General features: G+C 43.2%; 3 protein-coding genes and 1 non-coding gene across 6 annotated transcripts; all 4 read left to right on the plus strand.

Annotated features, from left to right (window-relative positions):
* The first annotated feature begins 15820 nt into the window (after positions 1-15820).
* Positions 15821-34929, plus strand: FAM76A (family with sequence similarity 76 member A). 3 transcript variants are annotated; one of them, XM_037498975.2, is made up of 10 exons: positions 15841-16000; positions 17248-17312; positions 19532-19586; positions 20366-20518; positions 24775-24932; positions 26040-26126; positions 26673-26804; positions 30628-30763; positions 33212-33313; positions 33864-34929. In XM_037498975.2, exons 1-10 carry the CDS (start codon positions 15920-15922, stop codon positions 33948-33950), a joined length of 1056 nt encoding a protein of 351 aa, XP_037354872.1. In that variant the 5' UTR covers positions 15841-15919; the 3' UTR covers positions 33951-34929. The 3 variants fall into 3 exon arrangements, with proteins under 3 accessions (XP_037354874.1, XP_037354872.1, XP_037354873.1); XM_037498976.2 differs by lacking the exon at positions 15841-16000 and adding an exon at positions 16564-16774; XM_037498977.1 differs by lacking the exon at positions 26673-26804 and having other exon boundaries at positions 15821-16000.
* A 5050-nt stretch (positions 34930-39979) lies between these two features.
* Positions 39980-73095, plus strand: STX12 (syntaxin 12). Its single transcript, XM_037501054.2, has 9 exons — positions 39980-40200; positions 55956-56025; positions 57504-57603; positions 63393-63530; positions 66854-66897; positions 68398-68503; positions 69485-69557; positions 70095-70177; positions 70949-73095. Exons 1-9 carry the CDS (start codon positions 40083-40085, stop codon positions 71039-71041), a joined length of 825 nt encoding a protein of 274 aa, XP_037356951.1. The 5' UTR covers positions 39980-40082; the 3' UTR covers positions 71042-73095.
* Positions 73096-75877: 2782 nt separating this feature from the next.
* PPP1R8 (protein phosphatase 1 regulatory subunit 8) lies at positions 75878-94618 on the plus strand. Its single transcript, XM_037501052.2, has 7 exons — positions 75878-75982; positions 77693-77753; positions 83159-83312; positions 84561-84781; positions 86535-86679; positions 91661-91725; positions 93194-94618. Exons 1-7 carry the CDS (start codon positions 75927-75929, stop codon positions 93545-93547), a joined length of 1056 nt encoding a protein of 351 aa, XP_037356949.1. The 5' UTR covers positions 75878-75926; the 3' UTR covers positions 93548-94618.
* On the plus strand, positions 79404-79569 carry LOC119237365 (small Cajal body-specific RNA 1). Its single transcript, XR_005123301.1, has one exon. It is a non-coding gene; the product is annotated as a small Cajal body-specific RNA 1 (non-coding RNA).
* Positions 94619-105628: the final 11010 nt, after the last annotated feature.

Consider the following 105628-nt stretch of genomic DNA (forward strand, 5'->3'; position numbering starts at 1 on the left):
AAGGCTTAAAGAAGTAGTTCTAAGTTCCCAAGTTCAGAGTGGTCCACCAAACCCTCTGTCACTTTCTCAGAGACATATGAGATGAGATAACTTGCCCAGCCCTGCCCCCAGACTGAATTCCCAAAAATGTTCCCTCTGTGGCAGTAATGCAATTTTGTTGCGACAGGAACTTTGTTACTACTTTGCTGAGGAACAGGATCCAGATGAGGGACACATCTGGTTTGCAAGGCAAGACCTGCTACTTGAGCAGAAATTCTTGTGCCATTTATTGAAAGCATACAGGCTGGAAAAAGCTGATCATTTGACAATGGTATGAGGAATAAAGGCTGGAGGGTGAGATTGGAATGGGGGACAAAGTTTTACGAGGGATAGGGTAGGAGATATCGTGACTGTATGTCAAGAGCCATTTGCGTCACCAAAGTATTTGATGTTATCACAAGCAGAGTCATCCCAAGACCACTATGAAGATAGTCACGTAATCAGGGCAACAGCGGCCTAGCCGTCCTGGGCCTGCCTCGTGATACAAGCTACACTCTGTAGGTAGTCAAGGAATTCTTTGCTGTGATTTGTAGATAGCAAATTAAGTCACAGTTGCCCATGAGTGTGGCCAGCTAGTAGCCAGCTCATAGGAACCCACACAATTTATCTTCCAGTCTCTGGCAAACATTCCTGATTGTGTCCAATTAGCATGATGTCATCAATACAGTGGACCAGTAGGATGTTCTAGGGGATGTCAAGATGACCAAGGTCCCTGAAGACTATATTGCCATAGGGAGCAAGGAAGTTAACAAAGCCTTGAGAGGAGAAAGTGAATGTGCTAGCATTGTGACATCATGATGGAAAAGCAAACTGCCTTTGATCATTGCTTCTCCTGGGTATCGAAGAGAAAGCTTTTGCTAAATCAATAACCACACACAAGTGCTGGAGTGTGTGCCGATGTGCTCCAGTAAAGACACCACATCTAGTAGAGCAGCTCTGATCAGAGCTATCATAGGGTAAAGTTTACAGTAATCCATCCATCATCCACCACGATCCATCTGTCTTCCTGGAGGTCAGACAGGTGAATTGAATGGGGATATGGCAGGGAACACAAAGGATTAGATCAGAAATAATACTGCGAAACCCACTGTAGGGCACAGTGATGGTTAATTCAATGTGTCACATTGGCTAGATCAGGTTATCCTGATATTTGTTCAAACACTAGTTTAGGTGTTGCTGTGAAGGTAGTTTTTACAAGAGATTTATGTTTAAATCAGTAGGCACAAAATAAAGCAAATTAAACACCATAATGTGGGTGGGTCTGATCCAATCAATTAAGAAGCTTCAGAGGAAAACATCAGCTCCCTCCTTGGAAGGGAGAATTCTTCCTGCCTTGGCCTTTGACACAAGCTGTAACATCAGCTCTTCCCTGGGACTCCAGGCTGCCAGCCTACCCTGTACATTGTGGGCTTGCCAGGATCCACAATTGTATGAGCTAATTCCTTAAAATAAACCACTTCCTTTCTATAGACATGCACATCTTATGGGCTCTCTTTCTTTGGAGAACCCCAACCGATGCAGGCTGTTTCAGGAGCTTTTGCTCTATTTTCCTTTACTCCATGGGTCATGGAATCAATGCAAGGATTCTGTCAGCTTCTAAGGGACTCACTGGACTTAGGCTATACTCTATCTAGCACCTCTCCTTTAATGCCTGCTCTCACCAGAGAATGATGATGGTGTTTTGTGTCTCCTAGTTTCTGTGTCATCTCAGACTCCATCTCATTAATAATCTTGGAAAAATTTAAATAGTTTCCTTTTTCCAATGCATGGTTATCCCAGCAAATGCAATGGATCCCTTTTGGGAAAGACTGGAGGGATGTTTACCATATAAAATTATAGTATCACTGAGTTAATCCTTAAGAGGGTGTGGCCTCTCGTAGAGTCAAGGGGTTCTAGTGCTGAAACCTTAAATCTATATAGAAACCAGATGAGGGACTGTGATTTGCCATTGTAGTAGTTGATGTTTGGCTTTGGTTTACCAGCTCTTGATTTTTTAAGATAAAAAAACCAGGGCCTCCCTGGTGGTACAAGGGTTTAAGTGTCAGCACTATGAAGCTATCACCAGCCACTGCAGCATGAGTTTGATCCCCAGCCAGGGAGCTACCCACATGGCACAGCAGACCTCTCCTGTCTCATCTGCTGCTCCCCTCAGCAGTGTATTTCAGTGGATCCCCCTGTTCTGCTCCCCACTCTGTCTCTGGTGAATCCTCTCACCCCCTGAACCTCTGGCCTGTACCCCAGTTATTGTATGCATATATAAATATTTTTTTAAGAAGATATAAAATTCAACAGTCAATCAACTGTCCATCATTCCATTCTCACAATCAACTTGCCACAGATCTCTGGGGGTCATGGTAACCTGTGTGTCTTGCTGGTCTTGCTGCCCACGACCTGGCCTTGGCTGCCATCTCTTCCAGTCTGGAATCCTGACATTATAATTGATATTAGTTCCATGGTGGCATCTCTTATACATAATCCCACCCTACCAAAGACAAAGACCTCTGAGCTACTCAGAGATGCTGGTTTCCCCTTTATCAGTGAACCCCTGCTTTTCATAGTGAGGAGTGCCTCCCCTGGGCCTTCCTAGAGAACATAGACCTTACATTCCCGCCTCTCCGAACTTTCTGACCTCTTCTTAAAATGCTCTACCATGAAAGTTTTAGCATCTTGACCTCGTTTGTTATAAGCCATCATCCTACTGTAAGAAACTGTCCTTGCAAACTATCAATTATCTATTGCTGGGTAACAAATCACTCGAAATAAAGGCTTAAAACAGCCATTTTTTATCTCTCACAATTCTGTAATGTGGGTTAGGTTCAGTTGGCTGTTTTTCTGCTTCCTGTGGTGTTTGCAGGAGATGAAATGTCCAAGATGTCTTTTTCACTTACATAAATGACACCTCAGCTGGGATGAATGGAACACCTGGGGCTGGTCAGACATGGCTCTGTCTCAATATGGTGTCTCCACATGGCCAGCTCTCACTTCCTCGCAGTATGCGGTGGGCCTGGGTTTCTTACATGGTGGCTGGCCTCCAAGAAAGAGGAAATGGAAGCTGCCAGTCTTCATAAAGGTTAGGACTGGAACTGGAATAGTGTTGCTTCTACCATATTCTGTTGGTTAAGGCCAGTCACAAAGTTGGTCCAGATTCAAGAAGAGGGGGAAATAGGCACCATCTCGTGATGTGAGGAGTGGCATGAACTTAGGGGGAGGGAAGGAATTGATGATGGTGGCCATCTTTGGAAATTATCCACTAGAGACCAGCTCCAGGCTACCTGCAAGAACATTACAGCCTGATGGAGAGTGGTTCAAGATGATGTAGTCCCTGTTGGCCAAGTCTTAGATTCTGCCATGCCTGCCCCCCAAGGTCACTCCCACATATGCCAGTCAGGTCTTTCAAGTCCTTTTCTGCTTATTTATTCCAGGTAAGGACTTAAATGTCTCCATGCAAAATTTGCTAGGAAACGATTCTAATTATTTGCATATGTGACAGGAGCAATCTTTTTTTAAAAAAGGATTTATTTTATATATTTATGCATACAAAAGCTGGGGTGTAGGCCAGGGCTGTGGGGGCAGGGGATAAGAGGATTCACCAGAGACAGAGTGGGGAGCAGAAGAGGCCGACTGACTAAAATACACTGCTGAGGGGAGCAGTGGGTGAGACAGGAGAGGTCTGCTGCACCATGTGGGTTAGCTCCCTGGTCAGGGATTGAATTCGAACTTGAACTGGTGTTGTAGTGGCTGCCCATAGCTTCGCAGTGCTGAGACTTAACCCCTTATGCCACCAGGGAGGCCCCTATGAGAGCAGTCTTAAGGTGAACAGATCTCATCTTAGGAGGCACCTGCTTCATGTGCGATCATTGCAGTCTCCAGGGGAAACTTCTTCCTTGGCCAGAGAAAAGGGACTCCTTCTGCCACCCTGAGAACTTGGAATTTCTGAGATAAAGATTCTTAGGGTTGCCTTCCCTAATGATGCCTAAGGTCCTGACCCCAGCTCTCAAGGTCCTAATGTTTCCCTCTCAGGGCCTTGCTTCTGACATAGCAGATCTACCGAAGCTGTGCATGTAGAGTCCTTTACAACTCTGCTGCTTGTAACTTGCCTGATCTTGGATATGATTTTCTTTCCTTTACCACAAGTGAAAGCTTTAATAACGGTGATAGAAAGCCAAGGTAATCACCCCCTCTACTTCCTACCAGCAGTAAGGTCCCTATTACGTTTGCATAGGTGGGAAATCCAGCCACAAAAGCCACACCCTGAAAGTCTATTTTTCGGGACCTCTTCTGGTATAAATGGCACCCTGCATTCCCTAGAAAACAGTGTCTGAATCAAAGGTTGTGGCTAAGCTTTCTTGAGGGTTGAAAATCCATGGAAGCAAAGGTGGGAAGGGGGAGAAGTAAAACAGAAAGAAGGAAAGAACTACAGGCTGATCCAGTCTTTAGTTGACCAGAGACTCACCAAAGTCAGTGCTAGTTATTCAGCCATGGGATCTCTCCAAAGAGGTCCTATAGGATCACTCAGAATGGTATTTCTTGGAAGAGTTGATAATAACAAAGAAGAGGGAGGTGTTTACCAGTAGTTTTTTGTTGTCTACTTTCATGGTCACTAACAAGGTTTTTTTTTTTTTTTTTTTTAAGGATTTATTTATTTATTTATTTATACAAGCACTGGGCACAGTCAGAAGCCCAGGAGAGTGAGAGAATTCACCAGAGCCAGAGTGGGGAACAGAACAGGCAGAAGGACCGAAATACACTGCTGAGGAGAGCAGCGGGCGCGTCAGGAGAGGTCTGCGTGCCATGCGGGACCCTCACGGGTGGCCAGGGATCAAGCCGGTGCTGCAGAGGCTGTGGGCAGCTTCGCACAGTGCTCAACCGCTGCGCCACCAGGGGAGGCCCACCAACAAGGTTTTAAGTCTGCACTTTGAAATTGTGCTAAGTTGTCTCATTGGGCTGTTGCTGAAGAAGTCAGAACCTTCATAGGTCCAGTTGGGTTAGACATGAGAGACAAAGCACCTGCAGTTCCCGCTATAGCAGGCTTAATTTAATTCATGCCAAGACTAGCACTTGCCTCCTTGTGATGCTGAAATAGGCAGTAACATTTAGAGAAGAGTCAAGGATGTTGATGGTGGGGAAACATCTAAGTTGAAACTGGTCCAGTTAAGGATTTTGGCCATTGCTTGGAATGAGAGGGGAAGCCACTGGAGGGATGTGAGCAGAGGAGTGACATGTCTGACAACTTTTAACAGGCTCACTCTGGCTGCAGAGGGAGGGCGGGGATAGAAGCAAGGAGACCAGTTAGGAGTCAGCTGCAATAATCCGGATTCTATCAAAGGAGCAAAATGTTAGGAGTGATATGGAATAAGGGACTTATGGTGGGTATTTAGCTTTATGCTAAATGAGTACTGATTTAGTGGTTTAGCTAGATACTGCTTGTGCCTTGGGTGTCAGACTGAAATTCAGCAGGGCAGTTCTTAAAGATGGACATGAGGTATGGAGGGCAGGGGCGCACTCGCACCCATGAATATGAATCAGAATCCACAAGAACAAGCTAGATCTCCCCCATTGTTCTCTCCCCACCTCTAAGTCTCCAGTTTTGGTGGTGACCAGCAGGAGAAGCTGATGCCTTCATCAACATGCACCTAGCTCTGGAGCTGAAGCTGAAGGAGGTGACTCAGAGCAGCTGAAGCTAAAGGAGGTGACTCAGACTCAGGGGGCATCAGAGCAGCTCCTGGGCCTGTTGCTGTCTCACATCAACAGGGATGCCAGCATATCAGTGTGCACAGCAGGAGCTGCAGCAGCATCTGACCCTGGGCTAGCCTTCCAATTGTAAGCGAGGTTACAGATTACTTCTGCCTTCCAAATCCTGCCTAAATATCCCTCTGTGGCCAACTGTCACTCAAAACTACACAGGAATGGGGGATTCTGGGACATATAGATCCAGCTTAGCTAAGCCAACACCATACAAAGACCCCACACAAGGTGAGAAATTAAGATGGCTAGGACCAGAGTGTTGGCAACAGGGTCTGAGAAGTACTTGACTTTTGGGGTATCCTGAACCACCCTTCTATCCAAATCTCCTTGGTTTCTGTGCTTGGATGGTGACTTCTGACAAAAAGGTAGACACGGTTCACCTTGAGATTGGTGAGGAAGAACAGATAGGCCCACTACTGACATCTGCAGGGCCTGAGAGAAAGGAATACATAGAGGCCCCTTTACCATATGTCTAAATATTTAAAAAAAAACTCAAAATCAAGATAAAAACTATTATTTAAGATATATTCTATCCTCATACCTTAACAAATATGCCTTCAAAATGACAAAATGAAAAATATGTGTAGACCTATAATTTTTATGCAACTGAAAACAGCAAAATGACAGAATTTAATTATCATGGTACATATCTGGGTGTTCTGTTGATGAACTGGAAATAGTTGAGGAATAAAGAAAATATGTATAAGAGTAATAAATTCTTTTATATTTATTCCGCATAAAGGAGAGAGGAAAAAAAAGAAGGACGCAAACCTGGCACTCACGGCTAGGCCATGATATTGAATATAATGATCTCATAGACAAGATTCCTCAGAGATCATGATAAAATGAGACAAAACAAGGTCACTTTATATTTTGTCTACACATAGATAACAAGGTCACTGTGCCACCCACAAAATATCAAATTACCTCCCCCTTTTCTAAAGTAAGTGACTGCTACTTCCTCCTACTTAGTTTTACTCTTACTCTAGTCCACTCCCCCTATAGATAAGATTGAGATTCCCAGTCATAGAATGCTCCCACCTTCTGACATCCATTCTAGAGCAGCCCCTCACTTTCTAGGACCTCCTCCCCAAGTCACTTAACCCTCGTCCATATCCTATAATACGTTCTAAAACCCTCTGAGATATCCTATGATTCCCATGATGTATATTGTCTCTCACTGCAACCAGTAATAAATCCAACTTTATTGAACTAAGATGTGTTTCTGGTGGTCTTGGGCTGAAGTATAGTGACACCCAGAATGTATTTTTTCTTGACTTTATTTCAGCAAAATCACCAAGATTTCTCACCATCAAAAATTTACATAGTTTATATTTTCATCACAGCATTGTGCCAAATTGGGTCTACTGCTTGTTTTTGTAAATAAAGTTTTATTGGAATATAGTCACAGGCATCCATGTTTGTATTGCCTTTGGTTGCTTTCATGCTACAATGGCAAAACAGTTTATAACTGAGACCATAATGTCCCATAAAACCTAAAACATCTAGTAATGATTCCTTTACAGAAAAGTTTGCTAAACTCCAATCTAAAAAATTGTTTTTAAAATACACAAAATTTAGGGCCTCCCTGGTGGCTCAGGCGGTTGAGCGCCGCACTGTGAAGCTGTCTGCTGCCTCTACAGTGCTGGTTTGATCCTGGCCAGCTGGCAAGGATCCCACACGGCGCAGCAGACCTCTCCTGTCTGGCCTGCTGCTCCCCTTAGTCGGCCTGTTCTGTTCCCCACTCTGTCTCTGGTGAATCCTCTTACCCCCCCCCACACCTCTGGCCTGTACCCCAATTCTTGTATGCGTAAATAAATAAATCTTTTTTAAAAAAAGAAAAGAAATGGAAAAACTTAAAAAAAATAAAATACACAAAATTTGAATATATTTTCATCAAAATACAAACATGATAACTAAAATTTTATTACATATTTTTTAACTCAAAATTTAAAATATTTCAATCTATCAAAAACTAAAAAGTAAGCTATAACATTAGTCTACATTCACTTAACCTTTTTTTTTTTTTTGTGGGACCCTCGCCGGCCACTGGGGAACGAAATGGTGCTGCTGAGGCTGCGGGCAGCCTCGCAGCCCAGCGCTCAACCGCTGCACCACCAGGGGAGGCCCTCACTTAACATTTTATATCGACATTGAAAGCTGATATATTTTGTTTTTGAAAATTTTATCATCTTACTAATTTTTTAAAGTTAAACTTTCTGCCATTTTAGCACTCTCTATCCATCTACATGCCAATAGAAAGAATATCTTATGCATACACAAAAATTAATTCAAAATTGATAAAAGTCTTCTCTATAAGATCGAAACTATAAAATGCATGAAAGAGAACATAGTAAATTCTTCAACATAAGCCTTAATGATGTTTTTGTAGTGACCTCTCCAATGGCAAGGGAAACAAGAGCAAAAATAAACAAATGGGTACATCAAATTAGAAAGCTGCTTCTATACAGCAAAAGAAGCATCATCAAAACAGAAGGGGGACCTCCCTGGTGGCACAAGGGGTTAAGATGCAACCTGTGAAGCTGTCCACAGCCACTGCAGCATGAGTTCCATCCCCAGCCAGGGAGCTGCCCATATGGTGCAGCAGACCTCTCCTGACTCACCCACTGCTCCCCTCAGCGGTGTACTTCAGTCAATCTGCCTATTCTATTCCCCACTCTGTCTCTGGTGAATCCTCTCACCCCCCACACTTCTGGCCTGTACCCCAGTTCTTGTATGCATAGATAATTTTTTTTTAAGATTTATTTATTTATTTATACAAGCACTGGGTACAGTCAGAAGCACGGGAGGGTGAGAGAATTCACCAGAGCCAGAGTGGGGAACAGAACAGACTGACTGACAAAATACACTGGTGAGGGGAGCAGCGGGCACAGCAGGAGAGGTCTGTCGCGCCATGTGGGACCCTTGCCGGCCAGCCAGGGATTGAACCAGCGCTGCAGAGGCTGCGGACAGCTTCACAGCCGAGCGCCCAACAACTGTGCCACTGTCGTTGGGCCCTAAATCTTTTTTTTTAAAGGAAGCCTACTAAACAGGAGGCTTGCAATCATCTACCCAACAAGGGATTAACATCCAAATATGTAAACAATTCTTATAACTCAACAAAAACAAAAAATGGGAAGAGGATCTAAATAGAATTTCACCAAAGAAGACACAAATGGCCAACTACCCATGATAAGATGTTCATCACCACTTATTAGGGAAATGCAAATCAATATCACAATGAGACATCATCTCATACCAGTCAGAATGGCTATTTCTGAAAAGACAAAAAACAACAAGTGTTGTTGAGGATGTGGAGAAAAGGAAACACTCATACACTGTTGGTGGGAATGTGAATTGGTTCAGCCTCTATGGAAAACAGTATGTTCTCAGAACATGAAAAATGGAAATACCACATGATCCAGCCATTCCATTTCTGGGTTTTTATCTGAAGAATATAAAAACACTAATATGGGACCTCCTGGTGCCATAGGTGTTAAGTCTCAGCACTATCACCCTATCACTGCTGCAGCCTGAGTTCGATCCCCAGCCAGGAAGTTAATCCACATGGCACAGCAGACCTCTCTTGTCTCACCCGCTGCTCCCCTCAGCGGTGTATTTCAGTCAATCGGCCTCTTCTGCTCCCCACTCTGTCTCTGGTGAATCCTCTCACCCCTGCACCACTGACCTACACACCAGTTCTTATATGTATTCATAAATAAATCTTTAAAAAATAAAAACACTGGGCCTCCCCCGTGGCACAGCAGTTGAGCGCTGGGCTGCGAAACTACCAACAGCCTCTGCAGCGCCCGGTTGGATCCCCAGCCGCCAGCGAGGTTCCCACATGGCATGCAGACCTCTCCTGTCACGCCCGCTGCTCCCCTCAGCAATATACTTCATCGGTCTACCCTGTTCTGCTGTTCTGAATTCTCTCACCCTCCCACGCTTCTGACTATACCCAGTGCTTGTATAAATAAATAAATAAAATAAATAAATAAAAAATAAAAACACTAATCTGAAAAGATATATGTACCATTATGTTCACTGCAGCCTTATTCACAATAGTCAAGATATGTAAATAACCTAAGTGCCCACTGACAGATGAGTGGATAAGGATGTGGTAATATACACAATGGAATTCTACTCAGCTATAAAAAAGATGAAACCTTGCCATTTGCAACAACATGGATGGAACTTGAGGGGGTTATGCCAAGCAAAAAACGTCAGATAAAGACAAATACTGTATGTTTTTTTGCGTATGTAGAAGGTAAAAGAAATAAGCAAATGAACAAGCAAACTAAAAACAAACCCTAAGATTCTGATAGAATGTGTTTACCAGATGGAGATAGGGCTAGGAGGTAAGGAGAACAGGTAAAAGGAGTCAATTTTTTGACGATGGATGGAAGCTAGACTTTTGGTGAAGATCATTATGTAACATACACAGATGTCAAACTATAATGCTGTATACCTGGAACTTATAGTTGATAACCAATGTTTCTGGTACAGTCTTCATACAGGTCACATCTAGATCTACACAAACACAGATGAATAAGAATGTGTTCAGTTGGAAAACATTCCTTAACTGTCATGTGTGACTTGTAGATGACAAGGTAACTAATAAGAACCTCCAGTTTGGAATTGAAACTGGAAGAGAAGCAAGAAAATGAACAGTGGGTATTACTAAAAATGATACTTTCTTATGCAAAAGTTTACTACATTCACACTATCAGAAAGGAAGAATTTGGCAAGTCAGTTAATTAGTTGTTTCTCTTACCTAAGCTTTTCCATCTCTCAGTCTTCCCCAGACTCTGAAGTAATGTCTGCCTCTGATGTTGGCAGTGACACAACCTGCAAATCTACAGAAATCAACACAGTCTGCATAGGGCATAGGGCAAGGGATTTTAGAAGCACTCCCTGGGAACTAAATGCTGCTAGTCCTGGAGATGTTCATGATTATGGGCTGTGCTATACAGGCCCTGAGCTTCAGATCCTGAGTGACAGAGGTATGATATGCAGGGTCCCCTAAAACACAGGGTAGTAAAGGCTCAGATACTGATGGCTATTCCAAAAATTTTATTTGTGTCTTTTTGGTTTCTGACTCAACCAGTGAGGGATACCTGGTATTTTGATAATAAGCCAATGACATTTACTGACAGATCAGATGTGAGATATGAGAGGAGTCAAGGATGACACCAAAGTTTTTGACCCAGACCATCGGAAAATATGAAACTGGCATTGACAAAAAGGGGAGAGCTACAGGAGGAGGTGGACATTTTTGTTAAGTTTGATATGCTTACTGGACATCCCAATAGAGATGTCAAGTTCAGAGAGGATGTCAAGTTCAGGGGAGAGGCCAAGCTGGAGGCAAATTTCAAAATCATTAGTGGTAAAAAAGTCAATTACTAGGGGTCTCCCTGGTGGTACAAGGGGTTAAGACGCAACCTATGAAGCTATCCACAGCCTCTGCAGCATGAGTTCGATCCCTGATAGACCAAGGTGCTACCCACATGGCGCAACAGACCTCTCCTGACTCGCCTGCTCCACTCCTCATCATTGTATTTTAGTAGATCTGCCTGTTCTGTTCCCCATTCTGTCTCTGGTGAATCCTCTTACCTCCCCACACCTCTGGCCTATCCTCCAGTTCTTGTATGCATAAATAAATAAATCTTTAAAAAAAAAAGTCAAGAACTAGATGAGATCACCCAGGATGAATGGAGAGAGGGAGAAGAATGGCATATGTAACCTTTTCCTGTGAATTAAACCCCAGTGAACTCCCCTCAACCACACAGGCAGTGGAGCAACTCACTGGAAGGAGAAATTGGAACTCTTATACATTGCTCATGAGAATGTAAAATGGTGCAACCACTGTGGCAAATGGAGTTTCCTTAATATGTTAAACATGGAATTATCATGTGATCTAGCAACTCTGCTCCTAGGTATATACCTGAAGAATTGAAAACAAGGACTCAGATAGGTGAACACTGATATTCATAGCAATATTATTCACAATTACTGAAAGGTGGAAGAAACCTAAATGTTCATTAATAATGAATGGATAAACAAGATGGATATAGGGCCTCCCTAGTGGCACAGGCGGTTGAGCACAGTGCTATGAAGCTGTCTGCAGCCTCTGCAGTGCCGGTTCGATGCCCGCTGGCCGCGGAGATGCCCACATGGCAAGACGGACCTCTCCTGTCTCCCCCGCTGCTCTCCTCACTAGTGTATTTCGGTCATTCTGCCTGTTCTGTTTCCCACTCTGTCCCTGGTGAATCCTCCCACACCTCTGGCCTGTACCCCGGTTCTTGTATAAATAAATGAATCTAAAAAAAAAAAACCGAGATGGATATACAGATAATGAACTATTATTCAGCCATAAAAGAAATGACATTCTGATACGCACTAAACATGCTAGCTGAAATAAGTCAGACACAAAGGGACGAGTATTGTATGATTCTACTTATCAGAGGTATCCAGAATAGGCAAATTCATAGAAACAGAGAGTAGAATAAAGGTCAGTAGGAGATGGGGAATTGGGAAGTTATTGCTTAAAGGATACAGAGTTTCTGTCTGGGAGGTTGAAATGTTCTGGATATAGATAAGTTGCATAATATTGAGAATGTATTTCATGTCACTGAATTGTATATATATATATATATTTTTTTAAAGATTTATTTATTTATGCAAGCACTGGGTACAGTCAGAAGCGCGGGAGGGTGAGAGAATTCACCAGAGCCAAAGGGGGAACAGAACAGGCAGACCGATGAAATACACTGCTGAGGGGAGCAGCAGGCATGGCAGGAGAGGTCTGTTGGGCCATGTGGGACCCTCGCCTGGGGCCGGGGATCGAACCGGCGATGCAGAGGCTGCAGGCAGCTTGGCAGCCCAGCACTCAACCTCTGTGCCACCGGGGAGGCCCTGAATTGTATATTTAAAACGGGGTTAAAGTTCCCTCATCCCAGGCACCATCACCTCTGGTCCTCTAACTGGTCTCCCTGATTCCATTCTCATCTTTTTATTTTTCATGCATCAGCCAGAGTGGCCTTTTAAAATGTGAATCGGATTCAACACTCCAGCTTAACACCTCTGATGATTTCCCACAACCCTCAGAAAAAATCCAAACTCCTTACTGAGGACCATCAAGCCCAAGAGGATTTGACTTTTGGCTGCCTCCCTAATCCTATCTCCTTTTCACTCCTCCAGGCCAGCCACAGTGGTCTTATTTCACTCACACAGGCCCAGGGCTTCTAGCCTCAGACCCTTTGCACCCGCTGTTCCCTCCATCATCTGAAGTACTTTCTGCAGACTGCTGCGTGGCTAATGCCTTCATTCCGTGACCATTCTACTGAAAATAGGGCCTCTCCCGGGCCTCCCCGGTGGCGCAGGGTTGAGCGCTGGGCTGCGAGGCTGCCCGCAGCCTCTGCAGAGCCGGTTCCATTCCAGGCCGCCTGGAGAGGGTCCCATATGGCCATGGTGCGCAGAACTCTCCTGCCACCCGCTGCTCCCCTCAACAGTGTACCTCGGTCCTTCTGCCTGCTCTGCTCCCCGCTCTGGCTCTGGTGAATTCTCTCACCCTCCCGGGCTTCTGACTGTACCCAGTACCTGTACAAATAAACAAACAAACAAATAAATAAATAAATAAATCTTTAAAAAAAAGAAAATAGAGCCTCTCCCTTACAGCACAATTTATTCATCCATTATTCTTTTTTTTTAAGATTTATTTATTCATACAAGAACTGGGGTACAGTCAGAGGTACAGGAGGGTGAGAGAATTCAACAGAGACAGAGCGGGGAGCAGAACAGGCAGACTGACCGAAGACACTGCTAAGGGGAGCAGCAGGCAGCAGGAGAGGTCTGCGCGCCATGTGGGACCCTCATCCGGTGGCCGGGGATCGAACCCGCTCTGCAGAGGCTGTGGGCAGCTTCGCAGCCCAGCGCTCAGCCACTGTGCCACGAGGCAAGGCCCTGCATCTTTTTTTTTTTTTTTTTCTTAATAATCAGTGGCAGTACATTCACAACTTTGTGCAATCACTATCTCTATTTGGTTCCAAAACACTCCACCACTCCAAAGTAAAATCCCTTATCCTCCAAGCAGTCCCCACCCCATGCCCTACATGTACTGTTTTTGATCCTCACAACCACCCAATTGTACAATTGAAGAAGTAAGACTCTGAGTACAGAGATTGAGAGAAATGTGGTGAGAGTGAGGCTCTGAGAAATTCAAGGTTAAATGGCTAGTAGTGTTATAGGACAGGGAGAGGGACAGCCCAAACCCCGCAAACCTGCCTATTCTAAATGGGTTCTGCCATCTGCCGCATCAACACAAAACATATGAAACTTTAATGGGAAGGAACTTTAATAAAACTAGGAAACAATACAGGTAAAGCAAAGAGTCTAATTTCTAAATGAAGCACCCAAAGTTACCTGTCCCCTCGTGGGTAAAAGTCCATCCATATGGGATTGGCCCAGAGCAAGGCCCCAAAGCCTGCCACAAGTCTAAAGCATCTTCCAGTGGGGACCCTCAGAAAAGGGTCAGAAACAACCAGACAAGCCCGGAAGGAAAAGAGCAAAATCAACACCAAGATAAAAGCTGCCATTGTCACCTCCCCATGGGTCTCACCCACATCTGTGTCACCAGTCCACGACCAAAAGACAAGCGCAGTTTCTTCACGTGTCTCTAGGCTCCATGCGCCTCCTCCAGGTCTCCTGGCTCCATCCTGCTTCCTTCCTCAGTCTCTTCTGCAGCTTCTTCTCTCTCTGCTCAGCTCCACCCTCCCTTGGGTGGGGCAGGGAACCTGGAACTTCCCCCTTTCCTGGGAACCACCCTGTTACAGTAGATGTGGAGCAGAGATTTTTAACTTTAGTTTTCTGACTCCGGAATTTGAACCTTTGATTAAATACATCCTAGAGCAAACCCGCAAGGGCTGGGTTTGCTTTTCAAACAGTAAATTTAGGGGAGGGGGCAGGTATCTAGACACCATAGGTGCACCCTCAGTTGTGAAAAACGCATTTGGAGGCATAACTGCAACTAGTGCCAGACAGGTGGTTGGCAGAGCCAGTATCTAAGCTCAAGAGAACTATAGGGGAGAGATTTGGAAAGGTCAGCAATGCAGGAAGCTTTGCCAAAGCCTCAAGAAGTTCATAATTACTTGAGACAGCCCCTATTTGCACCCTGAAGAGGCAGAAGAGAGGGTGTAACTTGCTTTCCTGAGCTCAGGCCTCGCCAGGAAATGCCAGGTAGTGGTTGGAGAGAGAAGCAGAGGATGCACTGGGTAACACGCAATGGGAAGCAGGTCTTTGGCCAGCTGCATTCCCTGGGGCCTCCAGCGACCAAGGACTCTTGAGGGTGGAGGGCCAGGCCTTAGTATTGTCTTCTCCCTTCTGGAGGGGCTGTCATCACTTCAGCACCCCCCTTTTACAACATCGGGAGCTCTCTCTGGGACTTCCCACTTCCTCTCAGACAGGGACCCTAAAGTCTTCCCCACCTCCTCTTCTCGCGTCTCCCGACAGAGAGCACCCTTTCAAGTGGCCTCTCACGGTTTCCTCTTGGCCCTCTTCTGCCCCGATGACGGAGGGGTTCTCTTACAAAACCCCCACCACAGGCTCGGGTGGCGGCCGAGTTCTAGTTCAACAATGCGTGGCACTGTGCCTAGCCGCGTCCCTCCCTCTCCCAGGGGGCAACTCCATGGAAACCAAAACATCACAACTAGGCGGAGATATCGCGAGACCGCGGCCGGGGAGAGGAGGAGCGAGGGCGGGAACAAAGAGCGAAGGTGGGAGGAGCCTGAGCGCTTCCGAGGTCCCGGGCGGGAGACCTTTCCTCCTAGTGGCGCCCCCGCGTGACTGCGCTTTACATAACCCAGGCCGCGCGCGTCACAAGTGGCGTACTCTAGTCCAGAGCGAATCAGAATCGTCAGAAGCCCTGTGTCCCGCCCCCTCGTGCTTGATGGGCGTCGGAATAATCCAGTGAACGGGCACCTAACGCCTCTGCGCCCGCCCCGGTCCACTCGCACTCGCCCGCCCTCCCGCCTGTCGCAGCCCGCAGCCTGCCGCCTCCGCTGCCGCCTGGTTGTGCCTCAGACTGTCAGATAAAGCGGCGGGCCGGGCCGGTGGGGCGGTCGCACGGCCCTGGCCGGACATGGCGGCGCTCTACGCTTGCACCAAGTGCCACCAGCGCTTCCCCTTCGAGGCGCTGTCTCAGGGGCAGCAGCTGTGCAAGGTGCGCGGGCTGGGGCGGCGGCCGGGAGCTGGGACGCTGGAGGCGCGGCCCGGAGTACCTGGTTCTGCTGGGACGCCCGGTGGGGTCCCCGGGGCAGGGCGTGGCAGGTCCGCCTGGCTGAGGCGCTGTGCTGCCCCACTGGGAGCCGGCGGAGCACGTGAGGGAGTGCGGGGCCGGGTGCAGGCCCCCGGCCGGCGTGTCCGGGTGCTTAGCAACCGTGTGGGATTGTTCTCGGACCCCGTGAGGTCGGGGGAGGGGACGGAGGGCCCCGGCTCGCCCGCGTTAGGACGCGCCGGAGACCCTGCTGGGCTGCCTCCAGCGCCGCCTGTGTCCGCCCGGGTGCGGGCTGAGGTACCCCCTGCCCCGCCTGGAACTGAACTCCAGAGTTGGGCGCTGCCTGGGAGGAGCGTCTCGCAGGCACTTTTCAGTCAGAGTTGGAGGCTTTAAACTCTAGCTCCACGATCAAGCGCAGGAAGCCAAAGGATGGTTTTTCAGCATCCAGTTGGCGACCTTTGGTCCTCGCCCTAAATAGCTGCTGATCGTTTTTACCCCTGAAGGTTCAAGTTCTCTCTTTCCTGTTAAATGCTTCGTCCTGTTTTGTCTTATTTAAATGAATAGTGGTGCTGTGAGGCGACAGTTAAGTCAGGCCAGCTGGAGAGTGACGTTGAGATATCCCCAGATAATCCAGAGCTTGTTCTTTGATACGGATAACTCATAATTGTATATATCACCATTTCCTCAAATGGCATGCCTTTGTCACTCTTTGTTTACCAGGTATGAGAGAACACAAACGTTTGAGTTCTCTTTTTGGCCTAAAACTAGACATATGTGTGGATAATTTATTAATATGTATGTTAAACCAAATAGATGTAAATTATTAAGATAAACATATTTAAAGGAAGTTTTATCTATGGAAGCAATTCCTTTAATCCAGGACTTTCATTCCACAAATGAGCCAGCTCAAATATCACACAGTGACAGTGGCAACACCTGGATTAGAATCCAGGGCTTCTAATTTCCAGTCTGAGGCTTATTCATAAAAACTTTGTTTTACAATTTATAACTAGTTCCATATAAATTCTTACTTATTTCCCATATCACTATAGGGCAGCGATGCCACTATGACAGGGAAGAAGTTGGGTCCAGAAACTAAGTAACTTACTCGTAGTACTCAGGTCTTTAGTCCCCTGCTGGGGGCTGTTTCCATTTCTGACTGCCTTTCGGAATTACATTCTTTTTCATTTCAGGAATGTCGGATTGCTCACCCGGTGGTGAAGTGCACCTACTGTAGGACTGAGTACCAGCAGGAGAGGTACCATTTTCCTTGACGGTGAAAGATGTTGATGGGCATTTTCCTCTTAAAATTTGTGATTGATTTCAATGTACAGATCTGTAATCAGTTACATGTAAAATACAGATCTGTAGTCAATTGCATTTCACACAGATTTCAGCAGTTTCCTATTTTAACATACTGATGGGTATAACTTGCATATTGTTCCCTATTTATCCATTGATTAAATTTTTTAGTTACTTGTTTTTCATCTTATTAATTTTATATTGTGTTTTGAACTTTTTGACACTAAGAAATCAATCCCACAACAATTAAACATGAACTTCATGTTCTCAGCATGTCTCCTGAGAATTCAGTGATCATAACAATACAAAATGCCTGAACTGATAAATTGCCTTGGGGAACAAATCATCTTCAAATTAAAATAGTAATGTTCACTATTTTGGTAAGCGTTTAGGCTTACACAAATGTATAGTATTTGTAAAACTCCTTGAATGATGTATTTAAGATTTTAGTATTTCACTGTGTGCAAATTTTATCTCTTAAAACATAAAGAACTGTAAAATATTAAACTCTAGTTAATGATATGCATGTTGAAATGTATAGGATCAAACATATTGATAGTCACAATTTTAAAATACATCAAAACAAGGTGGATTAAATACACTGATGAATATAGAACTTGAAAAATTTTAAGTGAAGACACTTTTGGAAATGTGACAATCCTGATAAAGGGTTTGTTAGCCCTAGTCATATTTGAAACTCCTTTGTCTTTACACTTGCTTGTGTGAATCTCATTTTTAAGAGTGTGGAAAAAACACTTTGGTTTGTGTGAATACACATCTTTTCAGAGGGATTTTTCAGCAAAGTGGTTTATTGGTTTAATAAGTTCAACTTTTGTGGAATTGCAACTGTAGGTGATTCTGCCTTAAGCAATGTAATGATCTTACAAGTAGGCCTAAAAGCCCAATTTTTTTTTAAGTTTATTTATTTTTATACAAGAACTGGGTTATAGACCAGAGTTGCGGCACAGTGAGAGGATTCACCAGAGATAGAGTGGGGAGCAGAATAGGCAGATGGACTGAAAACACTGCTGAGGGGAGCAGTGGGTGAGACAGGAGAGGTCTGCCACGCCATGTGGGTATCTCTCTGGCGGATCGGTAATCGAATCCGTGCTGCAGAGGCTGCAAACAGTAAAAGCCCCATTTTAAATCAGCTGTAATTTTAACCATAATTAATATATAGTTTTTAAAAAATTGAAAGAGATAGTAAATATCCACTACTATGATTCTATAATTTAGGATATTTGCATCTATCCATATTTCTATATTTATCAGTGTATTTAATCTACCTTGTTTTGATGTATTTTAAAATCATGGCTATCAATATGTTTGATCCTATACATTTCAACATGCATATCATTAACTAGAGTTTAATATTTTACAGTTCTTTATGTTTTAAGAGATAAAATTTGTACATAGTGAAATACTAAAATCTTAAATACATCATTCAAGGAGTTTTACAAATATTATACATTTGTGTAAGCCTAAACGCTTACCAAAATAGTGAACATTACTATTTTAATTTGAAGATGATTTGTTCCCCAAGGCAATTTATCAGTTCAGGCATTTTGTATTGTTATGACCACTGAATTCTCAGGAGACAAAAGACTTTTTTATTGTCAGTACTTATTTTCAAGGAAATATTGACAAAATATTTGGTCATAACATCTATTACTGCTGAGATTTTCATGTGCTTTTGCTTACAGAGGAGAGTGTAGACAGGAGTAAGTCCAACACGAATAGAATCTCTGAGTTTACATTCCAAATACATTTACTTTTTTCCTTCCTCACCTCAAATTTCTTAACAATTCAGCTGGATTGAGGAGAATTAATTTCTTTTCTGCTAGTCCATTTTGGTGTAACATAATATTCTTCTGGAGATTCTCTCTGTATCTAGTAATTTTACTTGTGATACTTGGAAAAGTCATAATCAGAAAAACCTCACTTTTCATTTTAACCAAAACCTGGTTTTAAATCTGAGTTAATAAAAAATTAATATCCGCAAAAAAATTTAAAAAATGGTGGCCACATATTGACCTTCAGTTAACCAACTGTCCAGACTATATTTCCCTTAGGCACTTAACAATATGTATATTCTTTGGGCTTATGTAGGAGTCAGATATTCTAAATAACATGACTTTTTTCTTATAAAATCCTTTTGTCTCTCTTCCTTAACAGTAAAACCAATACAATATGCAAGAAATGTGCTCAAAATGTGCAGTTGTATGGAACAGTAAGTAGAAATTCTCTGTATCTAACAGTGAGTAGTCAGGTCTCTTAGAACCTTACAGTCTATAGACCACTAATATAACTACAGTATTTTTATTAGAAGAACTTGTTATATGCAAAAACTTTCTCAGAAAAATTGAGTGTTTTAGCTTTTTCAGACTTAGCAATACTTAGTGCTAAGGAGTTCTGTGTGTGCAGTCACTATGGCAGAATTATGATTATAATTTAATTTTCCTTGAAAGGCTTCAGTAACCAGTATGTAAAGAGGAGGGGGAAAATGAATCCTATGACTTGTCTTCTTTGTTTGATAACAGTTGACTATTCATTTTGATGCTTTTTTTTTTTTCTCTCTCAGTGTTAGGGTTCAGAATACTATGTCCTTGCAGCCATTCTCCCAACATGTTTATACACTAATAATGGCAGAGAGGCCTTTTCACAAATTTGCAAACACATGCTGGTTTCTCCTAAGTTCAGTTGATTTTCTCATAGAAATATATGCTAGTATGTTTTTGTGGTTTATTTTAAAAGCAGTAGGATAAACAGTGACGTAAGAAAATAAATAAATTTAATAATAAATAAAATTAAAAGCAATAGGCTTGTGCAGAACAACACTTCATAGTATTAGGAATTGGGCTTTATTTCATCAGTATAAAAATTAATTTATGAAGTTGGGGATTCATTTTTATCATGACTAATGAACTATGTAATAGGAATAATTACTTTAAAAATTATCCTGGTATTTTATGATATATTTACTTGACCCTCTTTTTTTTTCTCTTTAAGCCCAAACCTTGTCAGTATTGCAACATAATTGCAGCATTTATTGGCAACAAATGTCAGCGCTGCACAAATTCAGAGAAGAAGTATGGACCACCATATTCTTGTGAACAGTGCAAGCAGCAGTGTGCATTTGACAGGAAAGATGACAGAAAGAAGGTAAATCTCTTTGTTTTTCTTTCTTTCAGAGAAATTAAGGTGGACCCATTGTGTTAAAGATGTATAACAGAAATATTTCTGTTTACCTCCTACTTCTCTTATTGACCTTGAACATGTTCAACCATTATCTTCTTTTATCATATGGAGACCATTATAATCTAATATTTTATGAACTCATATTTCATAAGAATCTGAATTATAGTGATCAATGTCCCCTTTAAGTGAAGTGGTAATTGGCAAATTTCTATAGAACACTGTAAAAGAGAAATTGTGACTTAAACAAGATAAGTAGTCTTATTGTCAGTTTACTATCTAACTCTTTAAATGTTTCTGTTGAGGTTAAGGTCACAAAATGATGGCATAGACTTTATGTGGATTCATGGTACCTTGGTAGAATCAAAATGGTGTAGCTCTGGTTTGTTTAAAACCTTCCAGTGGCTTCCAGTTACTATTGGAATAACTCTTTGCATGGCCTGCAAGACACTTACCAGACTTTCAGTGACATCTTCCATCACATTCCCCACCTCTCACGTTATTCCAGCTGAGCTAACCACCTTTATGTCCTTCAGACATGCCAGTCTTATTCCCACCTATGTACTGACTATCCTTTTACCCAATATACCCTTCTCAACTGGTTCCTCATGTTAGGTCTCAGCATAGATACCATTTCCTCATAGAAACCTTTAATAATTTCTTCAGTCACTCTATCATATTACCCTTTTTATTGTCTTCATACGTGTAACATGAGATATTGTTCATTTGCTTACATATTTGTCCTCCCCCATTATATGGATCTTTATCCATTTTGTTCTCTACTATATTTCCAGTGGCCTGGCACGTGGTAGGTGCTCAGTAAATTTTTAAATGGAAGAATGCAGTATAGGGCCTCCCCTAGTGGCGCAGCGGGTGAACTCTGGGTTGCGAGGCTGCCCGCAGCCTCTGCAGCGCCAGTTCGATCCCCGGCGAGGATCCCACCAAAAAAAAAAAAAAAAAAAAAAAAAGAATGCAATATAGAAACTCTTTTAGTGTCCACAAGTGCTTTGGGGAGATGCTTAGGTTTTTAAGAACTGGCTCTTGCTAACTAAATTCATCAATTTACAGTGGGAAAATATAAATTCCCAAAGACCAGGATACTCCTACCTGCCAACCAAGCCACCTCTTACCCTGAATCAAGATATGGAGAAGCTGAACTCTAGTAATCAAGCGGTAGCCTGTAAAATTTTGCAGTCCCACAGACCTAGGTCCCATCCTACTCCTGGGCTAACGGACTGATCCTGGGCAAGTTATTTATCTTTGTTATGCATTAATTTCATTACCTTTCCAATGGGAATAACAGCAGCTCCTTCACAGTGACATAGGGAGATTTAATTGTGATAAGTATATGAAACACTTCATTTTGAGCCTAGCACACAATATAACTCAGTAGTGATACCTACATTATTATTAATTGGATTTCACTTTAATTTACTTTCTACTTTCTTAGTTACCATCCTATCTTTTAAGGGTTTGGGTATTTTTAGGCATCCATAGTCACATGTTCATAAACTTTAGGAAGGCTGAGCTTAAGGATTGAGGTTGAGTGATCTGGACTCAGAATGCCTGATTTAAAATCTTGGTGTGACTTTAGGCAAGTTAATCTCTCAGTGCCTCTGTTTTCATGCCTGTAAGTGAGGCTGATTAGACCTCATCATCGTTATGAGAGTTTTTATGTGTGAAGTCCTCTGAAAGGAATATGGTCCATGGTAAGGACCTAATCAGTGTTATCTTTGGTTATTTCATTATGATAATTCAATTCTCAGACAGCAACTTTATACTTTTAAAGTTAATTTTTGAATACAAGCTCTGAAATAGTGTCCAGTAGTTTGGTGTTCAGTTTTTATGTTCAATGCTGGTTCTCTCTTGTTAGAGTTGCCTTATTTTCAAATGTTTTTTCAGTAAAAACTTTCTCCTGGGTAAGGTATTCCAGAGTTTTTTTTTTTTAAAGCTCCATGTTTTTTGTTTTTTTAAGATTTATTTATTTATTTTTTATTTATTTATGCAAGCGCTGGGTACAGTCTGAAGCGCGGGAGGGTAAGAGAATTCACCAGAGCCAGAGCAGGTTGCAGAGCAGGCAGAAGGACCGAAGCACACTGCTGAGGGGAGCAGCTGGCGGCAGGAGAGATCTGCGCGCCATGTGGGACCCTCCCCCGGTGGCCGGGGAGCAGCCGGGGATCGAACCGGCGCTGCAGAGGCTGCGGGCAGCTTTGCCACCCAGCGCTCAACCGCTGCGCCACCGGGGAGGCCCTTCCAGAGTATTTTGAAATCAACCTCTTAAGGGCCTCCCCGGTGGCGCAGCGGTTGAGCGCTGGGCTGCGAAGCTGCCTGCAGCCTCTGCAGCGCCGGTTCGATCCCCGGCCACCAGCGAGGGTCCCACATGGCGCGCAGACCTCTCCTGCCGTGCCCACTGCTCCCCTCAGCAGTGTACTTCGGTCCTTCTGCCTGTTCTGCTCCCTGCTCTGGCTCTGGTGAATTCTTTCACCCTCCCGCGCTTCTGACTGTATGTACCCAGTGCTCGTATAAATAAATAAATCTTTTTATTTATATAATAATAAATGCTTATGTATCAAACACTGTCCTCCTATTGGAATACACTGATGGAAATACACTAATGAACGGAACAGAAAAGAACTTGCTCTTGTAGAGCTTATATTTTTGTGTGTAGGTGAGTATAAAGAAGGAAATAAATGAATACAAATTTTATGTGTGAAGAAATGGAGTGCATGGTAGAGAGTGGCTGGAGAGGCTAGTTTAGATTGGACAATCAGGAGGACCCCTGAGGAATAATATTTGAACTGAAAGTTAAAATGATGAGAAGGAAGCAGCAGTAGCAATCTGAAGGGTGAAGATTTCAAGGAGAAACACCAGCTATAAATATTCCCTGGGTCACGAATGAGCTTAGCACAGGGGACGAACCAAAACAGAGCAGAGTCAATAAGTAAAAGAGAAGGGAGTGAGGTTATACAGGTAGGCAGGGACTGCATCTAAGTCAACACAGGCCATTGTAAGAAGTTTTGGATTTTATACTCATCATGATAAGAACCAAGTTTTAAGGACAGGAGATATAATCAAATTTACATTTAAGAACCCCTCTTTGGCAGCAATGTGAAAATGGTTTATAAGATAGAAGTAGTGAGTCATTTGGGTGACTCTTGCAGTGAAAGATGAGGACCAGCAACAATGTTACTTCAATTTAAAAAAATTATGATCACATTTAAAAAGTCAGCTTTAGGTAGATGGAAGCAGTAGAGTAGTTGGAAAGAGGTAGATGGATTCAGACTGATGGATTGAGGGGGCATTATGCAAAGAGGGTTTGGTAACAAGATAAAAAGTACATTAGATAAATGATGGACTGTCCTACCCATGTTCTAGATGGGTCACAAGATCTAATTTCAGGAATAAGACTTAAACACTAGAATTCTATAAGGTATCAGCACACTTCTTCCCCAACTTGAATAATTTTAACCAGCTGTGCTCCCTGCCACCTACAGCAGGCTGCCCCCCAAAGATTTTGCAACCTGAGTGTTACACAGAGATGTCCCAGCTTCAGAGGATTGTGGGTGTCCCATTCTGCTTTCCTAGCCCTGAATCCTGCTCCCTGGTGCAGAGCTGCTTCTGCCCAAAGGGATCAACTCTTTCTAACACAAAGTGATATGGTGGGCCATCACCAGGGACTGGGGCCTAGAAAGCTGCTAGACCATCAGTCTTTCTCTGGGTACATTTTTTTTCTATTTGAAAAAAAAGTTGAGCCTTTTATAAGCCATTTATAAGGTACTAAAACAAGTATAAATTTTATATTTCATCTCTCCTCTCCCTGCTGAATTTTCCTTAATGAGTACCATGGAGATATTTGTGTCTTTAGAAATTCTTGTGGGAACTTTGTTTCAGTCTGTATTTGTTATGGTGAAGAAAAACAAAATAAAAAGATGTAAAATTAGCAGAACCTTTTTATTAATCAACTTTTTTTGTGCCCAGCTACTGAGCTTTACCTATATTATATCAATAAATACTTGCAACAGCCTCTGAAGTAGGTGCTGTTATCCCTCATTTTGTAGATTAAGAAATTGAGCCTAAGAGAGCTCAAGTAACTTGCCCGAGGTCATACAACTAAGTTGCAGAGATGGGACTTACCCTAGAGGTTCTAGGACCTAATACCAAAGTTCTCTGCCACTGTACTTACTACATTCCCTCCTCTTTATCTTTGTTTCCTCGTCTTTTAGGTAGATGGGAAATTGCTGTGCTGGTTGTGCACACTTTCATATAAACGGGTCCTCCAGAAGACCAAAGAGCAGAGGAAACACCTGAGCAGCTCTTCCCGCGCCAGCCATCAGGAGAAGGAGCAGTACAGTCGACTGAGTGGTGGCAGCCATTATAACAGGTAGTCCAAAGATGCATGAGCGTAGAACTAGAAGTACTTACTCAGAGGTCAGATGTAATACACAGCTAGCCATGGAAGATATACCATTTGTTAAAAATTTTCCTATTCTTTTTTTTCTAGTTACTAACCTCTAGAGGAATCATGTTTGTCATGTTTCATAATTTGTGTACCTTTCAAGGGCCAGAGAGACTTCCATGAGCTATCAGGATTTCTCTCACTTGGTTTGTATTGTGTCTGAAAAGGTAGTGGAACTTGCTTCACTGTCACATGTAAAATTCTCATCCTTAGAAGAGTGGTTTTTCTCCCTAGAAGACTGGACATTTCACTTTCTCAGAGATACAGCTTTTTTATGCATATTTGGCCAGGGTGTGGTTAGAGGTTGTTAGGTTTGTTTTGGTGGTGTCCAGTCAAAAAGATGTCCTCTCATTGTTGTCTTACACTTTGTTCCAGAGTATCTTTAGTGTTAGTAGACTTCTGACTCTGGAATGAGTACTGTCTCTGCTAGGCTCTCTGTGTGGGGTCTTGGGCAAGTTCTTTCATTGGTCAAATGAGGATTAATATTATTATCTCCTGGAGTTGTGAAGATAAAATTATGTGATGTATATATAGTGATTCATTTTATAACTGGCTTATAGGAAGCATTCAATACATTTTAGTGATTCATCAATTAGTATTGCCATTATGATTTGGTTTGTTCATGTAGCATAGATTTTTATGGGCCAGAGACTCTGATAGGAATTCAGCGATAAAAGAATTATGCTGCTCTCCAAGAATATGCAGTGGAAAGTGAGTACCATGTCAAGATACAGGCATGAGAAGCAGTTGTAATTAACTGCTTATTGAAGTTTCATTAACTGTTCTCCTAGTTACTGATAAAGCAGGTAATATTTAATTAAGACCAAGAATCTTGGGGGGCTGTGGAAATGAGCTACTCGTACATCCAGGACCTATGAAATCAACACTTTGGTGAATTTTTATAATTAAAGAATCATTAGCTCTCATATAGGAGAACTACAATATTATATTAGTCCCATTTGATACACTTGCATTGTGATGTTTTATCAACCTTTGATTTCTAATGTACGTCTCTATTTTTGCCATTAAAAGCCAGAAGACACTTTCTACGTCTTCAATTCAAAATGAAATCCCAAAGAAAAAATCCAAGTTTGAGTCAATCACAACCAATGGAGACAGGTAAGCCCATTGGATTGTGTGTGAGTGCTTCTGTTTGAAATGTATACACAGTTCCTGAAACAGAGAAACACTTTAGAGTGTGTCTTGGAGTTAGTCTGATTGTCAGTGAACCTCTTAGAGTCATTACACTAGCCACTTTCTTTATATGTTATAAACAGGCAGTACTGATATTTGTTTATAAATCTAATCTTGTCATTAAAGACAAGAACATATAACTGCATTTAATAGCAGTTGAAGTTTTCAGTCTACAAATAACTCCCTTACTAATTTAGAAGTCAATTGCTGGCTGCTTGTCATTGTCATCTGTACCTGTAGCCTCCTTCAGGCAGGCCAGGAGTCAGTCTGGAGAGGCAGCACAGAGATAAGTTGGAGTTAAGGCAGAATTTCTCCACCTTGGAGGGATAACTCATGTTTTCTTAGCATTTATATAGCCCAATGCAGACACTGGATCAGGAGAGAATGAGATGCATTTAAATAATTTTTGTTTCATTTTGAGCCTGTCTTAAATGCATATTTTTATTCCTCGCTTTCCTCTCTTCTTCTCAGCGATGCTTCCTCTTACGAGCTGCTTTGTCCTAATATCCAGAGTGCCCCATCCGTGTTGGTGCAGTGGGCTGCTTCCCAACAGAGTCTTGGGGCCAACCATTTTCCTGTTCCTCCAGGCCCGGGCATCCTGAAGTGAGACTACCTGGCACACTCTTCCCTAAAATCCTTGGAATCATCTTCATTCTGAAAACTCCCATTCTCCCTCCCAGCCAATGGTGGATATGGGACCAGAGCAGCATATAGGTTTTCCAAAGGAATTTTGTTTATTTAGGGGAGTACAAAGCATCTATGAAGTTTACTCTTTCCTGTTACCATTTTCATTAACTTGATTTCAGACTCAGTAAGGTGTCTTTTTAACAACTAGTATCATTGATTTTAAACTTCTTGTATTGAACCTTCTGGAAATGCTTAATTTAGATATTCAGGTTACGTGGGGGAAGGACCATAATAGCCATCTTTCTGATCAGCATTACTGAGTACTAGTCTGGCCATTCTGGACAAAAAGATGTAACACAGGTTGTCCCATCACCTCTACCTGTGTGCATAATCCTGCAAAAACTACTTCAAGGGAGGGACCTTTCTAAATACCCTGCTTTATAAAGGCCTAAACTAAGAACTGCAGCCTTTAAACTCATCATTTTTGTTTGTGCTGTTTATGACCCAAACCAAAAACTTAAGCCTTCTATTTAGTGTGTTTTTTTGCATCCAGTCACGAGCAATGATTGTTCTCCCCAAGTAGGATACTGATCTTTAATTTAGGTACATGGTCTTTCATGTCTTCTGGAAAGATCTTTAAATACCATTTTTTTTCTTGAAGTGTACACAGTAACTTAAAAAAAAAAAAGACCCTAATTACTTGAAAATTTGGAAAAATTTTTGCTGCCACAAAAATTACTTTCAGACATACACATGTTCCATTTGAGTGGTCCTGCATTAGCAGTCTTAACAGTCTAGTCTACTTGTTCGCTTTTCTTTTAAATATTCACACAGCAAGGTAAATTACATTTTTCCTTTTCTCTTACCTTTTTGTGGTTTTTCCCCTTTTCGTTCACTTTGAAAACATTCTGACAAGCCATTTTTTTATGGTACTTTTTTACTCATTCTTTTTTTTCCCTGAATATTTATTTTGAGTTCAGTTCTACTAAATGTTACCAGTCTTGTTTCTGAACTATCTCTGTAGCTATTACCCAGTTTTTAATTAATCACAATCCACTTTCCTGCTCCCACTTTTAAAATATCCATGTACTTTTACAAGTATGCTCTTATTCTTTTGGTTTTTATTTCCTCATGTCTTCTGCAGGTTACTCTCTTTGCCATTGACCACTCTATACTACCACAGTCTCCTTTTTAAATACTGAGGCATATTTGACTCCATTTTCTTTATCCACTAGGCTCTCGTATTACTGGTCCTTTTCATTACTGTAGAGTTTTCAAAATAAGACCATTTCTCTACTAGTTTTAGACCTATAAAATGCCTTAGCATTTTTATTTTTTTAAAAAGATTTATTTATTTATGCATATAAGAGCTGGGGTACAGGCCAGAAATGCGGGGGGGTGAGAGGATTCACCACAGAGTGGGGAACAGAACAGGCAGACTGAGTGAAATACACTGCTGAGGGGAGCAGCGGGTGAGACAGGAGAGGTCTGCTGCGCCATGTGAGTTTCTCCCTGGCTGGCCGGGGATTGAATTTGTGCTGCAGAGGCTTCAGACTGCTTCATAGTGTGGTGCTTAACCCCTTGCGCCACCAGGGAGGCCCAGCATTTTTATTTTTTAGTATCATAAAATTCACAACTTCCCTTCTTGGTATTTTCTAGTTTGTTGAAATTGTAACAAACATTTCAATTTGAGGAAAACCTGGGTTCATTTCTAGCTTTTGTTCCCTGTGAACGCACCAACTACTTTTTGATCATACTTGTTTACTGTCCTCTTGGCAGTGAAAAGGCACTCTCGACAGTGGATGAAGTCTAGGCACACCTTGTGATTCATTGTTTCTAAAGGAATTTTTTTCCTTTCCCTGTATTTTATTCTTCCTCTGAAATATGCTGGGAAGATTAGACTTAATTCTGTGTGTCTTTTGAGGACAGACTCAGGACCCATGAATAGGAATGACAGGGTGGCAGGTTTTGGGTCAACCTGAACAAGACTGTTTTTATACTAAAAGCTTTTGGAAAAGACAAGAAAATTCCTAGAGAAGTAAATTTCCTGTCATTGGAGGCATTTGGAAAGCAACTGAATCTGATTTTTCTGCCTTGGTAACCTAGCTTGCTTTTTTATTTTGATTCCCAGCAATTTTTATTAATCGGGAATTAAAGAGGTCAGGCCCTACATGGGACAGACAAAACTGGTTTTGTCAACAGTTTCTTGATATCAGAAGAATCCTGTCTCCAAAAGCAGCTAGAACAGAGCATTCAGAGCTCTGGGATCAAGAAGTTATTTATTTTAGTCTCTTACTATATTTCACTCATTTCTCTAGTTATGGGTTTAAATAGATTCTGTTAGGTTGAGGGAAGATAGTCCCATGGTGTATTGAAACCAGTGGAGACTGTGATAGGTCCTTTCAGTATTTTCTTGTGCATGTCTTATTTGCTTTTCGTTCACTTTGAAACTTGTTTTTTTAATACAGTAATATTTTTTGCTTTTATTTTTTCATTATCCAGTAACTCCGCATATTCATCAGTTATGGAAACATCGATCCATTCTTCCTCTGACATCCTTCTTACATGTTTCATTTAGACTGAGAAAGGGAAAATTCTTACCAATGGACTGTCTTCCCATTCTAGCTCTAGAAATGTTTGACTTGGTAACTATGAAGAAGTATGTCCAGCGGTGCCCCATGCTATTTGGAGTTTATCCCTGTGTAGAGAAATGCTGGTTATTAGATGTGGCTTAAGATGCAGGGAAGAACCAACAGTAAGAGTTAGTTCTGTATTGATATTGGGAGTTGCAACTGCATATTCCAGTTTCTTCTTAGGAAAAGCAGGTTTGTATTTTATATTAAAGGTTGCCCTTGGAGAACTAAAGAGCTTCCTTGGGCAATCTCTAGAGAAAGGCATGATTTGACCCTCTTGGCAGTGATTCCCTGTGTTGGGCCTAAGATACTTAGGCCAAGCCACAGAAAGCTATGGATCCTCATCCTAGAAATCATCCATTGTATGTACACACAGTTGTATCCATTGTGTGTGCATACAGAATTGTACATACAATTTCAGAACTTTTACAGATTCCCTGAAACTGAGCCCAGGTAAAAGATAGGAGTTCACCTGGCACTTGGACAAAGTGAAGTGCTCAGATACTGGGAAGAATCTGTTGAAAACCCAGGTTGTGCTGTGACTGTAGCTTGCCATCTCTTTGTCCTTTCCTCATGAAATGTCACAGATGAATTCTTGATATTGAAAGTGACAGTCAACAGGCCAATTGTAGTGTAGGGAAAGTTTTCTCCTTCCTATTAATTTAATCTTCTTTTTGCCATTCTTAAAAAGGCTTCTTAGCAGCTGTACCTTATCTTTGGAGCAGAAAACAAAGAATCAAAAAGACATGGTCTATGGGGAGCTTTAAAGAAAAATTAGTGCGCTTATAATTGATCTAAAGTCTAAGGAAATTGTCTGATCACAAAAAGTTATGACTGTTTCAATCATAAATAACTGGGTATCTTCAATTAACCTGAAACAATATCCTTGCCTTTTGGATGGCATTTATTTTGGTCCTGAACATGAGAAAAGATGCTGCAGGAGTGCTGTGGGCTGTGGCTATGGCTGGTGTCATCATCTGATTAGCACCTTGCCTGTGCAGTTAAGCACATGCTGTTGAATCTGAGCATTCTGCTTGATGCTGGGGATGAAAATAATTGCTCCTACTTGGGAGCTTGCAGTCAAGTGGCTTATGATGTGTCCTCAGGTAGAAAAATGACTGTCCATCCAAGTTATGATTTTATCCCCCACCATTTTTTCCACTCAGCTTTTCCCCAGACCTGGCTCTGGACTCACCAGGCACTGACCACTTTGTCATCATTGCCCAGCTGAAGGAAGAAGTAGCTACTCTGAAGAAGATGCTTCATCAAAAGGATCAAATGATTTTAGAGAAAGAGAAGAAGGTATGGTTTAGTCAATGTCTCTCAGTTGAGAATGATGTCAGAGGGTAAGATAAGTGGTATTGGACAGGTACTTTCCATTCATTGATGCTTTGAGAGGGAGGTCAGATGACAAAGTTGGGATATCATGGGACAACGCTTGCTATCTGCCAGGGTGATTCATGTCATGGTATTACCTGGGTGGATCTATCTCAGTCTAATGGGTTTAGAAAGTTGATTTTTCTTGGTATTTGGAGGGAACTTCCACTTCTGAGGGGACAACTTGTGTTAACCAAGCTCAAAGATATGATGTATAACACTGCAGTATCCCCATATAGCAGACTACAACGCTTCTCAGCATGAGCTGCCTTGGAAGGTATAATCAGAAGGTGCTGAATGAGCATCGAGTTGAGACAAGAAGAGGTAGTCATGTAACTGGAATTTTCCTTTTTTTCTAAATGATTTAACATTGGTTACAACACTGTATATGATTCAGTGTTGTATGTATGTATGTATATGATCACACCCTTCAGATGTCTGTTACCATACCACACCCACCTCCAGGCATCTATAGTCCTCCACCATAGTCCATTGGGTCTCCTGTAATTCGAATTTTTAATGCTATTAGGCTAAGAGAACCTGATGCCTCCATCTCTAGTTTTGGAATGGCTATATCCATGGGACAGCAATGCTCAAAATATGTGGGTCAGGTCTCCCCCTTCCTTGGTCAATGTTCAGGTAGGCCTTCCTCCATGACTCTTACATCACTTGGTTCCATTACTGACAACTCCCTTCCTGAGTGACCCACTCTTTAAACATGTTGATACTTTCAGTGAGTTTTATTTTGGTCTAAAGAGTCATCCTTCCTCTTCATGGAAACTTGTATATCTTTCTTCTAATTCATGTCTATTATTTCTTTTTTTTTTTCTAGATACTTAGAAAGTATCTCATTTTTGCCTTAAAAAATTAGTAACAATAATATTAATAGCTCATTTTTATTTAATGCATACTGTGTGTCTGATTATTCTAAGTGCTTAATGTATATTAGCTCATTTATCCTTATAACAACCCTTTGAAGGAGGAATTATTACTAATCATCATTTCATAGATGAAGAGTGCTTCCAGTGTGTTTTCTCTCAGGGGGAAGTCATTCCTTATCAAGGGAAAGCCCAATCCTTTTCCCTAGCTCTGTTTTTTTCCTTACGACCATGTGTTTTCTTTTGCTGTGATTCATTCTGAAGGGCTAACAAAAACATAACATTGAAATCACATACATTCTTGCCATCACATTTCTACCTAATTTTACAGATAATGAAATGGACCCAAAGAGATTAAATGATGTGTCCAATTCACACAGCTAGTAAATGGCGGAACAAAGGAACGAACCCAAGTCTTTCCGAAACTACTGTTCTTTCTCTTGTGCTTTCTTCTACCAGTAAGAAGGCATTTCATGGGAAGAGACCAGTATTCTTTCTACTTCACTGTATAACTGCCAGATGAAATAGGCCCACATAGATTTTTTCATGAATTAGATCAGTATGGCATATAAAAGGATTTTTGTGAACTAGAGATAACGTGAACACTTGTGTCTACTGCTTTGCAAAGTTAGGGTTTTAAAAGGAGCAAAAGTAAATACTGTGGACTGTTCCCTATAACTTTCACAATCAAGAAGGTCACACTCCTTGGCTTAGCACACAGGCTCTTCTGCTTCATGCCTGTCTCTATCCCCTCTCCGGCCACTCATCACACTCCTCCATCATTTGAACTCTCAGTTGTCTTGTACTCTCTGCTACTTCTGTACTGTTTCCTTTGCTTGATGCTCTTCTCCTTACTTCATGTTCCAGTTGTTGTTTGTACCTCAGAATTCATCTCACACATCACTTCTCTGATTTCAATAATCTCTTTTCTGCACACCTTGAATAGCATAGTGAATAGAAGATGGCCTGAGGTTTGAATTCTAGCCCTGCTGCTTGCTGACATGTGATATTGGCCACATTACTTAACCTTTTCTAAGCCTTGGTTTTCCCATTTGTAAAATGGGAAGAATGTATAACCTACTACAGAGTTATCATAGAGTGAATGAAGTAAGGTTATCAGTTTGTAAGAAAGTAAAAATTTAGTAAATGACAGTAACTGTTACTCTCTGGGCTTCAGCCATCAGTCATATTGTCTTGTAACCACTGATTTGTATGGAGGTGGTATTTGGAGGATTATTGGCATTTATTAAGTAAATGAGATTTTAAAAGTTGTTTATAGTTAAGTATCAGAAATAATACTTCAGAATCTTGTGTAATTTTTAGGAAGTATTTAGGAAAAAACTAGGATACAGAATTCCTTGGCTCTGTTTTAGGTATGGATCATTAGGAGAGCTCTGGATACCTATAATTTGGGGGACTATTTAGCTCTCTGCTACTGAAACATTTTTTACTGCCCAAAAGTTTCTTCTGGTCACTCTGCCTTTTTTCCTTTCAGATCACAGAGTTGAAGGCTGATTTCCAGTACCAAGAATCTCAAATGAGAGCCAAAATGAATCAGATGGAGAAAACCCACAAAGAAGTAACAGAACAATTGCAGGTGACTCTGTTTATCTTTTGTGGTAGCTCTGGTATATTTAGCTGGTGGTATTTTAAGTGATCATCTCTTAGACTTCTTTTTTCTCAAAGTATTCACAAATCACATTATTTCACTGTATGGCTGTCTTTTATTGTTTCATTTTTGGATGTGTTCTCATCTTTTCCCCCAAAAAACAGTGAAATTAAAATATGTTCTTTGATTTTTTGAATGAACCAGATGTGAACCCAGATGTCTGAATTATAAATTCTGTTTATCCAGCCCGTTAAGGCACACCATAGTTTATTGTTGCATGAAGCATCCTTTTGTAACAGTGTATCCCAGGAGACTGAAGTACTCTGATTAACCTCCAGCAAATGCTTTCTTCCTCCTGAACCAAGCCCTAGAGCTTTCTGTTATTTTCTGCCTCTAAGAATTTGCTCATCTCTCCCCAATCCTCCATATTGCCTGCCGTAGTATCTGCATGAAAACATATCCTATCCCCGCTAAAACATCCTTTTTAACTGATATATACTTACGTATATATATATATGTATATTTTTCCCTCCCCCAGGCCAAAAACCGAGAGCTCCTAAAGCAGGCAGCTGCCTTGTCCAAGAGTAAGAAGTCTGAGAAGTCAGGAGCTATAACCTCTCCGTGAGAGACCACAAGGAGGCTCCCAGCTACAGCAGATGGATTCCTGAGTTAGGGTTGTCAACCTTGCTGTTTTCTGGGACTTGCAAACTTTCTTAAGAAATCTCTATTTTACTACATTTCTCCTTTGTGTGATTGCAGTGGGCTGAATGGAAACACCTGGTTTGTGCTGTGTTATGTACGACTGCATGCTCGAATGTGTGGGGCTTCAGTCTCTCTCCTTTCTCTTTCCTCCGCGCCCTCCCCCCCTTCACAGTACTACTTTCTCTTGTTACTTTTTTGTTGTTTTTTTTTTTTTCAATGTGGTGGTCACTGCTCAGTGCTATGTGCAGAAAGATTTTTGTGTGTCCATCATTGCATCCTGCCATACCCATGAGCAAATCATTTGGCATTAATTACATATCACTGCCACCCTCTGAACTTTGAAAACTGCCACCTTAAGACTTGGTACAATGGAGGAGACTTTGTCTCTCCAATAAACCTTTTGCTTCAGGGTATACTCTTGGGTTTTTTTCCAGGTATATTATGTATGAACTTTGTACTATGTATAGCCAGAGTTTTTATTTATTTAAAAAAAAAAAAAAGAAACTTTTTCTTGATAAAGGAATAACGGTAGCCTGGCTTGTTTTTCTTGTAAAAGTGATGCCTCTTTAAAAAAGTCCTACTGGAGTTTTTAGTAAAAGAATTAAGATTTTTCTTTCTTGTTACCTTGGAGTCTTAAAAACTGATTACTAAGGTGAAACAACTCAGTGCATAAGTATGGAGTTAAGTGCCTTTTGGAGGATTTCTGAGAAGAGCGTTTAAGATACTAAAGGGAGGTAGCAAAGATTTGAGCAGTCTGTCTTTTTAAGCAAGGACAGAAAGAAAGGTTGTCCAGGTTGTACTGGACAGTTCCCTCCCCCACCCCTTTCCTGATTGTTTTATGTGATTGATTTTAAATTCTCACACTGCCACTTCTTTTTTAAAAAAATACCCTTTATTTGCTTGTATCAATTGTCATACTGGGTCACTGTCAGAGAAGGTGTTTTTTGTTTAACATGAACAGATTCAAAATGGGATAATATTTGAACTACAGATAATTTCTGAGGTCAGTACCAGCTCTTAAATATGGACTAAGACCTGTTGGAAGAAATGATATCATTATATCTTCTCTGCACTCCTCACCCACCCCAGCCTGTACACTCCGTGCTTTTAATGGAAATATATTGAAAACAGGTACTTCTCAGAAGCAGGTTGGCCTCAGCCAGAATTGTTTGTGCCATGTTTTCCCTTCTTGATCTAATAAGCATGTGGAGAGGGGATAGATTTGAATTCTAGTCATATTCTCAGGTGTCTTCTGTGATGTTTGTGAAAGGAATTAGGAATGTGTAGTGTGCCATGAAGCAGTAAAACCAGCTACCTTGGAATCATTAATATAGGGTGGTATTAGAATTAGAGGCAACCATGAGGACAGACATTTGTACCTCAGTCTATCAAAATTGTAGCAGTGAGTTTAACTTGCTAGGCATTTCCTAGAAGCAGATGCTTATAATTTGTGTTAGCATTGTCACAAGTAAAGCCATGAGCATAATTGGACAGAGATGTGGAAATGGGTGGCTTCCTTCTGATAAGAATAACAATGGACCATGTTGCTTATATGTCTTTGTAGTAGGGGATATAATTTTCCCTTCTAAGCAAGGGAAATGGCAGTGCTAAATAGTTTTGTAATTTTTTTGAATGAGAAACTTTTAGGTAAAGAAAAACTCAGATAATATTTTTCAGACGTGTTTACGTTGACTATGGGGAAGAGATTGTGAAAAAATGACAGTCATGGTTGTTTTTTTTAAAGACTTGAGAAATTCTGTTACATGAAGTGACAATATAAAAACATATTTAGTTTTATACTATGTCTTTTTTTAAGGTCTTGGCATATAATATAAAGCAAATCCACACATTTTCTAACTTTCACAAATTCCAAAAAGGGAAGGAAGAAACCTCAGTCTTGAAATTTTGGTTTTTAAAAATCATGACACTGTTTTACCATGAAATTGAGTAGCTAACTTTTGGTAACACCTTTTGTTTATTTGTATGTTTGTAATAATGGACATTTTAAAACACAGGAATGTTTTGGTTTGTACAGACTTTGACAAATGTGTGTTAATAAAAATTCATATTGATTAAAGTATAATTGTTGGGTTTTGTTTTTTCACTTATTTCTTGCTGGCTTACCAATAGCCATATACCATTATCCTCCTAGCCCCCTTTTTTTTTTTAAATTTTTAAATTTAAAAATTAAATCACCTACACCTCTGGGTGTAGTCCACAGGTGTGGGGTTAGGGGGAGGGTTGAGATGATTCACCAGAGACAGAGGGGGGAGCAGAACAGGTAGATTGACTGAAATACACTGCTGAGGGGAGCAGACAAGAGAGGTCTGCTAGGCCATATGTGGGTTATCTCCGTGGCCTAGGATGGAACTCAGACCACAGTGGTGATAGCGCTGAGATCTAACCTCTAGGCCACCAGGGAGGCCTCCATTATCCCCTCAGACCTCAAAAAAGTTTGTCCTGCTTATAAACATAAAAAAAAATTAAAATAGTCTAACTGTGCTAATAGGGAGTTTCAGTTTCATCAGTGAATGAACTCATTCTCTAATGTGATTTTATTTTATTTTTTAAGTACTTGCTTTGTTCAGATGCAGTGCTAGGCCCTGAGGATACAACAGTGAACAAAATCAACAGTTCGTGTGGGGCTTCCATTTAGTGTACAATTGGACAACACTATTGTTCTTTGATTTCTGTATTTGCCATTACTCAAAATATAATACAGGGTTGGTTTTCATAATGAAAGCCTTTCAGATGCCATTTCAAGAAAAAGAGGATCTATGAGTTTCACATCTTGGTGCTAGTCAATTTTTAAATTAGTGACAGGTAACTTTAAGATATTTTCACTGTCATATCCTGGTCATTCTATTCTATAGACTCCATGACAACTTACTTTCTCTAAATTAAATACAGTTTTACTTTGCAGTACTATGGTATGAATGCTTGTGTCTCTCCCTCCTAAATATGTTGAAATCCTAGCACCCCAAAATTATAGCAGTAGGAGCTGTGGGTCCTTTAGGAGGTGCTTAGGACTTTAGGGTAGAGACCTCATGAATGGGATTAGTGCCCTTACATAGGAGACTCCAGTGAGTGCCCTTACCCCTTCTACCATTTGAGGACACAGCAAGACATCATCACCTATGAACCAGGAAAAAGGCTGGCACCTTAACCTTGGACTTCCCAGATGCCAGAACTGTTAGAAATAAACTTATTTATAAGCTACCAGCCAGGACAGACTAAAATGCAGGCTCTATTTATGACCACCTTTATTGTGTGAATTATCATAGTTTACCCATTTACTCAGTTTTAAAAACCACTGTAGGGAAACTATAGTATAAACAGACATCTAGTTTTTCAGGATGCTCTGACTTTTTTCATAGTAGCCTAAACATTAATCCAAATGTCCATCAATAAGAAAATGGATAATCAAATTGTAGTATATTCATTTCATAAAGTGCCACCTGTTACCAAGGAGCTAATCTCGCCTTAGAGGGTACAAACCATGAAAACTTTTTGTTTGTAAGTAAGTGTCAAAATTCATGATAACTATATTCTATTTTATGTCAATATACATCAATAAAAATACAGGAAAATGCTCTTCAGTCCTAAAAATATGTATGAACATTCCTGTACTTGGAATACATGTATCATATCTGAGTATCTAGATAGGATCCTCAGATAGGATGACATGTTATGTGTAGAAATCATGGCTCTGCAATTCAACAACTCTGACACTAGGCAAGTACCCAGAGCTTCTAGAGAACACCCATTTCCTTACCTGTTACCAAGGAACTAATCTCACCTTGAAGGGTGCAAACCATGAAAACTTTTTGTCAATTAACAAAAGGACATAATGCTGAAAAACCTCATTCTCTGAAATCAAGGATTTAAAAAAAAATGCTTTTAGAAAGATCAGTAAGAATTTAATATTCCACTCTTGCCTGGAAGATCTGAATAAATTTGACACAGAGAAACAGCCTCAATTTCCAAGCCAGGTGCAGAGCTTCAGATAAGGGGTTTCTAGAATACAACATTCCACATTTATCTTCATGTTGTAGTTTCCAAGGAAACAGGATCCTGAGTCCCCTTGTTAGCTCAGGCCTGATGATAATCCCTTTACACATAGCCTGGTGTGCTTTGAGGCTATCAGAACACTGCTTCTTTTAAATTTTACCTACATTCCTTCTTTCTCCCCAATCCTAGAATAACTCTATCTCATCCTGTGCTTGGTGAGATGCCCCTTGATTCCTCAGGTGTGGAGTCTGCCTTGTAGCAATGTTAATAAATTTGTCTGACCATAGGTGGTCTTTATCAGGTGGATGTTATCTTGGGGATTATGGATAACATTTGTAAAACAAAGTCACAGTGCCTGGACAGGCATTTAATGAATGGTAGTTATTTTTTTATTATCCCTGTATCAATTCAGTAAGTGTTCATTTGACTAGTATTTGATACACACACACACACACACACACACACACACACACAGAGCTATGAGAGATTCACAGATGTAAAACCACTTGTTATTTTACATGGAAAAAGAAAACAAGCATAGTATCTTCAATTCCTAGGGGAAAAAAACCTTTACTAAGCTTCACTTTAGAGTCAAATGTAAATATTCCGAATACTATTTTATGGGCTAAAAAATACAATTTACATGATTTACGGTAAGATTTGACATTAAACCAAAGATTCTAAGAAATGGTAGGGTTTTAATAACCTGAATGAAAGTCCCCAAATGTCACTGATGCTTTTTTATAAGGAAAAAAAAAAAGCCCATTTACATGCTGCAACAACATTCTTGCTCACAGAAATTCTATGGTAGAACGCGGGGTTCATTCACCCACTTGTAGTTCCCTCCCAAACAGGCAAGCAACTTCCTCTTTGCCATTCCCCAGAGATTGCAAAGTAGACTGGGTGGGGTAGAGTGAGAACACCGGAAACAAGCACTGCCAGTTCCCCTCTCTACTCCCCATTTTGATCTCCTCTTAAGTCCTACCTCTGTCTCTCCATTTACCATAAGCTCACAAAATGTCTTTTTATGGGAACTGAGATCATCCACCCAAGTTATAAAGGAAATCATTTTCAAGTCTAGTTATCTAAGAAATCCTGGTTTGGAATATAGTTGAAGAGGCTATTTGGGCGGGATTTAGATGGACAATGCATTTGGGAATATGAGAATTTGTTTTAGGGAAGTAATAAGACTGTGGAATTAGTTCAGTGTATGTAATTTTGCTGTCAAATCTCAAAAAAGCAAATTAACCTCTATGGCCTTACTTTTTTCATCTGTAAAAGGGAAAACAATAACGCATTCTTTGCCGAGTTACCTCAACATTTTACAAATCGATTGTTCTGAAGATAAAAATAGAGTCAGAAATTGTCCTTGGCCGTGAGCTTACGAACAAGTGAATTGCTGTGAGGATGAACACAAAGAATGTGCTGAATATTACTATCATTTTATTGTTTGGTTGAGAAGAAGGATGTAGGGAGAAATGTAAGTGATTTGTAAACCATAAAAGTGCTCTGCAAATACGACCAAAGCCCTAGAGGATGGAAGCAGAGAGAGGAATTTCAAGGGGGGCGGGTGGAAGGGATTGGAATTCCAGGGCTGCTGATAATTGAGCCTGAGTTTTCAGAATTGAACAGAATAGGAATGTCAGGGCTGAGATGGTCGGTACCGTTCTCTGCTAATCGAAATTTCTCACCGGTTACCGTGCTCTGGAGAGAAACCACTCCGGCACCCAGCACATCCCACCCCAGCCCCCAACACATGACGTCATCGCCCCGCCCGTATCCCCAAGCCCTGGGGCGTCCCGTATCCAAGCGACAGTCCCCGGCGCCAGCTCCAGCGGCGCCTGCGCACTGCGGGCGGGGCGGGGCGGGGCGGGGCGGGACGGGCGGCGCGTGCGCGCTGCGGGCGGGTGGGGTTAGTGCGCACGCAGCCGCGGCCCCGGCCCCGCCCTTTCTCTTCCCGGTTCCCGGTCAGCCTGCGGGTCCGGTCTGGCGGCTGCTTCCGGCCCGAGCGCGGTGCAGGGCTCGTCCGTCGCAGCTCCTGGTCATGTCCTACGGCCCTTTAGACATGTACCGCAACCCCGGGCCCGCCGGGCCCCAGCTCCGGGACTTCAACAGCATCATCCAGACATGCAGCGGCAACATCCAGCGGATCAGCCAAGCCAGTGAGCTGGGCACCGAATTGGGGGGCGGGGGCGCGGGTGAGGGGCCAGGGCCGTCCCGAGGGCAGGCCTGGGGGAGACTCCGGGCCGCGGAGCCCGGCCAGGAACTCGGCCAAGGCCAGCCCTGAAGCTGTCTTGGGCTCTGCACTCCGGGGGCGGCGACTGCCATCCCCGAACCTGTCAGGCCCGGGGTTCCTGAGAATCCGGAGCCCCAGCTGAAGCTGTCTTCTGAGGAGTTCTGTCCTCGGAGATGGGGCCAGATGCCCCGACCTGGCATCCTCGGGTGGGAGGGGGTGTGTGTCACTTCGAGAGCAACGAGTGAGTTGACTTGGCGCAGTGGTCAGCCGGGTTTTTCCTGTCATCCTTCCTCCCACCCGCCTCTCTTGCCTCTTCGGCCGATTGGGAGCTGTTTACTGACTCTGGCTTTAGGTGTACATTCTGCTGAGTCTCTGGTTCCTTGGCAATCAGCAACTTTCAATTAAGGGAAGTGGAGAGTGTGTGTGTTTGGGTGACTTAATACACAGTTCTTTCTGTAGTGACACTGGAAATCAGATACGATGACTGCTGTTTGAGGGCTGAGATGACTTCTGTTTAAATAACAAGAATTAACCGAAAACATCTCCACTGACCTTATTTTGTCTGTTGTAGCTCAAGATTTGCATATACTTTTGGTTTTTAGACCGTGAGACTTTTGTTTTCCTTCCTTATTTAGCTACTCTTTTGAACGAAACTGATACATAGAGAGAAGCTCAGGGACTTGGCCACAATCACTTAACAAGTAAGACATGGTAAAGCTGGTGGTGGATTTCAAAATGTCTTGGTTTAAAACTCCTTTTCTACCACTAGGGTCTGAGTGAGACTGTTGTAGCGTGAGTCAAATACTGTTTGGTCTTTGTGCCTGAAAATCATCTTAGGTCCCCGCAGCAACTTTACTTGGAAAGAATGGTGATCTTCATTGTTGTTATTATTGTTTTTGTAAGCTTTGTCTTACTCTGTCAATAGGGAGAACTAATTGGCCCTGAATGTCCTATCTTTTAAAGAACAATTTATCAAAATGTAGAATTTAAGAGTTGAATGTTTCTTTTTCTTTTTTTAATATCCAAAGGACAGGTTTATTATAAAAAGAGAGAGAAGAGTAAAAGACACCTGCACAGACATAAGCATGTAGAAAGAGCTGCCCCCCCCAAAGGGACAGGTTTGTTAAAAGAGAAGCCTGCATAGTCACAGGCGGCAGCCCTGGGAGGAGAGCTGCCTCTGCTGCTTTGCAAAGGGAGAAGGTTGGTGAAGAGAAGCACCTGCATAGGCACAGGCGGGGGGGAGCTGCTGCCTAAGAGATGAAGTTTCTGATGGGAAGGGATTGAGACCATGATTTGGAAGTGGAAAGAAGACTATGAAACCTGTTGAAATCCAGAAATTAAAAAATATATATATGGCCACTCATTAGAAAGCATAGTACTTTGTATTCCAATTACCTTTTGTGAGGGAAGTGTTATACTAGTTAGATCAGAAAATTCTGGTTCAAGACCAAAAGTTTCTTGTTGAGGCTAAATCTAATATTAATACCTATTTGTGAAATATTCATTCTACATGTATTTGCTTGAGTATAAGGCTTAGTAGTAGGAAAGCATGAGCTGTATATAGAAAAGTAGAGTAAGTCAATTTAACTAGAGTGGTAGACTGCAGAAAGTAGTGCAAAGTAGGATTGGAAAGGTAAGTTGGGACCTACACATGAAGGACTTTTACTACTAAGCTAAAAGGGCTTGGATTGAATTCTTCAGGAATATATAGATTAAATTGGAAGGAAGAGACTGGAATTGGAGACACCAGTTGAGGACTGTGAAATAAAGGAAGGAATGAATAGGTGGCCTCCCTGGTGGGGCAGGGGTTAAAGTCTCAGCTATTGCCAGCCACTGTGGCTTGAGTTCGATCCCCACTTGACACAGCAGACCTTCTCTTGCCTTGCCCACTGCTTCCCTCAGCAGTGTATTTCAATAGATCTGCCTGTTCTGCATGTGAATCCTCTCACCCCCATACCTCTGGCCTATACCCCAGTTCCTGTATGCAGCAATAAATAAAATAAATCTTTAGGGCTTCCCTGGTGGCTCAAGGGGTTAAGCACCGTACTGTGAAGCAATCCACAGCACGAGTTCCATCCCCGGCCAGCCAGGGAGCAACCCACATGGCGAGGCAGACCTCTCCTGTCTCGCCCGCTGCTCCCCACTCCCCCCTCGCCTGCTGCGGTGTATTTCAGTCAGTCTGCCTATTCTGCTCCCCACTCTGTCTCTGGTGAATCCTCTCACCCCCCTATGTCTGGCCTGTACCCCAGCTCTTGTGTGCATAAATAAATAAATCTTTAAAAATAAATAAATAAATCTTTTTTAAAAAAAAGAAGAAGGAATGCATAGGAAAGGTTCTTTGGTGATAGAATTGTTAAGATTTAGCTGTTGATTGGGCATTGAACTCAGCGATCATTGAAGTCAACCACTAACATTACTAGCTAAATGTTAGCTAGTATGCTTACTTTGTGCTGACCATATGGAAAATGCTTTACATACATTATCTTACTTCTGTGAATTTATTATAGGATTTCCATTTTGGGGGTTAGGAACAGACTGAAAAACGTTAAATAATTACCCTGCAACCAAGTGGCAGTACCTGAATTTGAAAGTAGGTCTGTCTCATGTCACCACCAATTAGCCTTTCTCCAATTTTTAATTAACATTACATTTTTGAAACATTTAACATTTCAAATTACAAATTTTTTATTTATTTATTTATTTTTTTTACTTTCTTATAGGAATACATGAAGCTGCGGAGCATTCTCTTCTTGTAGTGTTTCTTCCCCTTCTAGACTGTTAGTTCCTTTCAAGCAGGGAGACATAACTTACTGATTTTTATGTTTCTAGTACTTATTTAAGTCCCAAGCATATGGTAGATTCATTCATTCACTCTTCAACAAAAATTCTTTGAGTACCTATTACATGCTGGGGATAGAATGATAAACAAGACAGACAAAATTCCTGCCCTGAGAGTGTGATTGTATTTGTCTTTGTGTATGTATATGTATATGTATTGCACACATATGCGTACATACACATGTATAACTAATGTCAAGTATTAAGTGCTATGAAGAAAAATAAAACGGGGAAAAGGGACAGAGACTGAGGAGAGAAAGAAGGTGGTGTGCTTTATTTATTAGGTCAGTTGGTCAAGGAAGGCCTCCCTGAAGAGGTGATATTTAGTAGATGCCTTAATGACCCAAGGGGAAGTTGGGTAAGTCTCTGGGAGAAGGCATTGTAGGCAGAAGGACTCGCAAGAGCAAAGACCTTGGTGTGTTCAAAGATTCGCAAGGAGAATAGTATGGCTGAGTTGCAGTGGAGAGCATAGTAGGAAAAGAGGGGGCCTCCCTGGTGGCGCAAAGGGTTAAGACGCAACTGATGAAGCTAACCGCAGCCACTGCAGCACGAGTTCTATCCCTGGCCAGGGAGCAACCCACATGGAGCAGCAGACCTCTCCTGTCTCGCCTGCTGCTCCCCTCAGCAGTGTATTTCAGTCATTCTGCCTGTTCTGTTCCCTGCTCTGTCTCTGGTGAATCCTCTCACCACCTTGCCCACCCCCGCACCTCTGGCCTGTACCCCAGCTCTTGTATGCATAAAAATAAATCTTTGAAAAAAAAAAAAAAAGAGGTCAGGGAGGTACCCAGGGATTTTATTATATATATATGTATGTGTGTCTTGATGCTTAATAGATTTGAATGATTGAGGTTTTTCTACCGTCTTAGAACTCTTCATCCTTCTTTCTTTTTGTTCTGTGTGGTACCTACCACATCCTATGACCCTAGGCAATGGGAGTTGGAGTTCATCCCTTGGCATTGTTTGGTGAAGAATTGAGAATTTGGGGCCTCCCTGGTGGTGGCACAAGGAGTTAAGATGCAGCACTGTGAAGCTGACCGCAGCCACTGCAGCACAAGTTCGATCCCTGGCCAGGGATCCCTTGTGACCCACAAGGTGCAGCAGACATCTCCTGACTTGCCTGCTGCTGCCCTCAGCAGTGTATTTCAGAAGAACCGCCTGTTCTGCTCCCCACCCTGTCTCTGGTAAATCCTATTACCACCACCCCCCACAACTCTGGCCATACCCTAGTTCTTGTATGCATAAATAAATAAATCTAAAAAATAAAGAATTGAATTTGAAATTGATAGGGTGGCATTGCTCCTACCCAGTTATCAGGCTAGTGCCTGTTGCCCCAAGCTTTCCAAGACTTGGCCAGGGTAGCTAGTATAATTCTGAATGTCACTTCACAGACATGTAACCACATTCATATAGCCCTGCAAGAAAGGAACTGTACCCATTGAAAGTTTGAGAGATTATCTGTTCTCTTTTTCTCACCTGATAAGCCATAGACATGAGTTTGGATTCTGAGCAGATCAGCCCGAAATATGGCAGGCCACTGTATGGGTGGTTATAGGTACAGCTAAGGTTGACTGCCCAGTACAAGAGGTTGTTACCAGTATGTGAGGAGTACAGAGGAGAAATACTTGACTCTGTCTGTTGCGGAACAAAGGGTCTGGGCAAGTATTGCTGAAGCAGATAGAGGAAATAGCCTCCTAGTTAACTTTAAAAAGATTAAAGAACAACACTTCTGTTCTTTAATGTTGCTCATCTGTTGATATGATTTTGTTTACTGAAAAAAATGTAAAGCTGTTGAACTTAAAACCGATGCTCATGATATCCTGTGAGTTATTCTTTCAAAGTTATTTTCATATTTGCCGCTTGCTTTTTATTTCATTGCTACCTTAAGTCTCCATGATCTCAACACCTGTACCAGTAGCACACTCTCAGTATCTCTGTAGTTGCTCTCATTCTCATCTTCCTGGTAATGCTCCCAGCAGTGTGTCTAAAATCCTGTTTTCATGATGCCACTCAATGCCGAGAGCCTGTAGTGGCCCTCTATTGCCTACTCTACCAGGTCTTAATATTGCCTTGCTTTCCTTTGCTCTGCCATCCTAACTCATATGAACCACACTTTTCAAGTCCCTTCCCCCTTTGCTATAGGCAGGCTGTTTTTCTAAACATCTCTAAACCCGGTTTTTGCCCATTCTTTTCTTTAATATCTTTCTGCTCCCCACCTCCCTAGTTATGTAAAAGCCCTGAGTAATTAAGTCTTCCTTTACTTTTGAAAAGAGTGAAGTTGGGGGCCTCCCCTGGTGGCACAGTGGTTGAGCGCTGGGCTGTGAAGCTGCCCGCAGCCTCTGCAGCGCCGGTTCAATCCCCAGCCACATGGCGCAACAGACCTCTCCAGTCTCGCCCACTGCTCCCCTCAGCAGTGTATTTCGTCAGTCTGCCTGTTCTGTTCCCCACTCTGGCTCTGGTGAATTCTCTCACGCTCCCACGCTTCTGACTATACCCAGTGCTTGTATAAATAAATAAATAAATCTTAAAAAGAAAAAAGAAAAAAAGAAAGAAAAGAGTGAAGTTGGAAAGAACATGGGCTTTAGGGTCAGCAGATCTGTGACTGAGTCACAGTTTCTTTGTATACTGTTAACCTTGGCAGGCTGTCTCCCTCTTTTTGTCTGTTACCCCATCTGTAAAATGGATTTATTAACGTGGCATGATTGAAGGTGTCTAGTGGACATGTAGTTAACAGTGATGTTCTTTGCTAAGACCCCCGCCCCCGCTGTAAGTCAGTAGTTGGACCCACAGGCTCAGGAGTCAGACTGCCTGGGCTGAAGTCCTAAGTCTTCTTACTAGCTGTGTAAGCATTGCTTTACTTCTCTATAAAATGGCTATTATCTATTTAGGATTATGAGGATAAGATGAGGTAATTTATGTAAAATGCTTACAATGGTGCCTACAACATAGAAAGTGTTTAAGAAATATTAGCCATCATTTCTTTTCCTTTGAATTTGTAACCATACTACTTACTTGTCTTTTTGTATTCTTTAACTAATTCATGTCTTTTGACCTTATCACTCCTGTTAGAGAGATCACTGTTAGGGGATAGAGTGACCATGCATTACATATTTCTCTTTAACTATAGTGCCTGGCACAGCAGTGGCTATGTAGTTGGCATTCACTATGTACTTAATTGATTTCATCATTGCTGAGTACATTTTTCTTGATCTTGAGTTTGATAATAGCTATCCTTAATTGAGATCTTTTATGTGCCAGGTACTGTTCTAAATTTAGCTTCATCTTATTTCATCTTCACAACCGTTTGAGGGCTCTTTTGTTATTCCCATTTTTTTAGGTGATAAAATTGAGGCACAGTAAATGATTACAGCCTTTTGCTCAAGGCCATGAAGCTAGGAAGTGGTGGAAGCAGGGACAGCACATAGGCAGTCTTAATTCAGTCTGTGCTCTTAACCATCACACACTGGTATGGTAAATGGAAGCTTATACCTTTGATATTTAGTATTCATTTTCAGTTTAATTTAGAGCATTATTGTAATACAGTGGCTACTTTTTAAAAGTCAGGTCTTTATGTAGCTACATAAAAAACTAATATTCAGAGTAAAACACTGAGATGACTTCATTGTCATAATCACCACATAGGCTATCATTTTGTCATTTGGGGTAAATAATTTTTTTTTTTTAAGATTATTTATTTATTTATTTATACAAGCACTGGGTACAGTCAGAAGCGTGGGAGGGTGAGAGAATTCACCAGAGCCAGAGCGGGGAGCAGAGAGGCAGAAGGACCGAAGTACACTGCTGAGGGGAGCAGCGGGCGGCAGGAGAGGTCTGCGCGCCATGTGGGACCCTCCTCCAGTGGCCGGTGGCCGGGGAGCAGCCGGGGATCAAACCGGCGCTGCGGGGACTGCGGGCAGCTTCGCAACCCAGCACTCAACCGCTGCGCCACCGGGGAGGCCCTGGGGTAAATAATTTTTTTCCCGAATTCACATGTATTTTTTTTTTAAGATTTACTTATTTATGCGTGCAAGAACTAGGGTGTAAGCCAGAGGTGTGGTGGTAAGAGGATTCACCAGAGACAGAGTGGGGAGCAGAACAGGCGTATCTACTGAAATACATTGCTGAGGGGAGCAGCAGGTGAGACAGGAGAGGTCTGCTGCACCATGTGGCTTAGCTCCCTGGCAGGGAGCACTGAGACTTTAACCCCTGCACCACCAGGCCGAATTCACATGTATTTTTTTAAAGATTTATTTATTTATTTATACAAGAACTGGGGTACAGGCCAGATGCGCGTGATGGTGAGAGGATTCACCAGAGACAGAGCGGGGAACAGGACAGGCAGACTGACGAAATACACTGCTGAGGGGAGCGGCGGGCGAGACAGGAGAGGTCTGCCGCACCATGTCGGACCCTCACCAGCTGGCTGGGAATGAACCAGTGCTACAGAGGCTGCGGACAGCTTCACAGCGCTGCGCTCAACAGCCTGCGCCACCAGGGGAGGCCCCACATGTATTTTCTAAATAGACTGAATTAGAGCATTAGAGTCTGTCGAATGAAGAGAAATTTTTCCCCATTACTTTTTCCCACTTCATTGGGTTTCATTGTACAGTAAACTACAGTGATGGTGGTTGCCTTCTATATAACTAGACTTTGATTTGGATTTAGCTTCATTTGGAGGTTCAATTCTGCTTAAAGCTGATATCAGCTAAAAGCACATCAAGAGTATTCAATTTAGAGCAGTTCCTAGTGTGGATGTTAGCAGTAATGTACAATAAATTGATTTGCTTCCGAGTCTTTAAAAAGTTTTAACCAAGACGTGCTCTTAAAAATAAGAGGTCAATGATAGGAGAAATTGAGGCCTAGTTTTAAGAATAACAAAATTGCTTACAGAGACCTGAAGTTGCCTTTTCCTTTGCCTCGTCATCTGGTCTCCAGGAATATGGAGCATTTTGGTTATTTCTATTCAGTGTGTTGTAATGTCAACTTGAAGTAAAACTCCTGTTTACTAGGATGTTTGGAAAATAAATTTTCTCATTGAGTGATTTGATTAGAAAACCTTTTTATTGTATATTCAACCCACTTTGATAAAAATCTTTGCAAAAACTATCATTTTACCCTTTGACATTTAAGTACACGCAAGTGAAAATAGCATATATATAAAATCATGTTTCTTTTTGTCTTTAGGTTATTATAGGATACAGTTCTTAGGTGTTAAATAGATGGGTCATTGAGTCAGTATTTTTTTTTTAATAAATCCCTGATGTTGGTGGCTATGGAGGGTGGCGTACAGAAAGTTCTACTTCTTTGAGTTACGGTAAACTAAGACGCTACTGTCCCTATGATTTGAGTTTTGGGGTGTGTGGTACCTGAGTCTTACTAGACACTTTTAGAAAAATATCTTAATATTCAGGAATTTTGGAAATGTTGGTAGAAGTTTAGATTAATTGGTTAGTTTAGTTCTTAGTTAGCAAATGCCCCTATTATGTCCCACTGCCTTGTGTTTCCCCAGCCCCTCACCTCACACACATAACTTCAGGTAATCTCAATAAACACAGTGCAGTAAAGTCTAGGTGAAAATAAGTTCTCAGCTGAGACTATACAAAGAACAGCTGGTTATTTATAGATTTTTATATTCTATAAACATCCTTTTTGCCTCTCTCAGGTATTTAATATATTTTGGTAGATAATTAATAACTTGACTCTTTGTCATAGTACTGGAGTTTGTAAGGAGAGTGCTCTTTTATAGAGACAGTCAATAAAATGAGTTGTTTCCTTGACCTTTTTTGTAAGATTTACCTTTTTTTGTTATCATCTATTCAACCAAGTATTTTCTGGAGGAGTGTGTGTGTGTGTGTGTGTGTTGGTTATGCACATACAATAAGTAGAATATGGTCCGTGTGTGTGTGTGTGTGTGTATGTTGGTTATGCACATACAATGAGTAGAATATGGTCTCTGCCCTCCAGAAACACTCCCTGCTTACACAGCATCGCTGGGAGTAGAGGCCTTCGTTATTACTGAATTTTAGAACGAGCAGTGGTGTAGTGCTAAGAGCTCATTTAGTCCTCCATCGCTGCTTTTATGAGAAAAATAAAAACCAGCCTACACAAATAGTAACTGTGACAAATAGTAAGTAATGAATGTGTTAGTCAAGCTGGAGTATCATATACAATTGGTGTAAAAATAACCCAGCAAAATGAAATGACTTGCCTGGTGCCATACATCTAATTAGCATGGTCAAGTCTGGCTTAGAGTTCAGGTGTCCTAGCTCTTATTCGTTTATTCATCTCTTTTGCCTAAAGAAAATATTATGATATAAAAGTGAGGTTAACTGAATCAGTCCATTTATTTATGTACCCATCGAGTACCTGGCACTCTGCTAGACTCTGGTGCATACACTGGAATATTCCTCCAAATGGAAGGAAGTTGTAGAAGGAACAGGTTAGAGCAAGGACATCAGCCTATCTGGAGCAGGGAGCTATTAAGCTAGGGAGGTATCAGATAAGCAGGGTGGAACTCTGAGAAGTGAAGTTCTGCCCTTTGTTACTACATTTTATTTCCTTTCAGTGTCAGCCTTTTAAAGAACATAATGTGGCTCAAAGAAGATAGCCATTGGAGTCAGCAGTGACACTTGGCTTAAAACTCTTCTGTGGCTTCCCATTTCATTAAAATTTGAAGTCCTCGCAGTACTTTACAAGGCCCCATACAATCTGGCTCCCCTGCCTCCTGGGCTGCTTCTCTTTATCTCTCTTTGCTTATTCTGTTCTAGCCACGCTGGCCTCCAGCACACCAGCCTTCTTGCCTTGGGAACTTTGTACTTAATACCCTTGCTGCTAGAAAACCTTACCAGATATTTGCCTGGTTTCATCTCTCACTTTAGATCTTGGCTCAGCGCCATCTTATCAGAGACCTCTCTGGCCACCTGCACCATTCCTAGTCCCTCCTACCCCAATGTATTTTAACTTTTTCTCAGTTAATTTTTCTTTATAGCACTTAACACTTTGTTGCTTTTTTAAAATACATCATTTTATTTTTATTTATTTATTATTTATTTATTTATACAAGCATTGGTTATAGTCAGAAGCGTGGGAGGGTGAGAGAATTCACCAGAGCCAGAGCAGGGAACAGAGCAGGCAGACTGACCAAGAAATACACTGCTGAGGGGAGCAGTGGGCAAGGCAGGAGAGGTCTGTTGTGCCATGTGGGACACTTGCGGTGGCCCGGAATCGAACCAGCGCTGTAGAGGCTGCGGGCAGCCTCGCAGCCCAGTGCTCAACCGCTGCGCCACCAGGGGAGGCCCGATAGCACTTATCACTTTGAATAAGCTTCTAGATAGCATTTGTTTTCTAGAGCTTGAAACAGGAGAGAATGAATGAATGAAATCTGTAGCTCCCATGAGCCTCAGTGTGCCCATCTGTAATATTGTATGGGTGCTTTTTAGAGGGTGGTTGGTATCAAATAATGTTTTTCAAGTATAAAGGGAAAACACTCCAGTGCTTCCTCTACTATCAGTATTTTATTTATTTATTTATTTATTTTTAAAGATTTTTTATTTATACAGTAGCTGGGGTACAGGCCTGAGGTGCAGGAGGGTGAGAGGATTTACCAGAGACAGAGTGGGGAGCAGAACAGGCAGACAGACTGAAAGCACTGCTGAGGGGAGCAGCGGGCGAGACAGGAGAGGTCTGCTGCGCCATGTGGGAATCTCCCTTTCCGGCTGGGAATTGAACCCGCGCCGCAGAGGCTGTGGACAGCTTCACAGTGCTGCGCTCAACCCACTGTGCCACCCCGGGGGAGGCCCTACCATCAGTATTTTAATCTGACACCAGATGTGTGGGTTTTCCAAGCAATTCTCAGATTTTCCTGACACCTTTGGAGTCACCTACAATTTATCTCAATTCTGACACTACCTGCCCAGAGTTAGTATCAGATCCCACAGGCTCAGTGTGCCCTTAAGGTTACCCCTCCCCTCCAGATGTCAGCTGCAAGTCCATGTTGTCACCTGTGCTTCTGACCAACAGGTTATAAATTGGAGGTTCCCGTGACTTCCTTCTCAGGTTACATTAGTTTACTAGAGCGACTCACAGAGCTCAGGAAAACATTTCCTTACTAGAGTACAGGTTTATCATAAATAGTAATTCAGGAACAGCCAGATGGAATAGATGCCCAGGACAAGTTATGTAGAAAAAGGCTCAGAACTCCTGTTCTCTCTCTAGTACAACACCCTCCTAGCATTTGTGTTCTTTCACCACCCAGGAAATTCATCAAATCTAGTTATAAGTTTTTATAGTTTAATCTGCAAACCCCAACCCCTATTTGCCTTCACAGAGGTGGTCAGGTGGGACTAATGATGTGATCGTTTTGGGGACCAGTCCCACCCAACTTTAGGCTGTCTAGGGGACCTACTTTAAGTCACCTCGTTAGCATGGACTCAGTGTGCTCAGAAAAGGGCTTTTTATGAATAACAAAACATATTCCTATCACTCAGGAAATTCCAAGGATTTACCAGATCTTTGGGCCAGGAGCCAGGACAAAGACCACATACATTTATTATACTACATCAAGTACCTAACCCAGTGTCTAGAACATAGTAAATGCTAAGGTCTGCCTTCTTTCATAAATTATTTATATGGCTCGATATTTGATAGCTTTAGTCATCCCCATGTACCAAGGTAAAAAGGAAATTCCTCAAGTTAGTGGTATTTATAACTTATATAATGCTCTCTTAGCAGAATGCAGTAATTACAGTGCTTACATTTTTCTATGGAGCCATCAAACTAGAACATCCTCAATAGAGGGCCTCCCTGGTGGCGCACGGGGTTAAGATGCAACCTGTGAAGCTGTCCGCAGCCTTTACAGCACAAGTTCGATCCCCCAGCTGGCCAGGGAACAACCCACATGGCACAGTAGACCTCTCCTGACTCACCCACTGCTCCCCTCAGCAGTGTATTTTGGTCAATATGCCTGTTTTGTTACCCACTCTGTCTCTGGCGAGTCCTCTCACCCCCACACCTCTGGCCTGTACCCCAGCTCTTGTATGCATAAATAAATAAATCTAAAAAAAAGGAAAAATCCTCAATAGAATATGTGTGTATATGTTATATATATAACATATATATAACTCAATATATAATATATAATTTTAATTATATATTATATTAGTATTAATATATTGATATTAATATCAATATTATATTGATTATATTAATTATATTGATATATATGTTATATATGTTAACATAGATTTTATATGTATTGTATGTGTTGTATATATAACATATGTTATATATATAACACACATATATATTAGGGAGGTTTATTAAAAGGCAAATTTTAAATCAAGAGAATCCTATATCTATCATAAAATTGTAGTTAAATTTTTGCTAGAAAAACATAGTCTCAAAATAAGATAAAATCATAACTTGAAGTGTTATAAACCCATATATATATATATTTTAAGATTTATTTATGCATACAAGAGGTGGGTTGTAGGCAGAGGTGTGGGGGGGAGGTGTGTCAGAGGATTCACCAGAGACAGAGTGGGGAGCAGAACAGGCGGATTGATGGAAATATACTGCTAAGGGGAGCAGCAGGTGAGACAGGAGAGGTCTGCTGTGCCATGTGGGTCAGCTCCCTGGCCAGGGATGGAACTCGTGCTGCAGCCAGCAGTGGCTGCTGATAGCTTCATAGTGCTGAGACTTAACCCACTCTTCCTGGGAGGCCCAATTCATATATTCCTGACTTTGGAAATGGTTACTCTTTAACACCCATGGTACAGTGACTTTACCTAGAGTGCAGTAACTTGTACATACTGCTAAGGGCAGTTGAATGGGTTCCTGGGACCAAGTCCAACATGAGTGAGTGTGTAGGCTTCCCTGCCACAAAATGCAATTCTTGAGAATTCAACTCAATTCTGTACTGTCTACCTGGAGACAGCATCAGGTTCGATACTTGATACCTACAAGACCGACTGTCCCTCTCCCCCATATCAGGTGCCAGTTGGAATCACAGGTTGTTACTGCACTGCTCCCCAATTGGCTATAAAATCGGGTTCCCAAGTCTCCTCCTCAACTTCTCTTAATTTGTTATAACTGCAGGATACCCTTGTACTCAGTAGATGACTGGTTTGTCATAAAGACACACAACTTGGGAACAGATGGAAGAGATACAGATGGAAGAGATGCATAGGGTAGGCCCAGGGAAGGGGCGCAGAGAGGACATGTCCTCTCCAGGGCACCAGTCTTTCCGCATCTTCCAGTGTTCAGCAACCTGGAAACTTTCTGAACCTTGTCCTTTTGGGTTTTTATGGAGACCACCTTACTTAGGCATGATGGATTATAATCATTGGCCATTGGGGACTGATTTCACCTACACCTCCTTGGAGACCTGGGTCAGGGGTTGGATGGAACTGACAACTCTAATCCCCTAGTCACACTGGTTGGTGCTTTTGGCAACTAACCCCCATCCTTAGCTGAATTCCAAAAGCCAGCTAATTAATGTTAAAAAGACATCTTTATTACTCTCAACATTCAGGTAATTTCTAGGGTTTTGGAAGCCAAATCATGGATGAAGACCAAATGTCTAGAGAAATATATTTTGATCATCTGAATCACCAAATATATTTTTCTTTTTCTTTTTTTTTTTTTTTTTTTTTTTTTTTATAGAGGCATGTTTTCTTTCTTTCTTTCTTTGTTTTTGTTTATACATGCACTGGGTACAGTCAGAAGCGCGGGAGGGTGAGAGAATTCACCAGAGCCAGAGCAGAGAGCAGAGCAGGCAGAAGGACCGAAGTACACTGCTGAGGGGAGCAGCGGGCGGCAGGAGAGGTCTGCGCGCCATGTGGGACCCTCCTCCAGTGGCCGGGGAGCAGCCGGGGATCGAACCGGCGCCGCAGAGGCTGTGGGCAGCTTCGCAACCCAGCGCTCAACCGCTGCGCCACCGGGGAGGCCCTCTTTTTCTTTTTTTTAAGATTTATTTATTTTACATAAGAGTTGGGGTACAGGCCAGAGATGTGGGAGGGTGAGAGAATTCACCAGAGACAGAGTGGGGAGCAGAATAGGTAGATGGACTGAAAACACTGCTGAGGGGAGCAGCAGGCGAGACAGGAGAGGTCTGCCGTGCCGTGTGGGTATCTCCCTGGCTGGCCAGGAATCGAACCTGCGCTGCAGAGGCTGCGGAGAGCTTCACAGCTCTGCACTCAACCACCTGCGCCACTGGGGAGGCCTATATTTTTCTTATAAATCACAAATATTGCACTAGGTTTTCAATTTCTACTTAGGAGTAGTCGCCAAGCAATCAACCAGAGGATTCTTGCTAAATTATTGTTTCTCTTCAGACTTAGAGGCTCCTAGTACATCACTGTTTTGTAAGGTAATTGATGCTTCATAACTCTAGCTTGCCTTTTTACAGCTCTTGGAGACCAAATTAGGGACAAGATAGGACCATGACCCCCAGATTTTATTTTTAGGTGTATGCTAAGGAACAATTAATTGTTTTAATTAAAAACTCCAATAAGTGAGGGTTCTTTCTCATTGACTTTGGAAACATTATATGTATATTGCCCCTATAATGTATACATAAATTGTATAAGATGACTTGGTTTTCTCATCTTCCATGAAGCCAGTAATTGAGCAGTCTGGTGTTTCACAAGAGAATTTTTCACATTAATCCTGAGAAAATAGGACAGATCCTTACAGTGGAGAATGTCTTTTGGCTGGAAGAGTCATATACCTGTTGTATATATTATCTCTTGAAGTTCTCGTGAAACTTGAAGATAATCGTGTTTCCTCTGGGCAAAAAGTACTATTATGTTCTGTACTCTGGCTACTTGTAATTAGGAAACAATGAATGCTTTTTAAAAGAAGCAAGCAAACACAAAAAGCCATACAGCAAAATACCAACGTCTACAAATGAATGGTGAATAAATGAATAAATCTCCCTCAACTCTCTCTGCCAGCCAGAGAAACTATAAAGCAGGGCCCCAAAGAGATCAGGGGCTCTATTCCTGTTGCAGAAACCCATGAGCATCAGGGATGCTGATTCTCAGGCAGGCTGTTGTTGGTGTTCCTCCCTAGATAGTTGGTTCCTCTGGATCTCTGACTTTCCTGGTCCATGACTAGGGCCTTAAACATCCAGGATTCAAACATGGCCACTCCTACTCTTAGTAGAGTATCTCGACCAGGTAGAGAGTTGTCTGAACAAAACTGTAGTTGTAGGCAGCATTGCTGAAAGAACTCTGGCATCGAAGTCTGATATGCCTAGGATTGAAGTTTTTGGTTCTGCTTGTTCATTAATTACATACCCTTATATAAAATACTTCCTCACGTGCAAACTGGAGATATAGCTACTTCAGACTGTTGCTGTGGAAGTTAATGAGATAAGATATGCAAAATTCCTAACACAGTGCCTCACACATAGAGGTGCTTAATCCGTTGTAACTTGTTATTAATAGTAAATATGTAATGTCTTTCCAAAAATGTTTGCTCTAGAGAAGTGGTTGAATATTAGTGGATTTAATTTTTATTGTTGCAGGCTTGATATCAAGACCCTTCCAAAGACATAAAAATTTTAACCATGGAAAATCTGGAAATCTGGAAGTTCTTTGGGGGTGACAAAAAAACCCTGCCACCCTCTACTTAGTGACATAGTTAATCTATAGGGGAAAAGTGAACCTCACAATTAGTTTTAGGAAGGAATGTATATGCCAAGGTTTTGATGACAGCATGCGTTCTATTAGTTGTGTATACTTATTTGGGGTGTGAAGAGACCAGCAATCAGAGAAGTAGGGTGCTCATGATCAGTGTATTTTTCTTTCTAATAAATCTTCCTCCCCCGCCCCCTTTTCCCAGCTACACAGATAAAGAATTTGATGAGCCAACTAGGAACTAAGCAGGACTCAAGCAAACTACAGGAAAATCTGTGAGTAACTTCCTAAGAAACCTGGGGCTTACAAGAGCCCTTTGGGGATACACGTAGTGTCCTGGCTGCGTGGCAATTTATGTTTCTGTGAAGTCAGAATAAGCAGCAACAGGACATGCATGACAGTGGGTTCTGGAAGAGGGCAGTGAGATAAATGAATGGGTGTGATCTTCTCTGCCTCTCTAAGTCCTTGAATTCTGCTTCTTTTTTTCCCCTTGGGCAGTTCAGCAGAACAATTTAGGGAAGTAGAAAATGGTGCTCCTACCATTCTAAAATAAACTATTTTGCTTAGCTGAGCCTCATAGATGGCAGACGACCCCTGATAATCTGCAGGGCTCATCTGCCCTAGTTGGATTTCCAACTCTATTACTGTTAGAAAATTGGTTCAGAATGTGAGGGAGACAACAGTGGGCTGGTCATAGGGACTTGTGATACTCTTAATTACATCCTTCTTGAATCCATATCCGCTTTCAGTTCTATTCTTCATCCTTGAGATGAATAACCTTTGTTTCCTGTCCTAAACAATAAAGTGAGAGAATGAGTAACCACTTTGAGCTTTTTCCAGGGAGATGTGAAATACCTCTGGATATGTTTATACTATCTGGGATGTACAGGCTCCTTATTTATTCCCTCTTGTTTTCGACTCTCTCCTTGTTTTACCTTGGAGAGCTCATAGTAGTGAAAAACTTTAACAATTGGTAGTGTGGTTTCTCTGACCTCCCTTAGAACCTTGTATAAATGGCCACAGAGGAAATGAAACCAGGAGTGGGAGGAATCCCCTGCCTTTGTACTACTTTCCAGTCCCACTTAACATGTTACATATTCTTCCCTCTTTAATTTCCTTTCCTCTCTACCCCTTACATATTTTTACACAGCATAAAACTTCTTTGTTTTGGAGGGAAGAGCCAAAAAGTCGAGCACAAAGGACAGGTAGCAAGCAAGCCAAGCATAAAGCTGAACAAACCCCACCATTAAGCAAGGATGTGGGAGTTGAATTCAGAGGTTGTTCCCAAGGTAGGAGCTCTGCTCTTGAAGCACGTTTCCTTCAGCCACCAGGACCTGGCTTCTGTCCTAGTCAGTGACTATGACACGGAACCATGCAGAGCTCCTGGGCACTTCAGTCCCAGAGTTTCATGAGTTTCATGTATTAAAACCATTAGATTGAGGTGAGAGGGCAACTGGTCTTACAGTCTATCAGAACTACTGATGGGCTTTTCTTTTCTTCCCAAAGAGTTGAAATTCCTGACCTGTGCTTCCTTCAGCAGGTTTCATTGAAGCAGATTCTTTCTACTCAGTAACATGAAGATACTTTGAAGTGGGTTTAACTAGATTGTATTTCTGGGACTTGGGCATCTAGGAACTCGTGTTTTCAAGTGCTCTTTCATTTCCTGCGTTGTGGAGGTGCTGCTAACTGTCACAGCTCCCAAGAAGTGAGAATGTCCTAAAACACATCTTATTTTTTTTTTTTCCCCTCTTAGGCAACAGTTACAACACTCTACAAATCAGCTTGCTAAGGAAACGAATGAATTACTAAAGGAATTAGGATCCTTGCCTCTCCCCTTATCTACTTCTGAACAGGTTGGTATTTTGTGGGTATTGTGTGTTTGCTTTTTAATAGGAAAGGATTTTGTTTTAATAGAAAGACGGGGTAAAATTGAAACAACTTGGCTCTTGGTTAGGCCTCTGAACCTCAATTTCCTTATCTGTAAGATAGGGGTAGGTGGCTGTTGTGACCCAAGAGCCACGTACATTACAGATCTAGGCACAAACCTAGCGTCTAGGAGGCCTTCATTACGTGGTGGCTGCTGCTGCTGTTATTAGTAATAACATATTATTGACCTATTAATAAAATGACTTTAAATGAAGAAGAATCTCAATGTTGTATCTCATTAGGGTTTGTCTGCAGGCTTGGTCCTCATTTTTTTAGATCTAGTCTCTGTAAATTTCAAATGTCCTTTAATATCTTGCAGTCGTTTTCATGTCCATCTTGAGTATTCATAGGTCTCAGATTGAGAAATGCTCAGAGAGAAAGATTTCTTTCTTCACAACATTTTATTCAGTAACCATTGAAATCCTTTAAAAACACATAATTTTTACTGGGTTTTTTTTGTCGTTTCTGCACACATTCCTGAAGCCAGATGTGCCCCCTTCACTTTGGCTCTTGCTTGTCATTCCTGATCTATCTCACATCCTCTCTCCCAGTAGAAAAACTGTTTCCATCTACCTTAACCACTGTATTCCATTACACTTTTAGCTCTATCCCATTATGGGGGGCACTCATGTTGCTTTTGATTATAGGTTTTTAAAATGATGTATTTCTTACGGCTCTAAAGACAAAGCCTACAACTACCCTATCCTGTGTTATTTTTCAGCCTGTGAGTTGAGACTGTTACAACATAAATTTTAGTGTGTTTTTATCATCATTTATTTTTTTAAAGATTTTATTTTATTATTTTTTTTAAATTTTTTTTTTAATAGAGGCATGTTTTTATTTATTTATTTGTTTGTTTGTTTGTTTGTTTGTTTGTTTTGTCTATACATGCACTGGGTACAGTCAGAAGCGCGGGAGGGTGAGAGAATTCACCAGAGCCAGAGCGGGGAGCAGAGCAGGAAGAAGGACCGAAGTACACTGCTGAGGGGAGCAGCGGGCGGCAGGAGAGGCCCGCGCGCCACGTGGGACCCTCCTCCGGTGGCCGGGGAGCAGCCGGCGATCGAACCGGCACCGCAGAGGCCGCGGGCAGCCTCGCAACCCAGCGCTCAACCGCTGCGCCACCGGAGAGGCCCTAAGATTTTATTTTTTTTTAAGGACTTTAGGTTTTTTGTTTCTGTTTTTTTTTTTAAAGATTTATTTTTATTTATTTATGCATATAAGAACTGGGGTGTAGGCCACAGGTGTAGGGGGTGAGAGGATTCACCAGAGACAGAGTGGAGAACAAGACAGGTGGATTTACTGAAATATACAGTTAAGGAGAGTAGCAGGAGAGACAGTAGAGGTCTGCTGCACCATATATGGGTTAGCTCTCTGGCTAGGGATGGAACTCAGGCCACGGTGGTGAGAGTGCTGAGACTTAACTCCTAGACCAGGGACTGCCATTTTTATCAACATTTAAAAAAGGTGAAATAGTAGCAATATCAGCATGTATACCATGTAACAAGAGTAAATATTGTTATGTGAACCTTTTGTTGCATACAGATGTGTGTATAAGGTACTAGGTCAAGATGTCAAATTCTTACTATGGGTTTCCATCAAAAAATTTTGAAAAAACATTGGTTCTTGGCCTTTTGACTAAGATCAAGTGTAAAAGTTTGAAAATTGCTCGTTTAATCCACACATGGCAAATATTTAATGGTGTAAATATTCAGTGTTTGGAACTTGGGTCCAACCTGGCATAAAAGAGAAGAACCAAGACTAGATGCCTTATCATTGTGCTACAAAGGAGTTATGATAAAAAGTAATCTTAATGGACTCACCCTGTGTTGTTGATATGTGTGCTGTTTGGCTTAGTTGTTACCACACTGTACCCAAATTGTTGTCATATCACGCCTCTCCTTCTTCCAGCTATGTACCTACAGAATCCACACTTGTGGATAGTCTTAGCAGTAACAAAAAAGGAAGTCTAAGATCTGATGCAAAGAGAATATTGAGGGCCTCCCTGGTGGCGCAGCGGTAGAGCGCTGGGTTGCGAAGCTGCCCGCGGCCTCTGCGGCGCCGGTTCAATCCCCGGCTGCTCCCCGGCCACCAGTCGAGGGTCCCACATGGTGCGCAGACCTCTCCTGCCACCCGCTGCTCCCCTCAGCAGTGTACTTCGGTCCTTCTGCCTGCTCTGCTCCCCGCTCTGGCTCTGGTGAATTCTCTCACCCTCCCGCGCTTCTGACTGTACCCAGTGCATGTATAAACAAAACAAACAAACAAGCAAACAAATAAATAAAGGGAAAAAAAAACATGCCTCTTAAAAAAAAAAAAAAAAAGAATATTGAAAGTACTTAAGAGTTAAATAATAGCCTAAGCAAAATATAAATAGAAAGTTAAATCTGCTACCACCCAAAAAAAAAAGATGCATGTAATGTATTCTAAAACCAAATAGAAGTTATTTTTGGATTATGTATGCTACCATTCCCTTGCATTATCTTGGCTCATTAGCAATATGAAATAGATATACACACATACTCTCTCTGGTGAAATATAATTCCCGATTCCCTTCCTGATAGTGCTAAATAACCTTTCCTGTTTAACTCTTTCTTCATCTAATTACTGTCCTTTATATCAAACCATACTTAGGTATTTTAATCAGTGGTCATCTAAATTGCTAAATTTAGTGACCATTTTTGAATTTTTATTTACTTTTCTTCTGTTTTATTTGATCCTATTCCTCATCCCGTCTCCACTGAAACTTTGTTCTTTCTAAATCCCCTTTCATTCTGTCCTCCAACTCTGGTGGTGCCTCCCTGGCTATTCTTCCTTACCTCAGGTTGAGTCTCATCTTCATCCTTTGACTCTAAAGCTTCTTAGAAGTGGGCAGTGCCACAAGGGTCTGCCATGGGCAGTATGATTTTCTTGCTCTCTGCTTTCTCCTTCGGGAATCTTTTTTTTTTTTTTTTTTTTTTAGATTTATTTATTTACACAAGAACGGGGTACAGGTCAGAGGCGCAGGAGGGTGAGAGAATTCACCAGAGAACGGGGAGCAGAACTGGCAGACTCACTGAGGGGAGCACTGCTGAGGGGAGCAGCACACAAGGCAGGAGAGGTCTGCGCGCCATGTGGGACCCACCTCCGGTGGCCGGGGAGCAGCCGGGGATCGAACCTGCACTGCAGAGGCTGCGGGCAGCTTCACAACCCAGCGCTCAACCGCTGCGCCACCGGCGAGGTCCCCAGATCTTTCTTTAACCAGTTGCTAAGCCTCTAAGTACTTGGACCATATTGGCAATTTCTATTTTAACATCTCTGAATATACTCGTTTCCTCTAAAATTGAGCATGTTTCTCATGCTTCACCCACTACCTAAACTGATTGATAATGCTTATTTTCAGACATCTGCCTTTTGACCTAATGATATTCCCACTAATGCAAATTTATCTTTAGGTGGGGAAAGAGGTGCCTGCCTACTCTGGAACCTATTTTCTGTATTTAGATTCCACCTCTAACACTTTCTGTGTGATCTTGGGCAAGTTCCTTAACCTCTCTGTGTCTTGGTTTTCTGATGTATAAAATGGGTAATGTAGTAGTACCTAATTTATAGGTTGTTGTACAGAATAAATGAATTATTATGTAGTACTTGTAATATTACATGGTAAGCACTGTATTAGCTTTTACAGTGGGGCTCAATTTAGCTTAATCTATAATAGTTAAAAATTGGGAACAATCTAGAAGTAATGTTTATATATAATTACTAAATCACATTGATGGAATATTATAGTAACATAGAAAAAAGAAAGAAAATGTTTATGATAAATTTAAAAGGTAGTATTTTTAGATAGTAAGAGAGGGGAATGATGTTTTTTCCCTCTAATTGTTATAATGTTACTTATGCAAAAATCCCCAAAAGAGGAAGAATAGCTCCTTATCTGAATTTACTTACAATATTACCATTCCAGGTTTGAAATTTGAGGAATTGTTGATGTTATCACCCTTCCCTCACAGACAGTCACTAAATCATGTTTCTTACATTCATTTCTTTGTGTTCCTATTACTGATACCATGTCCTCTTAACCTTAAAACTAAACTACTGCAGTTAATTTTTTTGACTTGTTTCATTTTTCATTCCATCTTGTACATTATCACAGACTAATTTTTCTAAGTTATCACTTTGTACTCACCATGTTCCCTGCTAGAAATATTTATTGTCCTTTGTTCTTTAGAGGTTGAATCCCAACCTCATTAGGTTGGCACTTAAAACCTGCTATGGTCAGCCCCTTGCCTGCCTTTCCAGTTTTAGCTACGCTCATGAAAAGGCTTTATTTCCAACCAAACTATCACCTTATAGATCCTCTTCAAATTCCTACCACTGTGCCACTTTTCTGTTTGCCTGGGTTTCTCTTCCCTTTCTGCCTAGTCACACCTCACTCTTCAGAGGCCACTTCCTCTTGAGGCCTTTCTTGACCACTTGAGTCCTTACTGATTATTCCTGCCTTTGAATTCCTATAGTATTAACTGCATATGACCATTATTTATAATGATGTTATTACTTGCCTAACAATATCTTCTACCTCCAAGTAAGTGGTAAGCTATAGAGATCAGGCTGAGTGTTTTACTTCTGTGTTTCCAGTACACAGCATGTGCTCTCAGGGTGTTTTCTGAGATTTACAATCAGTAAAGGTAGCCTGTAGCTACACAGTAGTTTTCTGGTTCTCAAAGATTTTAAACCATGCTAAACTGTAACGAAAATGATTCTTGGGGCCTCCCCAGTGGCGCAGCGGTTGAGCTCTGGGTTGCGAAGCTGCCCGCAGCCTCTGCAGTGCCTGTTCGATCCCCGGCTGCTCCCCGGCCACCGGAGGAGGGTCCCTCTCCTGCCGCCCGCTGCTCCCCTCAGCAGTGTACTTCGGTCCTTCTGCCTGCTCTGCTCCCTGCTCTGGCTCTGGTGAATTCTCTCACCCTCCCGCGCTTCTGACTGTACCCAGTGCTTGTATAAATAAATAAAAAATAAATCTTTAAAAAAAATATTTAAAAAAAAAAGAAAAGAAAAGAAAATGATTCTTGCTTTTCAGAGAAGCTGTGAACTAGTATAGATGACAGTTTTAATGCTGTAGTCAAAAAAACAACACCTGGGGCCTCCCTGGTGGTGCAAGGGGTTGAGCACCACACTATGAAGCAATCCGCAGCCTCTGCAGCACGAGTTCGATCCTTGGCTGGCCAGAGAGAGACCCACATGGCAAAGCAGACCTCTCCTGTCTCGCCTGCTGCTCCCCTCAGCAGTGTGTTTCGGTCGGTCTGCCTGTTCTGTTCCCTACCCTGTCTGGTGAATCCTCTCACCCCCCACCCCGCCCACCGCCGCCATCTCTGGCCTATACCCCAGCTCTTATATGCATAATTAAATAAATCTTAAAAAAAAAACAAAACAATATCAGGGTTTGAGTCCAAAGGTATCTGTTCTGCTTTTAGATTCTCTGGGGAACCAAAATTTTGAATTCTGACATTATTTTACAAGGTGTGTGACTGTCAGTTCCCATGTTTGTTGGAATGAAAAAAGGAAACTTTTGATTTGGCCTGTACTATTAACCAGGGATTTAAGTTAGCAAAGAACAAATTTATAATTTAGAGACAGCCTATTTCATAGTAATTTTCCCAGTTGGAAATCTTTAGGGGTATAATTTTTCTTTTAAAGGGAATTCAGGGTTAATGTAAAATTTCAAGTTCTTGTTTAATTTCCTCAGCGCCAGCAGAAACTTCAGAAGGAACGCCTCATGAATGACTTCTCTGCAGCCTTAAACAGTTTCCAGGCTGTGCAGAGAAAGGTGTCTGAGAAGGAGAAGGAGAGTATTGCAAGAGCAAGAGCTGGATCTCGTCTTTCTGTAAGTTTATTCCCAAAAGAAGATCTTTGCAATTTAAGGTTGTCCTCTCCCAAGGTTATTTTTCCTCTTTGACCATCAGCCTTTGTTTACTATACCCCGACATAATAAACATAGACATGAGCCACTGTGAAAATGCCAGCTTGATAGAACCTATGTGAAAACTTGAGTATACCCAGCATCAAAGACTAGAAAGGAGCACAGAGGTGAAGAGAATGACAGGTAGTTTTCTGTGTAGTACTCTTTTCTTATTACACTGGCCTTCACTTGAAAAACTTAAAAAAAGAAAAAAGAATGATTTGTTTCCTAGAATGTAGTTCATTTGTTGAAAAGAAGTAATAATAAGTACTACATGTTCATAACCTAACTTCCCAAAGATATCAAGGAGCCATGAAAACATTAAGGTCAAGACCTAAGAGAAGATACGCACAGCACTAAAGCTGCCTTTGCCCTGAGGACATTTATATCATATGTCACGTAATGTTTCATTCAGCGACAGACCATATACACCAGGTCCTGCCAGGCTACACGCTAGAGGCCCACTGTGTTATAGGCTCTAACACCAGATTTGTGTAGTTACCCCACAACATTGGCACAATGACAGAATCACTGAATAGAGCATTTTCAGAATGTTTCAGATATGTTTTTTCAGAACATATCCCATGGTTATGTGATGCATGACTGATGGCAAATTTGAACTTTGGTTTTGATGTCCCCTTGACATGAGGGAAAACAAAAGTCAAACCTCAGGGTCCATGCAAGGATGGAGGATCTAAAGACGGTGCTCCTTGAATTAAACTGGTACTAAAAGATTGTGTCCACAGGGTATGAGTAAAACTAAAGTACGCCCTTTCCCTAGCAGACAACAAAAAGATTGCATTAGTACTGAGCGGAGCATTAGTGCTGTGTGGTGGAGGAGGGCAGGAGAAGGGGAAATCCAGACAGAAAGTTGTATCAGTGATCTTTAGCACATTTACTCTTACATATTAACATAAATAAGATTTTAGTAAAAAAAAAAAAAAACTTCCCAAAACAAGAAAAAAAATTTAGGGGGAAGAATGGCATTGTTTCATTTTTGCAAATCTTTTTGTATCTGGCTTAGCAGAAGGTAACTAAGATTGTCACATCTACTTCTGTATTCAGTCTGTTCTGATATGTTGTTTTGATTGAGCTATCTGAATAAAATCCAGCCTTACAGAGATATATAATTGGAAAAGGAAGGAGCATTATAATTAATCTCTTCAGATCACTGTTTAATACCCCTTATACTATATCAAAACATGACAAAAGTTTAGTTGCATTTCGAAATCTAAAACTGTATTAATGATTTTTTCATACTCTGTTACAATTAAAATCTGTTTTGCTTTTATATTTGATTGGGTCTTATTCTATGTGTTATTCTGTAACACCATTTTTTTTATCATTTGGAAAATACTGGTTCCCTGAGTTATACAGATCTCCCAAATGTTGATATATTTCATTATACAATATCAAAAAAATCACATATTGGAGACTCCATCCACAATATCGTAGAACAGGGAGGTTTTGATAAACCTGTCCCCTAAGAATAACTAGAAAAAGCTAAATCTTGCTCAGGAAACTTCTCCAGATCATAACCAGCACTGGGGGATAGACCCATGGATATTTTACTCAAAAGAAGCATCCACTTTTAATGCCTTTTTTAAAAAAAAAATCACATCTTCAGTTTTTAAATATTGGGGAACTTTCTATTTCCTAAGTGATTGATAACAAGTTTTCTGGAATTTGTTTTTTTATCTGAAAATAAAGAGATTTTTATCATTGGCAGTAAATATTGTCCTTGGTTTCGTTAAAGTGACAAGCTCACATCGTTTATTTTTAAGAACTTGTTTGCCAAATATTCATCTGAATGGCCATAGGTTGTCATTCTTTTATTTATATATGTATATAGGAAATATACATATATATTTGAATATAAACAAATATTATTATAAAGTTTATAAGGTGTTATATATACTATATTGAATAAGTAAAATGGTGTTCCCTTAAAAAAGTAGCTAGTTTATTCTGCATCTCAGTTACACAAGTGCTTTTCTTTAAACAAACATATTCTGTTTGCCACAAAAGTATTTTAGGTAAACTTCCTCTTTATACAGAAAGTTGACTTGTCTTTAAGTGTTGATTTAATTAATAATTTTAATGGCTTCATAAGGAAAAAATGGCCATGTGTGTGTGTCTGTGTGTCTGTGTCTGTGTGTGTGGTGGTAGTGAATATAATCCTAGTACATTTTGGTGCCTTTGCCTTGTCTTATGTTAAGGTGCAAACAATTTCACTATTCTTTTCATTTCCTGACTACAAATGCCAACACAGTGAAAAACATCTTAGTATTATTTTTGAATAATGGTCAAACAAATGGAAAGGTACTCAACATCTTTAGTAGCCATGGAACTGAGGATTAAAAACCACTGTGAGATACTATTTCATGTCCACAAGAAGGGCAAAAATTTTTAAATCTGGGACACTGAGGGTGGTTGTTATGGATCTAATACAACTTTCCTATCTGGCTGGTGATAGTATGAATTGGCACAACCACTGGAAAACATTTGGGCTGTATCTTCAGCACACATGTATACCTATGACTCAACTGTTCTACCCTAGAGAAAACTGTATATCTGTTACCATGCCATGCCCACCACTGAAAACCATTATCGTCCTTTGAATCCTCCCCACTTTGCTGCCCACTCTCCACTTTCCACCCTTTGGTAGCGTGAGTTCTACAGTCCAGTTTCGGTTCTGCAGGGTTTGTTTTGGTTTAGTCATGTCTTTCCCTTTGCTTTGTTTCTTTATAAATGGGGAAATGTTTTAAAAGTGGGAATAGATTGTTCTTTTAATATTTTTTCCTTAGTTTGTTTTCAATACATGCATTAGACTGACTTTTAAAGTGAACTGACCACTTTAGAACCTATTATGTTATAAATATCCATTTAATAAATATTTACAGGTTGTATAATTTTGTTTCCTTGCAAGTTTTCTACTCTTTCCCTTAATTTTCTCCTTCCAAATTTTAAAATAGGTTATTGTTGTTATTTTTTTAATCCCTCTCTCCTGCCTGTTCTGTCCATTCTACTCAGTATGGTTTCTGTTCTGGAATATCAGTTGCTTTCAAATGCTTCTCACCCATCTCCTAGCTGAGATAGATGGCGAGAGCCTAGTGTCACCTTACAGATCTTGTTGGAGCCAAGGGATATTGCTCCTTTATATTGTAGCTAAAGGAAGCTGTTGTTTTATGTGTCTGTCTGTGACTTATTTCTGGATAACAGCAGCAATAATGCCATCTGCTTTCTAGGCGGAGGAGAGGCAAAGAGAGGAGCAGCTCGTCTCATTTGACAGGTAAAGGGATTATTCATAAAACCTGCTGTATAGTTGAGAATGGGAGTCTATACTTTATACTTATTTTAACTTTAAAAATCAGAAAAATAAAGGGAGACCTGGGTTGTGTAACTTACAAACCACCAAATAAAACTTAAAAGTCAAAACCATGGACTTTCCCAAGATTTTTGAATTATGAAGGAATAATTTCATGGTGAATAAAAATGTATTAGAATGAAAAATTGATGTCTGTGTGATGGGGCAAGAGCTTGCCTCACAAGGAATAAAAACAAACCCACAAACCTGTAGGATAAGAACTCTAAATCATTTACCTCTAATTCAGGTATTAGGTATTCAGAGTGACTGGGTCTCTGTTTACTCTAAAATGAAAGCAATTCATCCTTCTAGGGAGAAGAAGGATGCTTTTTCCTTTTGCTAAAAGGAAAAATAAAGAATTTGTATCTGAAAAAAAAAAATCTGCTTTCTTAACTTCTCCAAAGCAAATTAACTAATTTCATAGAAATGTAGTCATGGTATTAGTTCAGCACTGAAAATGTTCTGTCATAGATATGTTATCTGTCTCAGGTGGCTACACTGTGAGCACTTCAAAGGCCTGGAGGACTCTATCTTACTCAGTTTTTTATCTGTATCACATGGAGGAAATTGTTTAAATATTGTGGAGATATTTTATTCATGAACACTGTTGGGAAAATGCTAAATACTGGACTTTCAAAGCACCTCATGTCTAGTATAACATGTGGTATGCCTTTTTTCTAAATATGGTACTTAAAGATGAGTTGTAACATTTTGCTAGCTTTTTCTTTGTTTTCGGTTAAGAGACATTTAACCCAAAGCTGAGCCTCAAGGGAATTCCTAAAAACTGGGAATATGATTCTTTACCTGCTCTGTTTTTGTCTTGGACCAGTTCACCTTTCCTTAGATAACTTGGTGGTCCTCCAGCCGTGGAGGTCACCATATGGATGCCCAACTTACTGCCGACTCCCAGTTGGCATAGCGCACCACAGCCCAGAACTCCTGGGCGCTAGCCATCCTTCTGTTCCGCCTCTGGAAGAGCTGGGATCACAGGTACATCCGGCAAGATGGGGCTCTTTTGGACTAAATGGCACAGTCCAACAGGTCTCTTAGCCTGCATTCTCTAACCACTTAGTACTCAATATACCAACTCAGCTTACACTTTGACACTGCTCTGGAAGAGGATGATCTAGTAGTGTTCACTCACTTCAAACTTGTGTGTTCTTTCCCTTGCCGGCAAGCTCTAGCAAGATTGCAGCGTGTACTCCTAAGTAGAAACAGCAAGGAGTCTATCCCTCATAATCCCACTTTATCTTAGTTGCCCCTCCGGAAGCAGAAACTTTGTCTTCGGTGCCTCTGGATAGGAAGGGTGTGGCCCTGAGGAGCTGGAGCCTGGGCGGTCCGCGGCTATGTGGCGGAGACATTGTAGATGTGCCTCATGCACACCCCAGGGTGGAGGTGTCAACCGGTCTGCTTGTCCCTCTGCAGCCATGAGGAATGGAACCAGATGCAAAGCCAGGAGGATGAAGTAGCCATCACTGAGCAGGATCTGGAACTTATTAAAGAGAGGGAAACAGCAATTCGGCAGCTGGAGGTGAGAGCCAGATCACGTTTTTAGTTTGACTTGATAGATCTGCCCTTTGTAATCCAGTGATTATGAAAAAGCATGAAATGAGTCATTGTGTGGTGTGAACATGGTGTCTCAGAATAATCATGGTGAATGTGAACTACTATTAGCATGGTTTCAGCCATGGTGCCCCAAAATGCCCATATTCTTTCCTCAGTCACCACCTCATCACATGATCCCCACGTAATATGCGTAGAGCAAGAACAGAGCAAGGCAAACAAGTATTTTATTGCTTACCAAGATTTTGTCCCCAAACCTCAGTGCCAACCTCTAGGTTAGGTTAAGCTCTGTGGAGAGCCCCTTTGCTTAGTTTGAATAACCCAGAATAAAAGCAGACAAAAAAGTTGGCTCCAAATGTGTGCATTCCAAAGTCTAATCCCAACTTGTGGCTATCATTTCAGCGAGTTTGAGAAATAGAAGCAGTTTTTGAGGTGAGAGTTGAGGGAGAGGGGTCTCTTGGCCTTTCTCACCTGAGTTTCCAACTTTGCACAACATGGGTAAAAGATCCTTAAGCTGGGATAGTTTTTCCTCCAGGGAGGTAGAAGGCTTCCTCCCCTGAGTGGGACAGGTGGGAGGGAGAGGGGAAAAAAGTTGAGCTCTGTCCTCACCTTCATCTGTGCCGGTGGCTCTGAACATTGACTGTACACTGGCATCACTTGGAGATTTTTTTTTAATGCCCCAGTTCTCTGCCCACCCCACACCTACCAATTATTAATTTGGGCTATGTGAAATTCCTATTTTTATAGCTTAAAAATGGGCATGTGCACATGTGAGAAGTGAAGTTATTCTCCCAGAATTGTATAGTTTAATGTTAGCAATTGGCAAATCAATAAAATTTGATTTAAAAAATTAAAAAAACAACACCACTTTATTTGATGGCCAAAACTGTTGGTAAGTAGAGGAAATGAATCTTCTGATATGTTAGTTAATTGCTTTTTTGTTCCTTAGGCTGACATTTTGGATGTTAATCAGATATTTAAAGATTTGGCCATGATGATCCATGACCAGGGGGATCTGATTGGTATGTATTATTGATATCTTTAACCTGAAGGTGAGTTGATAGTGTTTGTGTGCAAAGAAGTCAGTAAAATGTGTTCAAGGAACTTAGGGTTGCCATTTAAAAAGTTACTAAATTAATTTTCTTAGCAATTTTCTTATATTATCAAATGTAGACGTTAAATTAGGCCCCAAGAATACTCAGCTTCATCACTTGCCTCTCAGTAAGTCTTTATTTAGGGAAATATCTCTCAGCTTCCCAGCTTTTATCTCCAGAAATGTGCACAATTATAGGATGTCACTTTTTTTTTTAAGTTTTTATTTGGAAATAATTTTAAGTTTATGGATGAGTTGCTTACTTTAAAACCTTTTGCCCCTAAATACTTCCCTGTTTATTTCTAAAGAATAGGGCTGTCTTCTTAAGAAGTTAGTAACTTTTGAGTTCATGCCTGGATAGTGGCGTGGCAGCGATGAAACCACAACCCACACATAGAGTCTGTTCAGTTTGCAGTTTTGAAGTAACTACGTGTGGTACAACATCCGATGTCCTTCTTTTTTGCAGATAGCATAGAAGCCAATGTGGAAAGCTCAGAGGTGCATGTAGAAAGAGCCACTGATCAGTTACAGCGAGCTGCTTACTACCAGGTAAAAGCAGTTACTACAGGAAGTCACTTGGGGCCATGAGAGCATGCTGACAAGCTGAGCACAGCTGCATCCTTTTCCTTAGGCTTAAGCTGAAGGCAAGAGTCATGATTGCAGTCCCAGTCCCATTTTAGTATTTTTCTTTTTGCAAAGATATCTATCAAAAGGCATCACACCCCATATAAACTTACATGAAAGCCTCTTGGCCACACAGCTAGCCTCTTCATCAAGCATGTCCCTAAGTCAGTTGTAAGGCTAATCCTACATCCTAAACCCCTGACTTTTGTTTCAGTTAGGACAGTACCAGGTAGGTACATACTGGGGCTTTGCAGATACTTTATGTTGACCGTTGTTGCTGAGGATGGATATAGAATCAACTCCGACTGCTGCTTCTGAAGAAATAAGGGGTTACATCTTGATAGCATTATTTATCTATGAATAAACAGGTTATTTGTTCTACTTTCTGTAAAATGATATTCTTCTACATATTAGTTAAAATTCTGATTTTGTGACTTTTATCTGGGTCTTTATGTTAATGTACAAATCTTGTACTATAGGACCTTCTCAGGAGGCAGATTTTTTATTTTTTTATTTTTTTTTGTGGGATCCTCGCCGGTGGCCGGGGAGGCTGCGCACAGCCTCGCAACCCAGCGCTCAACCGCTGCGCCACCAGGGGAAGCCCTCAGGAGGCAGATTTACGAAGCACTCTTGAAGTCATAGATGTACACGTTTTTTTTTTTCATGAGTGTCTTGTTCACATACTTCTCTCCTCAGAAAAAGTCTCGCAAGAAGATCTGTATCCTGGTGCTTGTCCTGACAGTGACTGTTGCAATCCTGGCATTTATTTTGTGGCTAGTTTACAAATGAAGCATTGCCTGAATCTTCTCCCGCTCAGCTGTTTGCAAGGGCAAGTGCTTGTTGGAGTCTTGCCAGAACAAACTGATCATAAGAAGAGAGCATATACCAGAACGTCCTGTAATAATTTCGTTAGAAACTAACTACTAACTAGTCCTTGGAATTAGTGACCTATGAAGACAGTATTTATCAATTTTATGTATACATTTTATTGATTTCTCAAATTAAGAATTAATTTATGTGGATTTTGCTTTCTGTAGTATTCTGATTGCCCTTCATCCCAAGTGTTTACTGAAAATTCCATTCTAGATATTCTTGTTTTGACAGGTGACACTACAGTCTTGTAATATTGTCTTTTTACATGTATACAGATTTACCTTTTTACTAGCAACTGAAATAGAATTACTTTCTGGCATCCAGCATAGTGGAGCCTGTCAGAAATTGTTTAAGAGTCAGCAATTTTTATTATTTAACATTTTAATTTGAATTTCTAGGCAGGCTATTCTTTATCTGCTTTGAAAGTTTTTGCAGTGTGTTTAACTGGAGAGTAAAAAATTGCACATGTGATCCAAATTAAATGAGAAGTATCTATCTGGGATGACCAGTTGTGGGGCTACATTGTTAATTTGGGTTTGAAGTTCTCTTCATTATCTGCTAGTGTCGTCCACAGCAGGTCATCCATATACACACTAATCCATCTTGTTCACTTTTTGAAGAGGTTAATTTAATTAACATTACTATACTCTATGGGGTCTCTCTCCCACCTGTCTGTATAGAAAGGGAGAATTAGACAAAGCATGCTTTTGGAAAGCAAATAGGGATTGTTTGGAATGATTTAATATTTTTGTTGTTGTTCATTAGTGGTTCTACATTCCTGGTGAATGATGAATGTTGCTGTACAAGACTGCCCCCTATGCTCTAAGGGTTGCTGGGCATTTGATGGCAGGAAGATTTTAAAAGCTAAACTGAAGTTGGTGTAAAATTTTGTCCTGTGAACCTGGTGATAAAGCAAAGAACAGGTTCATATTTGTAAATAATACTGGTTTGGAATAGTGAGTGATGTTAGACTTAGCCTAATTTATGAACAAGAGAGTAATCTCTCCATGCCTAGTTTTAGACAAAAAATGTTTCAATAAAAGATTGCTGTCTTGTAATATCAATGTCGTCCCCTTCCCTTTTTCACAGGTCTGGAGCAGTTAAAGGAAATGTAAATACTTTAGGCTCTCACATAAATTTGAATTGGGCCAACAATTTCAGTTCATCTTAGTAAATTAGAGGATTTGATTACTTGGGACATATTTTTATGTACTACTTCTAATCCCTTCAATGTTACCTAATAATCTTTTACTAACTAAAATGAACAGTAAAGAGACTAGGACCCAAATGTATAAGTTTCTCTGCACTTTAGCACCATTCTTCCCACTTAATTCAAATAAACATTTAAAAACCTTTTGTAGTAAGTTTATATGAGTTAACATCCTATCGTGGTAGATTCTAGCTGAAAATGTGCTGTCCTGAGTGAAAATGAGACCTGCAAGAAGACTGGAGATCAGGTGAGGATTGGTTGGGGGTGGAATAGGTGTGGCTGCTGTTCTATCCTTAAAAAACAGGATGGAGCTATTGGGATATCACTGTGACCCAAGGAACAGCTTCAGGGCTAATTCCTTGGTTTTATGGTCACTGTCCCTTCAGCTCCAAATTAACCCTGGTCTTGGATACATCATCTGTAACATTCCAGAAAACAGAAAACCTTGATTGTAAAACTGGTATTTCAGTTTGGTAAAATGAAGCCACCATGGTTCTGTTCTTTAATACCATGTAATCCAATGGTGGTAACAGGGATCATGGGTAGCAAACCTGGAAGTTGAATGATCTGGAATTTGTAGTAGTTTCTGAGAGGTTCTGCTAGATACTTCTAATAAATCTGTTTACAGAATCCTCCTTAGCTGTGCTTTGTTCATCTTTCAAGATTATAAAAGTAAAAGTGATGTTAGATGGAAGTCTCCTTTTTAAAGTCCCTATATTTGGCAAAATAAAAGTTGATAACCCCTGTATCACTCATTTTTCCCAGTCCAAGACATTTCTGATGACTGAACCACTCATCTAGGCTAGGCCATCAGCTCTGTCACTTTTCAACTGAAAAATCTGAGACCAGAAATAGAAATTAATGCAAGAATTAAAGACTTAAATGCTTCATAGGCAGTGCTTTGCGTGTGGTGGTCATTTATGGAATAATATTTGAGCTCCTGCTACCAGCAATTTATTATGTTGAATGTTTTACATTTGCACAAAATCATCTAGTAGATGTATTTTTCTTATACTTTTTTTTTTTTTTTCTGGATTAGGAAATAGGCGAAGTAAATCAGTAACCTGCCCACAGGCACGTAATTTAGGAGTGATGGAGCCTGGATCTAATCTCAAACACTCAGGCACAAAACCCACTGTCTCCATCTCGGATAACAAACTATCTCTTATAACAAACTATCCTAACAAACCACCTCTTTCAGGAAGATTTCCCTAAAAATCTGTAGTAGTGGCAATTTTTAGCCAACTTTTCAAGAACATCTATCAGTAGTTTGTAAACTTCATTGACTCCCCTGCTAAATGAAGCCTTCTGCTTATACTATTTATGCACAAAACAATTTTTTGTGTCTTCATTCAATCACTTTCCCATCAAAAATGTTTAAAGAAAGTTTCTGACATCAATATTGCTCCTAATGTCTTTAGATTCTATTCTAAGGAAGTCTCAAAGTCTAAGAAAGTAATCTTTGTTGAGGTACCAAAATCCAAAGGCAACTAGCCCATTAGTCTACTTCAAAAGATTAAGGGCCTAGACTGTTGCCCTCCAGTTTGTCTTTACTGACATCATTGGCGCCCAAACAAAGAGCATTTTGCTTTATAAGGCCTAGGTAAATGTAAGGTGGGACTCTATCAGAGGCCAGTGTGAATATCAACTGTGCTGGTGACAGGGAACATGGCCGAGGAGAAAAGAATTTTAAGGGTAAGACTATAGCTTTAGCTTTCTTGGTGTATAGTCAGTACCAAAGGGGATTAAACAATGGGACACACACACAAACAGCAAAAGCAGAATTGACATGTTATCAGTTCACTGACAGTTGGAAATGGCTTCATTACCTCAGACCTGAAAGGGCATGGAACCTCAAGGGCCCACACAATCTCGGTACTTTGATGAAAGTACTGTGTACTTTTTTGTTACACTTACACCACTTCTGAGACTATTTAATTCCTCTGAAGTCCTTGTGCACAAAGGAGGGAGCCACGGCCTGTTTTAGCCTGTTTTCCTAAAACCAAGCTTAAGAGTTTGTATTTTTCCCATCACCCTAGTGTTTTCTTTGGAATCACAAGGTTGAAAAGGAAGATATTAATAGGTCATGTGGTAAGTGATCTGATGAGTTAACACTCTTGGATGAGTTTACTGTGCTTTTGAAGGTCAGAATCATGAACCTACCCAATCAGTTACCTGCCCAAGAACTGATAACTTAAAATCCAAATTAATAGTATGCTGCAGTTAAATCTTGAGGCCTAGAGATGTCACCAGGGCAATAATCTTTTCAGTAGGCTGATATTTAAGATCTAGAGGACCAGGAGCAAGGGAATCAAGAAATGACTCCATTATAGGAAGAGATTCCATAGCTCCCTGTGCAGTTCTCCTTACTCAGTAAACAGTGATTTTTCACCTTTTTTTTTTTTTTTTTTTTTTTTTTAAGAAACCTGTGGGTCAGATAATCCTCCCAAGTTCTCTGTGCAAGCGAGGAAGTGTTGGGCATCAGCTGCATGCTAATAATAATCACAATTGTACCAACATCTAAGTGTGACCGTGGTAGACAGTGAATGGCCCTGGGAATCGTACATTTAGGTTTGAATCCCACTCAGCACTTGTTCTAGGGTGAGGGTGGGCACCTTGATTCCCTCAAGGAAGGATTGGGCTTCCTTGCACCTCCCCTCAAGGACCATAACAGCTATTTCAAGTGTTGTGCGGACTACATGAGACCACCCATATTAAATACCTTTTGACCGAATAAGTGACACTCAATATACAAAGCCATTGCAACCAGAGGCCCTTATATTAACGGTGTTTTCAGCAAACTGGTAGCCTAGGGCAAGGCCCAATTCTAAAGTTTCCTTGCACAAACTAGTCATTATTGTTATAGAGCAACCCCGATACAAAACGGGGTGCCTGACTGTGGGTCCACAAAGCCTGTATGAGATTATCTCAGGACATCCTTTCCCCCTAACATTATGAACGGAATTTAAAAATAGAAAAGGGCTGTAACTTGATTAACCATTTCAGTCATGCAGTGATTTGGACGCCTGTCTTCTCATTGAACCTGCCCTAAGGGCCAGCTAGTTCAAAGTTTTCATAAAGACTAGATGGTCTCCTTAGGCTGCATCCCAAGTACGGAAGCTCGCAAGTCCCAGATGTGAATTAGGAAGAGGAAATGAGTAGGGCGCAGCTCCAGGAAAGGGCAGAAGGGGAGAAACTGGAGGAGTGGTCGCCCCAATCTCCGAGCTCGGCCTGCTAGTTTCCTCTAGAAGGGGGTCACAGGCTGACGATGCAAACCCAAAGCAAGGTTGGACTCGCAAGATTTTAGAGCCCAAAGGCATGTTTGCAAGACGGCGGATGGGGAGACCGATTCCCCTCTTTCTCACCTGACTCCCGGCCAAGGAAAGCCCCACCCTTCCAAGAAATCCAACTCTCAAAAGCCGACACAGCCATGAATGACACCCCAGCCTCCACCACCATAGAAGCGCCCCATACGTGAGTGCGTAAGTGCGCGCGCTTACGCACAGGCTGCTGGGATGCCGTCTCCCCCGCCCCGGTCTTCCAGTTTCCCGGCGTGCTTCGGGCCCGCCAAATGGGAGGGGGAGACGCAAGATGGCGGCAGCCGCAAACTCCGGCTCCAGCCTCCCGCTGTTCGACTGCCCGACCTGGTGAGTGGCGGGGCAACCGGGGATGGAGTGGCCTGGCCCGCGCTGGCCCGGGCTGAAAGGGCGACTCACTTTTTTCGCAGCGAGCCGAGCGGCTCCGAGACCCTGGGAGTGATTGAGGGAGAACTGCCCGTCGGGCCGGGCGGCGTGTGGAGGAGCCGGGAGCCTGGAGCTCGGGCCCAGGAACTGAGAAAGCCCGGTGTTGGGGATTCGGAGGCCCTCGCTTTGGTATCCTCTCGGGCGATCAGGCGGGCGCCCGGGCACTTCGGCGTTTGTCCCGAACTTACCCCAACTCCTGACTGGATGCCTGGTGCTCTTGTGGAACACCGTACCTGCCCCCCTGTTCTGTCCCGAGCGCGCACGAGCCAGCTTCCCGCCCCCAACCCAGCCTCAGAGCCCCGCATCCCGGGTGCGGTACTACTCTGCCTCTCGCAGACTGGGAGCTCCCTGAGGGGAGGGACGGCTCTGACCTACCTCCGCGTTCTCGGCCCCCAGCGCGAAGTCGAGCACAAGTGGACATCAGTAATTGCTGGAGTGAACCCCTTTCATCCTTCGCAAGTTCCTGAAAATAATGGAAGAAATTAGTCTTTGAATAGGGTACAAGGTGAATTAATATGCATTGCCTTGCATGGAGACCCTCCGAGTTAGACCGTTTCTGCTGCACATCATCACAGTGTATTGTGTGTCACTACTGTCTCCCATTACATTGAGATCCTCAAGGGTGAGGGCTTTCTGGTGCATCCTCATGTTCCCAGCTTCTAGGCCTGAGTCAGACACACAGTAGGAGTTCAGAAAGTATGCCTTGGATGTAACTTTCTTTTCCCTGTTTCCCAGACAAAATGGGTTTTAATCTGTTGTTTTGTCCTTTCAACAGTTGCCTTTAGGAGTTGGGACCTAGGATGAGGTGACTATGTTGCATATGCAATTAAATGGAAGCGGGTGCTTTTTGTGTGCAAATGTAGGGACTTGGACAAGATCAAAGGCCCAAATACAGAAAGAGTGAATGTGTGTCCCATGCTGTGCTGATTTCAAAACCTGCCATTTCCTCAGTCTGGTGTGTACCAGCCATTGTTTGGTACTTTGACATGCGTATCCTCCTTGAATGGTGTGGCCATAGGGTTATAGAGAAAAGGTCCCTTATATGCCATTGTAGAAAGACTTGCTGAAGGGCAACACATTTCTCTTGTATTTATTTGGCACCTGGTTTCATGGGCATGGTTCTTTGTTGCCCTAGTTCCCTAATTATGCTCCTCTTGATTTGGTCTCAGAGCTCAGGACAATATCCTGTGCTTATTCTGCAATGAGAATAATCTCCATAATCCCAAAACAGCAACCCATTTGTTCTACCTGTATGGTATTAGTAATAGTGGCAAATCTTAGAGTCAGTCTCCCAGTGACCAACTCTCCCGGCTATAGTACTTGTACTTTATGCTCTTTCTCTCCAAGGTAGATAATCCAGTGTTAAAAATGCAGGTTTCTTCGGTGCTGCTCAAAATACAGATCCACCAAAATCTGTTTTAGAGCAATTGAATCACTGGGGAAGTGTCAATGTAGAAAGGAGCTGAAATAACAGTGAAGTAGATGACATTTCTGCTTGAAATTGAACTAATTATAGACTGGTAGGATCGCTGCAGTGTTGAATGGGACAGTGATTGTAAATGGCATTTACAGTGAACTCGTCCTGATAATGTTTTTTTCATTCTTATTTTTCAGGGCAGGTAAACCCCCACCTGGTTTACATCTGGATGTAGTCAAAGGAGACAAACTAATTGAGGTATGGAAATGTATGTCTTCCCCTTTTTTTCCGTCACACTAGAGGTTTTGCCAGTGACTCACTTTTCCACCCCCTCTCCTGTGCTTTGTTTTCCAGCAATGCTACTTTTGTTCATCCTTTTTTTTTTTTTTTCTATTAAAAGCACATAGTGACATAACACATTTAAACCTCATATCTCCCACAGACACTCAGTTTTTTGTGACTTCTCTCACCTTCCAAAAGAAGGGTTTTTATATATCATGGGCCTATTGGCCCCCATAAAACCGGAAGCCTTGTAACTTGGTGAATTTCCCTCCTGAGACCATGGACTTGCATGGAAGGTGCAAGATATGCAGTGGCTGAAGGACAATGATGTAGATTGAGTTTAACTTTTGAGTCTCTTTTATGAGATGCGGGCTCAAACTCTTCAAAGGAGGATAGCAAACTAAGACACTTGATCAAAAAGATAATGAAATAGTGCCAAAATTCATTCATTTAAAACATTTGAGTGCTTCCTATATTTAGCATAGTACAACAGTGAACAAAACAAATATGGTTCCTGAACTGAAAGACACTGTCACAAAAAAAATTTTACATGAAATAAGCATTATAAAGAAAAAATTTAGCAGCATTCCAGCTTTTATAATCTCTTCAGAGTGAATATCACATAGGAAGTTAAGAGAACATAAATTTTGATTAGCTAGGTTGTATGAGGTTTTTTCCATCCTTATGGGACCATTTATCAGGAAATGGAGATTGAACCCACGATGACCATGGAGTTGTGGGTTTCCATGTCTAAGACCAACTTTATATTTGCTTACTCAGAATTTACATTCAAGGCCCCATTACTGAGTGCAGTTGTTTTTCTTTGATTTATATTAAACACATTTCATTCCATGGTTGAAAACTGTCTGTGCGATCTCCTAACATATGTTATGTAAATATGTGGTCATTTTCAGGATGTTAAAGAGATTCCTAGGTATTTTGCTCTTTGTCATGGATTCTTATACAAGAATCTTAAAGCTTACAATAGATATTATTCAAGGAGATAATTTAGACTGTTCCAAAGAACAGTAGCAATAGCATGAAGCTTTGAAGACCTATAGAAATCTTTTTTTTTTTTAAAGATGTATTTATTCATGCATACAAGAACCAGGGTACAGGCCAGATGTGCGGGAGGGTGAGAGGACCCACCAGACACAGAGCAGGGAACAGAACAGGCAGACTGATTGAAATACACTGCTGAGGGAGAAACGGGCAAGACAGGAGAGCTCTGCCGCAACATGTGGGTATCTTCCCGGCTGGCCAGGATCAAACCCACGCTGCAGAGGCTGTGGACAGCTTCATAGTGCTGTGCTCAGCTGCCTGCGCCACCAGGGAGGCCCGACATACAGAAATCTATTTTGTTATTAGAATTTAGTAAATCTTCCTTTTCAACAAGAAGACTAACCTTAAAGATAATATATCCTTTTGTGAAATAATTTGTATCTTCAAAACACTTAACTTGTCAACATCCCTCTGATTACTGGTTTCCATTAACTGATAATGTTCTCTGTCTTTAATTGTTCTTAGGTGTGCTGATTTGCCTCATGGTTGTCAAGTTATAATCCTTAGAGATCTCTGTATTGTTTTTGAAATGAATTGAAATATGCTTATTTTTAAGGATTTAGACAGCACTTGATACTAACCGAGCTATCTATATCCTAGCCTTGTGCCAGAGGCTTGCGATGTGTTGTGATAGCTGGGTTTAAGAAGTGCAATATTAAAACAAAAGCCATGAGTCTTTTAAGCCCAGTGTGTAAAGACACACACTGAGTTATAACTCAGAGGCACAATTGAATAGCAGTACCATAACTTGTCAAGAAATTGTGGGCTTAATGATTGTTAATGATTGATGCATATTTCATTCACCTGCACAGAAGAGGCACATTGTCCAACAATTCTAAATATTTTTCCCCTGCATTTTAACCTTTCTGCAGCTGAGATGTCTTTAGTAATGAGTGAATGTGTATATTTAATTTGAAGGCCTTCTCTCTTATTTTCCCTCTCAACACCGAAATCTCTGTTATGACTTTGCACCTTAGAATCATAGAAATTTGCTCAGTGTTATATTAGAACCCAAGACCTGGTGGTCTTTGAAGCAGCTGACTCTTGGATAACATGGATTTGAACTGTGTAGGTCCACTTATGTGCAGGTTTTCTTTAAGTAGACATGGTAATCATGGTATTGATAAATATAGTAAAGTACTTAAATGTTACTTCCCTTGTGGTTTTTCTAAGTAATATTTTTTTCTCCAGCTTACTTTATTGTGAGAATACAGTATATAACAAAATATGTATCATTGGACATATCAGTAAGACTTCTGGTCAACAGCAGGCCATTAGTAGTTAAGTTTGGGCGGAATCAAAAGCTAGACACAGATTTTCTACTGCACTGCAGGGTTGGGGCCTCTAGCCCCCATGTTGTTCAGGGATCAACTGTATTGTCTTCCTTGAGACCAATCTCTGAGCACTTTGGCTAGCAGATTTTGGTTTGTGAAGACATAATCTGTGTGTACATAAATATGAATGAGAAATGGCAGACGGATTCAACCTGCATAGTATTACCTAGAGAGAGAAAGATGTTGATATTTCAGAGCATCTCAATTCTAAACCAGTGTCTTATTTTTCACCAAAGTCTTAAAACCTGGGTCTAAACAGACGTGGGGATAGTTGTCTGATTGAGCTGTCAGGCAGTTGTAAAGTCTTGGTGCCCCTTAGCAGTATTGGCCTGTGACCCCAGAGGTAAGCCACCTACCTTAACTAATTGAACTAATGGAGTCTTAAGACTAAGCTTGAAAGGAACTGGGTAAATGATTATTTAAAGAAAAATTAAGAATGTGACCCATAGTATTCACTCTTTTAAATGTTTCTTGCCATAAGGCGAAGTTTTTGATGTAGGTAGAGTGAAGAAAACGTATGGTGTGGGGCCTCCCTGGTGGCACAAGGGGTTAAGCATTGCACTATGAAGCAATCTGCAGCCTCTGCAGCACGAGTTCGATCCCTGGCCCGCCATGGAGCAACCCACATGGGGAAGCACACCTCTCCTGTCTCTCCCACTGCTTCCCTCAGCAATGTATTTCAGTCAATCTGCCTGTTCTGTTCCACGCCCTATCTCTGGTGAATCCTCTCTCTCTCTCACACACACACACGCACACACACACCCCGCATCTCTGGCCTATACCCCAGCTCTTGTATGCATAAATAAATAAATCTTTAAAAAAAGAAAAGAAAATATATGGTGCAGTGCTTTAAAAAGCTTAGATTCTGAAGTCAGACCAGAATTTCTAATCCAGCTTACAAATACCTAGATATATGATTTTGAATAGGTTAATTAATTTCTTAATTGCTCAGTTTTCTCATCTACAAAAATAGGAATAGTACCTCCCCATCTCCCAGAGTGCTGGTGAGGATGAAATGACAAAGCATAAATGCATAGCACAGTATGCATGGTGCATGAGTGCACAACAGTTGTTACTGTTAGCAGTGCATGAGGTTCATTTCTGGCTTTGTAGGGGAGACACTGAAGCATAAGGGAGAATAGTAGCCCACTGTGAGTTCAGCGACATAAACAGGAAGGAAATATAAACCTCTCAATTCCTAGCCTGGTACAGTGCTGACTTAACTGTCCTCTACACAGCTTTGTGCTGCCTTCTCTCAGGAATTTTTTTTTAAAGATTTACTTATTTATGCATACAAGAACTGGGGTACAGGCCAGAGGTGTGGGGGGTGAGAGGATTCAACAGAGACAGAGTGGGGAGAACAGACAGATGTAGTGAAATACACTGCTGAGGGGAGCAGCAGGCGAATCAGGAGAGGTCTGCTGAGCCATGTGGGTAGCTCCCTGGCCAGGGATCAAACTTGTGCTGCAGTGGCCACGGACAGTTTCATAGGTTGCATCTTAATCCCTTGCGCCACCAGGGAGGCCCCCTTCTCTCAGGAATATTAGGAGTAGAATGTGAATGTGAACTACAGCTTAATGAGACTTTGTGTTTAAAGGGAAAACATAACAAACCCAAGTGAGGGTTATTCTTCAAAATGGCTATAGACTTTCAAAACTGGAGGAAATATGCACACAAATACATCTAGAGTCCTTCATCTGTGATAGTCCCTGTCTAAACCAATCTCCTACAAAGGCTTTACTGATGTAGGAGTAAGAGAAAAATAAGGGCAGTGTAGTTTTTCATAAAGCAAAATTCAACTGAAAAGAGTGGTCCTGGCTCTTCCTACTGTTAAAACGATTGTAATGATGCTAAATGGTGGCTTTTTAAGTGTTTTTATTTGGCAAAATAAACGATTAGCAATGCTTTATCAGCTCCTTCTCCTGTGTAATTGTTTTAATAACAGTTCACTGATCTGTAAAATCCCCTTTCCTGCTGTTATATGGGGTTGCGGGGGGGGGGGCATTATGTAGTCTTATTTTTTCCGTTGCCACATCAGAGGCTGGTGACATTTTTGAGCTCTTCTCTTAGAATTATTTCAGACCTGTGGTACATTGTTTAGCATATTAGCATTGCATGTCATTCACACCTGAGGTTAGATCCTAGATCTGCCACTTCACCAGCTGGGCCACCTTGAATGAGTGACTTCTCTCAGAATCTATTTTCTTGTCTTTAACAATAGAGGTGATACTTCTTTAACAGAGTTGTTTTGAGAATTAGGTAATGCTTCAAATACCTACATTAAGGTCCTTCAATAAATGTTAATAATCCCCACATGCCCTTCCCCCATCTGGAAAATCTTTCCCTTGTGTGGTAGTTCCATATTTGGACATAGCAAATGCTCATTTAGAGGTAACCCTGAATAATACTTTTCTTGTGGCCAAAGTGAAATGGGGCAATAAAGTTAAATGTAGAGGTTTGTACAATGTCTAATGTAATTCCAGTTCCTGAATATTTGGGGGCTGTGGCTGTATGATTAGAATATAGATTAGGTGTTTCCACCCTCTTCTTTTCCTGACTAATCGATGATCTTCATTTGAATGTTTATTTTCTGAAAAGCATTTTGTTACTTTATAGAAAAGCTTTGTGCTTCTTGTTTCCTGCTTGACCTAAAATTAAGATTTAGTGAAATCTTAAATTTCCAAAGGAGAGACGATAACTCTTGCAGGCTATGTTCATCTAATAGAATTAAGAAAACTTCTTTTCATACGAACACTAGACATTTGACCACTATATTTGGGGAGATTAAGTATTATTTATCCCCCCCCCAAAAAAAAATGATAGTAAATCACTCTCAGCTCTTTGTCTTAAAGAATAATGGGAAATATATATATATTTTTTTACCTTGGCAAAGAATTTTATCTACTCAAGATCCTTTAGTTACTTGACTGGAAGAATTTTTGCTGAACCCTGACTTAAGTAATATTTAATTTAATATTTATTTAGAAACTGATTATTGATGAGAAGAAGTATTACTTATTTGGGAGAAACCCTGATTTGTGTGACTTTACCATTGACCACCAGTCTTGCTCTCGGGTCCACGCTGCCTTGGTCTACCACAAGCATCTGAAGAGAGTTTTCCTAATAGATCTCAACAGTAGTAAGTAACTCACATCCCATCCGGTTTCACACATTCCCTTTTGGGCAATGTGAAAATGCTCTTTGGGTTCCTCAGTTTTGAAAACTTGTTTTATTGCTCATCAAGGAAGTTTACATATGGTTTTTAAATCAGCCCTTCTCTCTCCCTATAATTACTCCTACTGAAATAAATGATGACAAGGGAGAGACGAGGGCTTTGGGGTGTACTGTCCTGGAGGCAGCAGTAGGTCTACAGAGAAAACAAAGCCAAAAATGCACCCAAAAACTAGGGACTGTGGGTATTCACATATTGTAGAACCATGATAAATTGTGTTCCAATTTAAGCAGCTGTGACTTAATAGGGTAATGGTACAGAGCATTAAAAAATATATATATTTGTTTTGAGCAAAATTTAACTTTTTATAATGGGACCTTTATCCCAGCTACTTTTACTTTGACTACTACTAATAGTCAACTTTAATTCCATAAGCACATGCTGACTATTAAGTTTTCAGCTTTGTCAAAGATAATCCACAAAAATGCAATTGAGACTTGACTGCTTGGGACCAAGGATCCTGCTTCTTGGGTTGGTTGTGTTCTAGCCCCACCTTCTCCCCCAGCACACGCACACACATAATACATACACATACACATACCACCCCGATCTATTTATATATTGGTTTCGGAGAGCTGTTTCACAAGTGCTTACTTGCAAATTTATCTCATTTTTTTCTCCATTTCATAATGCACAGAATGCAGACATGGAAAAATATTCAGAATCTCCAGTAGAATTTTGGCTTGTCTTGGCATTGATATTGCACCTGTTTCAGCCAACCTCTCTCCTTGTCCTGGGGAAAGCCCCGGCATAACTGCCACCAGGCCTGTGTTCCTTAGACTTGGGGCTGGAGCGGTCAGACCACTGCGATGCCTGTCTCCTGCCTTGGAGGGCCATGGCTGTTTCTGGGTTGGAGCCATTCCTGCTGAACCCAGAATGGAGCCAAGCCTGTCTGCAGCAGAGAACAAGCAATGGTATTTGTTACTTGGGGTGCAACAGGTCTGAAGATGTGTAAGAAATCCACTGAAGAGATTCAAGACCCAGTGAAGGAGTTTTCCTTTTTATTGTGACCCATGAAAAGGGATGCAAAGTGGACCCATTGCCATTTTCACTTTAAAAAGCAAAACTGATGTGCTGGGAGGAGCTGCTCTCCCTTCTGAGACTCAGGTTGGTTTTGTTTGTTTTCCCTCACATTTCTGATTTGGTTATTCTCAGCACACGGCACTTTCTTGGGTCACATTCGGTTGGAGCCTCACAAGCCTCAGCAAATTCCCATCGACTCCACGGTCTCATTTGGCGCATCCACAAGAGCGTACACTCTACGTGAGAAGCCTCAAACATTGCCATCGGCTGTGAAAGGAGATGAGAAGATGGGTGGAGAGGATGATGAACTCAAGGGCTTACTGGGGCTTCCAGAGGAGGAAACCGAGCTTGATGTAAATCCATGTTACCATTTTGTCTTTTGGATCTCTGGTTTTTGTGCCCTAGTGGTTCTGTGTAGCTTAAAATCTCAATGACTTAGCAGTAAGTAGAGGTTTTCCTCTTCTGCAGTGTTGGATGGGCATTTGTGATGCTCCTCAGAGAGCCGCAATGTGTAGGTTTGGTTATGTGCGGCCGGAGTTGATGAGGAGACTGCCTCTCTGTCAGTAGACCTTTATGGTTGTCTTGTGCACTGTCACTGGATGTTAGAAGCCAAGGCTTAGAGTTACGTTTTTCTATAACTGCACTGTCCAATCTAGTAGCCACTAGCCACATTTGAGTAGTTACATGTGACTAGTGACTACCATTTTCAAAAGCACAGAGAACATTTCCATCATCCAGAAAGTTCAGCTTTACAGTCCTGACTTGAGAGGCTGAAGCTTTCATTCATTTGCATAGTTTTTTACTGTTGTCTGAACATCCCCGGAATCTTCTGGAAAGAGCTAGATTACTTTTGTTCTTATGGGCCTGACTGTCCTGCGGCTATGAGTTTTAGAAGATTTCATTTTTTAATTATTTTTTATAATTGTTTTTTCTTAATTTTTGCGAAGAATAACTGGGATGTAGGTCAGAGGTGCCGGGGGGTGTGAGAGGATTCACCAGAGACAGAGTGGGGAGCACAACAAGCAGATCTACTGAAATATGCTGCTGAGGGGAGCAGCGGGCTAAACAGAAGAGGTCTGCTGTGCCACGTATGGCTTAGTTCCCCGGATGGGGATCGAACTCAGTGGTGATAGCACTGAGACTTAACCCATAGGCCACCAGGGAGGCCCAGGATTTCATTTTAAAGTGTTTTCCTTTTCTAGAAACTAGTCTAAAGACTGACCCAGTACTTTGTGATGTAATAACAGTCCTTCATCTGTCTGTTGCTGCTCTGGTGGTGCTTGGTCTGTTCAGCCAGTCAAAGCAAGAATATCCATAACCACCCACATACATTTATTATTCCTGTTCACCAAGGTAGTTCCCATCCCTTACAAAGAAAAACAATAGAAATCTTACAGTTTAGAAGTTGTTTTGTTCTCAAGGAGTAGCCTCACAGCCACAGACCTTTCTGGCATCCTTGCCCATTTCTTCTCCAGAATGCATTCATGCTTATGTTTAGTTTAACATTTAGGTCCTGCCTGAGTTCTCATTCTCAATACCTTTGAAATACCTCAAGCTGCAGTGCAGACTGGAATAAACCCAGAGGACTGGGAGGAGGCGGGTAGCAATGCTGAGGCCAAGTTAATCATTGAGATGGGGTTGGGAGTAACAAAATAGTAATGCCAAATATTAAATGCACTGGTGATGTCCTTATGAGTTTGCTGTGCAGTTGTCCTTTCTCATCTTTGTTTCATTAGAGACAATTTTTGGAGTTTCTCCCAGTCATATTTCTTTAATTCTCAGCGCGAAGACATGATAACCTTCCTTCAATTAAAAAACAAAAACCTTCACTCAAAGATATTTGCATAGATGACCAGTTCTCAGCTCAAGGCCCTTCTTTTGAATGTCACTGCTCCACTAGTTAATGTGGACGTTCACATTCTGTCAGATGAGACTCATTAGCATTAGCAGTCTAGGGACAGTAGCAAATCTTTTGCAAATGCCGAAGAAAATCTTGTCTGCCGTGGGTCAAAGTAAGCTAATGCCTTCCTGCCCTTTATTTAGTGTTGTAATTTCATAATTCCCTTGGTACTGACTCCTGTCTTTCTTGTGTGTGCCCTGGCGTAGAACCTGACAGAGTTCAACACTGCCCACAACAAGCGGATTTCCACCCTCACCATAGAGGAGGGGAATCTGGACATTCAGAGACCAAAGAGAAAGAGGAAGAACTCACGGGTGACTTTCAGTGAGGATGATGAGATCATCAACCCAGGTGAAGTATCTTCCTGGTTTCTTTGATGGAGAAGCTGTGGTCTGAGAGCATAGTGTGTACCAACTTTGGGTCAGTTGTGATGTTTCTCAATAAGGTTTAGGACAACAGGTGCCATATTAAGGGGAGATTTTTTTTTTTTTCTTTTAAAGATTTATCTATTTATTCATACAAGCACAGGGTACAGTCAGAAGCACGGGAGGGTGAGAGAATTCACCAGAGCCAGAGCAGGGAGCAGAACAGGCAGACTGACGAAATACACTGCTGAGGGGAGCAGCGGGAACGGCAGGAGAGGTCTGCGCGCCATGTGGGACCCTTGCCGGTGACCAGGGATCGAACTGGTGCTGCAGAGGCTGCGGACAGCCTCGCAGCCCAGCGCTCAACCGCTGCGCCACCAGGGGAGGCCCAAGGGGAGATATTTTTGTACAGTTCATTGGTGGGGGCCCCTGGCCACTCAGGCAGTATGTAGTTGAAGGATAAAAGTGGGGAAGGAAGGACCCATATAATCAGTCTACAGGACATGGCTGCAGTTCCTCCCTGCTGATCTGGCATGTGGCATAATGGGGTTTTAAGTGGAGTACAGGTGTTGGCTGTCTTTACCTGAAAGTAGACAATTATTGTCTTGATGGTGTTCTGAGTATGACTGATAACTCTTAAGATTGGGGTCCTCCCACTGCTACTGTTTTTTTAAAAAAGATTATTTATGCCTACAAGAACTGGGGTACAGGCCAGAGGTGTGGGGGATGAGAGGATTCACCAGAGGATTCACCAGAGACAGAGTGGGAAACAGAACAGGCAGACTGAAATACACTGCTGAGGGGAGCAGCGGGCGAGACAGGAGAGGTCTGTTGTGCCATGTGGGTAGCTCCTTGTCTGGGGATTGAACTCGTGCTGCAGTGCCTGCAGATAGCTTCATAGGTTACATCTTAACTCCTTGTGCCACCAGGGAGGCCCTCACTGCTACTATTAATTAGCATATTAAGACTTTCCTTTCTGTAAGGAAGTAAGTTACAGTTTCTGTCTGAAGATGTCAGAAGATACAAGCATCAGTTTATAGGAAGACCACTAAGTTTACCAATTTGCTCCATCATTCAGCATTCATTTATTGGGCTCATGTTGTTGCCCAGGTTTTCAGGTAGGTGGATGACGTGGAGCTAGGAGATACAGTTTATACAATGAAGACAGAATTGGGATTCAGAAAACCTTGTTTAGAAACAAAGATGTCAGACTAACAGGTTGCTTTTTTGTATCTCTGATCGAAATGGAATGAAAATAACGTTGACATCCTGCATTTAGATTCCAAATACCGATTACTCAAATGGAGATATATTCCAGCAACCGCTCATGGAAAAAAACAAAAAAATCTAGGGATTTTACTTAATTGAAAATGCAGCCTGAGTCATGGGGGGGGGGTGGTTTGGAAACTAGCCAAGTGCATTTTAAGATTGCATTACTAGAGAACTCCCACTGGCCTGTGTTCTGAGCAGAATTCACCCAAGAGTGTTACCAAATGCAAGTGTGGTCTTAACCATCAATGTGTAATGTAGTCCTGAAGATGAGGAGACTCACAACTATGGAAAATGGTCCCCTGAATGCTGGTAATATTGGGGAATCTGGAGAGCAGTTGGTCTGCCACTGGCCAGATGTTTGCATGGCTTAAGGAGGAAGGAGAGGACAAAACCAGAGCCAGTCAGCAGCAAGTATTTGACTCATCTTAGAAAGCAACAGTGAGGGCCTCCCCGGTGGCGCAGCGGTTGAGAGCTGGGTTGCGAAGCTGCCCTCGGCCTCTGCAGCGCCGGTTCGATCCCCGGCTGCTCCCCGGCTACCGGCCACCGGAGGAGGGTCCCACATGGCGCGCAGACCTCTCCTGCCGCCCGCTGCTCCCCTCAGCAGTGTACTTCGGTTCTTCTGCCTGCTCTGCTCCCCACTCTGGCTCTGGTGAATTCCCTCACCCTCCCACGCTTCTGACTGTACCCAGTGCATGTATAAACAAAACAAACAAATAAATAAATAAAAAAACATGCCTCTATAAAAAAAAAAAAAAAGAAAGCAACAGTGAATTCTGGTTTATGTTCAGAAGAAGAATTCAGAGGATTGCCGTGAGAGTGGAGCATTTGTTCCAGTGACTGCAAGTTCACTTTCTGGTGGTGTGTAAAGTGTACGGGATTACTCTTTAGGCAATGAATGCCTAAGCGGCTTTCCAAATACGGGATGCTTATTTCTGGACCCCAGAACTGATTGAATGTAAGTTTTAGGGGTTAGACCCAGAAATTTATAGATTTAAACAAGCTCTTGTTTGTCCTGATGAATAGCAATTTGGGAACCATGGACTTCACAGTATTTTAAGTCTCTTTTACGACTTAAGGTCTGATCTGTTCTGTTTTTCTCCTTAGAAATTATTGCCCTGAGCTTTATTAAGGAAGTATATTCATATAGTATTGCATAGCAGTTAAGAACACCAGTTTGGGGCCTCCCTGGTGGTGCAAGGGGTTAAGCATCACATTATGAAGCAATCTGAAGCCTCTGCAGTACGAGTTCGACCGCCGGCCCACCAGGGAGCAACCCACATGGCGAAGCAGACCTCTCTTATCTTGCCCACTGCTCCCCTCAGCAGTGTATTTCTGTCAGTCTGCCTGTTCTGTTCCCCACTCTGTCTCTGGTGAGTCCTCTCACCCCCCACATCTCTGGCCTGTGCCCCAGCTCTTGTATGCATAAATAAATCTTTTTTAAAAAAAAAAAACACACCAGTTCTGGGGCCTCCTGGGTGGCACAGGGGTTAAAGTCTCAGTACTATCAAAAGCTAACTAACCCACATGGCACAGCAAAATCCCCTTAGCAGTGTATTTCAGTCAATCTGCCTGTTCTGCTCCCACTCTGTCTCTGGTGAATCCTCTCAACCCCGCACCTCTGGCCTACACCCAATTCTTATATGCAAAAAAAAAAAATTTAAATATTAAAAAAACACAACATACCAGTTCTGAAATAAGAGAGCCTAGGTTTGAAATCCACCTCTCTTAGTAGCTATGTGACCAGCCAAGCGACTTAACAGACCACTGACCTCCCAGGATTGGTGGGGAGAGTAGATAATGTACATATACATGTACATGTCAGGTCAGTGTTCAGCACTCAGTGAGCTCATGATGAACATAAACCCTTGTCACCATCATCTGCTGCTTTTTACCCATTAAGTCTTTCCTGTCCTAGAAACAGTTCGTAGGGGCCTTGTCAGCAGATAACCCTGGAATGGGCGTGTCTTCTCTAGGAGTAGAAAGGCCAGAGAGAATGAGAAGGGAGAGTGGCCTGAGCACCTCAGCCAGCACAAGCCTGTTGCCTGTGCAAGGTGCATTCCAGCTACTGGGCTCTAGTCGCTCTTGTATTTCGTTTCACTTGCCTCACTGAAGAAATGATTAGAATAGAGCTCCTGTGGGGATGAGAGAAAAGAGGTTTCTTTTTTTAGAGACTTGATCTCTCTCCTAATGAACCTTATTATCTTTGCCTCCTCTTCCCTATAGAAGTCATTTGTTCATTCATTGAGCTAAGATTGGTTATGAATGTAATAGTAGGGTATATTCTTTAAAGGCTTCCTAATTTGTGAAAAGCCAGTCTTAAAACAAATTAGGGGTTTATTCACAGACACTCTATGGGGGTTGGGGGTGGGGAAAGGAGGGCTTGGGTCAAAATAAGGGGGTTGTAATTGTATGGGGAATATAAAATATAAAATTTAAATAAAATGTGGAAAAAAAGACAAATTAGGGGTTTATTTGTTTTCCACAGGAAAACAAATGACAGTGTTGCTTTAAATAGCAAGTGCCTTCCATGAATTTAAAATAAGATGTACAGCATCTAGTAGAGAAATGGGTTCTTTCCTGCCACCGTAAGATAAAAGGGGCTTGGAGTTATTTTTCTCGTAATAAGTTTGGCCTGCCTCTTGCCCCACATTCGGCCTGCTGCATCTTGGGTGATGCAGTTCCGTCATCTCTACTTTGCAAGCGCTCTTCCCCACCTCTGTGGAACCACTTCCACTGCGTTGTAGCCTCTCTGGCTTTACAGCTGTGAGTCTGTGAGCAGGGTCTTTCTCTTTGTTTCCATGTCCAATGAATGAGACCTGAGAGGTTCATTGGCTCTATGCATGTCCTTTACTTGGTCTTTTTTTCTTTTTCTTTTTCTTTTTTTTTTTTTTAAGATTTATTTATTTATTTATATAAGCACTGGGTACAGTCAGAAGCACGGGAGGGTGAGAGAATTCGCCAGAGCGGGAAAAGAACAGGCAGACTGACGAAGTACACTGCTGAGGCGAGCAGCGGGTGCAGCAGGAGAGGTCTGTGCGCCATGTGGGACCCTTGCGGCGGCCGGGGATCGAACCGGCGCTGCAGAGGCTGCGGGCAGCTTCGCAGCCCAGTGCTCAACCACTGCGCCACCAGGGGAGGCCCATCCCTTACTTGGTCTTAATGTTCTCCCCCCGCATTGCCAGTGAAGCTAGAAGGTCTGTGGGGTACAATATGAGGTGTGTACGCTGTGCAAAGGGACAGAGGACTTCAGGTTGTTTAGTGGAAAGTCTTCATCATATTTAGTTGTGCAGGTGAAAAGCCCAAGTTAAGTTGGTAGTGCCAAAACTGAGTTCTAATTCTGTGATTTGCTAATAAGTAGGCATTAGCAAGGTACGTGGGTGTGTGGCCTTGTGGGATTTGATCATGTCTGCTCTATTTTTTCCCCTCTCAAAAGAGAAGTTATATGGCACACACCACAGCCTATTTCTGGCTACTGGACTCAAATCCTGCGTCCTGCGCTCTCCAGCAGAGCACAGGGTAGTTCCTCATGCACAGTTACTGTGAGGATTGGACACAGTGCCTGGCCACGTGAAGTGTCAGCTGTATTTCACTGTTTTCTTAGGAGTTGCTGTGATTGCTTTGTTCGCAGTGTTCCCTGGACCCCAACGCCTTCTAGCAGAGTCCCAGCCTAACCCTTTCCTCATCTCTTTTTGCAGAGGATGTGGACCCCTCCGTTGGTCGCTTCCGGAACATGGTACAGACAGCAGTGGTCCCGGTCAAGGTAGGAAGTAAACTGTAACAATGTCTGAAATACCATACAGCCGGGTTTAAGACCCTTTTTTATGTGTAGTTAAGTGCTTAATTTTAAAACACACTCTTTACTCTTCATTTTGGAGTCTCTCAAAATACTTTCACCTGTCTACATCTAGAATTCCCTAGAGTCCCATAAGAAGGCTGCAGGTGACCATCCACTTTGATACGTGTAAATTATGATGTGATGTGAGTCTGTAAATTTACCTCCCAGTAGGATGCAGCAAGGCCCACTGACCTTCAGCCTTTCCCTTTTAATTCAGAGTAAAAGCCATTGTTGCATTTCTGCAACCTCTGACTTTTGCTATACCTTTTTGTTATGAATGGAAATAGCGCAAATAGGAAAGCCAGCCCAGATCTGAATTAGATTAAAGATCAAGTTTGTGGCAGAGCTAGGGAGTGGAAATTACACAGACGTTCTGATTGTCCAACACGTAGATGACACAGGGAACAGCTGCCCCTCAAAGTGGTGAGACCCCTGTCAGAAGAACAGTTCAAAAAGTGATTGGAAGATGCTAGACAGAGAGGCTGTAGAGATTTTTATTTTAAAAACCTCTTTAGAATAGACCATGGTGTGTCAGATTCCTGGTTAGTCTTTTTTTAATCTGAGGCACAGGCGGGTGAGGGGGTCTTCCGTGAGCTCTAGTCCAGTGTGAAAAAATGCAAGGTGACATTTTTCTGTGCAGTTCCATAGTAGTCAGGTCATATTTCCCCTTCAGCTCTTTCTTTTCCTCCTCCTTTTGAAATAGTCTATTGTCATTAAAGTATAAAACCAGCAGATATTTATACTTTCATATCAATTGCATTTTGCTATAATTCACATAAAATGCACACATTTTGACAGATGTGTCCATGCAGGTAAGCACTACCGTAATCAAGATATAGAAAATGTCCATTTCCCCCACCCCACCCCCAGAAAATTCCTTCCTATCCCTTTGCAGTCAGTTCCTTCCACTCACAACCGCAGGCGGCCAGTCAACTGGTTAGTTGCTACACATTTGTTTACAAATTGGACACCCGGTATGAAGGTGTTTATCCCCCAGAGGAAGATTTAAACGCCCTCGCCCATCTGCCACTTCCTGTCACTTCCGTTTCCTAAGAGGGATTTTACCTTCAAAGAGAGGGTGTGTGACCTTAGGATAAATAATAGTCACTTAAACCAAGGAAGTTTCACTTTCTGAAGAGCTCGCCTGCTGTCTCACTTTTCTTGGTGTGATGAGGGAGGGACAGCTTGTCTGGCGCCGTGTGTGGGGAGCCAGCGTGTCAGAGGACCACTCTGCGGTCTCGTCAGCCCCGCGACGTCAGCAGAGCTGTGGGTTGTCCAGGAAACAAAACAAGCTAGAAGTTTAGGGTCCTTCCCCAATCTGTCTAGGACTGGACTAAGAAAGACTAACACTTCTCTTGTGCTCACCTCTTCTCTCTGTTCGTGTGATCCACAGAAGAAGCGGGTGGAGGGCCCTGGCTCCCTGGGCCTGGAGGAAACGGGGGCCCGGCGCATGCAGAACTTTGCATTCAGTGGAGGACTCTACGGGGGCCTGCCCCCCACGCACAGTGAAGCCGGCTCCCAGCCTCATGGCATCCACGGGACAGCACTGATTGGTGGCTTACCCATGCCATACCCCAACCTTGCCCCGGACGTGGACTTGACTCCCGTCGTGCCATCAGCAGTGAACATGAACCCTGCACCAAACCCCGCAGTCTACAACCCCGAAGCTGTCAACGAACCCAAAAAGAAGAAATATGCAAAAGAAGCTTGGCCGGGCAAGAAGCCCACGCCATCCTTACTGATTTGATATTTTTGGTCATGGAGAAGGGTGGGATGGGGTGGGATTGGGGTGAAGGGTAATGGGGGAGTTAATGAACTAGGGAGAAAAACTTTCCATGTGTGCAGTATCGTCTTTCAGACGTCTCCTGGGGTCCTAACCATGTACTATTAAAACGGGGGGTGGGTTGAAATATCCTGTGAAGACCTGTCTTCAGGACACTTTCAGCGTGGAGAAGTGTTTCACGTTTTCCTTTCAAGAGACTGCCCTGGCTCTTCCCCGGGCTTTCCATTACCTCTTCTTTCTCTTCTCCCTCTTTCTATTTCTAGGATAACTTTTATTTAAAATCACACACCCTAAGGAAAGATTCCAGGCTTTCAAGGTTGAAACCAGAGCTTTGGAGGCATCACATCTCCTGCCTAATTTATATTTACTGTCCCTACAAGTTCCAGGTAGCAAAAGGGTTCCCACAGATCTCAGGTTGGCTTAGAATTCTTCAGTTAAACTAAGGTTTAAACTCAAAAATGTTTTCCTGGGTCAGTGGTTTGGAGGTCCAGTGGTTAGACACTCTCCTGTCCTTTCTGTTGGACTGGGAACATTTTGATTTTCCTCTGTCTGTGACCAGTGCCATAGACACAGGTTGATGCTTTTAAACTTAAGTATTGTTTGAATCTTGCCTGTTCTTGTCAGATCTGAGTCCTCTACTTGCCTAAGTTCCTCATCTGATTCCAGACTACTTATCCTCTACTCCAAAACGTTACTTTTCTTCTCAAGTGTGCTGTGAAGGCATTTTTTAAAGGATATGGCCAGTTAGAGAATTTCATTTAAAAGGGAAACGAGTTTACTTTGCAAGTGACCGCCGTCTCTAAGAGGACCTCTTTAGTTGTTGGCGTGGAGGCTCTTCCCCCTCGACAGAGCTCTCGTGATCTAGAACTCCAGGTAGACCTGGCTAACAGCACAGGAGACCAAGGTAGGAAACATCGACATGAGATTTGTACAGAGATTTGTACATTTGTGTAATAGGCCTTTTCAAGCTTTATGTGTAGCTTTTTACCTGTAACCTTTATTACACTGTAAATTAAATGTAACTTTTGTCATTTGGGTGCTGTCTGACTCCGTTGCCATGACCACTGCCACTGGGGAGTGTTTGTCGGAGGTGCGCTTGCAGGCTTGGGAGGTGATACACTGTCCCCGTTTTATAGCCACAAATAAAGATGCTCCTGATGACTGCAGAGATTCTAATTAGATTCCAGTCCCCAGACTGAAGCCTCATGGAGCAAAGTGGGTTAGGAGGTGCCTTCTGCCCTTCATCAGCAGCAGATGGGGCAGGGCGGGGCTAGGCTCAGGCACTTGTCCTGGGGTTAAGTCTGGTCACCCACCCTCGTCACAGCTGCACGCATTTGAGCGATAGCTCAGGTGGCACAGGAGCAAACAAGCTGCAGTTGGGGAAGTTTCGAAGGGGCTGCAGCTGGAGATCAGATGGAACGGCCGTGCCTTGTAGGCTAGACCTAATGTATGTGGCTTTGCGACAAACATGCCACAAGGAGCGTGGAGGGGCGGGGTAGCCTGCTAGAGGGTGGGGTCCATAAAGTCACCCTCTCTTCCGAGGAGACCTTCCTCATCCCAAAGGCTCCTGATCGTGCTGGTTACGGGGCACTCACTGAGCACCCCCTGCCATGCCACGAAGAGAAATACTGTTTTTGTCCCCATTTCACAGAAAACAGGCTCAGAAGCAAGCTTTCCTCTAACCACACTGAGCGGAGTCAGGTGACCTGTAGCCTGCTCAGAGCCCGAGGTTACTGCAGCCTCCAGGGTGCAGGATGCGCTTGGCCAACAAGTGACACAGCCTGTGCTCCACGGGCTGCAGCTCGGGAGTGTTTATAAAGTCTCCCAAGCGGAACCATTCATTGGAAGGTAATATTAAGGGATTTAGATCTGGTCAAGATAAATCTTTCCTGGTAAGAGATTGTAGGGTAAGGTAAAAAATCATAGCAGGCTTTTCTGCCCTCCCGCCATTAGGCTGGATGATGGATCCCCGCGGTCCTGAAAGCATGCCTGATGGCGGGCACCTGGAGGAGGGTGTGGGCATGCATGAGTGGATTCACCTGGGCTCAGACTGGGCTTATAAGGGCGGAGGCATGGGGCCGCAAGCAGAAGAGGAACAAATAGAAGAGGAGCAGAGAGAAGGCCAGAGAGCCCAGAAAGAGTGAAGACTTGCTGGGGCCGGCCCCCCAGCACCCCTGCCTGCTGTGTACCTGGTAAATCCCAATAAAAGCCTGAAAAGCCACCGAGGGCTCCAGGACTCTCCTTTACCCGTCTGCTCGGGTCATAGAGATCCTGCTCCGTCCCTTCCTGCCATCACAGGGATGGCGCTGCACCTTCCTTGGCTTCAGAGTGTTTGAGCAGCAAAGTGAAACTCGCTCCCCACAAAGTCTCAACAGGAAATAGCCAACCTGCAGGCTATTTCCGGCCCCGTTGAGGGCCCAGCTCACTAGTGGAAGCGGGACTGGCCTGGCCAGGGAGCTTCACCATGTGAGGCCTGTCTGGGAATCCTGGCTCACCTGGCCCCCAAGTCTGATGCACGCACATCGTATTTTAGTGCCCCTCAGAGGTGAGCTCCCCCGGAAGGGCTCAGGGCAGCGCTAGGTGAGGAGGCCCCTCCCATTCACCACAAGAGCCGGCAAGTGATGGTTGCTCAGGTGAGCACAATGTTGCCGAGGAGCTCAGCTTCTCCCCTCTTTGGTCTCAGGCCTACAGTTTCCTTGGAGTCCTCTGCACACTTGCTATGGGCCACTTGCTATGGAGGGAAGGGATGACCCGCGTTCCTTCCCCTGGTGGGGGAGGGCGGAGGAAGACACCTGACATCCTGGCTTCAGACCCTGATGGTGTCATCACTTGCCTAAAATACGTACACTGTTAGATGACAATTGGAATTTTAGGGCCCAAGGGACTTAGGGGATCTTGTCTAGATCCTTCATTTTGCTTGTGAGCAACCATGCCGGGGGGACTCGCTTCTTTCCATCAGTGGCTTGAACATGTGTGAGCCGGGATGTGGAAATGTCCTCCCTACGAGGGGCTGTCTACAAGGGGGACACGCACACTCCCCACTGCTGAGCACCTTACTCAAGGTGTAGACAGGGTCAGGGCAGTGGAGATGAGCAAAGCCCTGGGGGTCAGGGAGGCTTCTAGGGAGAAGCTGACATTTGAACGGATCGTTGAAGAGTGAGCAGGATTAAGCTGTGTGGGAGAGTGTGGACCAAGGTTGTCCTGGCAGGAGCCAATGTGAGAGGGACATGGAGGACGCAGGCATGACTGGTGGGGAGGAGGAAGAGGAATCAGAACGGCAGAGACCCTTTGAGCTTTGCTGGGGAATTTGAAAGTACCAGGAACCTCTGAAGGAATATTTTCTCTACTTAAAAAATTAGCAAAGACACACTCATGAAGAAATCTTGGAAAGTGCAGATGACTCTCCCCCTCCTACACCCTCCTTACCCAGAGCTGGCAAGAGCTCGTCCAGAGTGGGGGAGACTTCTTCCTTGGGGAAGTTTCAGATGGGACAGTTACTGGTCAGATTCAAGTGTTAGAAAAAGTCTTCGAGTAGCAGATGAACAAGGCCACCCTTGACCTCTAGTGAGTCTCCTCCAAGCTAGGGGGACATGCATTCTAATGCTCTGCCACAGAGGTAAGTCCAAATGTTGGAAGAATGTGGAAGAGAATGTTCCTCAGTGGTTTCGTCTGCAGGAAGGAAAGGGGCTATGAGGAGAAGCTCCTAGGTTCTCCCTGGTGGCCTAGGGTGTAAGTCTCAGCCCTGTCACTGCTGAGGCCTGAGTTGGATCCCTGGCCAGGGAGCTACCCACATGGCGCAGTAGACCTCTCCTGTCGCACGCACTGCTCCCCTCAGCAGTGCTTTCGGTCCGTCTGCTTGTTCTGCTCCCCACTCTGTCTCTGGTGAATCCTCTCACCCTCCCCACACCTCTGGCCTATACCCCAGCTCTTCTACTCAAAAATAAATAAAATCTGGGCCTCCCCGGTGGCGCAGCGGTTGAGCGCTGGGTTGTGAAGCTGCCTGCAGCCTCTGCAGCGCCAGTTCGATCCCCGGCTGCTCCCCGGCCACCAGAGGAGAGTCCCACATGGCGCGCAGACCTCTCCTGCCGCCCGCTGCTCCCCTCAGCAGTGAACTTCGGTCCTTCTGCCTGCTCTGCTCCCCGCTCTGGCTCTGGTGAATTCTCTCACCCTCCCGTGCTTCTGACTGTACCCAGTGCTTGTATAAATAAATAAATAAAATCTTTAAAAAAAAAAAAAAGCAGCTCCTGGAAAGCTTCAGAGGAGTGACCTTTGTTTTTTGTTTTTTTCCAAGTGGTGGGGTGAGGGCACCTCAAGCAGGGGCAGCTGCGGGCACAAAGGGAATGAAGGTGGATTAAAGCCCCAGCATACGATAGAGGTGGTGGAAGCTCTGGGTGCGCGCCCTGCGGCCTGGGGTTGGTATCTGTAGCCACGGAATAAAAATCATGGCTGTTTCCCCAGAGCTTTCCACCTCTGAGCTGGGGCCGAGGCGCAGTTCAGGACACAGCCAGCAGGCGGGGCCCTGCTCCCATCCTTGGAGGCAACGTGGTAACAGCTGTGGGGGGGTGAGGGGTGCCGTGGAGTGCGAGGTGAACGAAGTCAAAGACTCTGGTCCATGGCCCCACAGGCCGCCTGCACTTCACGCGTCTTACCCTCCTCAGTTCTCTCAGCAACCCTGAGAGGAGGCTGGTAGTGTCATCTACCCCGTTTTAAGGGGTGCACAGTACCCCACCAAGGCTGACAAGAGACTCCAGGAGGGACACTCATGTTCTCAGGAGGCCGTGGGCTGGGAGCTTTCCCTGAACCACTCCTGGGGGAGGCAGCGCTGGCCCCAGCCGCCTGCCCTGTGACTGCGAACTCTCCGAGGCTGAAGCCCTGGCCACTCGGCCACTCGTTTAGCTATTGCCAGGAGAACCCTGTCCTTGCCAGTCATGCTTGATGTGGGGACCCTTCCTGGAGGTGACGGCAGACTCTGGCGGAGAGACTTTCTGAAAATAACCCACAGAGCAATTTTTTGTTTCATTGCAACTGCCAAGACCGGATTGTGTGTATATCACTGATGATGGTTTTGAAGGTTCCCAAGCCTTTAATTTTCTGAAGGAGATAAAGAGGAGCCAGACCCCTAGAGTTCCAGAGCACAGACAGAACCCCATGCACCTCAGGTACTCGCTGCTCTGGGAAGGCTGAGGGGCTGAAGGGGAAGGTGCCCAGGAGTCCAGGCCTGCGTCACCAGCAGTTCACAGACAGCACAGCCGCAGCTGGGGCAAGCCTGGCATACTCCCTCCCTGCGGGGCCATCCACCTGCTCCCCAGACTCTGCCCAGAGCTGCCATCTGCTCCCCAGACGCTGCCCAGACAGGAGCGGAAGCCCCTTAACCCCAGGGCTCCACTGCCCTTCTGCCTTCCGAATGCGCCTCCCAGGCCGCCAGGCCTTCCAGCCTCCTCTGAGCAACTGCAACAGCCTCCTGGGCGCCCCTCCCGGCGCCGAGTCGCCTTCCAGACCTGCTCCAGCTCTCACAACAAGCACCGGTCTCCTTGTCCAGATCAGTCAGGGACTCGTGCCCCAAACCTTTGGGTCAAAGTTCAGACTCCTGTATCTGGGTCCCCTTCATTTTGCAACAACAAAAAACTCCTCCAGGGCCTCCCTGGTGGCGCAAGCAGTTGCGCACAGCGTTGTGAAGCTTCCCATCCCCAGTGAGCCAGGGAGGTGACCCACATGGCGCAGCAGACCTCTCCCGGCTCGCCCGCTGCTCCCCTCAGCAGTGTGTTTCAGTCAGTCTGCCTGTTCTGCTCCCCACGTTGGTGAATCCTCTCACCTCCCGCGCCTCTGGACTGTACCCCAGTTCTTGTATGCATAAATAAATAACTCTTTTTTTAAAAAAAAACCTCCTCTAGATTAAAAATTTAGTAATAAATGTAATGAACTGGGAATGAACTGCCTTCCCTCTAGAGGATGAACTGTTAACTCGCTGAATGGCCCCCCTCCCCCCTCAAGATTAGGTAAAGTCAAACACCTGGAAATGTCCCTCGCACTCCACCCCAGCGCCTCCTGGGGCCTGGAAATGCTAACCCCCAAATTTCCCTGACATTTCTTCCTTTCCTATAAAGACCCAGCACTCCGGCCACTCAGGGAGCCTGTTGTCTTGGGGCGCCCATCCTGCAGACTCCCTCGTGATTTAGTTTGCTTTGAGGGCTCAAGCAAAAGACCCAGTTTAGATGTTGACACCTCCAGGCCCCTCTAGGCCTGCGCTATCCCCCACAGGGGCCCCTCAGGACCGCTCCCAGCCCCTGCCCGGGCCTCCACAGCAGCTCTCACTTGAAACATCTTTCGGTTCCTCAGTGTACATCCTCCCGCCCTCCCTCACACCCTTTCCCCTTCCTCTCCAGCTCCCCACCAGCACAAGCACCACTTCCTCTGGGGCTCCTCCGGGTCGCCTCTATCTGCAGATGGAAGATCTGCTTAAGGGAAACTTTCACCCACTGGGTTTTCCCCACCTGGGTGCTCGCAAGGCAGAGACCGCGTCTGCTGCGCTTCCCACCACTTCCCGACCCCCCGAGCAGCGGCCGAGCGCGGGCGGCCAAGCGGCTTCCAGAAGCCCCGTCACGCGCTTTCTGCTCCTTGGATCCTGCCTGCTGGGGGTGTCCCTTCCTCCCAGCTGGAAGGGGCAGGCTGAGCCCGGAGGCCATGACCCCACCCCTGTACCCCCCAGATGCTCTCAGCTCCAAGCCCGGTGACCTCCCAGTGGTTTGGGGAGGAGACACCTCCAAAGGGAAGTCAGGTTTCAACAAAAGTCCCAACACATTGGGGAAGTCAGTGTCATGAAGAGACAGAACGGGGCTCCTGAGAGGGGCCCCCTGAGAAAGAGAACTCACCCCAGGGTCCTGCCTGCGCCCGCAGCATGGAGGGCCTGGCGCGGGCTCTCGCCGCCCGCGGATGTGGGCACAGGCAGTCTCCCGGCTGTACACTTGGGAGGAGGAGGGCGCCTGCATCCCAGGTGCTGGGAGTCAAGGAGACCGTGCACGCAAGACCGCGGGTGCACCGTAAGCCTGTGGAGTCAAGTTCCTCTTCCCAGCCCCCCAGCTCCCCATCGCCTCCAAGAGCATGACCTTTGGAGTTTCTGCAATTCCCGCTTGGGGGGTGGGTGGGACAGACCTAGCAGAGGCGACAGGGGACAGCAGGACAAACATGCTGCCCTTGGCCTGTGGGACAGGGCGTGGGGCTGAGGAAGAGGAGGAAATCCTAACGGACAGGGGAGGGGGGCTTCCCCTCCTCCTTCAATCCCTTTGCAGGCGGCAGCAGCTGTAGTGCTGGCCCAGGTGTGACTTGGAGGCAGGCTGGGAAGCGCAGCTCTCCTGCAGGGCGCATGGAACGCAAGTTGCCAGCACCTCTGGCAGCCGCGCAGGGAACTGTGAGGGTGGCTGGCAACGGCATCCATGTTGGCCATGCACACCTGACGGTGCTCCAGGTGGGGAAACATGCTAGGAGGGTGCCATGCCTCTGTCCCTGAGGAGAAGCCCCGCCCGGCGCCCCTCCCAGACCTCTTCCTGGGCGTCTCTGCGTGGGGCTGTTAGTCTGGGCCCTTATATCATTTAATAACCTGGTAAATGTGCTTTCCTGAGTTCTGTCAGCAGCTTTCACAAATCAACACAGGGCCTCCCCGGTGGCGCAGCGGTTGAGCGCTGGGTTGCGAAGCTGCCCGCAGCCTCTGCAGCGCCGGTTCGATCCCCGGCTGCTCCCCGGCCACCGCAGGAGGGTCCCACATGGCACGCAGACCTCTCCTGCCACCCTTCTGCCTGCTCTGCTCCCCGCTCTGGCTCTGGTGAATTCTCTCACCCTCCCGCGCTTCTAACTGTACCCAGTGCTTGTATAAATAAATAAAGATATATCTTTAAAAACAAAAAAAATCAACGGAACCCAAGGTGGGGGCCGCAGCAATTTCCAATCTACCACTGGTTGGTACAAAGCACAGGTGACAACCTGGAAAACTGGCATCGACACGGTGCAGGGACAACCTTGGTGGACCGAGCGCTGAACCTGTAAAATCTGACACCATCTCTAGGAAGACAGCTGGTGTCACAGAACCGCTTGGTGTGGAGAAAATTCCCCAGAGATAAGTTTTTCCCAACGCCACCCAGGCCAGGTGGTAGCGTATGGCCCAGTGAGAGGGAAAGACACACAAAATAACACAATCTAGGAAAATCTGCAAGTTTACTTTTTTTTAAAGATTTATTTATTTATGCATACAAGAAATGGGGTGTAGGCCAGAGGTCCCGGGAGGGTGTGTATGAGAGGAATTACCAGAAAGAGTGGGGAGCAAACAAGCGGATCTACTGAAATACACTGCTGAGGGGAGCAGCAGGTGAGACAGGAGAGGTCGGCTGCGCCATCTGGGTCACCTCCCTGGCTGGGGATTGAACTCGGGCTGCAGCAGCTGTCAAGATAGAGTCATAGTGCTGAGACTTAACCCCTTGCACCACCAGGGAGGCCCCAAGATTGACTTTTCAAGCTGGTAGAAAGAAGCATCTTTCTTTTTCTTGAAAATTACCCCACAAATGAGAACAAGAAACAGAAACTCCATGTTCTAAGGAGATATTCCTGACCTCAAATTACAGTACTGTAGGAAAACATAAGATTCTTAGGATTCCGATATGATTAAATAATGGAGTTATCAATGGTCTTTAGTTCTAGATTTTGTTCTCCTCAGGCCTGTTCTTCCTCATCGTGTTAACCAATAAAATTCCAAGGTCCTGAGGATGAAATCTTCCTTATGAGCAACTGCTACCAAGAAAAGCCTCAGAATGATCAGAAGGAGCTGTCCTTTTGTAACAGGGTGGTCCCCAGGAAAGGGGGAGGTTCCCTGCCCCACCCAAGGGAGGGTGGAGCTGAGCAAGAAGAAGAGAAGCTGCAGAAGAGACTGAGGAAGGAAGCAGGATGGAGCCAGGAGACCTGGAGGAGGCGCATGGAGCCTAGAGACACGTGAAGAAACTGCGCTTGTCTTTTGGTCGTGGACTGGGTGACACAGATGTGGGTGAGACCCGTGGGGAGGTGACAATGGCAGCTTTTATCTTGATGTTGATTTTGCTCTTTTCCTTCTGGGCTTGTCTGGTTGTTTTTGACCCTTTGCTGTGGGTCCCCACTGGAAGATGCTTTAGACTTGTGGCAGGCTTTGGGGCCTTGCTCTGGGCCAATCCCATTTGGATGGACTTTTACCCACGAGGGGACGGGTAACTTTGGGTGCTTCACTTAGAAACTAGACTCTTTGCCTTACCTGTATTGTTTCCTAGTTTTTTAAAGTTCCTTCCCATTAAAGTCTCATATGTTTTGTGTTGATGCGGCGGATGGCAGAACCCATGTAGAATAGGCAGGTTTGCGGGGTTTGGGCTGCCCCTCTCCCTGTCCTATAACACTTTCTGTCCTGAAGCTACAAAACATTGAGTTTAAGAATCAGACGTGGAAAAAAAAAAAAAAAGAATCAGACATGGAGTCCTCCCTGGTGGCACAAGGTGTTAAGTGTCAGCACTATGGGGCCTCCCCTGGTGGCGCAGCGATTGAGTGATGGACTGCGAAGCTGCCCACAGCCTCTGCAGCGCCGGTTCGATCCCCAGTCGCTGGCAAGGGTCCCACATGGTGCAACAGACCTCTCCTGCCGCGCCCACTGCTCCCCTCAGCAGTGTACTTCATCAGTCTGCCTGTTCTGTTCCCCGCTCTGGCTCTGGTGAATTCTCTCACCCTTCCGCGCTTCTGACTGTACCCAGTGCTTGTATAAATAAATAAACAAATCTTTTAAAAAAAGAAAAAAGTGTCAGCACTATGAAGCTATTGGCAGCCAATGCAGCGAGAGTTTGATCTCTGGCCAGGGAGCTGACCCACCACATGGCACAGCAGACCTCTCCTGTCTCACCTGCTGCTCCCCTCAGCAGTGTATTTCAGTAGATCTGCCTGTTTTGCTCCCCACTCTGCCTCTGGTGAATCCTCTCACCCCCCTGCACCTCTGGCCTACACCCCAGCTCTTATATGCATAAATAAATTTTATAAAAAAGAATCAGACAGGTTAGGCGTCAAAACCAGAGCTTTTGCAAGAGCATCCTATTTGCTATCCTGCCTGGTGTGAGAATCTGGGGGACTCTTCTTTAAAAACATGTTAGCTCTGTTAATATAAATCTGTCCCAGGAATGACAGCCAAATTTCAGACTGTACAACACTTTGCAGAAATAACTTTAAATTTCAAAAATAACTCATGATGGCAGCTGGCTATCTTAACTGATTGTTGGAACCATGATAATTGCATGACAGTTGTAATTATCTTTTTTTTTCTCAGAAGGGCTCATTCAGGGTAGAGGACAATCTTTGGAAACCCTTTACCCACATATATATCAGATCTAAGAACAGGAAGAGTTAAGAATTTTGAAAGTGGGGCCTCCCTGGTGGTAAAAGGGGTTAAGCACAGCACTATGAAGCTATCAGCAGCCTCTGCAGCACGAGTTCAATCCCTCGGCCAGGGAGCAACCCACATGGTGCAGCAGACCTCTCCTGACTCACCCGCTGCTCCCCTCAGCAGTGTACTTCAGTCAGTCTGCCTGTTCTGCTCCCCACTCTGTCTCTGGTGGATCCTCTCACCGCCGGTCCCCACCTCCCCGCACCTCTGGCCTGTGCCCCTGTACTTGTATGCATAAATAAAAATAAATCTTAAAAAAAAAAATCCACACGTAAGATGGAAAGACTCTGCAAGTGGCTGAGCTTGTGAAATATCCGAACAGCCTCAGAGGGGAGGTTCCCACGCCTCACACACAAAGCGCCTAGAACGAGAAAACCATTGGATTTCCCATCAGCTCAAGACGGGCCCCCGAGCCTTGCTTCTGCTTTTGGTAGGACATTGTTTACCACCTAGACCGTTGTTTACCACCTCGTGCTGCCGCTGGGTTTAGATCAACTCTATCAAGATCGTGATAAAATAAGCATCACGCAAAATCTCCCCTCCCTGCCATTTTTCAGCCGAGGGTGTGGGGTGTTCAGCGGGTGTGGGGTGTTCAGCGCAACCGCAGCACTGTGCAACCAGCTCCAGGACGGCTTCGCTTACAGCATCGCAACCCGCTCACCTTGAACAACACCCACTGAACCCCAGCAACCACCATGCAGCTTTCTTTTCTGTGATTTTGACCACACTTAGCATCTGCTAGAGGGGGAATCCTACAGTATTTCAGTTTGTCACTGGCTTATTTCACTGAGGCAGCACCACGCCCTCAGGGTCCTGGTGTGCTGTGCCCTGTGCAGGGGTCTCCTTTTTAAGGCCATAGGGTATTTCTACAGAGATCACTTTTTGTTCATCTGTTCACCTGTCGATGGACACATTGGCTGCTTCTACCTTTTGGGTCTTGTGAACACTCCTGTGAGGATCATGGGTGTGCAAAGATGGCGTCAATTCTTTGGGTAAATACCCAGAAGTGGGATTGCTGGATCATGTGGTAAATCTATTTTTTTTTTTTATAGAGGCATGTTCATTTATTTATTTATTTGTTTGTTGTTTATACAAGCACTGGGTACAGTCAGAAGCGCGGGAGGGTGACAGAATTCACCAGAGCCAGAGCAGGGAGCAGAGCAGGCAGAAGGACCGAAGTACACTGCTGAGGGGAGCAGCGGGCGGCAGGAGAGGTCTGCGCGCCATGTGGGACCCTCCTGCGGTGGCCGGGGAGCAGCCGGGGATAGAACCGGCGCCGCAGAGGCGGCGCGGGCAGCTTCACAACCCAGCGCTCAACCGCTGCGCCACCGGGGAGGCCCCGGTAAATCTATTTTTAAAAGAGTTTTCATTGAACCTCTGCTGGAGGCGGCAGGCCCAGCTACTGTCCAAACCCACATGTGACGCTGAGGTTCCTGCAGCGTTTGGCGCACAAAGCCTCGCTCAGCCCTGCTCCCAGGACTGGGCCCACTTCCCTCCCGCCCCTGGCTCGCCAGCCATGCAGACCAGGCAGAGCTTCCGCGAGGGGCTCTGATGCCTGCGCAGGTGGTGTGGGCGCCCCTGCAGGCCCAGGTAGGGGCAAAACCAGCTCCCTG

Source organism: Talpa occidentalis, unplaced genomic scaffold (assembly GCF_014898055.3).
Source record: "Talpa occidentalis isolate TD23 unplaced genomic scaffold, MPIMG_talOcc4v2.1 talOcc4.9, whole genome shotgun sequence".
Classification (NCBI taxonomy): domain Eukaryota; kingdom Metazoa; phylum Chordata; class Mammalia; order Eulipotyphla; family Talpidae; genus Talpa; species Talpa occidentalis.

Coding starts and splice junctions, on each gene's coding strand:
- FAM76A (XM_037498975.2), top strand. CDS start 15,920: ATGGCGGCGCTCTACGCTTGCACCAAGTGCCACCAGCGCTTCCCCTTC. Junction 26,127..26,672: donor ATCACAACCAATGGAGACAG/GTAAGCCCATTG, acceptor TCTTCTTCTCAG/CGATGCTTCCTCTTACGAGC. Junction 33,314..33,863: donor AAGTAACAGAACAATTGCAG/GTGACTCTGTTT, acceptor TCCCTCCCCCAG/GCCAAAAACCGAGAGCTCCT.
- STX12 (XM_037501054.2), top strand. CDS start 40,083: ATGTCCTACGGCCCTTTAGACATGTACCGCAACCCCGGGCCCGCCGGG. Junction 68,504..69,484: donor CAGCAATTCGGCAGCTGGAG/GTGAGAGCCAGA, acceptor TTTGTTCCTTAG/GCTGACATTTTGGATGTTAA. Junction 70,178..70,948: donor AGCGAGCTGCTTACTACCAG/GTAAAAGCAGTT, acceptor TTCTCTCCTCAG/AAAAAGTCTCGCAAGAAGAT.
- PPP1R8 (XM_037501052.2), top strand. CDS start 75,927: ATGGCGGCAGCCGCAAACTCCGGCTCCAGCCTCCCGCTGTTCGACTGC. Junction 83,313..84,560: donor CCTAATAGATCTCAACAGTA/GTAAGTAACTCA, acceptor GGTTATTCTCAG/CACACGGCACTTTCTTGGGT. Junction 84,782..86,534: donor AGGAGGAAACCGAGCTTGAT/GTAAATCCATGT, acceptor GCCCTGGCGTAG/AACCTGACAGAGTTCAACAC.